The sequence below is a fragment of the Ischnura elegans genome, chromosome 7 (genome assembly GCF_921293095.1).
Source record: "Ischnura elegans chromosome 7, ioIscEleg1.1, whole genome shotgun sequence".
Lineage (NCBI taxonomy): Eukaryota > Metazoa > Arthropoda > Insecta > Odonata > Coenagrionidae > Ischnura > Ischnura elegans.
Genome location: NC_060252.1, coordinates 103,354,214 through 103,475,336, shown reverse-complemented (window position 1 = coordinate 103,475,336; position 121,123 = coordinate 103,354,214). Strand labels below are relative to the sequence as shown.

The 121,123-nt window shown below is 38.6% G+C and overlaps 2 protein-coding genes and 1 non-coding gene across 5 annotated transcripts; 1 reads left to right on the top strand and 2 right to left on the bottom strand.

Moving 5' to 3' along the window:
* Nucleotides 1–2,371: 2,371 nt before the first annotated feature.
* On the bottom strand, nt 2,372–42,481 carry LOC124161935 (calpain-D-like). Of its 3 annotated transcripts, none has more exons than XM_046538200.1 (12): nt 42,064–42,478; nt 37,789–40,633; nt 35,982–36,165; nt 32,565–32,767; nt 29,700–29,814; nt 28,109–28,295; nt 23,731–23,928; nt 19,160–19,324; nt 15,525–15,721; nt 11,607–11,752; nt 8,996–9,174; nt 2,372–3,948 (listed from the first exon to the last, which is right to left on the bottom strand). In XM_046538200.1, the coding sequence occupies exons 1-12, from the start codon at nt 42,378–42,380 to the stop codon at nt 3,768–3,770; spliced, it is 4,917 nt and encodes a 1,638-aa protein (XP_046394156.1). In that variant the 5' UTR covers nt 42,381–42,478; the 3' UTR covers nt 2,372–3,767. The 3 variants fall into 3 exon arrangements, with proteins under 3 accessions (XP_046394156.1, XP_046394157.1, XP_046394158.1); XM_046538201.1 differs by lacking the exon at nt 42,064–42,478 and adding an exon at nt 40,878–41,046; XM_046538202.1 differs by lacking the exons at nt 2,372–3,948; nt 11,607–11,752 and having other exon boundaries at nt 9,027–9,174; nt 42,064–42,481.
* On the bottom strand, nt 5,085–5,157 carry Trnas-gga. The gene has a single exon. It is a non-coding gene; the product is annotated as a tRNA-Ser (tRNA).
* Nucleotides 42,482–42,593: 112 nt separating the features above from the next.
* On the top strand, nt 42,594–111,820 carry LOC124162170 (GRB2-associated-binding protein 1). Its single transcript, XM_046538595.1, has 6 exons — nt 42,594–42,801; nt 98,834–98,962; nt 100,119–100,293; nt 102,353–103,810; nt 104,761–104,966; nt 108,669–111,820. The coding sequence occupies exons 1-6, from the start codon at nt 42,724–42,726 to the stop codon at nt 108,936–108,938; spliced, it is 2,316 nt and encodes a 771-aa protein (XP_046394551.1). The 5' UTR covers nt 42,594–42,723; the 3' UTR covers nt 108,939–111,820.
* The last annotated feature ends 9,303 nt before the right edge of the window (nt 111,821–121,123 follow it).

Genomic DNA, 121,123 nt, shown 5'->3' with positions numbered 1-121,123 from the left:
GACCCTCCCTGAATGAAATTCCTGGCTACGCCACTGACCCCAGGTACTCGGTGCATGGGTCGAAATTAAACTGTTCGAAGGTGAAGCACGTGGTGATTATTCAATCTATTATTTATTCTATCGTGACACTATTCAATCTGAGAAGTACACATATTTTAACTCTGCCGTATGTACGGTGGCAAAAATTCACGTCAATTGATATGGAAAAAATTCTCATGGACATGCATTCCCTGAATGCAGTAGAAATCAAGGAACCTGGATTGTGCAGCAGTCTGCCATGTGGCCCAGAGAGCTAAAAGTTAGTGGTTTGATTCCCTGTCCAAGGGGTTGTTCTTGAACTGCTCAAGATTTTTCAGAGCAACAAAAACTCCACCTAAGATGATGTATCTACATCAGGGTTCCCACTCTAACTACATTATAAAATTCACAGTTTTTTCCAGGTTTTCAGGGTCTTAATGTCATCAAATTCACGGTTTGTAGACAAGGCATTTCAGGCAGAAATATTGATCACGTAACAATCATCGGCCGCAAGTAAACTAAAAATGTAACAAACGCAACAGATGCCTTGAATGCAAATGCAGCGATTGAAAGTGATGACTATCTCTTATGACGTCACCTACAGTTAGCAAAATTCATGTCCGGCTAAAAGGGTGTGAGTGGGAAAATGGAGAGAGCAGGGTGGCAGGGAAGTGAAGAAGTGCCTGATTTTTTTGCCAGGGTTAACGTCTTCCAATCGCAGGCATAAGGTCAATTTGCTGTCATGGCAAACGGACCAATACATAATTGCGTTTCGAATACACGTGTGCAGATAAATGAGTGGACAGTATCTGCACGTGACTCGGCCTTGAAACATGATCGGATTATCGATTTTTCTTTTAATCTGTCTATCGTAGTTCTACAATCAATTTTGAGAGAATTCTAAGGTTTTATGAAGAAATTCACGGCTATTTCCAGGTTTTTTCACAGAAGACAAAACTCATGGCTTCTTCACGGTTGAATGGGAGCCCTATACATGCTGTTTGAAGTGCATAAAATCTCAAATTTGGCATTTTATTCTTCTTTTTTCCTGTTTGAACTCACCTTGAGTGGTTCAAACAATACCCAGGGGAATTTTTTCTCTTATGCCAACTAAAATTTTCAGACCAATGACAAAATCGTAGCAATCAAACATTTCACCTCTAATACTGAAGTCAAAACAGTACTGATGAATTGTTTAATGATTACTGGAGACAATTTTCAAAGTGGTTCAATCAATCAACAGGTGGAACATAGTAATTTGTACATATATGACTTTTCTTTAGTCTTTGATAGCCTCTTCCTTATTATCACATAAGAGTTAAGTTTCCCTTTATTTACAAGACCTGGGGATAATATTTTCAGCCATTATTCTGGAAAAAAATGTGTTGTAGGATCCTGATTACTTTATGACTGACACTTTGAGGAATACATCCTTCCAGAATCTCAATGATTATTACAGTAGGTAGTGGAAGTCTTAATGTTTTGCTTCATGAGAAAATTACCTGACATAATTCCACCTTTTTCTCTTGTATAACCTTGTCCACCAGTAATAAAGACATGCAAAAAATTCGAAAGTGGATATTACATGCTAAAATAAATAAAAATTTATGAAATATGCTCTTCATATTATTATAAGGCAGGTACGCTACAAATAAGGTTTAAATAGACCCTTTGAAATGAAAATTTTCACAAATACCATAATTCTGAAATGGTCCAGCTATATGAGGATATTGTAATTAAATACTCAAAAATATTTGGTCGTCATTTATGAAATGAACATCCACCCACATGTGCTCACATTCAGGTAAAATTGAGATTGAGTTATTGAATCAACAACTTTAGCATTTCATTCTGCTAACACCTGAAAATGCACAACCTTCAGCCAAAACCACAATTCAAGTTTTCTTGATGGCTTTAAAACTGCTCTGACTGAGCCAACCACAACACACAGCTTCCACTCATGAAAAGGTTAGTTGAAAAATCAAATGACACACATTTGAGGTGAAAAGCAGATCAGCAAGAATTGATGATCAAGTTCGAGATAACCTAATTTACAAATGCCAGTAACATGAGATGACACAAAAACACACCATAAATAGGTACATTCCATCCAAAGGGTATTATTACCATTAAATGGAAACAGGTTTGACTTGATTGAACTGGGCATAGAGCTTGGATATTTATATTTGAATAATGACCAACAGAGCTCTGTCACACTAAAATTCAGCATCATTTACCTTTTAAGTTTTTCAAGAGCTATTCAATATGGTTGCAATCAAACTCAGCTTAGACAACCTATCAGCGAAGGATGCAGAGGGAAAAGGGGTATAGAGACAAAAGTACTTCATTTTGGTTAAATGCAGTATGAGTGACAGTATATTTCAATGATGAGTAAAATATTCAAAATAAATAAATAATAGATAAAAAAGTCATCATGGATTAAAATGGTTGCTCAACTAGCCCCTCTGACGACATCACAAACTCTCACAGGAATATATTCCAAAAGTTTACCAAGAAACAGATAGAGGTTGAGCAAATTCTTAAATGTATAATCATAACATCCTAATTTCACAAATAAGAATCGCCAGTTTCTGACACATCTTGAAAAATTTGAAAATTTCTATCTTAAAAACAATTCCCTAGAATTTACATTTAAAAACAACCCAAAATAATTGAAAACTTCACAAACATTTATTATATCTCTATAATCAACAAAACAGTTTTTGTGGCTCATTACAATCAATAACACTTGTTCCTTGATATGGCAAATAAAGCTTAAATATACAATTGAGAGCACTGATTCATTCAATACTTATTTCATGAATGAAATGGGGAACAGTAACATCACAAACCATTCATGAATATCAACATATTACCATTAATTGATTCTTTAAATCACTGATTATCACACATGAAAGCCCAGTGTTTCATGATACGAGATACAATACAATTACTTAGCTCATAACACGATTTCATCATCCTAATCAATCTTATTGGGTGCACCACAACTATGACTTGGTAGAGCTACATGAATTAAATGCTAATGGCCTTCCCCTCGACTTGACTTCATCACATCAATGTTGAATAAATGCAAAGATCTGAGAAAGGGGTGAGCTTGAAGGTGTTTCTGGTTTTGACTAGATTCTATGTGAAAAGCAGTATTAGTCATATTTGCCCCACCCAGGTTTTTAATACGTATTTGTGTTTTCGTAATTGGAGCAGAACTAACAAACCTTTCCTGTGCAGATCATCAGCTTCTCAAAGCCAAAATACTGAATTAGGTCATTGTGAATGACGCCTCATCCTACATGATTAAATATTTACGTTCAGTAAGGAAAAATGTACAAAACAAGAATTACAACTTTTTGAGCACCACTAATCTTGCATTGTTCAGATGTCTATAAATTTGCACATTTACATTACGCAATGCAACCATTGTAAGCACAATGTCATTCTCCATAACAAACATAATCGTATAAATTAATTACCACACTTTCAATATACCGAGAACACACTTTTCCTCAAATCACTTTTTTTTTGCACGTCATGCCATTACATTTGTGTGATTACATTTGTGCAAAGAAATTCTCATTTCATCACAGCCTCAGCTCAACTAAATGTGCGTGCACTTTTTGAAGCGTTAAACTGTCATCGGCATGAAGAGGGCCCGGAGGAGGATGACGCGATAGAGCTTTGGAGCTAGAGCTTACTCTGCTGCTGCTCGCACTCGTGACGAGCGCCATCCATTGCTACGTGATGAGCCTGGGCGAGTGCAGGCCCTCCACCTGCATGTCAATGGGCGGGCAGTGGCTCGTAGACGGCGGGCCCCAGTCGTGGAGACCCCCAGAGTTGGCCAGCCGATGCGTCAGGCGGTGGGCGATCGAGAAACCCCCGCTGCCCTCCAGCTGCGTCAGCACGATTATAACTTGCCTGGAGGAGCAGACAGAGCACACCATCAACAGAGACAGGCTTCCATGCACAAGTACAAATAAAATAGAGAAATATGAAAGTTGGAGGCATTGCCATTTTCAAACTAAGAGTCAGTTCCACTATACAGGGTGTCCCATTTATCTTGACCACCCGAAATAACTTTTTGTTCAGATGCAAATTCAAAAATTTGTCAAGCAAATGTCCATTAGCAGTCAGGAGGACATTAATCAGCATGACTGCCATCCTTGTAGCTTTGTTATTTACAAAGATATGAACAGCGGTGTCTCTTTTTTAAATGGCACCCTATATTTTTTATTCGGCAATTCATTTCCTCTCCTAAAGACTTATTCAAAAATGTAGCACAGTGGACCATTAACATGAACACAGTGTTATGAAAAATGACTGACTCAATAGTGCTTAGTGCAGGTATGTGGGTATTGGAACTACTCCAATTGCTAATGTTGACAGTGAACAAATGAAAACAGAGTAAAATGCACACCAGTCATAAGCACCAAACACTTACTGTGGACGAGTTTCTTATGTTTTCATAACGTTGTGTTTGTGTTAATGGTCCACTGTGCTACATTTTTGAATAAGTCTTTAGGAGAGGAAATGAATTACAGAATAAAAAATATAGGGTGCCATTTAAAAAAGACATACCGCTATTCATATCTTTGTAAATAACAAAGCTACAAGGAAGGCAGTCATGCTGATAATGTCCCCCTGACAGCTAACGGACATTTGCTTGACACATTTTTGAATTTGCATCTGGACAAAAAGTTATTTTGGGTGGTCAAGATAAATGGGACACCCTGTATTGTAGGCTTAAATTCAGTTCCTGGCTTTGGTTCACGGTCCCAGTTCTAAATCATGTACGTATTCCATTTTCATTGAATAACTTTTGATTGTTATTGACAATTTTTATGAGACAACTCTGAAAACTTCCTAAAATTAAACAAAGTTATTTCATGAGTGATTAAGTCCATCATATCACTCTATTTGAAGGTAGTGTGAATTATGCTAAAGAAAAGTTTTAAAATTGATTTTTCTGCAAATTACGTTAATACCGATTCCAATTGGCTACCATTATAATTCCTATCTTATGTGTGCAAATGATCCACAGAGATAAAATCATTCGCCTTGACTGGGATTCGAACCCAGGTCCCCCGATTTCCAGTCGAGTGCTTTAGCCAGTTAAGCTACCGAGGCGTCATTCTTCCCTTTGGATATTTTCGGACACTACCAGACAAGATGTTGCTGGACTGCTGAGCATATGATGACACAAGCAGTCCAAATCGTGCGCACAGCGCCACAGCCGGAAAGCAGGCCCAGACATAGAACACAAAGAGGTGTTCGCTCTAGACTAGTTTTGGTGGTGTCCGAAAATATCCACAGGGAAGAATGACGCCTCGGTAGCTTAACTGGCTAAAGCACTCGACCAGATCCGGGTTGCGGGATCCGGGTTCGAATCCCGGTCAAGGCGAATGATTTTTTCTCTGTGGATCTTTCGCACGATTGTGCATTGCGGGTGACTCCTGTAAAAGTTATCACCGCGGCTAGTCCCGGTATACTTTAAACTATCCTATCTTATGCTCCTGAACCCATGGAACTGTGTACCAAAGAATTTCAACAACCCATTGATCCAAAATGAACTATGCAATAAATGCATCTAAACCAGGGGTCTCCAATTTACTAGGCCACGAGGGCCAAATTCCAAGTTCCAAATTGCCCCGCTGGCCGGACCTTCATTCACATTTTGCCTCAGGTCAAAATTTGATGTTTTAGAGAACCATGTTTTTCACGCAAAATTTTCTAAAATCTCATGAAATATACGAGTTTTGAGAAATTTCAATAACACTTAGGATACATTTAAATTAATATTTGGAACTCTTATGACTTCTATAGCAAACCTGCAAACTCATATGAATTGGATAAAAAGTATGGCTGAGACAAATTATTTCCCTCTGAAGGTACAGGTGCCTATGGAGACAGCATTCATTGAGTAACTGCGGATTCACCCAAACTTAAAATGGTTGTGAAAAAAATGGTATAGATAGCCAAGAAACATTTTACTCTGTTTCATTCCAACAAGAAAGGATGAAAATTGCCAAGTTTCATCTAAATCCAAGTCAGTAGGTGTCATGCCTGGATGAACTGACATGGGATGACCCTCCTATTATTTAAGCAGCAATAGTATATACCGTATATCTCCGAATATAGTCCCCCTCTGAATATAGTCCCCCCCCCCAATTTTGAGACCTCAGTTTTGGGAAAAATTTTTAAATGTAAAGGAAGGCAATTTTTCTGTGGTTAACAAGTTAAGATTCTAGATTCGATAAAAACTATTATTTTCTGTGAAGATTAAGAACAAATCTGTTCACATATTTTCCATCACAACAAAATAACTATACCTAAAACATGTTGTGATCCATTGCATGTATCAGTAATTTATAGTTCCTTAACCAGATGTAATGAAGAAATGAGAAAATTTTTTAACTATCCAAGGCTATTGTATTTTTTAAACCTTCACAAATTATTAATATTTTTGATTTCCAAATGACTACAGACAATGTCAATATATAAGCTTTAACTTAAAGCCCATAAACAGTATTGCATTTGGCCCTGAAACTTCCTTAGATCCAGTGTAACACACCCATCAAGTCATCACAAATCCAAGTGACCTGAAGAATTTAGGAAATCTAAATAAAATTGTGTTAAATAAATTATAAATATTATAAAAATATTGCTATCAAATGCCTGCTAAGCAAAACAATTAAACTACAGTACTTACAAATATCAAAGTAATAAAATTAAGAAATAAACTTTTTCCAACAAACATTAAAACTGAAAAAAAATTATATCAATTTTCGATGCCTCGTCGCGAATCATTGCATAAGTTACACAAAGAGCTTCTGCTCTGCATTTGCGCACAAATTCGACGATATTTACCTCTAATTCTTTGAATTTGCCGCATCGAGACCCCCGAAATGACTTCTGCGATGTATTAGCGCTTTGCAAGCGCTGTGAATACTATGATTTACAGCGTATTCTGCAACGGCTATTTTTAAATTGGCATCGAAACTCCGTCTTTGATGGCCTCTAATCTGCCGCAGGATTGATCCTCATCTTTCTACTTGATCCATCACCTCACTGTTGAACGTAAAATTATTTTTAATAAAGAAAATATCGCGGAAATAATTGCGAAACGTTATGCGATGTAATTTATCGATCCTACTTATCCTGGCAAATTGAAGATATTCCTCCATAAATTGATTGCACTTTCGATGCTGAGTAGCTGGATTTCGATCAAATGCAGTAATGCTGGCGCTTCTGGTTTAAAGCCATTGATTATTGCGCCTTTTCAGAAACAAATGCATAACTATTGCGCATTCTTGTTCTGTGAAGGCGGTAAAGGCAGTGGTTGTAAACACAAACCGCACAGGCACATGGACATATAGTAGCTATGGCCGCAATGAAATGCGAAATCGTCACGAAAGGTTTACTTTATCTGTTTATTTTTCGCAATGATTTAAATCGTGTTACTATTAAATGAGCGACGGGTACATATACTATTGATTCAATTCTAGTGTTCGATTAGTGTGATAGTGTGTGTTTAGTTTTGATTTTAATTATTTATTGTTTTGCGTCATAAAGTGATCAGTGTCGATTGAATTATTCTAACATTACTTTTCCAAGAAAAATTAGCGGCTACCCGATGGATTCCGTGAAAACGCATATTCGATATGCTATTTGAATCGGAAGAATCGTATCTGTACAACATTTGTGGTAAAAATTGTCTTAATTTCCAGTAAAACGTGGCAGTACTTATTAATATCTCCGATTATAATCCTCATAAATATACTCAAATAGAAAGACTACGAGAACATTAGCCATTATGCCGTTATTTATAACTTTATGGTCACCTTTAGTATGCTAAACTGGATTACACTCGATTATAGTCCCCCCCCTTACTTTTCCGCAGCCATTTTTGGAAAAAAAGGGGGGACTATATTCGGAGATATACGGTACTAATAAAAATTGTGTGGTAAAGACAGGGCAGAAAGATTGAAGCCGTGAATTCCTACACAGCATAAATCCACTGCACAAATTTTTGAGACAGATCTCGTTCTACTCATTTTCAAAACAGTAAAACCATTGTTTACTTTTTCCTAGATACATTACAATATCAGGGTTCCCACTCTAACTAAATTATAAAATTCACGGTTTTTTTCCAGGTTTTCACGGTCTAAATATCGTCAAATTCACGGTCTGTTGATAAGCCATTGTAGGCAGAAATATTGTTCACATAACAATCACCGGCCGCACGTTAACTAAAAAAGTAACAAACGCAACAGATGCCTTGAATGCAAATGCAGCAATGAAAGTGCTATCTCTTATGACCTCACCTATAGTTAGCAAAATTCAGGTCCGGCTAAAAGGTGTGAGTTGGAAAATGGAGAGAGCAGGGTGGAAACATGATCGAAGCATCGATTTTTCTTTTAATCTGCCTATCGTAGTTCTACAATCAAGTTTGAGAGATTTCTAAGATTTTATGACAAAATTCATGGCTTTTTCCAGGTTTTTTTCATGGTATAAGAAATTCACGGCTTCTTCGCTGTTTTAACGTTTTCACGGTTAGGTGGGAACCCTGAATATGTAAGATCAGGGCCGCCCACAGGGGGTGGGGGGGCAGACTGCCCCAGGCTACAGAGTTAAGGGGCCGATAATTTAGATTATTAAAGGTTCAAATGCCATTTCTCTTTGGGGGAGGGAGGTCTCACACCCAAACTCCGGGCCACATGAAGTAACATTCATTCTTGTAAAATAATTCAAAACAACAGCTTGAGTAGTCCCAAAAGTACGCATGAAAACTGTTCATCCAAAATTCTTGCTAAGTTCACGGCTGGGCATTTTGGAATTTATGGCTTAAATATCAAACTCCACTTAGTGATAAAAAGGTGATCAGAAGATAATTCAACCGTCACCAAAGGGATATTCTTAGGCAGAGTAATTCACCAAATCCATTGGGAATTCGCCTTCAACCTACCTATGAAGAGGTGGAACTGAATCAACAGTTCGAAGCTCACCCCTCGTAGAAACTACATTATAGCTTTCCTGACAATCACACTTCACATGAATCCATTTATTCTCATGGCGATTTTCAACCATTACCACCAGACCAGCCCATCCTTTGGTTAAGTAATATGCAGTCATTCCTTCTCGACCCTGCAGAGTAAAAAAGAGAATGCATAATCATTAGACCACTTACTACAATAATAAAGATCAAGCACACCAGACAACTAAAACAAAATACGCAAAATAATGCTTAACTGAAATTAAACCATTAATAATATGTTCCCTGGAGCTGAATTTCCCTTTCGGGGCTTAGATCGTGATAGTATCTGATGGTAGATCAAGGAAACACTTCATTCTGTAGGGATGTGACCCATCGGTGGGTTACACTGTGACATTTTTATGCTGGCGGTAGGAAGAGCTCACTGTTTTTTTTTTTTAACTACTTCAGTAGACTGTTGTGGAGGCGACTGTAGGAGGAGAGAGGAGGTAGCTAGCCCCTAAAGTAGGTAGGTCGATGGGAGATAACAGGTAGTCATTCAGTGCCGGGATTTTTGGAGTCAGACTACGTTGTCTGGGTTCGTGGCATTCAAGGTCGGCTCAGAGCCTCTTCCGTTCGTTTTACTTCTAACATTTCTTTTCCTTTCATCACCATGTCCTTTTTCCTATTCTCCCCTGATTCTTGGTGATGAAAAGGTGTATTAGCCAGCTGTCCGCAGCCACCTACTCTGAGAGAATAACTAAAATAAAATAATGCCTATCCTCAACCTAGTGCCCATCCCCTTCCGCGTGCTGGCAGAATTTACCCACACTGGTGCGCAGCATATTGCCAACAACCACTGAGCACTCCTGGGTAAGATGTTATGATCAATAACTTTATTTATGATATGATTACTTGTTAAAAGTTTTCAATCCTAAAGTAAGTTTTAACTTTGAATTAAATTTGAATTAACTATGAATAATTATATACCCTTACCTGTCCTGTAATGGTCAACGAAGTCAAGTATGCCTCTGGAGTTCAAGTATATCACCTGGTGCGAATTCCTGATCGAATGCTTCGAATCCCGGTCGAGGCAAATGATTTCCCTCTACTTATAGAATTGTCGTAATTCTAAACATCCACCCATAGTATATCATCTTCTTGTTGATGCAATATTTTTTCTCAGCCTGTTTTTGTTTATATATTTGCTTTTATCGCTCCCATACAACAGGTATGCTCATTTTCCAGCCACTGCCTAGAGGTGGTACCACACTAGGGGAATTCCATGAAGAGGAGTGGGTATAATGGAATTCAAGGAACATGCGGCAGTCACCTTCAGGGCCCACTCAGCTAGGGACCATGCTAGAGGCCTCTTCATTTTGAGGCCCTCCGAATACATTGACTCTACGTTGTGGCACATGCTGGGACTCAGAGCTGCTAATTTCAGGGCTTTCGCAATCTAAGGGTTAGGCCGAGGCCAATGTCGGAATGAGCCACCTGGAGGCACCTCCCAGTGCACACACACTAATCCCATTACTTTAAACTTAAATTGCAAACCTCCATTATGAAGTGATTTCAAGGGGTTGGTTTACATAACTTATGGAATGTACAATTTTCACAAAAAATTGCACACTAACAGGTTTTCTCTAATCATATGAGGTGGGCAAAGTTGTGGATGGCCAGGCATTTTGCATTGTGCCACCTAGTATGGTAACATACCTTCATAACGTCTCTCATTTTGACATGCGTTCCACATTGCTTATAGATGCAGAGAGGTAGGGTTCATGACTGCCAAAGCTTCACATCATGTCAATAGAAATGCCTTTGAATAGAGAGTTTTCTTTGTCAGATAACCTCTCTTATTCCATTTGTCAACGCAGTTCATAAGAGTATGACCCACCGGTGGGTCATAATCTCACCATATCTCAACTTTCCATCGCACCACATACATTACATTGTATAGAATAGACACACTAAGTTTTATGTCTCTTTAAATTCTCATTTTGAAAACTGGTAACAGCAGCAAAATGAGGAAAAATAGTAACAATTAAGAATGGATTCCAGAAAATAAAATGTGAAGACCATGAATACTGGAAGGGTCCCTATCCGTATATTGGCAGGTGCTGATCCTGGATTCAAAATCCTGCCAATGGAAGGGCGAGCCACAAAATGGACTGAGCTACCCTCGTTACTGTCAGAGCAAGTTACCTGAATTTATGAGTAATTTATCAAGTTTTTCCTTTTCTTCAAGGATAGCACTAACATTCAGCACATGAAAACTGATGTAATTGACTAATAATGTCATCAAATTGTTAATAAAAATGAATGCAGCACATTCAGTGAAGAAACTAGACAAATAAACAGTGAATATTCATTGGTTTGCCATGGAAGGAAACAGACTGCAAGCATACCAAGGAAATTTAAATTTTTTAAAAACATTTTAAAATATTATATTGCATGCACATAATACAAATAACCAATCATTAAAGAATTTAGCACAATGTGAAGTCAACAAGAATATACAGCAAACAGATAAGTGCAATGACACAGTATGTATCAGTTTTAAATTTAACTTAGGACTGTTAAGAAAAATTTAATTACTAACCTCGTGTCTTTGACCCTTAGCTAGCGTTAGGCTTATAATGGCATCAGCTAAAACATAGGCTGGAGGTGATATTTGCTCTACTAAGAGGCGCTTGGAACTATGGATGGCAAGAACATACTCTGGATAATTGGCAGGATTGTCCATGCCTGTAGACAGATACACAACAGGCTTAGAATTGGCTGAAACACCATTAACCAACAACATGTTATAAAGCAGGGGATACCCAAGAATTACTGTAATTGCCAAAAGCAAAGGCTTCCACATGATGAATAAAAGAGAGTTTTCACATACAAAGAAACTGGCTGAACACACAAATTAAGATACAAATAAAAATGATTAGACAATATGGGTAGATAAAGGTGTGACAAAGTTACAGTGTACTAAGGATAAATAGCCTAAACGTAGATAAGTTACTTAGTCCATTAATAGCTACTAACAATTTCAGTCACGTCCAATTTATGTCCTTTACCAAAAGATGTGAAAGTTAATGTTAACTTTGATACAAAGGTAAATGGTTGCCAAAATAAATATGTTCCTTGTCCAACAAAGGCCTTTTAATGCAACTGACAACTGAAATTTATCTCCGATGCGATATAAAAGAATGGCGATTTTCATCAAAAACATTACTGAAGATATTTAACATTCTAAATGGGGAGGTATCGTTTTGATCAGTATAAATTTGTGATTTACAGAATTCAACCATATAATACCTACAATATCAAATGAAGAAGACATCACCCACTTATTTTCCTTCAAATCATTTTAAAGAAAAAGTATGCAGCCGGCTGCACTCTCGAAATCAATCATTGGAACTATGATAGTTCACAGAGGTAGTTAGTTGGTTGACTAGCCTGCTAAAATGTTTAAAGTTGAAGATTCTTACTCACACATGATATAAATACAGTGCCCTTTCACGTACCTCTTAGGGTAATACCAATCAATAAAGATGAATAAGATCAATAAAAATAAAAAACTTCTCAATCACATATGGGGCCCAAAAAAACTACAAAAAATTAGCTATTCCTCATTTACCATTTGTCTGTCTTTAATATTTAAAATCATCATTCCGATGCTTTATGAGATTTTATTGAGGCACCATGAATGCCCATATGATTTGCACGCCTAATAATATGGTGCTGCAAGGTCATAATACAAATAGTGCTCCTTATTAAACTTTTCCATTGGCAGTATACCTAATGATTCAATGCAGTTTATTACTCTGTAGTAAACATTAAGATCAATTAATTCGAATGAAATGCACTCCATAATATCCTCTGAAATTCCCATTGTGTCTAATTTTACTAATTCAACAAAGTGAAAAATCATACATTTTGGACTGGCCGCTATTATTATATGTTATCCTATCAGACATACTTATGTAACATACCTATTGCCAAAGAATTTGGTTTTGTATTTTTTTATAAATGTGCACTGTTTGTTACATTATATGTATATATGTGATGATTTTTAAAACAATTAACAACTGCAACTAAAGATAAATCCTCATTTGAAAAACATACAGGAGTTTTCACGAATTTTTTATGGTCTTATTTTACACATATGAACCTTGATAATGAGTTGTACAATTTCACTTGAATGTATAACTAAAGGAAAGGGAAACCTCAGTGAAATAAAAATTACAGATTTTCTGTAAGACTGGATAAATTTACATATTTCATTAAAAATAGGTGCAATAAGTGCAGCAAGAATAATCAGCGGTGTGAAATACAAACAGCAACTACTACCATACTTAAGAAGTGATTAATTAAGCAACAATGTGAAAGAATTTCAAGCAATAAGTTTCTAACATATATGTATGTGTTAGGCATCATTGGATAAGCAGGTCTTAGCATACAATCATTCACCACCTCCCCCACACCCTCGAATTCATCCAATTCTACTTCTCAGCATACCATGAACCATAAGCAGGGTTGCTACAAGTTTCCAAAATTCATTTTCCAGGCCTTAACCCTCACAAAATCATAATTTCACTACAATGCAAACATGAGATGCAATAAAAGAATTTGGTAAATGGAAGGGAAGGTAAGTTATAGCAAAAAAAACCTTCCTCATTCACCTACTCTCTAAAATAAAATATGTGATTGTTGTAATCCACTTTTTGAGGTGGTGACATCATTAGATGTTTTGGTTCATTAATTTGTTCAATGAGAATTGTCCAGAGAAGGAATGAATCGCAATAGGAGTGTAAACAAGAACACTTCATGAGTGGCTGTTGCGCATATCATAGGTGTAGCTGAGATATGGGGGCCTGCTAGGGAGAGTCATCATCAACTTATCCACAAAAGGGTTTAAGAGATTGATTTTTTTTCCACAATTACAAGAGAAGTAGGACATCTATTGAAAAAACAGTAAAATGTTTGCTCCTTTATTTGTCAAACTATCCAACCTTTTCGCACCCTTCTTTTAATCATTACATATTATTCAAAATCTCCACTCTTCCGGTGCTACCGCGTCTGGTTATTTCTTCATCTTCGACCTGAAGACGCGAGCAGCAGTGCAAGCGAAACTGTTGCCATCAACAAACAACCAGATGCGGTAGCACCAGAAGAATGGAGATTTTGGAACATCGACACCACGGAAACCTACGCAGTCACATTACATATTATTTTTGAACTTTAAGAATAAATAAATACCAAATTATTTAGAAATATTTTAAAATTCTTTTGCAATCCAGTTTGTGCCTGTTATGAGAACCTAAATTTTCTTTTTTGGAGTAAAATGATTTTGTATAAAATTAATGTATTTCTAAAGGCAAGTGTAGCACATTGTTCTGTAACATAAGAGCAAACCCTCGGACAGCTGACAGCATTGGGGCTCTTTTGATTTAAGCATCATTGCATCAATTTTCGCTGTCTCTATGGACAAGATTATCTGACTTTATCCAGCTTTCCTTGAAGTGTAACAACCCTGATAATGGTTCATCTTGACAGAGTATGTCACCTCTGTCTCCTTATACCATCTAACATTGCATCATTAACTTCTCTTTTTCAAGCTGGACAAACATTGTAGCTCTTTTCACATGATTACATGATGATTCATATATTAAATTTCAAACCACAAAGATCCATGTTGCTATAATGGCAGTTTCTCCACCAAGGCAGTTGGATTTTCCAAGCCCATGATAAGACCTGAAGAAGTCAACAGCAACTTCATCAGACCTACAGCCAATACAACATAGACCTGTGTGGTAGACAATGTGGGAGTTGAAGATTTTAAACTTCACCATGTGCTGGAAGCCATCACTGTGAAATCATTGTCCCATTGCAGTCAGTTAAAGAGAGCACCCCTTGAATCCTTAAATCAATCTACATGGACTATGTGCAAAAATAATAATATATTGCTCGATTTCCATTAATTGTGATCAAATACATACAAGTGAACTTTTGGATTACAGATAGGTGTGACCATATGGATTAACACTATTGCCAGAACAGCAAAAGGCGTGGGAAAATAAAGATTAATGATCGAAATCATACTAACACCCAGGTGACAATATGTGAATAAATATTCTCTCTAAGGAACAAATACAGGAATCATGATAGGAAATTATTATATTTTCAAGCTTGTTTTCAGATAGAAAAAATTGAAGAGAATTCAAAATTAATCCTTCCAATAAATAATTAAGAACTCTTATCAGCTATAGAACCACACCTTTTTCCAAAACCCATTCTGATAAAAAAGATCAGTATTTGTTTTTGAGTATTCGAGAGAGAAGAGAGACAAATATTTTGAGAATCAAAATTTTCAAAGACTGAAAACGACACAATGATGCTTATCATAAATGTGGTCAACCTGTGCAATTACTATTTCCCCATGTAAAGTGCATATATTTACTTTAAAAATTGAGAAAAGGATGGAAAATAAATAATTCCTATTTAATAACTATTTCATATATACCTGTGTGCCAATGGTTGAATGCCAGACAGACCAGAACATAGAGGTCCCTTTCCAACATCTTGTGACAGCCAACAAAACCTCGAACTTGACGTTTACTGTGTTCCACCAACCGACCAACTTCTGGAGATGCTTGACTTCGGGCACGAAAGACCACCACACACAAATCAAGCTGCGATCGTTGAGACTTTTCAGAGTTTCTGCAAAAGGAACAACACAAATTTCTAATAAACAAAAGATTCATAATAAATGCGATGGTGGTTGGCGTAAATATGACAACAGTTGGCAATTTTTTATTTAATTCAAAGCCAAAATTTATTGGCAAGGACCAAAGCGGTGTATATAAATTGTATTGCAATATGCCTGATTGTAATTCTGTATACATTGGTCAGACCGGACGTGCCATAAAAACCAGGGCAAATGAACATATCAAGTGTTGGATAAGAGGCGATTCAACCTCTAATTTTGCTAAACATTTGTTAGACTGCAACCATAGCAGTGATTTTGATGTCAAGGTTCTCCACAATCTTTGTAAAGGTAAAAAGTTGGACTTTCTTGAGCAGTTAGAAATTTTAAGAGTGTGTTGCAACAAAAATGTACATGTGGTAAACAACCTTTTGTACCCCTCCCACTCCTCTCCTTTATTATCAGTTCTCCTGGACTCAGCACGTAAACCCACTGACCTTGAGGAACCCATTTCCTCGTAAGCTCTTCCCCCTCCCACCATCACCACCTCCTCCCTGTCTTAACCCCCCCCCCCTCATCACTAAAGTATATATAAGCTCGCAAATTTGTGTATATTCACCTTGATAATGACATAGTGTACTGTCGAAACCTGGGTCGGTAATTAAAACTCCTGTGGAACATACAAAAGTGTATCTTCATTATGTTTCCTGTCACCAAGTTCCACCAAGTATCGCCTTCCAGCCTTAAGTAAAAAAAAAATGCCACAAAATTTTTTTTCCCTTATCTCCTATGCTCAAAATAGGGGTGTCTATCTTACACACTTTTACACAGTAAGAGTACTGAGATAAGAAATTATCAAGCAGGAGAAACTTAGCTAATTATTATTACAGAGGCATTCTTTTTATTCAAGCCATCTTGCCACCATAGAAATCCCAACATTCAGAAGAAATACAGATATCATACACTCTAGCCAATAGGATCTATGACTCTTAAAAGGTGCCTCCAGTGCTGAGGGGCTGCCTCCTTCTCTATACATCACCTTGCAAGCCTCAATAGGCATGTGGTGGGGAGGCTATTATAGTAAAGAATGTAGTAAATGGAAACTACAATTCTCTGAATATATTGATCACTCAGTGTAACGATTCCCATTCTGAGACACTATTTGCCTCTGTATTGGACATCCACAGTCCAGCTCTTGGAAAAAAATCGCCCTAGTCGAAAGGAATGGTCTCTGTAAGTACCTACATACACAAAAATGCTAGCAACCCCAGTGACATTCTTTCAGTCACAGGTCCCTCCAGCCAGTCCAAGAATTTCTATGGAAGTATTTCCTTTATATCCATGCATTATGTCCATCTGCTACTTGATTGATCTTAGCAATGAAAAAATTGTGCCTTACTAATCATGCATTATACATACCAAACTTTTCCAATGAATTTTGTAAAAACAATATGCACAAGTAAGAGAAAATTGTGGTATTCAGGTAATACAGATGAGGTAAAAATCTGTATATTGGGTCTTGGGGGAAATCTAAGATTGGGACAACAGTTGAGGGGGAAAACGGGGGAGTAGTATCCCCCAGCTGAAGCATACTTTGGGGTTTTACCTCTTGCATTAAGCCTCCACCAAATGGGAATGGCTATACCTCCCATAAATCCACCACTGCTCCTGATTACTCAGGAAAACTTCCTGCAGGGCTATTCTCCATAAGTATGGCCAGCCGTAAGTTTCTTATGGTCTGACCCGAAATTACGGCCTGAACCGATTCCACTCTCGAGGGGCCATATCATATGGCCCCTCCAGAAAAGTCTTAACGCCCTTTCTGCAGGCGAGTATGAGAATTATAATTGGTACTATAAGTTTGGTTCACTTTTTTATACACTAGTCATTTTTTTGAGAAGGAAGTTTGTTCCAACGTGAATAAAAAATTAATTATATGTTCCTTAACCGAAATGGACTCTTATTAAAGGATAAATTTGGATTTTCTTTAAACACTAATCTAGCGGCAGATGCTGAAGATCTTTAAAACAAGTGAAGAACGCAAATCACGGGCGAGAAGAAGCAGAAGAAATTTGTACCGTGCAGTATTATAATATTCGTGAATTGTGCATGTAATGGATAGAGTTAGAACATGACATCCTATTGTAGTTCTAACCCCCTTCCTCTCCTTCCAATGGTGTAACTATTGTCTCATGGCTGCAATCATTTGCCCCCAAAAGCCTTATAAATCCAGCCAATGCACGAAATCTAAAGATGAAATTGAAACTTTAAGTTTCATTAATTTTATTATCAGAGGCTTATGTTTCGGTAGCTGTATAAAGTTAAAACATCAATATGAGACTATCATTCTTTCCTTGATTTGTGGACGACATTTGTCCTTTACGCATCGACTTACTGAAGATTGCCTTACTGCCAAAAAAAATTTCTTGCCCTATGTTTCTTAGATATCCTCCCTCATGAACCGTTATGCTACGAGAATCTTAAAATATAAAACATTTAATAGCGGATATTTCAAACTACCTACAGCTTTTCGAAACAAGTAAGGAATCTGCTAGCAAATGTAGCACAGAAAGCAAATAAAAGCCGGCTCCGGGAAGAGGAACGGGCCCGTTCCTCCGTTCACTTTAGCAGAGCATCCGTTAAGTATTCCTAACTTTTTAACTACAAGCGAACTTTTAGCTCATCCGCTATATCTACTTAAAAATTAAGTAACAATTTTTGATGCACGGAAATAGTTAATGAAAATATCATCATCGTATGTGAACGGATTACCTACACGTATCCTGTATCCTCCTTATGAAATCGACGTCTTTTTTAAATATATCTAGCCAATGCCCGTTGAATCCGTATGTGCTCACCCACAATATTCATATATTTCTTGAAACAATCGCTATGTATTCGATGACACTTCGTAAGTTTCTTTTATAACACCTTAGGCGAGCAATGTTATTTCGTATGGCCCGTGTTATGACCGCCTCCTAGGCAGGCCATAATATTACGGCCTTTAGGCCATAGCTACCGCCCGACTTATGGCCTTTTGCTCAGAGTAGAATCGCTCGAAGCCATACGTATGTCTTGAGGCCGTAGTTATGGTCGATTTCGACTTATGGCCCGGCCATACGATTAGTGGAATAACCCTGCTGAATCACATGGAGACATTTAGCCACAGTGAGAATTTTTTGATGGGGCTGTCCTAGAGCTTCTCTCAGGATTTGAACCATGAGCTTTTTGGTTAGAAACTGAACACTCTACCCACAAGGCAACAGCCTAAAAGTTACTCCTATGATCACATTAGTCCTTCCAAGTAGTTAAGTCATGAAATACATCACTGACAGATATTACATTTATCAATTAACCATAAAAGCATCTTAATCCTAAAAATAGATAATTCCTCATGGTCACTTAAAAATTTCATTAGGTTCTCAATACAGAGTGGCTTCTTAAATATTTACCTTTGGCCTTCTTGGAACAATGTGAATTCAGCTTCAGTCGGCTCAAGCACAGTAAGGAGAACACATGATAGGTGGTCTAGGGATGCCAACGGAGGTAGGGTACCACGCAGACGAACTTCATTCCACCCATTGCGGACTTTGCATATGTCGATGCAATCAAAATACCTTGGGAAGAAATTATTGAATATGAGCATTAAAAATATGCATACATAACACTTCAATGGGGTCCTCTCATAAAATCAAAAAGGTATTTTTTGTCCATGGCTAGATATATAATTTAAAGTTATTAAAGTATGCAAAAGTATGACTTAATAATTCTCAATATTCTTGTAGCTACAGAGCTTCAAAGGTCCCAAAAATTACTTAATTCTCGTGCTATGAGAACACCCAGTGATGTCAGAATGCGAGTAAGCAGATTCGCTCCAAGGCAATAACAAAACAGTAACGACAATAACAAACATCTACGACGATACTGATTCATAACTTGGAGTGTGTGTCAAAAACAGTTGTGAATAGTTAAAAGTTTTTAAGGTGCGAGTATTGTGCAATGGCTGACTTCGTAAAGACGCATTCTGGGAACATTCTGAAGGTAGATTAATTCATGGTCGCTTATTTCTTCTCCAGTAATGAAGATTTCTCAGCACAGAGTGGAAAAGCTGCAAAATTGAAATGTAACATAAATTAAATCAACAATCTCATTCTCTAGTAATCTAAAGCTTGGTTTGTATCTCATTTAATTACTGTCATTCGCTCATTGTTTTTAATTGGTACTTGGTGCAATATTGGAATAGGTGAAGTTCATGTTTTGAAAAAATACAACGAATCATATTTTACGCCAATTTACTTAGCATTCCTAAGGTCTGGAAGAGAGACATACGGTGACTCAGCAGTTGATTAGGTTCAACTGTAAATAAATTTGAGTTTGTACTGTTGGGGCTAAGGTGACACAAGAACATAAAGTGAGAACAATAATCTTATACTGTGGAAATCGCCATGGATGAGGAGAATGAAAAAGTAATAAGCTGTATTTGTCAAGACTGTGCTGCACCTTCCAGTGTGCATACATCCTTTAAACCTGTCAATTATTCAGGATAAATATTTAACATGACTGATGATGAAATTAAAATATAATAATATGAAAAAATAAATTTTACTGAGAGAGATACATTAGTTTTTCTAAAACTGGGACAAATAGTCTACCGGCACCATGTAAACTTATTGTTCACTGGACTCTGACGTCATGCTAACCCAAAATGGCGATGGGTCGTTTGGAGCACAAGATTACTCTACAATTTTCGAAGTGGAATTTTACGAATAATATGGAGGTTGGAGAAGAGCTGCTTTCACTTTAATTTTCAGCACGAAGGATATATTTTTATCACATAATCATCCATTTTCAGTGGAATTCCCCATTAAGATAGACATTCAAAGAGATACACAGGAATACTGCATGCTCAAAGAAAAACATACTTGATGATAATTATAAAAAAAAAAACATTAAAACAAACAGTGTGTCATATGAATTTTGATCAGGGAGATGTTTGCCCAAACTTGAACTACACTGGAACTTGGAAGCCATGAATTGAAATTCAAGGGACCCAAAAATTAGCAATTTTATTGGTGTAGGATTTGTTATTTAATAATTTTTCATATAATAATAATATTTAATTTATTAGTTTTATATATATACAGTAGAACCCCGTATTTGCGTTATCGGAATTTACGTTTTCCCGCAAATTGCAAGTTTTTTTCTGGGTCCCGTCATATTTCCTATCTCTCCAATGTAAATAGAACCCTGTATTTACGCCGTGTTTTTTTTCGTTTTCCCGCCATGTGCATCACGATGTGCCGGCTAAAAAAAATTATTTGCCTACTAAAACAATAAATCGTGCATATCAGCCCTTAAAAACTATCTTTTGGCTTCCTTTCGCGCATTTGTATTTAAAAATCCAAGAGAAAGAGACGCAATGAGAACTATTTTCGGGAAGAATTTGAAAGTGGCGGGACAGAACGCCACTAACGTCGGAAAGTTGAACTACGTCATCTCGTTTTCTGTCAGCGGCGGAAAGATTCACAATATGAAAGTAGGTGTTTTGAGCAATCGAGCTATGTAATAATTATAATGCAAGAACTCCTGAAGCAATGTTGACAATAATTATGTAGCCTATAATTTGATACGAGAGTTTGAAAGGAAACCAGACGTGCTGAAACGTGATAAATGCCGGAACTATAAAACTTGACCGACAACTGCGATCATTTGCGCTGACTTCATTCAACAGTTGCGTTGCGTAGATGGGTTAATTAAATACTTAAAAAAAAACTTATTCAAACTTGAATTATCCCATTCACATAGCAGCGTATCGCAAACAACTGTAACTTTAAAAAATTATGAAGTCGCACGACAGTTTGTACTACGCACTTGATCGCCGAGGAGTAGTTCAGACACTCGTGTGTTGGCAAGTTATCCTCAATTAGTACGGGAAATAGAATTTATCCTGCTTGAAAATGAAATTCGAGGTGGAAAACGGACATTTTTAATTGACGAGAATATGAAAATTTTAGAGCTAGTTGATTCCCACACCGGAACCCGCATCGATTCAAGCAAATTCGTGGTGAAAAATCGCGATGCCATTGTAAAATATGCAAACCAGTGCGGACATTTATCAAAAAAGAGAATATCTGTGAAGAATTCCAGGTAAGAAGAAATAGAACGAATTCTAAAAGAGTAGTTTTTAGGTGCAAGATCATCAAATGCTCCTGCAAATGGTGTCATCTAAAGGCCTGTTTACATAGTAAATTAACCCGTACAAGTTAATGTCTAAATTATGAACACGAAAATGCACCGTGTATTCACCCAACTTGTGCGTATGCATGAACAGAAAATAGAACCTGTTTAAATTTGGTTCATGCATTCATAGTCGTACTTATAGGGGCGGGGCATGTGCCCCCCCAGACACTTAAAAAATATGCAAGATTTTTAATACGGTCCAGTTATCATTGCGTTCATTTTGTATAACGTGGTATCATTGTGCCCCCCTCCAGAACAAAATCCTGGATATGGCCTTGCTTGTGCCCCCCAGAAAGAAATCCTGGATCCATCCCTGATGGTCATCATTACGTTCGCTTTATTTTGTGTATTACTCAAGGAGGCTCAATCATTTAATTCAATAAGAATAACTTTGATATAAAAATAAAGAGAATTTAGTAAAGTCATTGTTATATCTTGTTTTAATCTCAATTAAGACAAGATCTTTTGCCTGTCAGACCCTCTATGCCCCTCCCAGAAAGAAAAATCCTGGATCTGCCCCTGCCTACATTCGTACATTTCCTGTCCCGTTCCGGTCCACAAAAATCATTCATGCAAGCAGACATTAATGTATCGTGTAAACAGGCCCAAAGGCCCTTGAGAAAAAGTATTTCCCCAGAAGATTGGGAATCGAAGATTCCACGGCATCTATAATGGTTGGTTGGATAGATTAAAAAATAGGTAGTCTTGTATACAAGATGGTGAGTGGTGAAAGCAAATATGTTAACATAGAGACAGCAACTCAGTGGAAAGAATCTGAATATATTAGACTTCTGGAAGGTTACAGCCCAAAAGATGCTTTTAATGCAGACAAAACAGGATTATTTTTTAATATTTGTTGCCAGCTGTGCTTCAGAGGGAAGCAATGTTATGGAATAATGCTTAGTGAACAATAAAAAAATTAACATTTCCAAAGCCAGTATGTGAATAAAAGTGAAAATTCTCTATTTCCCACTATTTGCATTTTCCCGCAATTTACACTTTTTTTCTTGGGTCCCTAGAAAAGTGTAAATAAGGGGTTTTACTGTATATATATTATATAATTTAATAGTTAATAATATTTTTTCACCAAATTTTCAATGCTTTTCTAAGATAATGTTTCAAAGGAGATGACCGAATTCATCAGCATTGACTAAAATCTTCCATTTAACTTGTAAATTATGATGAAAAATTGTAAAGATATCGGTTCTTCATGATGAATACATTCTATTAACGTTGGAAGAAGGTTTACACTCTATGCGTCTTTCTGTATTTTTTTTGCAACATGAGAAAACAAATAGTGGTCCATATTCTTGCAGCAAGAGTCCACTGTAGTCGTTACATTTGTAATTGGCACTTCTAAGCAATACAAATACCATGATTCTGTGAAAATGAAAACCACACATCACCAAACTAGCTGGCACAAGTGATAAAATAAGTACAGAAAATACTCGGATTCCATGGACTTCATTGCCTTTCGAGAGGCATAATATCTTGTGCCAAGGCGTACTTATCACAGGCATTAGATAATGTACCTCTCACACATTAGATTCCAAGTATATTCTTTGCATATATGTACTATCACTTGAGCTAGCAGCTGGGTGGGTATAAGGAGCTCCCTCTCATGAAAATATCATTTCTTCAGTCCTTCTAATTCATTAATGGGATGTTTCTTTACAGAAAAATATTATAATAAACACAAAATACAAGGAACCAAAAACACTATGCCAATGGATTAATTGCTCTAAGGCCAAACACCTGAAGGGCTGCATATAACACTACTCACTTCATAACGTCTTCAAAAGAGATCCAAAAGACACCGTCTGAAGCACCATGGGGCATAAGCATTTCTCTCAGCTGTGGCGTCCAGATGGGTGAGTCGTCCGACCAGTCCCCCTTCCAAGAGTAGTGGCCCCATGGGTTGCGAAGACGAAGCAATCGGATTCCCAACAGATCTCTGACATCAAGAACTGAATAGGCATGCCTGGAGGACAAGAAGATTATAAGAGAATTCCATTTACTAAAGGAACTCAGTAAACGGAAGGAAATGAGAGGTTATAACAAAAAAATTCCCCCATTTAACCTTTCTCTCATAAGTTTGAAATAAAAAAATGCCTAGTTAACTGCTCACTTTTAATGAGTTGGTGATGTCATGAGAGTCATGGTTCATTAGCTTTTTCAGGGACAACTGTTCATTAATGGGAGGAATAGGGTGGTTTCCTATTATTTTTTTATTGCCTGAATCGAAAGATTATTACCCCTGGAGTGCGCATTTTACTCTCTTAGATTTTCGAATGACGATATCTATTTTTCTGGACTGAATGAAAAGTGAAAATTTTCAAGTGCGCGAAAACGCGACGGCCAAATATGAATGCTGGGAAAAACCCCATGTGACATCGTTCTGGTTCCCGCTGCCGCAAGTGAGGTGACCTTGGGGCGAGGCTTTGAGCGTTGATACGACGCAGGATGCTAGAAGGTAGCAGAGTACCCTGCTAGCTGGTAGCGCTTGGCTTAAATAAGGATTATTAATACCTTATCAAACGAAGAAAACTTTCCGACCATAGGCAGTTTTAGTAGGTGATTTTTAAGACATGTTTCCCTGAGCTCTGTGCCTCATGCATGCATCGGTAATCTCAGACAATGTAAAACTCCTATCTACTCGTATAGAAACTAGGTCCCTGTGACATCACGTGGAGTGGCATCGCATGGGTTCCAATCTGGCCTTTTTCAAATGAGGTTAAAATTGACCGTTATCATTCGTCTAAACTATGATTTCTAAAACCAAATAATTTGTATAATATGAATACACTAATAGTGGGTAACGAATCGCAATCAATGCCTTTCGTTTTCTTTGATGAAGGAAACTACCCTATGGCACACTAGAGTGTACACAATAACAAACCTACACAATGCTGATGCAAGTTGTTTGGAGGGAAGGTGAAGTGCTTCAAACTAAGTCAAGTATGGACCTCAAATGGAGTTAAATCCTAAGCAAATATGGCGATTTTAACTTATCCCACTCGTGTGATGGTGCTCCTTCAAAATACACTCGCCCATGCCCGAAACTGATATCTACAAAGGGGCCATCAAGTTTTGAACAGAATGTAGTCTTGAATCACAGCTAAGAATAAAACAATAACCTACTAAATAGAGGATCTACTAAAAATGGCGAAGGAATGCCCTTTCTAATTCAGTGCACAGGGACTTGCACTTTTAACAGCTGTCGCTTGCACACTGAAGCTCAGTAACTTGATGTGTGACAATCCGTACGGGTCGCACTTAGGACACTGGTGCACAGTGGACCGTGTGATTTTACGTTGTTTCTTCTTGAAAAAATTAACATATTTCCCCTCTCTCCACAACGTGACATTGGATTAGATTCAGCACAACTCCAACCCATTACCTCCATTATGACCTCATGAAATTAACGGTTACCTACAATCAAAACAAGTGATGGACAGATCAAGGATTTTTTTTTGATGCGGATCAGATACTTGATTTCAGAGGTCGGATATTCGGATATTTTCAAATCCAAATGCATTTTTAATTGCCAGCAATAAAAGGAAGTAATTATTCAAGTTTCGAAACCCTTCTACTCTTCTTGAAGAATTCTTCTGGATACATGCGATCTAAGAAATGCCATTTACATTTTCATACGTATTTCAATATTTTTACTGATTAAAAATCATTTTTATAAACTTTCATGTTATTAGACCGTATTCAAATTTTCCTCACACACATTTCCCCGAATTTTGTCACTATCTCATCACATGCTGACTTGCGTTTCACCCACAAGTGTTTCAGTTGTGGCGAGGTGGATTTTGCACTTCCTCGTGATAGTTTCATGCCACAGCACGCACAGATGGCATACATTGAGCTCTCCTTATCTCAATAAAAATGTTTCCACACAATGAAATACATTTTCATCAATACATCATTAAATTAAAATGCAACTGCACAATCTGCGATGTAATTGACAATGTTTCGAACAACATTGACTTCAGATGCGATGAGGTGCGGGAACAGAATTAGAACCACTGGTTAGCGATCTCGAGAGGAAGGGGTGGGCAGCAGAAGTACGTAAAGGGGAGGTGGAGGGGAAGGAGAGCGATCCGCCTTTAAAGCAATGAGACTACAAATGAGGGAGTCAATGACAAAAATGTCAGTTCTTGCTATTTTGTGACATCATTGCCTTCAAAGCGAAGCCGGACGAGCTACATGATGTATGCAGTTAGCATTTCCAGTCCCTCTCTCCCTGTTTTGAGGGGGCTAACTCTACGCTTGTTTCTTAGAAAATTGTAGAGCTTGGACAATGTTGAATATTAGTATAATCTATGAAAAACTAAATGGCAGTCAATTGGAGCTGAAAAAACTGAAATATTGTCAGAAATGCATCGCGTTTGTTCTCATTCTTTTTTAAATCTCGTGAATGACATCTAATTGCCAAAGCTATTGAGTCATCTTCGGGCCCAGAAAGTCACTCACCCAGCATTTGTCCTCCAGAAATGGAGAGTTGAAGCAGGTAGGCCGAAAAAGGTCAGTTGGTGAGATGGGGTAGGGATCCCTCGATGAAACACACTTCACGATGATTTTTCACGTACAACTTGATATTTTACTTTGAAGACAATGATTTATGGTCTGTGTGATCTTGGAAACGAAAAAAACCATTGGCTGATGGAGGGCTGAGGGTGGTTTCTTGAAATCTGCGACATAGTTACTATTGATGTGGTTCGCCGCCCTCGGTGGCGGCGGTGTAACGTCCTCGCCTGCCAAACAAGAGGTTGCGGGTTCGAGTCCCACCTGGGTAGGTTTCCTCTATCCATGGGCATGGTTGTTTGTGTACGTTTACTTGTAAATTTGTTGAATACCCCGATATAAAATGGCCATTATGAGCTGTATTTGGTGGTTTGAGAATAAAATAAAATAAATAAAAAATAAAATTATTATCCTGCGATGCTGAGATTCCCCACATGATTGTTCAATCTCTTGGGAAGAGCCACACTATATGCCTATCATATTATGCCTTAAAATTTTCCACGGCTGAAAGTCTGTAGCATTACCCCTACGAGAGATTTTTAACAAAATAGTTCACGAGTAGGACAAGTGTCGTAATGCAGTGGTGCTTGCAAAGATCTGAACTCTTGAGAGGATCAGAACTCTCACCACTCTCTTTTATGGGACATTGCATTCACTGAAGCATTAATTTAAAATTTAGAATCCAGATCAGATGTCTTTCACAAATTTGGATCATAAGTATCTGGTGAAGGGCAACATCTGCCGATATTTGGATCAGAGGTATCCGACAGGACCATCCCTAATCAAAACCATTACATTTCAATTTGACTAGTACTTACCAGAAATTGAGAAAGGTGAGAACTAATAATTTTAATAGAACTTCCACCATTGACAATGATCACTACACAAATTTATTTACTCAAAGGCACAACAAATTTCTCTCAGTAGTCAAAATTTTTCACTAAATTAAGAAAATTTTTATCAGTTTTATGGGAAATGGATTGCTAAAAGTTTTCCTCAACTTAAGCCAGAATCACACGATCATTTTATCCGTCATTTCCTAGTGATCACTATCGCGATCACTAGAGTGATCACTTGCAAATTTTGTTGCAATTGCAATTGTTTTTCGCGATCGATGAGGATTCCCATCGCTATTTTTCATCACTCGTCAGGTCGCTTTTTCCGTCGCTAAAACCGTCCCTAAAACCCCATATCATCCAATCGGAACGCATGCCCGTATGGAGCGATTGCAGCGCAACGTTTGACAATCGTGGGAACGACCGACAAACACGCTGTATGTTTTCGTGATGCAGGTCCTATGACAACGCGTTGTGATATCAGAAGTGATGCGAAAGGCGACGGCGAGAGTGACCGTGTGATTCAGAAAAATGATCACTCTAGTGATCACTTTTCCCGTCATGAAAAGCGATCACTCTAGTGTTCACTTTTTGCGACGAAAGAAAATGATCGTGTGATTCAGGATTCATTGAATACGTACATCTAGCAAGAATGGGAAGCATCCTGTGTAATTAGCCAAAAATATTATCATTGTTGGTGGAATTTTTTTCCAGCGTCAAAGTACAGACGTGGCATGAGAATAAATGAGATGAAGTAGGTATGTTTATGTAACACCAAACAGCTTCCATTACCTGGGACGCAGTCCTTTCCGCTGATATTCATCTTCATCAACTTTCATGTTACCTCCTCCACAAGATGCTCCCATCAAGAAACCAGCAACTCGAGAACTTAAGAGCTGGGCCCAAATGAGATCACGATCCAACTCTTCTTCAGATGGCAAGGAGGAGGGCTGAAGAGGAACACTTTCACAGGGAGCACCTAAAAATGAAGAATAATGTACATTCAACGATGCATAGATCAGAAATTAAACAATAATCATCCAAGATGCCTTGTATACCCATGCCTCGTATAGTGCAAGGGATGCGTTCCTTGGGGTCTTTGCAGCATACGAATCTGCATTATACGAGTGTATTAACATTGGGAAGATAGGGATGCATTTCTGGTAGCAAAGGTTTTGGGTATCTTATTTCCTCTACACCATATAACTTCCCATAAATATCCTTAGAATACCTTATTTATATAACCGTATTGCTTAAAAAAAAAAAAAAATTTCCACTAGCTCCACGCTTAATTAATGATCTAAATTAACTAATGTTATTCTGTTAAGGAGACGAGATAAATTACTTCAGTAGGCCGGCTATCTGACCCAATGACGAGTACTACTGTTGGCCATTGCACAGTAATTGATTTCGATTAATATATAAACAAAAAAGAAGATTTGAGGCAAGCAATACTATTAATATGCATAAAATGATAGCAATTTCGTGTGTACTTAGCGCAAGTTCACGCTTTATCATGAGAGCATTTAATTTTTTGATTAGGCTACACTGCATTGCGATGTTTCCCTGAGGAACGAATTTGCACTACATCGAAATTGCACCAACCGAAATTGCACTATACAAGGCATGGGTGTATACTCAATCAGTGACATTTTACCAAAAGATCATTTCTAAAACATGCTAGCTTTATAGCATATCCTGAAATATCCCTATAAATTAATAAATCTTTGAGTCTGGAAAGATGTTGTCCCTCAGGATACAATCATCAAAAAAAGCCTGAATCGCAGTGTTTCAGTAACTGGCTGACAAATGACTAGTAACCGTATACATGAATTGCCATGTGAAAAAATTCCCCTAGACCAGGAGTCGAACTGCGGATCTTTGGCTTTCCTGACCACTATGCACACCACTACACTATCCAAGTGCCTAGTTTCCCATGGCAATTACACTGAGTCTCATGGTACTAGATATTAGGCCATCACAGTCCATCAAGGATGGCAATGAGAGAGAGAAAGGACTTCAATGAAGCCACAACCTGTTGGGAGCCTCAAAACTGTGCTAATGCAGTGCATGGTGGCATATGTAATATTTTGAAGTCTACTGCGTGAATGGCGGTGATAAATACATGGATTACCAAGAGAAAAAAATTGCCCTGGACCGGATATGAAACCACAGACCCTTGTTACCCACAGTGTATTAACATCCATTTTTGTATTTTTTTTGTGTGAATGATTCACTTAACACATAGTTCTTACATTTATATTTTACTGACTACACTGGCTATACTATTCACCTAGAAGGATCTAATAATTTTTTCCTTTCCCTGACCAATATCCAGGATAACTCAAGTGGTAAGAAGCTGAGAAATCAATCACACTGATACCTGTTAGCGTTGCAAGTCCTTCAATTGCTCGTCCAGAAACAAGTGCTTCGTAGCAACCATGGATTTTGGCCACTGCTTTCTCAATTAGGGGAACCCACAACTGCTTTCGCTTGGCCTGGAAATTAAACATATATTAATGAATTTTAATTCCATCATAACTGAATGTTACCTCGAAATCAAAATCCTTTTCCCAATGAATGATACTTTAAATCATCAAGATAATAGATGCAAATATGATTCTGTAGAAATTTGTATGAAAATGGCCCGATGGGAGTGAATTAGGTACAGCAGATATGTTCACCTACAAGTGTGCAACACAGCCTTGAAAAATAATCGAGAGAATAGAATGAAAAATGAAAGGCAAGTGTGGAGAAATAGCTCTGTATTTCCTTCCTCAATTCTGAATATGTATTCCATTTTTTTATGCCCCGTTCACATTACCATCTTTCTTAACCAGCGTAAGATGACGTCAGAACCAACGCGCGTTCACACTCAACCATGGTTAGACCCTGGCGACATCTGATGAGTGGTAGAGTAATTTCAAGTGAAAAATGAATTGACAAGAGCGAATAACTTGTTGGAAGGAAATATAGAATGTGCAGGGAAAAGTTCTTGTGTTAATTGCAATGATATTGATGATGAATTTAAACATATGTGCATATTATGAGCTGCTTATGAATTAAAAATTGCATTCCAGCGTCGACAATCATTGTTCCTTGCTACGTAGAAGGTAATTCAAATGTGTTCGTCCAACTAATCATTTCATCCATAGTGTGGCTTGCATTCTTCTACTGCTCTATTTAATACGAATGAAAGCGAATATTGCTGATAATTAGGTTGATATCAACAACATATACTACTACTTGCCCTTGATTCGGATGTGTCGACAAATCATTGATGTAGGTGAAGAAAATCGAGGACCTAATCTTGAGACTTGAGCCTCAATTTGAGACACTTGTGATTTGGGATGGAGATACACTTTTCGCTGCATTACTTTCTTAGCTATTATTGTTTTCTGACTTTGACAAAGGACATGATCCACTCTGATGCTATACCGTAAATTAAAACTCTTTTACCTCTTCTTCAAATGTGGACAAATAACTTGCAGAGATGTGACGATTGTTGAAATTTAACTTATGAAATAAGAGAGAGAACGTAGTAATTTTTGCGATATGTGGTATCACCCGACGTTTCTAAATTTATTTTCTATCGATACATCTGACTAGCCGTTAGCCTGATACTTTATATTGATATGGGAAGAACTTTTGTTCAAGGATGAACATAAGTGATCTTTTTCAAACTGGGACAAAGAACTCTTACCAAAACATTAAAATCATTGTGACCTTCGGATTTTTATTATGGTAGTTTCGCACATTTTACTTAATTCTAGCAAAATATTTATATAGATTATTCAATCTGTCCGTAACAATACAATACGAGCTAATAGCTAATTCACTACGAACTATAAAGTATATCGCATAACTTAAATCAGGTTTAAAATCTCATACTATACAACACATTACAGAATGAATCAATAGCACTTTCCTTTGAATTAATTCTGACGAATATAATTCAACAATAACGGCCGTCTCCTCTTCGAAACTTTATTTTCTGTTTTCTTTCCTCCTATCCCACTTCGTTGCTGCTTCGCCTTCTTCTTTTTCTAACCAGCTTTTAACCAACTTGCGTTCACACACGCATGAACTACCGCCAACCATGGTCGGAAAACGGTGGTCAGAATCCCAACCACGGTTAACGGGAACTTGCGTTCACACCTCGTTTTGTAACCATGGTCGGGGCTAACCGGCGTAAAAAGGACGTAGTGTGAACGGGGCATTAGTCCCATGTACTGAGGTTAAAAAAACTTCTAAGAATATTGAATGAGACTTTTAATTTTATCATTCAACGAAATAAAACAATGTTCACTGAATATTATCCAACACCTAAACTCAAAAACATATGAATATCAAAAACAATGCTAAGTATAAATATGGAAAATTTTTCTACAAATACTATAAATTCCTCTACGATACTAAATGAGTTCCAGCTTCCAGAGTTTTGCAGCTTTTATTATATTTGCATAGTTGTGGGAAGGAAGACAAGCTGATGGAGCAGAGGCATTTGTGTTTTGGATGAAGTCCTAGAGCAATGTTCCATGACGCTTTGTGGTCAACAGTTCCATAAGTTTATTTAGCTCTTGTCCAAGAGATGATCACGAAATGCTATGGTATAAGTTTAAATGAAGCAGTTGTCTCAAGTTCTTCAGGGGCCTTTACAAGAGTCATGAACCATTTTCAAGCATTATGATTCGCATAATGCACCCTGCAAAATACTAATCATATGCAACCAACAAATGCTGACCTTTCCCGAAGCAATTGACCTAAGCATTGAATTAAAATGAGAAATACCACCAAATATTTAAAAAATATTTGAAAGATTAACTATGGGAAATGATGGAATTTCTAACAATTTAATGTGCCGCATTAATTTCCTACAGTTGGGTTTGTACAGGGTACGCCAAGAGTGACTGGAGGTTTTTAATTATTTGAAATGCCATAAAAACATCACTATTTCTTTCCACATTGGGTTCATAACCAAGTAAGTTCATTACCTATTGAAAATAACAAATTTTATATTTTTTCATAGAGGAATTTGATTTCCCCCTCCATAAAGATGAATAATCAGAACAATGATGTTAAAGGAAAAGCTTTTGATGAGCTGCATCATCATCACATCTGGCATTGCTGCAGCCGATTAAAACTAATCACCATAAAATTTATTTGAAGGAAACTTGTCAATGCTCTTGCTATCTAGAGTAACCAATTTTATAATACTGGCATGTCGACTGTGCACACTCAATCGTACCTGAGAGTAGACAAGATGGCCACGTTTATCACAGGGCAGGAGGTCATCTACCAACACAGTAGTCCACTTCCCATCTTTACACAAGCGTACTTGGTATGCACCTTGGTGACAAAACTCCTTCATCACCATCACTTTCTTGACAAGATCTTCTCTCTCCGCAAGGACGGCAAGAGCACTAAGCAGCCAGCAATTCCCAAGTACTCCTTTGAGAGCAAAGCAAGATACATTCACCAAATAAGTACGAAAGCCTTAGCCACAAAAGGTTTTTGGAGGGTTTCTTGGCAAGGGCAATAAATTTTCTTGGATGGGGGAGTTAAATGTGAAAGGGTGTATCTAAGAGTGTTATCTCCTAAACACTATATGAATCACTATTTATAAATGCAAATCAAAACATTATCATCAATAAAATTGCACGCAAAATTATTTTTGAGCCCAACAAAACTATGAGTCTTACAAAGGAAGAGCTCCAAACTTAAAATTATTTAACATCAATTAAGGCCTATAAATAAAAATCATACAACTGTTTAAGTATGCATGAAAAATGAGACAGCAGCAAGTATATGAAGTATATGAGCATCACGAAATAATCAGATAAAGAGAGAGAAGTTCATGAGTTTGAACCCCTCAACCCTAAATACCAATAAGAATCAACTTTTAGTGATGATTACATCCAACCGTGGGATAATCAACATATCAATAATGGACGTTCATCAAGGAAATTACTTTCACACTGACATTAACCCTTTCGCGGCCGCAGGCGACATATGTTGCCATGCGCGCCTTCCGCTTATAGACCGCAGGCGATCTGTGTTGCCCAGCGACAAGCGTCTTTTTGATTGTTAGTTACTCGGTCATCCGTGGAGCTAGTAACCTGCGGCAAACACTACTTTGTTGAGAAAAATATGATCTACATGTAAGTGGCTTAACACGTGGCTGTTGCGACTTTCCCGGGCACTGGGAGAGGTGGGGAAAGAGTGAGGAGCATACTTAGAAGTCAGTTGCCCACCGAGCTTTTTGGAAGGAGGAACGTACGCGCTTGCCTATACTGTGCCTCTTTGTGCTTCTAGTGACTTTATTACCTAAGTGTGTTGATTTGCGTGGTTATTCTTGTTATTTTCAACGATGGCGCTCTCTCCGAGGGAGATTGAAAGACTTGTAAACGACGGTAGTTTCATTCTGGAAGGGGATTCCGAAAGTGAATTGGAATTAGATGATGACGAATCTACTACCGGCTTCAAGGGAAGGATTATATTCAAGATGTATAACCCTCAGAAGCCAACAAAGTGGGGGATCCGCGTCTATACTGTCGCAGATTCTGCAACGGGATACATCGTTGGGTTCGTGCCGTACTTTGGCAAACCGACAACTGATAGCCTGGTTCGACCAGAATTGCCTTTCACCTCCCGGATTGTTCTACATTTGATGCAAAAACTTCAGTCTGATTGCGGGGCGAAGGGGCGCCACGTCTTCACTGATCGCTTTTACACAAGTCCGAACCTCGCTAGCGAATTGCTGCTAATATCAACGCACACTACTGTGATGGCTAACCGAAAAAATCTTCCTCCTGAGGTAAGCTTACTTTTGCAAATTATTGTCAATTTTTATTGAACATATATAATGAAAAGAATCCTATTCTATCAGGTGAAAGGAAAGCAAACCAAGAAACTTAAGAAGGGTGAAATCCTGGCTTTCAAGAAAAACAACACCGTTGTCATTGCCTGGAAAGACAAACGGGTGGTTCTACTTCTCAGAACGTATCACGGCGCCGCTACAGCGCAATCGATGCGCTATAAAGCAGATGGCACGACCGAAGAAGTCACTAAGCCGGTTGCTGTGCTAAACTACACGGCAAAAATGGGGGGAGTCGATCGCACTGATCATTACTGCGCTTCGTATAATTTTTCGCGCAAGTCAAAGAAATGGTGGCATAAGGTATTCTTCTGGATCCTGGAAGTCAGTATTGTAAACGCATACCTACTCTTCAATCTCGTCCAGGAGAAAAAAATGGCGACCCCGGTAAACGATATTTTTTCAAATTATTGAAGTAGTTATTTCATGTGTAAGCTATAAAGCAAATTTTACTAATAAATAAATATTTATTTCTGTGCAGATATCGCACCTCAAATTTCGAGAACAGCTGATGAAGCAGCTGATCGGTGATTGGCGGACTCCGGTCACTAAGAAACGCCCCAGGTCCTCAGAAGGGGACATTAACAGAATGGATGGGCTTTTCCATAAGCTAGGAAAAGGAAAACCCCGGGATTGCGCTGTTTGCAGCGATAGAAATAAGCCACGAGGCAGGAAGCAGTCGGGCATCTTCTGCGCGACGTGCCCGTCAAATCCAGCGCTCTGTCCTGGAGATTGTTATAATGTATATCACACACTATCAAAATACCGTAAAAATATATAAAATCAAGGTTTCGAAAAACATAGGTTCCGTGTAGTCTTTTATTTAATATAAAAGGCCATTTGTACGTTTTTAGTCCCTTAGATCAATGGACACACATGCAAAAGTAGGTGTGCCAAATTGTTTCCAAATGTGCCATTGTCATTAAAAGTCCCATTATGCCTTGTTTTGGTTTTATTGCTCTAAAATCTAAACCTCTCGCTACAGAACAAAATCGAGCATACCATTTGAAAGGTAATACATAGCCAAATAAAACTGTAGATACGATAGTTTATTTCCGTAAACTTTGTAGAGACAAAAATGCGCATGAATCACAAAAAAACAAACAAAAAAGCTAAAAAATATTTTTCTTTGACCCGAAAAAAAAAATATTTAAACTAATAACATACAACGATTATTATATCAGGGCAAAAGTCCTGAGTCAAAGAATTATTGTGATACATAAATCATTATTCTAAGTTTTAATTTGGCCGAGCTAGCTACGAAAAAGTGAGCGCAAGTACCTCACCACTGAGCTAACCCACATCAGCTATGCGCCACTACTGCAGAGAAAAGCGCGTCAGGCGCGGACGCGAAAGGGTTAAAAACAATTCAATTAAAAAATGACTGGCAAAATATTTAACAACTAAAAAAATGTAACATGAAAATTAGCTATGAGTTGTTTTATGAGTGATAAATGGATTTTAAACATAAATTAAATTATTAATGAGAGCACGAATGAGATTTGAAACCAATAAGAATTCTGATGCACTTCCTCAACTAATTTTTTTACTATCAACAGCTCCTAAGGAGCAGCCTGAATAAGGGCAGTCAAAATTTATAACAATTTCTATCACTTTGAAAATTGAACAATCAGTAATACACATTATCTCAAGCAAACTCCACCATAAAATGAAAATGAAAAAAAAGAACAGAGAGTTCAATGGTAAACTAGAAGTCTTTTTCACAGATTAAATCTAAGTTCATATAATGTGATTTATTTGCAATAGTGACATACAGATGTACCTCACCTTGGGAAATATCAGAGGGGAGAGGTGTACGGAAAATGGCCCACTTGAGCTTGGTGTCTCCTTCCATTACTATCTGGTGTGGGCGCAGCCACTGCACCACATGATTGTCCTTGGTCTCAGCTGGATTGTAATACAATGACTTGGGAGCGGGAGGAAAGGAATCATCCACAAATGGTTCCTTATTCTGAAATGGACGGTATTAGTCACAATTTATTACAATCAAATCGAAACATTGCCATCAACAAAATTGCACGCAAAATTATTTTAGAGTCCTAAAAAAATATGAGTCTTACAAAGGAAGAGTTCAAAACTTAAAATTATTTGACATCAATTTAGGCCAAGAAAATAAAAACAACACAAATTTTAAAGTATGCATGAATATGAAAAATAATACAGCAGCAAATATATTTCACTTAGCCAACACAGAATATAATTCTCATATGAAGTATAGGAGCATCATTAAAAATTCCTTTTGAGCACTGAGTAAAAAATTGAGTACATTTGGACATAATTGTACAAAAAAATAAGAGCAGCAACATCACAGAATGACATAAGCACAAGAGAGGATGGAAATTTAAACTTACATCTCTATAGATGAGCTTTGAAATCCGTCTTTTTATAGGCATCTTAGACACTCGACTATAAACTTCTCACAACAGGGTAGTTTAGTTATTATTCAATACACTCAAGAAGTTCTCTTGTCAAATTCACAGGCTCCACAATATAATAGAGGAGATCCTCATGGGAAAAGAGGAGAACATCCAGGGGTAGAAGCTCAGCAGCAAGTGACAAAGCAGTCTAACTGTGCTCAGGTATATTAAGCTTATGCAGGCATGGATGCCCTCTATGTAAGAACAAGGAAAAAGGAACGAAAAAAGGAAAACAAAACATGAATGAATGATGTTCCCAGTTTCCCAATCCATGCTCCAGATTCACGTTTGAGTGACACCATCCCTCCCCTCCACCCTCTTGTGTAACCTACACCTCCAAATTCCACTTGACTGAATAGCCTTGTAACTGGATGAGTTGGGGAGAGAGTGAAAAAATATAAAACTTGGCATCACCCAGCCAAACACTCAGAATACCTTTGACAGTGGCCTTGGAAGGGTTGAAATGAATCCGTCATCCATTAAAATGGGATGAGTAAAGCATTACTTAGTGGCCTAGTTTATCCTCAATTTATTTTAATGAAAACGACCTGATCAACCCCATCCCTCAGCAACGTAAATTAAGTACCATCAGCAAATTATAAACAATCAGAAAAAAGTAAGGAAATAAAAGCAAAATGGGTGAAAAGCAATCAAACCTTTACAGGTTGAAAAATACAGTCTGCTCAATGCTTGCCATAACCATGCAGCAAAAAGAATTAAATGCACATGGAACTTAGGTAATACCAATGCAAATGATGAGGGCAAAATGGTTATTAAAAGCAGAATTCCATAAATTCATTACATGAAATTACTTCCATTACGGTTCTTGCTGCTAGAGGAATATCAGAAAGTTTAACTACAAGAATTAAATTCCAATCACCATGAAAAAAATCTATTCAGCAAAACACTGATTTAAATTATGGGAGAAGATCATAGAAAATTTAACATGTGACTCATGAATAACACAATCACATTTAGAGACTGCCAAGTGTGTTAAAGAGGAAAATAATTTAATTGGACAGCTTGCAATGCGTTAAGCAATACAATGAAAAAATGAAACTAGGCCATGATGACCAGAACCCTAATAGCTACTTAAACGATTTTCATTGTTCAGGACAAGGGAAACTCATTTCAAACATACTAATAGGAATACCAACCTCACGACAATATTGCACAATTCTTTCCCATTTCTCCAATGCCTCCCTCTCTTCGATGTTTCGCAGATCTTCCATCAGCTCACTCTCCTGCTTGATGACGCCAGGCTGTGGAGGAACGGCAGCTCCCCCCATCGCCTGCATTGAAGGCACCACACTGGGCATAGCATGCCCGGCAACGCCACCTTCGGCACCCGATATGGCCCCAGGAGTCAGAACTATCCCGGGAGCTCTGGCCCCTCTGGAACTCTGACACATGTCACAGGAGACTGACGAGGTCCTGTTTTCAAACGTACAGACCACACAGTGCCATGAAGATGCAGGGGAGATGGATGCAGTTGAAATCGAGGGTTCACGCCCCACCCTGGTGGACAGTCCCTGCATGCCATCTGGCGTCGACGGGCCGCTAGAGCGATGACCACTGCTGCTCCCTCCACTGCTGGCACTAGACCGACCACTACCATGATGGTGACCCTGGCTTGCCCTGCGACTTACCCCCACCCTCTGCTTTGGTACGGCCCCACCATTGGGATGCTGGCCCATTGGTGATGAGGTGGCACTTGGACCACAATTTGCCTTGGTCTTGGACCGTGGAGCTGCTGGCGATGGACTCCTCCGCCCACGACCTCCTGGCTGCTCTGCAGATGGCAGATCGATCCTGGTCTTGCATGCAAGGCAGCTGTGGGCAGACAGAGGGTTCTTCAGGGTGCACTGTCCGCATGACCAGAATTCACCCTTCCTTAGGGTGAAATCTTCGATGGCAGTGACGCTCTTCAAACGGGATCCTCCGCACGCAAGGCAGGCCACAGTATTTTCAGAGTTGACCAGAGTGCACTTGCGACAAGTCCAATCCCTCTCTGAAGCAGAAATGACGATTGTGGGACTAGGCTCAGCGGGTAGGAATTGAAAATCTTCATCCAGATCCCTCTCCTGGGTGGCCAAGGTGGGAGTGCTGATGGAAACAGGACACGGACCGGGGGCCAATCCAGCCGCTTCCCTTTTGGTTGGAGTGTACCGTACACTGTCTTTGGTAACTGTGATGAGACTAGGCTCAGTGAGGGAAGGGGGCGAGCGCATGGAATAGCAAATATCACAGTTGTCAGACCAAAGAGGGTTGTACGCAAATGAGCACTTGGTGCAGGTCCACATGCGATCAAATGCGGATGAGGTGAAACCAGGCCCCTGACGAGGCTGCGGTGAGGTTTTTGGTTGGCTCTCTGGGTTGCTAGGATTGGAGTCACGAGGAAGGTCAACACGCATGTCTCCGAGACCACCTGGTTTGCAGGATGTTTTGGATACTAGCCTAGGTGAAGAGGGGTCTGAAATGCCAATGTACGAATACCTTATGCCCGATGAATGGACTGGTTGAGGCTGCAACTCCAAGTCAAGACTCTGATGTTCACCTTCCACTAAACTCCTACGGTTGGACACAAATTTTTGCTGGGCTGATTCTTCTAAATTGGTGGCATTCATTTCAGACAGAGATCTTCGATAAATAGGTCGGCCAGCAGTGCAAGTGGGGGAGGAAGGGGAGAGGCCTCCGTTGTTATCATTGCAGTTGGGGGCTAGGGTTCGCCGCGGTGTGGAATCACGCACGGTCTGAGATGACTTCTTAGTCTGTGACACACTCCAGTCTGGAACAGTGATGACAATGCCATTACGACTGATGGTGCCAGGCAGCTGAGGGGGCATGACAGTTGGAATAATGGGCTTCCGAGGGGTTTCGCACACCTCACACCTGTCTTCGTTGCCTACGTTGTCTAGAGTGCACCTAAGACAAGTCCAAACCATTCCAGAACCCACACTGGCCCCGCCACTGTAAAGATCATTGCTAGTGTTCGAGGGCTGCACAGTTCTGGAATCGTACTTCTGTTCAACATCACTTTCACCACATTTCGGTTCATTGTCTGTGACAAGACTGTTTGGCCTTCGAAATATACCTCCACTAAGGGCCTTGGGCAAGAATGAATTTGGTGACTCGAGCCATAGTTTCTGCACAACTGAGCCATTGGATAGGGAGCGGCTGACTTTCGACTTCACTCGATCGTAAACAGATGGGCTATGCCTCTTAGGTGAACGATTTTGAGCTTCTGCCAAACACTCCTTACAATCCACTATGGTCCTCCGACTCTGAAGACCCTTGACACTGTCATCCATGGATTGTTGCGGGATGCTTGGACCGTTCGCAACATGACCGGCTGTTTGACCAGACCGCTGCCCCAACCAAGCTGCCCTACAGGCTTCACAGTGAGAAACTTCATTCGCATTACCATTTTGGCAGTCTCTACACGTCACAACCGAATTACACCAGCGTCTGCCACCGCAGGCAGCGGTGGCTGTGGCAGCCATTGGATCCAGCCTTTCGTCCTCTGGCTTCGTATTTGAGTCGATCACAGTTAAATCACGTAAGGGGAAGGCGTGAGCACCGTCAGCTTCACATGGACTATCGATGCTCGTGGCTGGGTAGCCACAGGCAACACAGTGCAAGGTGACACTCGTGTTCAAAACGTGACAATGAGAACAAGGCCACCGATGTAGGAGGAGGCAGTCCGAGCTGGCTGATCTGATGAGCTGTCCCCCGGGCTCCCTAGAGAATGAGGAATGCCTGGGGCAGGGGTGACTCCACGTCGACGAGGACCCCTCGATGGAAAGCTGACTTTTGGCAGTGATTGGGCTGGAAAGTTGAGGTGTCTGAGGGCTGAGATCGACCAAACTGCTCCGGAATTCTTTCGGATGGAATGGTCCTAAATCAGGGTCACCCCAGGTTCTTGAGTCGGGTGAACGACTAATACTGTTTTCACCCAGGCACCTGGGCTCCTCATTGTGATGCTCGACGTCTTTCTCATTCCTGTAAACAAATAGGATGGTGAAAATAACAGGTGCTTTGTGTAGCACGAATTATCAACTATGACAATGTGGTACTTCTGAGTGAGATAATGCAAAGGCTAGTGCCACTAATCAGGTGAATAAACTTAAAACCGAAGAGATATTTGTTTTAAAAAGGTGTCACATGGACTTATGAGGATGGGTTCTCAAGTTTATGGGATAAAACGGTGATGACACTGACGGACGCCAAGCACGGATAAACTTACTCCTTATCATCGCTGGAAGAAATAGCACCCGTATGCGAAAGAACTTTACAGCAACAGAAGAAGGTTCGCCACAATGGCATCATAACGAGGGTCAATGTCACCAGTATTCTCCTATTGACAAGGAATCACAAGAAAAAATGAAGACGGCAGTCATTTTGTGAAGCACATAAGCCTACCGTACCCGCGCTGAGTTTTGTCTCTGTGCCAATTTGGCCACGCTAGCCGGGCTGGTATTTTAGCCCCTACATCTCCCAGCGTAAAAATACTGTTTACCTTCCCGCGAAGTCGCAGGAACATCGCTCCCCACCTGTTTCTAATTTTGATTCCAACGCTGAAAATGTGGAGAGTAATTCACTCACAACCAACCAAATTAAAACGACCCGGCGCTCTTTTTTGAACAGGAAACCTAGGCATTAAATCTTATGCTAGACAATATACATGAAAAATGCCATCACCAAGTAAGGAATTCATAGCATTGAGTCAGCAATATCATTCTTGAGTCGATACTCTTGAATCCAGCGGCCCATTTTGTCATAAAAACAACACCTTACAGAAAACCCATTACACTTTTTTTGGGATTGAAATTGGCAAATACTAATATTTAAGAGGCAATCAAAATTTCTATTTCCTGATAACTAATAGGATGATAATGAGAGGTTTCCTATGCTTAAGAGACTACACACATGCTCGTTAATGGGAAAGAATTATCCATGAGGGAAACTTACCAAATAATGGAACATTTCAGGCAAGCTCTAAATAAACCAAACGTTTCATAAGATTAAATTATTGAGTAAAACCTCTCATCATTTAAAATCACTTATAATTACTGCATTGGGAACCACTTCTAAGCGAGGGTTGATTTACAGTAGCTTGGTGTTGGGATAAAGTAACTTAAGATAAATTATGGATAATTAATGATACCCCAAATCTATTTTCTTTGTTAATAAAATTATGCGTCTCGAAAATTACAATTCTTACAAAGATATATTATAATTATCATGCAAAATATTCATTAAAGTATTTTGTGATCATGCGAAAGAATGTGCCCAACATTTTAAAATGACTGGGGTTCATTGGAACCCGTAGAACGTGCAGACAAAAAATGGTTGCAAATACTAACTATATTCTTGTAATCAGTAAAATGCTTTGATTATATAATAATGTTATCCTGCTATTATCTACTCACCGTGATAGATTATGCACGTTCTGACATGTGTCACTAGGCGATCCATTTTTACTTATTGCAGTAACTAAGATATTACTACTTTCACATTGGTCAGACTTTGATTTTAAATTGTGATCAGTTCTAAATACGTCAGTAATTGATGATGTAGCAACATTACCATAGCGTAATTTGTGCCTAATAATACCCTTAGAAGCGTTTAAATCACGATTTCGGTAACCACGAACCGACCCACATCTTTTACACCGAGGGTGCTCCGTGGGGTTAATTAAAGTGCACCTATCGCAGTGCCATTGCAGGACTGAAGCGATAGAGCCCATTCTCTCAAAATCATGGCTAAACTGCGATTAAAATACTTGCGGCACCCAAACAATCTTGACCAGCTGATCCACCATATTGATGCACTTCTACCTTTAACATGAGATAAAAGAAACGCTGGGATAGGCTGTTACGATTTGTGTAGTCCAATCGCGTGCGTTTTGAGAGAAGTGGATGTGCCTCGTTAGCCAATCTCTTCAGTGTCGAGGTTTAGTCATCTAGCATTAAGTTGAAGCTGGTTGTAGGAAAACTGTGATGTAGTGTGATTGCGTTGGTGCTTATGGAGATGGCTGTGGTGCCTTTTATTTGAACAATTAATTAATTTTAGTGTGTAAATCGGTCAAAATGTCCAACAACAGCCTCGAAATCGTTCACGAAGGGTGGCTCATTAAATCCCCGCCTACGAAACCCATCTGGAGAGCGGTGAGTGATATGTTCAAACGCACTTTGTTACCTGTTATTGTTTATGCACTGAGTTTTTTTTAACAATTCAATTTTATTGTATTTTAAAGCATATTTTGTTTTGCGCTGGAGGATTAAATACCTCTTACAGCTGTTCAAGTAATCGATGAAGGTTTAAGTGTACACCTATTGGTGCGTATGACTTATAAATGTTGACATTAGTCGGATGTGCAGCTCCTCTTAGTGATTCATAATTTAAGGCGATCTTATTTCAATTTTCCTATGATTATGATGAATCAATGTAGGGTGTTGACAGGTCATTGGTGCGTGTGTGGCAATTGAGTACATACTCTCGGTAACAGGAGTTCTTCAAGGTGGTTATTGCACTAAGTGGCTCTATAATAATGAGCTTAATAATTGCTTCTCTCGTGAATGTTTTTTTAGTTCATATTGCTAGTTGTGCATTAAATATCTTGGCGTTTTAAGGTCAACTTATTACGATGGTTCAATGTATTTGTATATTAATACGTTTTTCTATGAAAGTTGTTTGTCTCTCTCTTGTGTTGTCATATCTTGTGCTTAACTTATGGCTTCTCTAGCTTTATATTTGGTGCTTCAAGAATATAAATGCATGTAGTTTAACGTAAATTATGAATATTAGATCGAATTATTTTTCCGTCGTACTTGGGCAACCACTGAAGGTCAACGTTAATGGCAGTCATAATATTCCTTGGTCCGTATTATAAGGAGTACAGAATGTGTGGATGTCGCTATATTTTGTTATTTTAGTTAGCCAGTATTTTGCAACTAATTCTTGTGTGAAATTGTTGAATGCTGTGATAAATAAGTCGAATTTAAATCAATGGTTTTAGATTTCGATGGAATTTGGCGATTGTTCTATGGTTTTTAAGTAAGAATTTTTGGTGACAGTAACGTTGGTTAGTTATCGTACATGGGGTGCGATCAAACAGCGGAATGAAGTAATATTTTTGTCGTTCATAACTGTTTCTTTGACCAGTTAACTTGTGAATGTGGTTATTTAACTCGACCGATTGATTGTTAAGGTGTCACAATTTTAGTGATCTTCAATCGGCCGACGGATATGAACCACGCCCCATGTTCACGGCTTAGGGTGTCATATTTTATATAATTGCCCATTATTTGTTTTTACAGCGTGGTAAATCCTCACATTCCACGATTCAAGTTAAGTAATGGCAGTTGGTCGTTGTGGGGTAACTTTCCTCTCTGCCGAGAAGATGGGAAATCGCAGAATCTTCTAGCGAACCGTTAACTGGTTACTTTTCCTTTGTAATCCCTACTTGTGAGGTGATTTGATAACTGGAATTCGCCAGTGGAATGTGCTAACAGCTGACCGAGTTACGTTCATTCTACGTCTCTTTGGGTCACCATAGTGATAGACGTAGTTCGCTCGTGATCCATGATTATCTCTTCGAGCATAAGATTTTCTTATTTCTCTTAGCATTTTCGTTTAAACCTGTCGTAAGCCTATCATGTGTTCATAGAGTTGGTTTTCCTTGTTCCGTACAAATTATTCTGTGTAGAAGTTTTGATCTTAATTTTTTTTCATGATATATCACGAATTGTTTGACAGTTCCGACTAACGGATGGCAAAGATTTAACAATGAAGATTACTTCATGCTAAAGTTTAAAGTGCTAAATCTTGTATCCTCTCTCAACCTTAATTGCGTTGCGCCCATTGAGTATGATTTTTCCGTCAGTCATGGAGATGTCATCTCTTGTGTGAGGGCTCCTTTGCGACGTTCTCGTCACACATTTTTTTTTCTGCCTCTGGCTTTTCGAAGGCCCCCTATCTGTGTCCGATGTTGCCGTTCATTGCGGGGTCCATTCACAGCGGCACGTAGGATAGCACATCATCACGTTACGGTATCACGGCACTGCCACTGCCTGCTGCCCCGTATAGTTTTATGGGCGTAGTATCCAATGAAGTAAATAAATTTTATATCCTGTCATGAGAGGCCGGTGACGATAATTTTTAACATTTTTCGATCAGCTCTGTGGTCTCCGGTTCGTGCCATCCGGCTAACTTGCATGCCAATTTTATTATATGTTGTTCATTTTTAATCGTGGTTATAATAAAATCAGTGGCATCACTGTTCAAAATGTGTTCAAATTCTGTTTATATGCCGTCAATGTCTCTCTTGTATTACGGCCGTTCAAAAGTTTTCGAATATTCTTTTAAGACGTCATATGGATTCCGTTAATTCTGGTGAGGTAAATTGCGTTAATGGAGTCATCATTCCCCTTCTTTTCCGACGTTGAATTTTTCTTGCCTGGAAAAGACGATATGCTTTGGGGAGAAATGTGTCCAGCTAAAAAAAATTGTCGTCTGGTCATACCTCACTGCCTCTTCTTCCTTGTGTTGTTCGGTCTTCGACGCTGACTAAAATTAGAGCACCCCCTGCTTGGTTTTCCAGCTCTCTCTTCCTATTCGTAGGTTGGAATATAATTGAGTCCCTTAATTTCCGTTTGACTTCCAAAGTGTTCTAGAAATGTCATGGATAATGTAATGGCCAAAATGTTTGTCCGTATCAATGCCACATTAATACTTCATTAAGGCTTTAAGCAGATATTGATGCATATTTATTTGGAGCGCAGATGAAATTGATATTCAGCAGACTTAGGAAGAGGGGTTTCCCCTCCTGCCGCTGGGAGATGAGGCAAATTTTTTTTAGTGTTTTAGCTTTCTCACATGTTAGTACTACCTGCACATATACTAGCGTAATGGCACTTTAATTTGTTAAGCATCCTTATTTTAACTAACTTAACATTGATTTTGCCCCCTCTCAGACTCCTCAAGGATATATTTCATGTATACTACTATGCTTCTCATTTTTCTGGTACCCTACGTTTTGCCTTGGATATGATTAGTTTATTGTCTCTGGAGTGATCAATGGTGAAATTCGCCTAACTTTACCCAAAGTAGATGGGAACCTAATCTGGTTTCTATTATCAGTCTAGTTCATTTTCTGCAATGTGGCCCTTAATAAGGGGAAATAAATTTTAATATAATCTTAAAAAATTGCCATGCAACTATAAGCACAACATAATATTCATTTACTAGGCCAAATTCTGTTTTTTTTTCAATTTACTACACATTTTCTACCTTGTGGCCCATACTGCAATGGAAATAAATTTAATTTTAAAATTAAATACAACAGAAGCATAACATTCCCTGTCTCTTAATGTTAAGATCAGGGTTTTTCATGCCATTCTATGCTCCTAAAGTTTGGTCGATTGTATTTATTGAGGATAAATTACACCTTTAACATGTTATCATTTTGCATGTCATCTATCTTTCTTATTTTTGTCCTGCTTACTTAGTAATTAGCCTAGTGTTTTCCACACAAAGTCAATCGAACAAATCCCATGCTTCTCCATTAGTTCCATCCATCTCATCTGGCCTGTCTTGAAATTGCTATAGCTGAAACTTTTAATACTGGATAATAGTTGCAACCTTCCTCCATGACATACCTATATTTCCTTTCGAGCTAAACCTAAAACAACTCACATAAGTGTACTCAAAATGAGAAAAATTGTGTATTTGCTATTGTAGAATTTCAATGACCCATCTAAATAATGTTACCAATGTGACTGAACAACAATTTAAGGGTTAATCAGTTGAAATCAATGATATATGTGGAATGGACATATCCTGGCCTTTCTATTTTCCTGTTTATGTTGCAGTTAGGGTACTTGAATCCTAAATAATAGTACTTTGTCCAATAAGATTGTCCAGATAAGAATTAAACTCACCTGCAGCGTAGTTGATATTTACATGTTTTCTCAAACAGTCAATGGCAATTGACTGAAAAATTGTCATTTGGCATATAAAAAGAAAATAACTGCTGATGTACTTCGTACTCTATGACATGGTATGGTATAATTGCTGGTAAATGATTGTTTATTACAACCCCTACCCTGAAAGAAATGATTTTATTTTTTTAAGTCTGGATGATATTTCTGGCCATTCAACAATACATGCCCAAAATTTCATTGAAATTGATCTGATGATTTTGAGAGAAATGGGTACGCACATACCTATTATATTGACTTTTTTACATGTGAAGACATGGCCTTAAGAGTTATATGAGAGTCTATGTGTGATTATGATAGTGATTTGAAGAAAATCACCTAAGTATGCTTCAAATCTATTTTATTTGCCTAGTAGGTGTCATTTTTGTCTACACTTAGGGTATGTAAGAACATGATCTTACCCTTATTTTGTATAGATATTTCATTAAACCAGAACCATCAAGCCAATACCTCATTCTCAGACAAAATGCTTAAATTAGCTTTAAAAATGATTGTGAGAATTAGTTTCGGGAAATTAGTTGCAATAAGATGCCATTTATCATTCACTACATGTCATTTTCTATAGCTAGGACTGCTTATAAAATGTTTCATAATTACTATGCAAAATGTTCTCGTCAATTTGGAATTACTATTCATGAAGATGACCCAGGGGAGTGTGATAGCCTTGTGGATAGTGCCATTTGATGCTGGGGTCCCTGGTTCAAATCCCAGGTGAAACCGTTGGACACCCCGAATTGAAATCCTCGATGAGTAAGGTGCCCCGGGGAAAGGAACTGGCCCCCCTACCCTGAATGTGGGAAGTTCACATGCCTGTAGCCTAGTCTGGGGTGAGCTCTACCACACATAGGCAAAGCAAGCTTCAGGTTGAATCACCAGGCGAAGATGACCAATTGGCCATCTTTGGTATCTTTGTCATCGTTATGCGTTTTCCATCTCAGTATGTCCTTGACATTTTTTTATTTCCTGTCTATAGTTAGTTTGTCTTCATAGTGCCCTATCCATCCCTTGCCTGAGCCCCTCTGTCATATTTTCATGTCTCCATCCCATTTTGCTTTTCCTGTCATTATTAGTTCTAAATGGCTTAGTTTTCATTCTTTGTTGGTAGTATTTTTCTTTTCTTTTCTGCTCCTTCCCTCTACTGCACCTCCCAGTGTAGTATTAGTGATTCTATTATGTTCAGGAAGTCATGTACCCAGTTACTCGACTTTTGTAAAATCATGTCCAGCTGTTTTCTGCTCTCTGGACAACCTCTTCATTCCTCTTTTCTCACTGACTTAACTCATTTCCACTGTCTCATCTCATATGTCACTGGGTCCTCATTTTCACAGGCTCTGTTCTCAGTCTCAAATTTTTTATGTCTTCATTTCCACTCCAGATATAAATGTGCTTCATTCTTAAAGGTCTGTTTTTACGATACATTTACACGCATAAGTTGATGTCTGATTGCATGAATGTTTTTGGTGGACCGGAACGGAACATGCATGAACCAAATTAGAAAGGGTTCTATTTTCTGTACATGCAGTCGCACAAGTTGGGTGGGTACACGGTGAATTTTGGCGTTTATTCACATGCTTATACATTTAGATATTAACTACATAGTACATATTAATGCATCCTGTAACCAGGTCTTAACTCATCATTGGAAATTCCATTGACTCAGTATTGATTTTGTCGACTACAGTTTCTCCTCTATTCTGAATGCAGTAATTACTATTCTTATTCTTTGTACATCTAGTGGATCCCCTCTACATTTCCCAGTGTTTCCTCCTACATTTTGTAGATGTGTATACCTTTTCACTCGTTCTATGTCTAATCTAAATATGCACCTGCAAAGCCTTTCAGACGCTCGGCAGATGTATTATGTTTATTTAAGCCAGTATCAATGAAATAGGTAGTTTTTGAAAAGGGAATTGTTATTAATGTAAACTTTACCACTCATGTCAATTTCTCCGGAACTTTATTATTGCATTATAAAGTGCCACTCATTATATTTTATTACTGTAACTGGTAATCTGCAATTTTAGGCAAAAATTGAGAAATTTGGTGAGATTTTTCAGATCCGCCCTTTTTTTTCAAGTGGTGTTTAAAAAGATGTGAGTAGTAAGTATTGAATGTATTCTCCCCCTACTGTATTAATTCTTTAAAATTGTTGACTGATTAATTCATATCCTAATATTTGGGTAAGAAGAGGTAGTTAGTTTTTTTAAACTTGGGGGGTGCCAATGCTGGGTTACAGTGGAGAAAAGTTGAGATTGATGTCAAAAGCAAGCAGTGGTGGATCTATAGCCCCCCCCCCCCTTGGGTATCCAATTTACACTATATACAATTGTAATTTTCTTCAGACCCCTACAGCTAGTGGTAGATTACTCCCACTTAGGCCCCCCCTTGCCCCTATCCTGGATCCACCACTGAAAGCAAGTATTTTATTTTATGGGCATTACGAATGAGGACATTTTCATTGGAGCAGGAATACTTCTCGCAAGTTTAAAACCAGTCTAGGCTGACTGTTTGTGGTGACTCTCGCCTATTAATATACATTTATGGACATGGGATGTCATCTAATGTTAATATTTGATTTATCTCAAGCTTGTGTTGTCATTCGTCCTCATTTTTATGGGCGTGTTCTCTTTTTTAGCTCTCAATTGACTCTCCACAAACATTTTTGGCTTGGTAAACCAAAGCGTAAGTCAATAATTTCAATCTACTGTATGTTCTTTCAGTTAAAAGTGAAACAAAGAGATTTCTTGGTGGTGGAAGAAATTGTAGTATCTACATATTTGGTAATGACGTTGTATATCCGGTAACTGAGTGTATAAAAGAACCCATTTTTCCCAATAGTCTTCATTTTCAGGAAGATGATGTGGAAGCTAACCTAAGCACAGTATTTTCCCTTTCTAAGTATGTCGGGATGGCTATGAAATTGTGTATAATTCGCATAGTCTATCCACGAATGTCCAAGTTTCCGTGCCGTTAAGAGGCACGTTTAATGTCAGATTCATCATCAGCTTTTCCGTCACACTTTTTTCTGAAGAATTTCACCCAACATCTCCATTGCATTCCCCAACGTGTCGTGTAGGGCCATAATGTCGTCTGTCAACCAATGTCGTATGGGGCATAATAATTCCACGCAAGGCCCAAATCGAACGTTTAACGCTGGCAAATAGATTTCTGTTGTTATATAGACCCGTTTTTAAATTGATCTACGTAGGGTTCGACCCTCAAAGCCGCGCTATAATCAAGAGGGACGCATGATTATAGGGTGAGGGAAAGGAATAGCTTTAAGCCTCCCCTTTCGGAGAACTTGAGAGGAGCCGAAGTGAGGAAAAGGGTTCGCCGTGAGAGAATATCGGCCGACAAAGAAGCCGCCGCGTATTGCCTCAGGGGAAACGCGAGGGATGCGACTCGTTTTCTCCCCAGTCTCCGCGTTTGGAACGGAATAATATCCAAGGGTCCGAAGTATGTACGTTGAAAAACATAAGGGTAGTAGAGAATGTTGTGAAGGAACTTGTTCCTGCGAGAAAATTCTGTAGAAAGTGCGGACTGGGGTATTTCACTCAGACCTGAAATTGCGATTCATTGATTTTAATCCTTGAAGATTTTGTCGGATACAGTTTCTCCTCTATTCTGAATGCAGTAATTACTATTCTTATTCTTTCTATATCTCGTGGATTCCTCTACATCCCAGTGTTTCCTGCTGTATGTTTTTTTTTACCATGATTTAAGAGAAAAGCGAGTTCTCACGTCGAAAAAGCATTCGTGGAGAAAAAGCGGTTTTCTGCAGGGTACTGGTCAATCCTTGGGTAAATGATTCCGAAACCTGTGAAGATACCCTAACCGTAGTGATTTCAGCGATTCAGAGGGGAAGGGAAACCACCACATTATTATCCCGAGGTGTCGGAACTACTTCACTCACTTTTAGATCATTACGTAATGGAATGCTCTCGATTGAAATATTCTGGAGGTAAACTTTTCTCCCATCTGGATCTCCGGGCGGTTACTGCTAGAGAGGGTAAAACGGTCAATTCAGATATAATTTTAAGGATAGGAACATGGAATCTTAGATCGCCTCGTACCTGGGGCAGGCTGGAGAAGTTGAAGGTAGCAATCTTTTAAGATTAAAATCAATGATTTGATCAATGAAATCAATCAATCAATGCATGAGTGTAAAGATTTCAATCTGTTAAGGTTTCCTAGCATTTTTCACGTTTATCTTCCTTGCAGGAGATTTTTGAATTTTGTGTTGGCTACTACTAGCCTGCGTATCACTGCTGAATTCACGTAGTCAATCTCCTCTATCATTTCGATTTTCTTCTCCATATTTTTCGGTTGTTATTCCGTTTTGATCTTCACCGACGACGGCATTCTAGTCATCTAAGGCAATCATTGTGATAATTCTGTCGATTGATGGGAAGGGATAGTTATAACGAAGAAGAGTCTTCCCATTCAGCCATATTTTCATAACATTAAAAGGAAATGATGCAAAATTTGCCGCCCACTTTCCAGTAGTTAGCGGCGTCATTAAAGTTTTGATTCATTAAATCGTTCTGAGAGACCCGATCCTCGACGGAAAGAATCGCTCATTAGTGTGTTTATGGCAACAAACCGTGTGAGTCGGTTGGGCAGGTCCCGAGAAGTAGGGGTGAAGCCTCTCGGTAGAGTCAGTGACGTCATGAAGTTATTATCGAAAGGGCTAAGCCCTTCTATGTTTCGCCGCTAATACCTCGAGAAACAGGAGACGGATCGGAAATGGAAAAATACTGGTATCTTTATAATTTATAGGATTGTACGATAAAAAAAGATTCATGTCTCTTTAAAATCTGTACCAATTGTTTCCGCAGAATAACTCTCGCTGACTGTTTTCGTACAATCCTTTCTGTAGAGAATGCAATCTGGAGTGCCGTTATGAAGAATTTTTTTAGAGAACTTGGGGTCATATTCTGCAGAAATTATTCCTGGCATTTTAAAGGACAAACATATATTTCAAGATTCCATGCCTCTAGTTCCGATCCACGTTGTCAATTCCCTCATCTAAAGTCTAAAAAGGCAACGAATGTAGGCTTTTTCTATTATATTCTTTTATTTTAGAAGCCTTAGTGCCAATAGTGCCTCCCATGTGCAATTGATTTTTTTCTGAATCGAACTGGTCCTTATCCAAGGTACTGTTATACTCATTGTTCTATTCTACTAGATACTTTTCAGTATCATTGACGCATTTAATGTCAGGCTTGTTCGCAACTCATTTTCTTTTGGGAATTAGGATTGCAATATTCATCTTTAAGTCAAATGGTTCAGCATATTTTCGGCTGACTTTGTCATAAGCTTTTCTGGAACATCGTCAATTCTAGATGATTTATTCATCTACAGGTCTTTCACTGCTGCACAGTGGGCTGAAATTGAAATATGCGGGACATACCTAAAAAATAAATAGTTTTTTTAGTATGGAAGTTCTAACTTAGCAGTATTTTTTCAATACATTAGCACATGTTTTGACTCAAACCGTTTATCATAAGTTACTTTTTTAAACGAAATGCATGGCCGTACAGTTGAACAAATTTCGCAGAAATTGCCCACGTTGATATTTTTTCGAAATTCAGCGTGTTGGAACTAATTGCACGCCTTTACGAGTACAACTTCTCTCCTATTTTGTTCTCCGCAGCTTCTTTGAAAATCACTTGATACTGAGCCGCCTTTAATTTTTCAACCTGTCATTTTTTCTAAAGTTAGGTGTTATTCCATCATAATTAAGTTGTGGTCTTTGTTGATAGCTGCCCCGGTGTAGCTTTTGCAGTCCTTTACTTGGTTCCTGAATCTTTATTTCCCTAGAATGTAGTCGATTTGTAATCTCGCAAGGTCTTCCAGGCATTTTCCGCGTGTATTTTCCCCGCATGGGATTTTTGAATAATGCGTTGTCAACCACTAGTCTGCCTTCGAAGTAGAATTCAAGTAGGATTTCTCCTCTTTCATTTCGGTTTCCTAATCCACATTTTTCCGGTTGTTATTCCGTGTAGACCTTCGCCGACCACGACATTCCTGTCACGTATAATAATAAGATTTTCTTCATCGCTTACCTGTTTGATTGCCTCCATTTTATCTTGACGTAGACGTGTTTTACTACTTCATTATTATAATCTAATGTGAGCATTTCTACCTGTGCATCAACAATATTTACTGGTTTGGTATCTATCATCACCATTACTATCCTTGAATTTCATTGCAGGTAGCTTTTCACGCTTCCCGGGGCTTTTTCTATGCATTATCCCTACTCCAGCATTACCATTTAGCGATGCTTTGTGTATTATTCTATAGCTTCCACTCTAGAAGTCTTCTTTCTAGGCCGCTTCATTTCTCTGGTTCCTAATGCGTCGAGGTTCAGTCTTAACATCCCCACCATCAAGTCCTCGAGCTTACTGCAGGTACGAAGCGATCTAACGTTCCATGATCCTGTCCTTAACATTCTATCACATTTTGCTAATGTACTCTCTCTGTAAGTTACCGCTCGGATGGGGCCAAGTTTACCTCCAGAATATTTTACTCTAGAGCATTCCATTATATCGTGATAAAAAAGGGTGGAGTTGTTGCTATTCCTCGGGATAATAATGTGGTGGTTTCCCCTTCACTTCCGAATCGCAGTAATTACTACAGGTAGGACATCATCACATGTTTCTGAATCATTTACCCAAGGATAGACCAGTGCCCCCTCAGAAGGTCGTCGCTTTTTGTCCACGATTGCATTTTCGACGCGTGAACTCGGTTTTCTCGCAGCTAACCTCTGTATTTAGGGGTCGACCCACCATCCGCAACCCGGTGGACGAACTACATAGTTGGCTTAAAGCTAAGCCGCGAGGATTAATGTCTATACTTTATTGTATCCATTTCTTGTTCACTTTATACAATCCATCGAATTGGGTGCGAAAAACATGAATGGAATATTTTCTATAAAATATTTTATGGAATGGAAAAATAAACTACAGCTATGCGTGCTAATTTGGCAAGCACATCCTATTTAGTACCAAGGGCCCTTAGCGGTCAATGGTGTTCCTCCTTTTGTACCATTTCTACGATGGGCATGCGTGAATAGCTAGGATGAGAGGTTTAATTACTCCGTCGATGTTTTGAATGTTAACTTCAGTTTTTACTTTTATATTATACTTCACGTTTTTCTGTCAGTCCCCAGCCGATCTAATTTCCAGCGAATTGAAAAGGATTTTGAAGATATAATGAATTATAACAGCTTATGATCCTTGCATTAGGAAAAAGAAAGATTAATGAAGATACCTGAAAACTCTCATTAAATTGCAGATAGGTGAGAATTATTAGAACATCTCCAGGGTATTTTAACTCACCATACTTCTTGAAGATAATTTTCTGAAAACCCCTTCAAAGTAAAAAGTAAATTCATTCATAAATTTATTTTGGTTTCCAAAAGCATCTGTATTTAAGACAACGGCTTCAGGTTTTGAAAGACTTCCGGATAATTCTATATTTCTGAAAAAAAATAGCCTGAAGCCAATTAGCAGCTACCTACCTACAGCAGTTGAAGTTTGTTCTCGAGGCTCTTAGAAGTACCGTTTTCAAAACATGGATATTTTTGTTTTCACACCTTTTCTGTACTCAGGTTTTTCCTATTAGTGCTGACGCACATTGGAATTATTTTTTTTATTTTATCGGGGGAAAGGGAACCAGCTTCCTTGGACAATCACCATATTCAAAATTGAAGCATAATTTTTTAAGGCTCCTGCTTATTTCTTAATCTTCTGTAAGGGATAAATGGATGGATGAGTGTCCTTTTCCTCGAGTGCTTTAACTTTAAGCACTTTATTAAGAATTATTTTTTAAGATTACAGTATTTATTTTTCTTATGTGTGCCAAAAGCGTAGAGTTTTAAAATTGAAATCAACTTTTCAATTCCATTTTAAATTAATGCAGAGTATGCGGGGTCATTGTTGTGGATATTTATTTAAAAATACATGTTATGCACCTTTGCGAAGTATTTAAATATTGGTCACCTTTAATTTTATGAGAAAATTTTTCACGATGTTACAGTCATTAAAATAAAAAAATTGGCCAAAAAAAGGTGACCAATATTCTGGCGAACTAAAGGAAAAATGTTAATTTTCACTTTGTATAATTTGGGTAGTAAGTGATTGCGTATTTGCGATATTGTATAAGGAATGTTGATTCTTTCTTCATTCTTGAATGGTTGCGTATTTTTATACTACTTTGTAAGAAGAAAGTTTTAAGTTAAATGGGTAGCGTAAAATTAAAACCACAATTGTTTGAAAATCACAAAATTGTGTCCACTTTAAATTTTTTACTGGAATGAATTGTACAGTTATTGCCAATTACCTTTAAAGAATGATGTTTTAGCATAAGTAAGAGTGGCAATGTTTGTACCATGAACCCGTCTTTAAAATTAATCAAAATCGGCTAAATATTACCGTAAAAGTCAACGTTTGTTTTATGCGATCCGTGTGGGCAATGAATGTTTTTTTTTGTATGCATATGATGTTTTAAAGCATATCTGGTTAGCCGAGCTGTTTACAATGTTTGTAGGAATTGTGTGTCAGATGCAGGAGCTGTACCTAATTGAGAATCAAAGCTCATTAACTGATATTCGCACATTTACTTTAGTTTGTAAAAGAAATATTTGTTTATAATAATTGCCAATAGAATGTATTCATGTCATGTCTTCATTTAGCGTTTTGTTTAGTGGTTAAGCTAGATTAAATAATTATTATTAATAGACACTGTTAGATAATAATCACTATTTTTAACTTCATTGCATGGTAATGGTTTTTTTAAATTTAAATTTTATATTTGTTTTCCTTCTCATTAAATGGTTTGGATTATGCGTTTAACTGTGTAGCTCTGGATAACTCGGAGAAAATTGTCAACATGCGTGGTCGAATCCTCTGCAATAAGACGATTTTTTAAGATATAATCGTTCAATAATCAATTTTGTTCGTATTTTTCCTCAAAGCGAGTTCAAATGTCCATAACTATTACTGACGTCCGCGATGTATGACGACTGTGTGGACTATTAAAATTACTAGTATGTGACCGAAACTGTGCTCGAAATCGCAATTTTTTTAGGGAAAGATGAGATCACATTATCGTATAATTATTATGTTTCATGGGTCAAAAGGTTAAGTGTGAGGCTATTGCATTCCCTCATCTTCAGATTTCGCAGTTATGTACTGGAAGTAATTTACGCATGAATAGTCACTGGAGCTAAAATCGTCGTTGTTTACTTGTGAAAGAGAGACTATCATCCCATAATAAGCTTAGTTTTCCTCTGTGCTAGGGGTTGAGACCGTCAGTCGCTACATTGCGGGGGTTCAAAGATGCCAAAAAAAAGACACAAAGGCAGGGGCCTCGGCTCTACGTTGAGAAAGAACTTCGTGTGGGAATAGTGCTCAGTAGGCAGTATCTTCAATGTTGCGTGTATTTATAACATCTTTTGCTGACATATTCTCCTGGCTCTTCACTCACATCTTGGCCGCTTGATCTGAATATTCAACTATAGAGTCAATGTGATTTATTCTGATAATAAGTTACACAATCCCTTACTTCCTTCTCAACTTCTCAATCATCCTCCATAATGATGTCTTTAACGCTTATGGTCCATATCCACATGGAAAACTTTAGTGTGTTATATACAAGAATTGCCATGGGAAAAATTACCCTGGTCCGGGAATCGAACCACGGGCCTTGGGCTTTCCGGGCCACTGCGCAGACCACTACGCTATCCAGGTTCTTTAATTCCCATGGCAATTACACCGAGGCTCATGGTAGTAGGTGTTAGGCCCTTGCTGATTTAGTGTGTTATGTTATAAATAAAATAATCATCGTAATCGTCCTATGAATAATAAGTATGTATTATATGAAGCAATTATTGTTTATTATATAGAATGTACCGGAACCGATTATGGTTTTATCGATGTTATCATTGCTATGGAGAGTTAAATTCTCAAGTGATTAATGTACACTCTGTTCGCTTGTGATGTTCGTCATTGCCGGAGGCGCGACTTCTTTCGCTCCAGTTTCTCACGGGAGGGCATAAAAAATAGGCGATGCTGCGATCGGAGACGAGTGTGTCTGAATAATAGGAGTAATGCGAGTGCTGTTGCCTCAGTCCTCATGAATGCCGTTCTCGGTGATATATCCGGAGACGTTGGGTCCGTGCATCTAGCCTAAGACACCCATCTCACACGGTACCACTGGCCTCCTGAGTGAAATTTATTTTATTGCTTTGATAATAATAATTTACAAATCATTTACAAATCATTTACAAATCAATAATAATAATAATTTATTACGGGCAAGTGCCAGGCTACGAATTAGTTACAAAAATTTGGTGTCATATAAACTAATTGTAAATTTTTCACAATTTACTCTACATACTGTTCATAAATAATAATGTATCACAAAAGAACCTATAAAAATAATTGAAAATTACAATATCTTTGTCATATTATATATTTCATCGATATATTTTGGCCCTTCGAGACACCTTTTCCTGAAACCAGCAGGAGTATCATGATACACATCCATGCTTGCACTAAGGGAGTTGAATAATTTTAGTAACCGAACAAGATTCCCTTGGTTTCTGCGGTAGTATTTCACACAGAATATCTTGGTGTTCCTGGTGCATGTAACAGTAACATTAAAAGGTATTATTGCGAGTTAATGAGAACATTTGATAACATTATTATTGCATATGTTGAACAAATATAACACTGCAGCTAGTTGTCTTCTAACTGATAAGAGGATGTATCTCCAAAATTATTAGGGATTCTCTGTATGGGGTGGATAAAAATCTAAAGCCCTCATAAAAATTAGGAGCTCTTAAAATTTTTTTGTACACTTACGTAATGTGGCATTGTATGTACTATGGAATTTGTAATAAATAAACCAGATGACGTGGGTGCACTCCAAAATCGGACGAACAAGGGAAGTGTATAGACATCGTAACATGTAAATATTTTTAACATCCTTTGTGATACAATGTGAAGTACAATGCAGAAGCCGAGTCTTCTTAGTGCCTTTGATGCAATGCAAGATACATTTTGATCAAAAGTCAACGACTTATCAAAATAATATGCCTTCATTAATAATAATTAATATCACAAATGGTAATTTAGGAAACGGGATCACGTTTTGCCCTCGAATTTTCGACGGGGCCGAGATTCTAACTTCTGTACCCTCGCGGTTGATGATTAGCCCACAATAGGATGGTTTCCTATTATTTTTTTATTGCCTGAATCGAAAGATTATTACTTCTGAAGTACGTATTTCACGCTTTTAGATTTTTAAATGAAGATATCTATTTTTCGCGATTAAATGAAAAGTGAAAATTCTCAAGCGCGCGAAAACGCGACGGAAGTGAGGTGACCTTGGAGCGAGGATGTGAGCGCCGCTGAGATACAAGCTGCTAGCAGGTAGCGCTTGGCTTAAATGAGGATTATTAATACCTTATCAAACCAAGGAGACTTTCCGACCATAGGCAGTTTTAATAGGTGATTATTAAGAGACGTTTCCCTGAGCTCTGTGCCTTATGCATGCATTGGTAATATCAGACGATGTAAAACTCCTATATACTCGTATAGAAAATAGGTCCCTGTGACGTCACGTGGAGTGGCATCGCATGGACGCCAATCTGGCCTTTTTCAAATGAGGATAAAATTGACCATTGCCATTCGTCTAAACAGGGATTTCTAAAACCAAACGATTTGTTTATTATGAGTACACTAATGGTGGGTAACGAATCGCAATCAATGCCTTTCGTTTTCTTTGATGAAGGAAACTACCCTATTGCCCCTCCCCCTTTCACAGAATGTCTGTGGCATCATGCCTTTGAATGTCTGTGGCCTAGTCCGTGGTGAGCTCTACCCTCACCTAGCCATACCAACTCTTGGGTTGAAGCGCTGGGTGAGTGATTACTAAAATAGCAAAGATGTGATTGGTATAAGTTTGAGAAATCCTCATGATTTAACTTATTTGCCAAACATTTTGACGAAAAGAAAAGTGTGCCGCCCTTGCACCGAGACGAAAATTCTCCTAGAAGAAATGAGAGGTCTTCTATGGTAATGAGATGTTGGGCAAGGCTATTGTGGTTAGTCTCCTATAATCGGCTGGCCTAAGGGATCCATGGAAAAATCGATGCTGCGTGTCAAGTTTTGCGTGCCTCACGGTCGTCTCGCCCTTGGGCTTATGGCGCGATTCTCATCTGTTTCTATTCATTCAACAGCAGCTGTTTTTCGCTTCACTATTTTTTCTCCATTGCCATTTGGACTTTTTTTTTAAAATTTGCTTCAGACTCTTTTACAGCTTTGTTTAGCTTGCTAAGGCGGTCCAAAATATATTTTGGATCCCCTTAAAAATTGTGCTCAACAGCTTAATAGACTCAAAATGGCGCCCTGTGAAGTTGAAAACTCAAAAAGAGCGTCTGTTAGGCGGCATATATGTTAAATGGCATAACCCGACTTAAGATATTCTTTACTTATGAAAAGCTGTAATTTCTCTGGAGATACACTTGTAGTATGGTGCGCAGTTACGTCCATCAAGAGACCAAAGGTATGATAATTCCTCAAAAATCGATACCGCAATAGGGTGGTTTCCTATTATTTTTTTATTGCCTAAATCGAAAGATTATTACTCCTGGAGTACGTATTTCACGCTTTTAGATTTTTAAATGACAATATCTATTTTTCGCGATTAAATGAAAAGCGAAAAATTTCAAGCGCGCGAAAACGCGACGCATAAGTATGAATGCCGGGAAATCTCTCCGTACGTCGTATTTCTGGTTCCCCCTCCCGCCCGGTGAGGTGACCTTGAGGCGAGGCTTAGCGCTGATACGTCGCAGGATGCTAGCGGATAGCTGAGTACCTTGCTGAATGGTAGCGCGTGGCTTAAAAAAGGTTTATTAATACCTTATCAAACGAAGAAAACTTTCCGAACTTAGTCAGTTTTAATAGGTGATTATTAAGACATGTTTCCCTGAGCTCTGTGCCTCATGCATGCATTGGTAACCTCAGACGATGTATAACTCCTATCCTCTCGTGTAGAAACTAGGTCCCTGTGACGTCACGTGGAGTGGCATCGCATGGGCGCCAATCTGGCCCTTTTCAAATGAGGATAAAAATGGACCATTGCCATTCGTTTAAACCGGCATTTCTAAAACGAAATAATTTGTATATTTTGAATACACTAATGGTGGGTAACGAATCGCAATTACTGCCTTTTGTTTTCTTTGATGAAGGAAACTACCCTATTGATGTACGGTTGTGGTTTGTTTGTGGGAGTGTAAGTAATTGGTTTAATGCTTAATATGTAAAGTCTCGCCGAGTTAAGTTGTTGCGAACGAGGCTTATTGACGCGGTGGCCACGTCAATTGAGAATTCAGCTACTAATTGATACCTCCGGAGATCGAATAGCTTCCTTGTTCTCGCTTGCATTTCTTCATTCAGCAGCAAATTCACGCCAGTGCCATTCAAAACTTTTTTTTGGATATGTGCTTTTTTACTTCCTTTTTTTCTCTCCATGCTTAAAGGGCCCGAAATTTTTTTCGGCCGCCTTACGATGCCTTATAGATTGAAAGTTTCGCTAGCTGGTGGCTTGCCCTTTGGTGAGCCCTGCATTCGTCTTTCCCAACCAAGTTTTGGGTTTAATCACTGTATGAATGTGTGAGCGTGGTAACAAAGTTGTTAGAGAATTGGGTTATTCAAAGGGTATCGGACCCGGGCCGCAGTTCTTGTCTTTGTTTATTCAGCCAAGAGCAACTGTTTTTCGTTGTACGCTTCTTTCCATACTAAAAATCATATATATAAACATAAATAGTTCGGTTAAAAAATTTTCTTCTGTCTTCTGCCTATGTTTTCGTGTTCACCACCTTAAACTCATAAGCTTATTTTGTCCACCGTAATAGTATATGAAATTATCAATTCAAAGTTCTCTCTTTTATAATTGATTAATAATTTATTCGGTCTCGAGTAAACCGATGCCTAAAATAATGTCACGGGCATATGAGTCGATTTTTGTTTACAGGCGAATTTATATTTTACTTGCGAACATCTTAAGTAACTTCGCATTATGGATACAAATTCACTGTATATTGAGAATCGTCGATATACATGTTTATCATTTATGAAATTAATTAAATGCGGTAAGTATTTTTTGTGATAAACCCCCAAGCGCTTAGTACATACGTCATGTTATCACGATTTCGCACTCATGATGATAATAGCCGTGCACCCTAGGAAAACTTGTGATTGAATTCTCTCAATAAGCCCGAGTGGATGTACCTCGGAAGAACTCCAAGTGCAGTACTATGTAACACTAGGGTGGTCCTTATTTTAAAAGTTTTCGAATTTCTTTTGGGACGCCCCCCAGTTTTATTCCGTTTGGTGAGAAAATAAATCAAGGAAATTGTTTCTGCAATCGGATACAGGGAAAACGTGCCGCATCGCACTCAAAGTTTTGAAATTTTGGTATTTTTTGGTGTTTTTCGGACATAACTGAAGATGATGTCACTCTCAGATTGTTCTATCACTTTTTTGTCTTCTACAACGACGCATTAGACATTTTCAGAGTATAACCTCAAATTTCTTTCATTTCTGCCCTTTGGTTCCCGAGATATCGTATCGAGAGTGAGCGCGCTCCACCCCAGTCAGGCAATTTGGGTGGCACGCGGGTTGCTTACTCTCAATATTTATCATTCTCACTCATCGTAAAAGCATAAAATTCATTAGATAAACTTTAAACCTAGTCAATATAACCTTGAATGCTATATTTATCTCTGTTTATTGGCAAAACGGGCTTAGTAGCAGTGGTTTCTTCTCCATATCTAAATCTTATATCTAAGTGTTTCTATTCAGTGAATCATTTCTAAGAGCTAACCCCCTGAATGGTATGTGATGGTGCTTCTTCTTGCATGTATTTCTTTGTCATTGTACAAGATCTGGGTTTCAACCTATGATATTTTATTTATTTTCAAAACGACTCACCACACTTTGTGGGATAATGGTAGCATATTTAAGGAAAGCGAACTAAGGAGCAAGGAAGCACGAGCAGTCGCCAAATTCTGCAATGCAAATGCAAACCACCTCAATCGAATGCATTGTAGATATAACTTTTCAATCATTTGATTACTTTATTTATTTATGGCCATATGCATTCTAGTCAGGTAATTCGATATAAAACGTTTAAAAGGAAGCATTTATTCCCGCAAAAACCAAAGTAATCAAGGATGGAAAAGTCAGAGGCCTTTTCACAATCAAAGTCTATTTTGTGGCCGCAGAGCGTTTCCCGTGGACGTTTTTACCGGCGGGAATTCCTGGGTGAATTCAGCGTCGGCTCTTTTCATACGTGCCTACTCATGGAATTACACGTAAGGAGGGAAGAGGAATCTGAACGGGTCTTCATTTGGGACGCGCGTTCTAGATGTTAATAACAGAAAAAAATTGCTGCTAATAATAGTGTGCGTGTCGCCATCGGGTCCCGACGTGTTTCTCAATTGTCTCGTGCTTTTTGCTCGTTTCCATCCTTAGATCTCTTTGTGTGCGGTTGCGAACTCTTCTAGGTCCAAGGACCACCGAGTTGTCGTAAATCCCGTGGTTGTTCTGAGGCAGGAAGTCGCGATGCATTCTTGTAAGACGTTCCGAGTAATTTGTCCTAATTCCTCTCATAGCTTATGCGAGAGGATATTTGAGCATGGAACTACGCACTTCTATTAAATACATCGTATTATGTGAAGTTTGGTCTACGCATTGCGTATACCAAGCGGTTAGGGTATCCTCATAACCAGGAATAAAGGGAATGATGCAGAGAATGAAGAGGAATAGTTCATGGCTGATGAATAAAATAAAATGTGTTAAGCCAAAAGCAGTACCGTAAAAGGAAATTCGATCAAGGAATGGGAACAAGCTGGGGTCGTAAGGAAAATTGGAATTTTGTGTTCGATGTAAAGTTACCACAACTGGTGAACTAGATACCTTAGATGATAAAATGAATTTGGTCATTATGGACTTATTTGTGCTACTAACATTTCGCATAGAAAAGTACATAGGTTTTGTCCCGGTCGTGGGCCTAAGTTTCCCTCCTGTATCACGTAATATTATTGCATTCATGGTAATGTTAACTTGACAATTAAAAGGTGGATTTAAAGCGAAAAAGTTAAAAAATTTAATCAGAAAATTTTTTGGCTTCAAGTTTTTCTCCTAAGGTCTTCATTTTTCCGTGATAGGCCGGGGGAGCAAAACCCCTCTCCTTAGTGCATGGACTCCCATGTTAAGTGTTTTTCCTTTTTTTCTAGCGATTTCGTTCATTATACTAATCTGCTCAATGACCTTATCCATTCCTTGCATTCTTGTACTTTCTTCTCTAATAAATTAGCTCACGGACTTCCACCGTGTTCCACGATATTTTCTCCTCGGAAATACCCGCCAAATCGCTTTTCTAGTGTTGATTTCTCTATTTTCAATTCCTTTATCCTTGTAGTCATTGACATTAATTTGGGAGCGTTTACCAACTCTCGTTAAGACTTAATTCCATACCTTTTTGTGCTCTCTATGTATGTTAATATGTCCTGCAGAACCTTTTCATATCAAGAGGCATATTGTTATTACCGAATTTTATTTACTTTGTTAGCTTTATAATAATTGTTGAAGTCCTTTATTTGATTCGGGTATCTTGGGCTCACAAAAATATATTATAATCATGTATCGGGTACATTTCTGTCCACTCATCTTTTCCGTAAACCTCGCGAATGAGTCCTGCGGTAGTTCTTTGCGAAGCGATGGAGAAATTAGTTGTTAGAGCAACCGTCCTGTTAGTTGAAAAACAAGACGTCATTTCCGCAAAGGGAGTAAGGGCTTTCTCGGGCGATTTCTGAGGATTTCTGCGGGAATCCGGTCGTTATCTCGGCGTTCCCTCTCTCTGTAGTGGGTGTCTGTTTTCCTCATTCACGGTCACGTGAATCGGGATCAAGTGAAGGCGTGGGAGGGATTTTGGTACCACCTCATTCTGAAGGATTGAATTTTTTAAAAATCAGATGGGACCAGATCAATCATTCACGTAATCTCTATTATATACAGCCCTTGAGGTAACTGACTCACTGATGGATACAAATTCCCGACCACTTCCAGACATGCTGGAGAGCTGAAATTTGGCACGCGTGCGGGGAACCCGAAATGATACGGAGGAAAAATCCGAAAACCGGAAGTTTCCGCCATGTGTCGTCGCTAAAACGACAAAATGGCCGAAATCGCGCTATTTTCGGGGACGTTCTTCCGGTTTTTAATTTACTGCGCGCAAATCGTGCATGATACACGAGTTTTTGTTGTATATTTAGAAAGACAATAAATGCTGCCACGTACTTATGTATTTTTTAAAGTTATATTTCAAGTTTAACGCCGCAAAAATGGCGTCCAAAAAATGATTTTTCGGAAACATCTTCATACTTTCCGCTGCCATCGACCTAATTTTGAGTGTTGCACAACGAAAATGATTATTATATATGCTTACATGATTAGTCATTTAACCTAGGCAACAATTTGTTTTTGTCACCATTGGTTGACGAGAAAAAAATTAAATAATGCCGGGAATCGCCAAATAGTATAATTTCCGAAAGATTAACACAAGATTTCGTCCAGTTTAACACGACCGATTTCAATTAGACTTAGTATATACGTTAAAGTATTCATTTTGGTTTATAAAATTAAACATTTTTACAATTTTGCTATCGATAAATAGCAAAAAATTAAAAATGGCGGGCACTTCCCATTTTTTCCCGGGAGTCCGTTTACTAGTTATCGTTATACAGGCGATACATTTCCGTCACACGGACCGTTGTTGTATATTATGAAAGCCAATAAATGTCGCCACTTACTTATGTAATTTTTAAAGATAATTTCTATGTTAAAAGCTTTCAAAATGGCGTCCAAAAATTGATTTCTCGGAAAATATTTCATATTTTCCACTGCCGTCGGCCTAATTTTGTGAGTTGGACAACGAAAATGATTATTATATATGTCATAACATTGTCTACGAAATGGAGGTAACAATTTTCTTTCAACGTGCTTGGTTACTCAGAAAAAAATTAAAGTATTCCGAAAATCACCGAAAATTACGATTTCCAAAAGATTAACACAAGGTTTTGTCAATTTTAATCCGACCGATTTCTTTCAAACTTTGTAGTTACATACAGCTACGCACTTTCTTTTGGAAAACATAAATATTTAATAAATGATTTAATCGATATAACCGCGAAAAAATAAAAATGGCGGGCACTACTAATTTTTTTCCGGGGAGAATTACTTTTTATTGTATTACTATCGAAATGTCATGGATGTCATAGGACTATGGATGTCATAGGGCCTACTTCTTTTAGATATGACAGTTAATGAAAGTGACCATATAGTATCGTCATCTTTAAACCCCCCGAAGCCCAAAAAAATTAAAATTTGCATATAAGTAGCCTTTTCGGGTACTTTTCGTCACAATTCCGCCGCTTTTCCAATCCCTACCACTCATCGCTACGGAATTGATGTGGACGATTGATAACCGCTGGCAGTAAAATCTATAAACCCCTGGTAAACCCACATACACCCCAAATAATAAAATTTTGCATTAAGTCTACTTTTTGGGTAATTATCGTGCCTATTCCACCGCCCCCAACGACGCATCCCCACGGAATTTATGTCAATGGATGGTGACCGCCAGGAGTACACACATTTAAACCCCCGGTATCCCCCTTAAATCCCCCCCAAATGTAAAATGTGTCATTTATTCTCCTATTTGGGAACTTCTTGCAAACATTACGCCGCACTACCCGCCCCCTCTGAGCTCTACATCCGGAATATTTGGTGAGGGCGAGCCACCGTAAACCATACGGAAAAAAATACCAGAAAACCCCCGATCACCTCCTGGAACATGGCCGAAAAAAAAATTTTAAAGTTGCATTTCCGAATAGTTTTCGTCACACTTTAACCGGTGCCCCTAACACTCATTAAAACCCCCGATAACCCCGTGAATCCTCCCAAAAAAATTCTAATAAATCGCCACTCCAGGTAAAAGTATTGTCAGACCACTGTTCCGGACCCCTAGGACTTATCGGCACGGAATTTATGAGAACGATTTGTGACCACTGGTTACTCTATGGTGACCACTATTACTCCGCATTGCACTACCCTTTATAATCATCGCTACGTGATCACTGTGGACGATTGGTGACAGTATGCATAACACATTAAAACCCCCGAATCCCCCTGGGCACCCCTCTCGGTGGAGAAGAGCATTGATGAGGAAGGGCTAAGTGGAGCAGCCGCTGGGGGGCTCCTCGGCGAAGCCGTTCCGAGGAGTAACTGGCGTAGGCGAGGGGGAGCTTCGGTAACCCTCGGGCGGCGAAGCAAGCGGCGCAGCCGCTGTAGACTCCCCCATCTCAACTCACACTCAACCCCTGGGCGGCGAAGCCGCCCTTCAGCGAGGAACGGCGAAGCCGTTTCGAGGAATGAGTGGGGTGCCCCCCTACCCCCTGGCCGGCGAAGCCGGCCCCTAGCTGAGGTGAGATTATACGAACTTTAAAAGTGTTCGAGCGACCACAAATGTAGACGGCGAAGCCGGAACCGGGGTTTTTAAGGGGCGGAGCCCCTTAACGAGCGCGCGGAGCGTGCGAGTCCTCGGTTTATAATCGTAGAAACTTTTATAAAAGGTAGAAGATATTCACATGTGCATTGTGAAATAGCTAACGCTAACATTCATGGTAATTACTCGCAAAAAATTGTCGAAATCATCAATGTAATATCTTTTTGGTACAAGGATCATATAGGATTACGGGATTGTGCGCTTATCTGTTTGGATATACATACCTATATTTGGATGGAGTTGAGCAGCGTCGGAATTCTTCCCTGGTTCACTTTCTGCCATTGATATATTTTTGGAAAATGTTTTTTGACTTTGCCATTGCTGCTACAAGCATACCGACAGAAAGATTCCAAAATTGGTAACAAGTCTTTCAGTAGGAATAGGCCTTGTATTAGGCTTCTTGGCACCCAGAGAAAGTAGATAACTTCACTCGCTATGAAAACAGTTAGCTGAATAAATATGCATTTAGTATTCTGGGAGCTTATGAAGTATTTTTTCCAAGATGTGACGCACCGAAGAATGTATAGTTCGTTTAATAGAGGCATTTTAATTAAAATATTATCTTCCGGGGAACACATAAGCAGAAAACTTGGGGAAATGAGAAACTTATTTTAAAGTGATGTAATGTTGTCGTAAACTTCTCCAAAGGTAGTTAGGCATGGATCAGTGGGTCATTCTAGTCTTAGCAGCGGTGGATCAATATTCGACATGGGGAAATAAATGCGTTATTTTGAATCGTGGTGCTACCGGTCGAAGTTGGAAATGAAATGGAACCTTCGAATTATTTTTACGGAATTAATGAGCTTTAAATTGTAGTGCCTAGTATTCTACGATGGACGTATTCGTCTTTAAAGCCTATCAGGAATTTAGTTGTGAACAGTATTATGTGCGGTGATGCATACTGGGTACTTGCTGGTAAACTCAACCCCAACACATTGGATGTGCCTCGCAGGGTATTATGTGGAAGTAAGTACTGTAACTTCATTTGGGGACCCAAGGGGTACAAGTGCAATATTTTATAATTACTTCAAACTTTTAAAAAATTCACTAAAACCTCTTGGCTTCAAGGGCCCTCATATGGACTCCACTGCCAGAATTTGGAATCCTCAATTAGATGAACATTGCCACAGAATTGGAGAGTGTGCAGAGAAGACAAATAAGAAATGTTTGTACATTGATGTTTCGTCGTATTTCCAAGTACTAATTTCATTTTGCTTTCATCTCTATTATTATGCCGGCTAATCCCTTTCTTGGCGTTGAAAACTGGGTCTAAGCATCCGTGGAATAGTTCCCAGTAAGTCGGATACATCTGCAAACAAACGCCTGACAAAAAAGGGCTCGTGGACAACCCTTGGTGTTAGTGTTTCTCTGAATCCTTAAAGGGGTCAAGGACAATAATGCGAGTCGACTTCAATCCCTAGAAGCTATTGGGACAGTCATATTTTCGGTCTACCGGCCCCCAATGTTTTCGTGGGTTTAATGGGGTCTGGGTTTGTGGGAATGTGAGGTCGCGAGGTAGAGAAATATGAGGTCAGGGGGGAGTTAATGGATTGGATGATATGTCTGGAGAGTAAACATCGCGGCTTGCCATAAACAAACTTTTTTTTTGTCCTCGGGAGAGGTTTGTGGAGACGCTGCGAAATCGCGTTTAGAAGTGCGGGGACTGGGTTCAAATCGGTTCCGTTGCTTCATTTTCAACACCCGCGGCATGCGCAACGAGGCGAATGTTGCAGTCGGAGCGGCACTGAGGCGCGGGTACTGACAATGAGTCACGGTGAGCCTTGATCCGCGTATCTCGGCGACGCACTTGGTTGTGGTGGACCGCTTTCATCTGTTTCTCATTCGATGCTTCGGTGGCGCCGTTGCGGTTGTATCGTTCTGGAAGGATACCGTCTTCGAGAAACAGAATCTTCTTGAAGCCATTACGGATCCAAGGCTCCTTAGGGTGCCTTCACAGCTCTGCGTTGCGTCGACGCCACGAGAGCTCCCGCCCCGCCAGCAAATTTTGCCCTTCACAGCTCTGCGTTGCGAAAACAAATGAAAGGCAAAAAGCGTCGGCCCTAAAAATCGGCCTGGGAGCAGATCACCTTATGATTTCGAGCCAAATGCACAATATATATGTTGTTTTGTGCATTTTTACGCAATTTCATTTCTTAAAATATTGTTCTTAACTATAAATAGCATTTGAAGTTAATATGGCGACCATAAAGTATATTCATGCATGTAGTGATGGCCCTTGCCTATGCATTATTATGACCTTTAAATTTTATTTCCTAACTCGGAATATTCGAAAAATAACAAATTACATACACTCAGTGAATATGAGTATCGCGGAATGTTATCAGGAATATTTATTAATGATAACTGTTGTTCAAACAGATTGTCCTAGTGTTGTTATCTAAATAGCTCCAACTGAGCAGATCATGAGGGCACAATTATTAGTTATCAATTGGAATTTAAACGACCGTAGTCACCAAAAAGGAGCTCTCACGCTGTATTTAGCTTGTGATACCATTGACGGGTATGTGTTATGTTAAACTACGCTCCTCGGTGATTGTAATCTAATTTAGGGTTAAAATTTATCCTATGTTTAGCAAAGGTACGAAATATCTATGCTCAACACTTAGGTAAATAGCATTTGTTACTCCCATTAGAGCTAATCTTGCATATTTGTATACCTAAGCTTCCCATAAACAAACACCAATTCGAAATCGTCGGCGTACTGCCACCTTGACGCAGAGAAAATCCGACAGGTTCAGTTTTTCTGCGACGCAGCGTGCTGGAGACGTGACGTAATCAGTTCTCAAAGACGGGCTCTGATTTGCTCGCTAGCCGCGGCGTCAACGCAACGCCGAACTGTGAAGGCACCCTTACGCATTTTGTGAACCGCGAAAATTATACCGTCTTCAAGACGAAAACGTTCGGTGGTCTCACCCAGGAGTCATCCTAATTATTCCCCCGTTCTTCTCTCTTCGCTTTAATTTAGAGAGGAAGGTGGCCTAATTTCCGTACGTACGCAATGGAAAGAGAAAAGATTTTTCTAAAAAATTTACCGTGAAACTGTTTTCTGTAAAGCTTTGCCATTATTTGCGATTCTTACGGTTATTTAAAAATCGAACTCAAAAAGATCACAAATTTAATGAACCCGTCCAAAAGGGGTTGAAAAATTCTAGGAGGCGTTTCGAACTTCACATGGTCGAATTTGGAAGCTGTAAAACCAGCAGGTATGGCAACAGGTGTTCCGTTACGAGAGTTAAGTAAACGGTAAATGGGAATGTGAAAGAGAGGGATAACATTCGTACGCCGAAAGCGTTAAGTAGCTTAATGTCTTCTGAGTATTTCTTTTTAATATAAGTGGATTTTTTTCGATATACTGTGTTGTCATCAGTTTATTCATGGACGTGGAATGCTTTTTTCTTGGCAGAAATATGGTGATCCAGTTGTGTGCTGAGTGGTAAAATATTGAAGAGAATAAGATGATGGTTTTTAGGGTTATTATTTTCCACAGGAGTGAATATATATTCCTTGTTCTTGCTCCTGGATTGAATTATGTCAGTATAAAAGACTTTTCTCCAAATTCCATGGTCAACGTGGATATTTGTCAATCTTTCATTGTTGAATTTTAATGAGTTTAGTACAAGTAATTAATGCTCAAAAGAGATATGCGCCTGAAGGATTAGTTTTGATTAAATTAACATATTTATTTCCTGCATAGTGGCTGATCTCCTGGAAACTGCTCTTTATTGGGTTTTTCAGCCGTTGGATAATTTTTATGGACTTTTAAGGGTAGAATTTTTGATAGTGTTCCATTTCCTGATTCAGGATCTGATGACGCGTGATTGAATGCTAGTAAAAGCAGTTTTTTCTGAAAAAATGAATCGGCGTGATAGATGCCCGAATGAAAAAAGTACACTTAAAATGTGTAACTTATTGTGATGACAACCCTAGATATGATATCTTTATTGATAAGAAAATATCTCGTAATCGTAACTAATTTTTCGCTCGCATAAATTTATTATACCAGCCGAACATGGATCATGCCGCTCGGACTTCATGTATGTATAATATATAATGCTGATAGAGCAATGACCTGCGAAAATTCAGTAGTGGACTCGCTGAATCAAAGCTTGTTCGCCCAGATGTTACGAGCACTCTTAGTTCGGCGTTTTTGATCAATTTTGGTATTGAGGCTTTGAAGCAAGAAAATTTCTCATCAAGATTTTCTCTGGCAGTGTATAGGGTGACCTTCATTGTTTACTGATCAATTTATAGTGTGTCATTTCTTGCAAAATCTGCCAGTTGATGGTCACTTTGCATCCATAGGTGGTAGAAATTTAGAAAACTTTTCAGTCCTCTAGTTCCTCATCTTAGTTCTCCTCCTCATCGTCACCTCCAGTTCCTTAGTTCATCCGATATTGAAATATTTTTGCAGTAAGTAATTAAATCTGCTAAAAAATCAAGAGTTACTATTAATATTCAAGTGATTGAGTTAATTAGGCTTGTGCCTGAAGTATTTCATCTGTGGTTTCTTAAGGATTGAAGCTGTGAGCATGCTTCGTACGTATGAAATTTGGATTTTCCTACTCCGTGGCGGCAAGTTATTTTTGATACGCTTATATATAATCGAAACATTTATTTTTGTCGCATGCGAGTATAATTTGAATAATCTAGGCAAGAGGTCGTGTTATATTCAAGGTAACCATCCAGATTATCGATTGGGCTCTCGCGTGCGTGTGTTCTCCGCGATTGAATGACAAATGAATGTCCTCGGCCGCGCCTTAGCCATCAGAATACGTAACCACCGTGGTCAGGGTGTCGAAGGCTCTGCCCTCACTCTAGAAAGCCGTTGATTCAGTTAGGCGGAATTATGCGCCCTCGTTTTCAACCATCGTTGCAATCTGTCGCTCCAATCCATGGAGCTTTAATGAGTTGAACGATTTTTGGCTTCATTGCGTGTGGGACACTTTTGGCATTCGTGAGTGTAGGCGAAAATTGGGTTCGCCTCCAAAACTATACAATTTCAGTTTAACTTTAAATAAAGCGTTGTTGGGAATGTAAATTTTATGCCATGATTTCCAAAACGACTCACAAGTCTAATCGTTGCGGACTGCCCTTTCCACTATGTAAGCTTGGAATTGCGTAATGGGACTGGTAGTGTCAGTTCCTCAAAAACCGTTTGTCTCGGAAGAAAGAGTATTATCAGTTGGCTGTGAAATACAATTTTCGTCGCCAATATCGAAATTTTTATCTATGCCTTCAGTCATTTCGGTGCCTCCAGCTGTTCGCTGCAGTAGGTTATGGAGTTAGCTTTTTGCTTTCCTAGACGGGCCTTGCAAATGGATGTTGGGTAAGGGTCGGCTGTTTACTCCATGCTCTGCAACGAACTCTGAATTAAGTTTCGTTCAGAGTGACTAAACTTGGCGTAATGATGGAGATGATACCTGGAGAAGAGCGTCTACTGGTTTACTACTACTTTCGTTTACAGTAAGTGGCATAACCTGAAGTAGCATTGCCATTGTTTGAGAAAGGCTTCACGCTGATGAAATCATTGCAGCAAGGTAGATATTTATATCTGCAGACAGTCAAATAAGCTGTCGAAATTCTTCTATAATCTTTATCACGATTGATTCGTAGTCAGAACTGTGATTGGCAGAATAACCTCATTATTGATCTTGGTCATGTAAGGTGACATCAAGTTGTGGTGAACTTAGCTTTACATTTTTACGTGAGGCAATTCGTGGGTCAAAGTGGCTGACACGTGCTTACTTTCGCCTCCTCTCCTTTCCCTTACTCCTCCTACACATCTTACCCTTTTACTATTCTGCGTATCTGTAGATGTGAGATATCACTAGGTCTGTACTTGCGGTGGCTGAGAAGTTATCGAAAACCGAGGCTAACTCTGAAACTTAAATTTTTATTATATTCCCATACAACCGAAAACAGCACGTGTTGGCGTTTTACATCCGGGATTTTCAATATGTTAACAATTACACGAGCACGAAAGACGATGTCTAGGATAGGGGTAATCTACTCAGGCGGTACTCGAACCCGCGACCTCTTGAATAGCAGGCAAGGGCTTAATCCCGCCGCCGCCGAGGCCGACCTACCTCGGTTTCTGGGAATTGGGAAAAGTTAGCAAATTTTTTAAAGTGTATTTTATTTTCCTGATACTTCTCCTGGTTTTTTTTTTACTATAAAGTTTTAATGAAATAAAGTCTTGAATCGAAATAAAGAACCAGAAAACAAACTCTGTCGTCGTAGTCATCCAATCAGAATCATCAAATCCATCATATGATCTCGGATTTAGCTGTTTCAATCTTGTAATTGTTAGATTCTCCTGGCGTATCAAGTGCAGAAAGGATTCTCGGGTTTTCTACCGGGGCACAGTGGTCTGAAATCGGAAAAAAAGTCCAAAATACCCTTTTTTTAGATAGAGACTTAAAACTTAGCATAAATACTCATAAATTAATTATGATTATGGATTTGTATGCCATTTTACATACGTTTGATCCGTTGCTGAGATACAGCAGCTCAAACATGACCAATTTTTCAAAAACGCGCGCGATCTCGTTTTTCTCCGAAAATCTTTGAACTTAAGCAGGTGGTGTTGCAGTTGTATGATTTTAATGGATGGTGAATTAATAAAAAAAAACACAATATTCCTTTGACCAGATGCTTTGGCTTTATGTGCCGTGCTTCAAATGACGATTTTTAAGAATTAATTCTGAAAAAATTGATGAATCAACCGATGTTACCGAACCTCAAGAGTCCCGCGTCGCCTAGCTCAGACTTGACGCGCGTTCGAAAAATCGCACTCATTTCCTTAGTCGCAAACTTTTTTCCAAGATTTCTTCGCAGTATTCTTAAGAAATTTCTACGTCACACTGTGATGTAAATTTCCCGATTACCATATTTCGTAAACGAAAGATAATGTCTACTTTATTTAAAATTTAACGCGAAAAATGGGTTCGCCATTTTGTGTTGTAAAACCATGCAGATGTGAACAAAAATCTTCTAAAATCATGAACAATATAGCCAAAGCATCTGGTCAAAGTAATATTGTGTTTTTTATTCCATAAAAATCAAAGAACTGCAACACCACATGCTTAAGTTCAAAGATTTTCGGAGAAAAACGAGATCGCGCGCGTTTTTGAAAAATTGGTCGTGTTTGAGTTGCTGTATCTCAGCAACGGATCAAATGCATGTAAAATGGCTTACAAATCCATTATCAGCCATCATTTATGAGAATTTATGCTAAGTTTTAAGTCTCTATCTAAAAAAAGCTATTTTGGACTTTTGTCTTCCTCACGTTAATTCCGAGGGTCGATTGTATTGAGCGAGTTTAAAAGCTGCGATTTCTCTATTCACGGGGATATGGTTGGTGTGGTCGTCGTAGTTTTGGCTTCCCACCCTGTGGGCCTGGGTTCATGTCTCGCCCGATCCCTGATTTTAGCGCCGTGTGGAGGGCACATCTAGTGTAGTGCTCTGAGCGAAGGATTGTACTAAAATTGATAGTTTGAGGCGTGACTTGGTGAAATTGCTTCACGTTGAATCAAAAAGCCTTGTAAAATGCACATAAATAATTTGAATAAAGACCAGTTTCGTCCCTGTGCGAAATCGTCAGGTGTATGACCCTTCCTGCAATACTCCACAGCGACGAAACTAGCCATAAGTAACAGTGTCGGGCGATACTTGGTGGAAATGTTTGATCTCCATGGGAAAAAAGAACGAATGATAAAATTCCGACACCGACAGTACACCAACCCGGTTTCGAAACCGGGTCGGTGTACATTTGAATAAAATATTGTGGAAGTTTACCATTCGTTCTTTATTCTCATGGAGACGAAACTATTATAATCACACGTGTTATTTGTGTACGTGGGTACGTGTTAAAGGCACACGTTTTTTGCAAATATGCGTCAAGTAACCGGATGCGTTTAGTGAATGGATACAAATATGTTTTTCATATTTAGAAAGATCCTTTATGCTTTCCCAGCGAATACACTGAATGGAATCGATCGTGGAATGATGGGGAGGAACGTTGGAGAAAATGGACTCTCACACCCGGCTGAAAACCCGAGAAAACCTTATAAGTTCTCAATGGACTGCCTTTCACGTTCTACGCAATATAATCGCAGGTAAAATTTTCCCGTAAGGGTCATTTCATCACTGAGACCTTGTAATAAAAAGTATCTGTAATCACTGGAATGGAACTTCATGGACGCGCGAGCGACATAGCGTAATTGCAGGTGCTAAGGCCATTCACGCACCTCCTTCCCGCCTGGGCGATGTTTTTCTGAGCGCTAGACCGCGGATGACCTATTCATCGGCTAATGTTGCCCTCTCAACACGATGAGTCTTACACTGGGTACTTATTGCATAGGAAAACTTCGTTATTTCCTTTGAGTGCACAATTCCTTCAATTCGGTACAGAGCCATGAATGCAAAATTCAATTTTCAACTTCAAGCATCTGGCTGAAGACAAGTCCCGTTAAGATGATGCATGCGTTAAGTTTTACCGGTAGTACTTTCCTTGGTATGTCGACTTTTGCATAGAGTGGGCCCTTGCTGATTATCTTATATAAATATATTAAATATGAAACTACAAATAAATTCATAGAGTAGGAAAGGAAGGGATAGGAATACATAGCAGAAAAAGGACGAGGACAACGGTACTGTGGCAGATGGAAAAAGCCAGAAATCAGAGGGTAAAAATGCGGCCGGACTGGGACACGAACCCAGTACCTCCCGGTTGCGGCCGGGTGCTCTACCATTTGCGCTACCAGGACGCTTATATTTACTGATGATATAGATAGATGATAACGGCGGGGGGTTTATGAACGGAAAATTCCCTTTGCTTTGGCCCACAGGGGTAACCGATTTTATTTATTTGTATTTTATCCTCAAACCACCGAATACAGCTCCTATTGGTCATTTTACATCGGGGCATTTAACAAATTTTAACAAGTAAACGTACACGAACAACCATGCCCGGGACAAGGGAAACCTACCCAGGCGAGACTCGAACCCGCGATCTCTTATTTGGCAGGCGAGGACGTTACCCCGCCGCCACCGAGACCGGCAAATAAATAATAAATATGAAAATGTTAAATTTACCTCTGTTGATTGTCTTACTGGAGATACAGATTTATTTGTAGTTTTCCACTGCTTATGGCTTGAAATTTTGAAGGTGGAAGTATAAGTTTTAAACCAGTAATTCTAACTAACATGACATGAAATCAAGGCAAAATACGGCTGGTTGAAAGGGAGTGATGTTTTGTATTAACTTTACCTTCTGGGAATTTATTTCGAGAATCAAGAATCTTAACCGGGAGATTTTGTAATTTAGAGAAACTCATATCCAAGGATGCCTCCTATCCAGATGACCTCCAGGGGCAGTGTGTGAACTCCTTAGCATTCCCGTGGCGAGGGAAATTTCCGGTGGCCCAATTCGTCATCGACGCGGCTTTCGTGACGGACGATCCGTGATTTCAATTTATTTTCATGTCGCGGGGCCTTGGCTCGAGGGACCACGCGACCCCACCCATTATCGCGAGGGAAGGCTAGGGTAGGGGAGTCTGTCAGTGGCGTGTCCGTAGCCACTCCTCTCACGGTAATCGGCCTGATGGGTGGCGCGTGACTTCGTCATTGTGTTTGCCTGACCTCGCGAATAAAAAAAGTGTGAGGGATGAGTGTAAGCTGCGATTCTATTCACCATGCTTGGATTTGAGGATTTGAACAAAAAATAACGACTAAAACTAGTCGCTGAGAAATTTTTGACTGCATTATTCAGTATCAATTCTGTAGATACGTTAACGTCTGACTTCCAATCGTGAAAATAGGGTAGTTTCCTTCATCAAAGAAAACGAAAGGCATTGATTGCGATTCGTTTCCCACCATTAGTGTGTTCATAATATACAAATTATTTGGTTTTAGAAATCCCAGTTTAGACGAATGGCAATGGTCAATTTTAACCGCATTTGAAAAAGACCAGATTGGCGCCCATGCGATGCCACTCCACGTGACGTCACATGGACCTAGTTTCTATACGGGTAGATAGGAGTTTTACATCGTCTGAGATTACCAATGCATGTATGAGGCACAGACTTCAGGGAGACATCTCTCAATAACCACCTATTAAAACTGCCTAAGGTCGGAAAGTTTTCTTCTTTCGATAAGGTATTAATAATCCTTATTTCAGCCAAGCGCTACCTGCTAGTAGAGTACTCTGCTACTTGCTATCATCCTGCGTCGTATCAGCGCTCAAAGCGTCACCACACTCGCGGCAGCGGGAACCAGAACGACGTCACTCGGGGTTTTCCCAGCATTCATACTTAGCAGTCGCGTTTTCGCGCGCTTGAAAATTTTCACTTTTCATTAAATCGCGAAAAATAGATATCGTCATTTAAAAATTTAAAAGCGTGAAATACGTACTCCAGGAGATATAATCTTTCGATTTAGGCAATAAAAAAATGATAGGAAACCACCCTATTGTGCAGTGACTGATCAAATCTATCTACAGTTAACTCGACAAATTGAGGGCAAACTTAAAAGCGGCGAAATTTGACAGAGTCATCCGCAAATGCACATAGACTTGAAAAAATTCCTCTGTGGAAAAAAATCATTTTGTCTTGTTCCGTTGAATATGGCGTTAAATGTTACGTGTCACTTGCTGCTTGGAAAAAGCGAAGACTCAAGATTTATTCGCAAATCGGAAGCCCGATGCTGAAAACAAGTTTCTCCTATAGTGCGAAAAATCCATGGAGGAAAAATCTCTCGCATTGACCGGGATTCGAACCCGGATCCCTCTATTTCCAGCCGAGTGCTTTAGCCATTTAAGCTACCGAGGCGTCATTCTCCCCTGTGGAAATTTGTGGACTATACCGGACAAAGTGGTATGGACTGCTGAGCATATTATGCGACTATAGCAGTCCAAGTCGTGCGCACGGCGCCACAGCCGGAGAGCAAAGCCCGAACTTAGAACGCGAGAGGTGTTCGCTGTAGACTTATTTAAGTATACTTTATACTTTAATTTAAGTATACTAGACTTTCCTCTGTGGATTTTTCGCACAATTTGTACATTGCGGGTGACTCCGTAAAAGTTATCACCGTGGCTAGTCCCGGTATACTTAAATTAGTTTCTCCGTCAGCAAGTCGATTTATTTTGTGGGAAATCACAGAACAATGCGTTTTGCGCGCATTTCGGATATCAGGATTCTAATTCCGGTCGAGGGAAATTGTTTTTCCAGTGTGGAAATTCAGTTAAATTTATTTGCTTATTTTTGGCGAATGTGTACTTGGCCGAATTTGAGCTCTTTCGTTGTCTTACTCACCGAGATCAGAAGTGGTGATACTCTGTGGCGTGGCAAGATAAAGTTTTCTTAATTTTCACCGTGTATTCATCCGTCACCCAGTAATGCCGTGGCAAATGGGGGTAAAAAAACATGAAGATGTAATTTGTCTTTTTTTTAATGACGCCTTCCAATAAGTGTTCGGAAAAGTAACATTGGGAATAAAGTTTCCGTTTTTTCCCCCTTACTATTTATCAGTTAATTTTTTTATAAAAATAAGTGGTAAGCGCATTTTCTGGAACCTTCTTGAGGTTAACTTCGACATAGATCAGTTGATTCTTTGGTAACTTTCCCAATGATTTTACACACCCACGGGTTTAGCGGATTGTATTTTTGTGGAAATGCTGGAACCCTTTGACGATATAACCGTTTGCAGATGGAGTGCCTTGGGTCTCCAGCAAGAGTCTTATTTTGTCTCTATTTATGTGCTCACAGACCATCGTTTTTGTGTACATATTGCTTGGTTGAAGCTCCTTGGATACTGGCCGATCAGTGGTGAATGTTGCCAAAACACATTCAGATGTCGCATCTCACTTTATACTGCGATCTGGCTCCACACTCAACGTAGACCTCATAGAAAATGGCGCCGATGCTTCGTAAATTATGAAACGCGCGCGGCGAATGTGTTTGCATGGAGGATTCTGGGAGAATTACTTAAATATACCGGAAACACGGGCTACTTGAGTCCTGTGGGCTAACTTGAGTCCAAAACTGAAAAATGAAGTTTGGTTCTGTGCCTGCTCTCAACATCAGTATAGGGACGTAATTCAGTGCTTTGCTGCTAGGCATAGGCAGTAGGTAGACAATAAATCGAGTCTAGGAGGTTAGGGAAGTCACCACCTAGAGCAGTACTGGTTATAACTTATGCACGTGTTTGAATTGTATTTCCGTCTTTGCAAAATTACGTCTGTATAGACATCAGGAATAGCCTAAAACTGGAGATAAGTGATGTGTGTAAGTAAGTAAGATAAGTGTAAGGCCGTTTTCCAATCCACGTAGTATGCACTCATTCCCTTGTTCCCTTTCTCAGATGCCCTTACCCTGCTCCCTTACTAATGCTCTACTGGCGCCATAAAGTGTGAACGCAAATAATGCGAACTATTGACAGTAACGAAATGTGACGCGCGAGGTAGTGTTAGGACATCTTGTGGCTGATTTAAGAATCAATTTCACCTTTATACTTATATTTTTGCAGGTGAAGAGCAAGAATTCACAATGCCGATATAATATTACGTAAAAGAGCTCACATAATAAACACAAAATTACTTAAAACTCCAGTTCAAGATTACTGATTTTTCCATTGCCGCCATTTTCACGTCCACTTCCCACGAGGGCACGTAAACGAGGGAACATCCGCGTTCCCATGTTCACTTATCCTTCGTTTCCTTGCGCCCTCGCCAATTGGATCCACCCTTGATGTCGTAAGTTGACGATCGAAAAGTGCACGAAGGGTGAATAATTGCGAATTGGAAAACGGCCTAAGAGCCCATGGGCTCAAGTAACCCCCTGCTACTTTTCTTGCTCTTCAGTGTCTAGGAGTTCAGGCTCAAGTTCCCCACAGCAATTTTGTCGATGTTTAAATGTTTGAGGACTAGGCCACCTGTTACCTGCTTCTTATTTTTAACACAAGAAAGCCCGGCTTGGTCAATTTGACCCAAAAATAAAATATTTATGTTGATTATTTTGAATGGAAGAAAAATTTTAGACTCATATTTCATGACTCTAAATTATTTAGTTTGGTTTACCACTGCGTAAAAGTTAGGTCCGATAATATTATTTTTTCTCATCACTTATACCTGCCATGTTTCGATGGCTCATTTTGACCCAGACTATCAAATCCATTTAAAGCCTTTCTACTTTTCCTTTGTATTCAATGTAACGGTGTGATTTATACTGTATTTTGTCTAAATGTTATTGTAATTTATTTTAACCTGATACCTTTGAAATTCATTGTACCTCCCAAACCCATCATGGGAAAAGTGATGAGTATTCACAAATTTGTGGAAGCTAGTATCCCATATCACCATATAAATTGTTGAACAACTACAATTTTAATATTTTTCGTCTAATTAAATTTTCTACTACCCTCCCAAAGGCTTTATAAACAATGTTAATGAATAAAGTGGGGAGGAATTAATTATTTTGAGTAAAATATGCAAGCATGGTCATATTGGGTCAAATTGACCAACTCGGGCATAATAGGGTGTAAGCATGGGCATGCTAGTGTTAAGAAACAAGAATTGAAGAAGGTGGGAATTGGGCACAATCTTACTTCACACCTCAGTATCAATTTTTTTCATTTCTGTGATGTATATTTCGTTTGTCTTCGCCATAAGTCATCCCTCACTCAATGGATGTGGTGTATTTTTGGCCACTCAAAATTAAGTGGAAGGGCGTTCTTGACCGATGGAAAGCATAAGATACTGTTGAAAAAATCGGTGATTCCAAAGAATCAGTTCCAAACGCTGTTGCGTACGGTTTTAGAAGAAATTGGTGCAAACATAGAAAGCAACCTATAGACTGTCTTAAGGAAAGCTGGAGTAGTGCCTGTGGACGAAAATCAGATTACAAGCCATTTGCCAAATCAATAAAAATCCAAAGCAAATGCAGACGTGTCTATGATTGAGATTTCTTCAATGACCGCAATAGAAGAGAGGTGATTTTTTTACACCTCACACTACTTAGAAGAAAAGAACTCCAAGTGTCACCTGGATAAAGTGTAAGAGTGCCTTACTTCTTCTCTGCCAGTGCTTCTGTGGAAAACAGCACCCATCAGGAAAAAGGTCCTAAAGTGAAGGCACCATAAAAAACCAAGACCATCATTCGACAAAGAAACAAAAGCATTGGAAGAGTCTGCATCAGAAGAAGATGACGCATTCAGTTTAAGATCAGGAGACGACAGCGAAATCAGCATCTAAAATTGGATGGATGAGGCAGATACTTTGTGGAGATCCATTATGAGATATGAAGTGAAACACTTTGCACTTTCCACGTAAAATGTTTTCATTAAACTACTGTCGACATGTTTCGCTGCAGTGCCGAGAAATAGGAAATTTAGTTCTGGTAAATCTGGAACGAGAAAGAATATCCAAGAATCATTCTTGCTATAGGTTCAGAAGGTGTGTGAGAGTTGGCTGCATGGAGCCCACGATCTAAGCTTGGAAGTTGCCCAAAAACAAGGTGTCTTATCGTACAAATTTGAAGATGTGGTCATGAAAATTGAACCCCCAGAATCAATAAAAAGAAATTTATTTTCTTTTACTGGATTCTAAACATTTCTAAACGGAAATCTACGTTTGTCTGTACAATGTATTTATGGTGTTGCTTAAACCTATGTTTCAAGTGCATTTTTGAACTTAATATGTTTTAAATCATGTTTTTAATAATACTTTATCTTTAAACTTACGTTTTGAAGCTTTCGGGATGATTATAAATTATTTATTTCAGTAATCGTTGCTCTATTTGAAGCCAAATGAAGAACTGCTTTCAAATGGTTGTTCTTATGGGAATTTTGGTATGGGGTCAAGTAACCCAATCTTAAGGTTAACTTGAGCCCAATAAAATTAAAAAATAAAAGTATTAACTATGTCACAAACAATGCATTTTGTATGTTAAATTATTCATTATTAACTATACTTTAAACTTATAAAATGAGTATGCTAAAGAAAACATTATGTTGTGCCCATTTTTGAAAATAATGTTAAATGTTGCCAAATTTGGGCCCCTGTTTACGGTATGTGGAAAAATTGCGTCATGAAGCCACACACACTTTAAAATCTGTTCGATGAGGTTTTCAGGGTAGAATTTATTAACTATCCACAATCGTAATTGGAATGGTCCCAGCTGTCATGCATAAATTTTTAAAATAATTTATGATGCGGTGATTTTATTGTAAATCCTTCGTTTTAAACGTGTTACCCATGCCTTTTGGCGTGGAAAATACGATATTACATTTTGCTACTAAGTATTCGTTCAATATCTAACTTTCGTAATCAATATTTCGAAGTAGGTGTGGGATGTGTGATTTCCTCCGATCATTCGGTATGAAAATTGCAACACGATTAACAGAGGGGTTCTTTCCGGACTTAGCCTCCGAGATATACTGGGCAAAATATCCGAATTGCAATTGCCATCTGTTTGAAATAATTTTTAGATATCCTCATTATTGGGATTTCATAAAAAATTATTTTATTACATTTCTTGGGGTGCTAATACTTTGTTGGTACCGTAAATTTCTATGTAATGATTATCATTGCTATGAAGTTATCACTATTGATGGCTCATGAAGCGTTTTATGAGATTTTATCTAAAACATCAGCTCGTCGTACTACGAAACACGTCGATGGGAATGATTATTTGCCATTTGTGTTGTTATTTTCTGATAAGAATAGTAATGTATTAATTTTTTAATTGAAATAGAATTGGCCCATAAAATAAGCCGTGATTTTACGTATGCTTGTTTACATTGCTCGAGCTCTGTCGTTTGAATCTTTAATTAAGCGAAGAAAATTTATTTTTTTTGGGTGATAAATGATAAAATTCCCTCTCAAACAATACTGATGATTTCCCTGTCGCATAAATATTTTCAGCGAAGATAAATTGGCACATAAAATGAAGCGTTCGACAGGGTTTAAAAGTTAAACATTATATTGAAATCTACGATAGGAATGGCATTGAAAGCGCTTCGTGTAAGCCCTCTAAATAATAGTGGGGGAGATATTGTTCCGTCCTGTGCATCTCGGAGGCTACGCTCCGGTTTTATGTACAGTGGCGGAAAAAATTAACGCAAAGTTCATTGGCGTATGAAAGCGGCCAGTTCAGGAACTACTCGTCTTCCAAAAATTTTCCCTCGTAATGCTCTCATAAAACCGGGAGTTTTAAAAACTATATGGCCCTTATACCGAGGAAATAATCACATTCGCCGCATTATGACAACGCGCAAAAGATTGAGAATTCTTCCCCATATTCTCGGAAGTGTGCTTCGCCCACGACTCACCTAGAATGGAACTTATTCTCGTCGGTACAACTGTGGACACAACCGAAATATTGGGCGTTGAGACTGCATCAGAGCACAATCGTTCCGGTGGTGTAGTGGGTAAAGCATCATGCAACGAATCGTAAGTTCCACGGATCAAGTCTCAGTGACGGATGATGAGATGCTGCACACACACTGCGGACATTTTTCTGTTCTTAAATCTTCGAAAAACCTATCACAAGGTCCAGAGGATGTTGCACGGCTATTGAAATCTTACTCGCTTATTTATTTGTCGAAATTCAATTCCTATATTGCATAACCAATTGGGCATCAGACGCCAATGAGCTTGGCGTTAATTTTTTCCGCCACTGTACATGCGAGGAAGAGGTTTTGCAGAGTGCGCCGTGGCGCCTGGAGTCAATTTACCCTCACACCACGGGAGTACGATGTGTTGCATACATTTGGGGCGCCCCTGGCGTTCTTTGACCGCCCATACCCTGAAACCACCCTGGAATGCATACACCCATGCCCATAGAATAGGGTGGTTTCCTATTATTTTTTTATTGCCTAAATCGAAAGGTTATTACTCCTGGAGTACGTATTTCACGCTTATAGTTTTAAAATGACGATGTGTATTTTTCGCGATTAAATGAAAAGTGAAAAATTTCAAGCGCGCGAAAACGCGACGGCTAATTATGAATGCTGGGAAAAGCCCAGGTGACGTCATTCTTGTTTCCGCTGTCGCCGTGTGAGGTGACCATGGGGCGAGGATATGTGTGCCGCTGCGAGGCGACTGCTAGCAGGTAGCAGAGTACCCTGACAGCAGGTAGCGCTTGGCTTAAATAAGCATTATTAATACCTTATCCAGCGAAGGAAACTTTCCGATCATGGGCAGTTTTAATTGGTGATTATTAGGACATGTATTCCTGAGCTCTGTGCCTCATGCATGCATTGGCAATCTCAAACGATGTAAAACTCCTATCTACTCGTATAGAAACTACGTCCCTGTGACGTCACGTGGAGTGGCATCGCATGGGCGCCAATCTGGCCTTTTTCAAAGGCGGTTAAAATTGACTATTGCCATTCGTCTGAACTGGGATTTCCATATCCAAATAATTTTTATATAATGAATACACTAATGGTGGGTAAAGAATCGCAATCAATGCCTTGCAATGAGTGGAAAAGGTTCAAAGAACAAAGAGAATTTCATTCTTTCTCGAAATGTCGCCTTATTTGGTTGATAATGTTTGTAAACTAACCCTTATGTGGTAGAATGCTTTAATAATTTTTTTCTGAATATAGGTCCTCTTTCTTGGAATAAATTTGACGAGAGACCAGTTGTTGGCGCTTGGTTTAATTGAAATGTTACTTTAATAGCTTAAACATAATAAATTCCCCTTGCATTCGTGGAGGAAGGTTGTCAAATTTCCTTTCCCACGAATCAACTTCTGATCTTAATCCGACTTCGGCTCCATGATGCTTTGATAGCCATTTCTTTACTCACCCACTTGTCGTTTAGGATTTCGGTGTATCCCTGCCCGTGACTCCCTTCTGTTTTAGGGCTTCACTCATTGCTATTCGAGTACCCGAACGAATACTTGACTAAGTACTCAACATATTAGGCTATTTGTGAAGGATAGCCATGAATACCCTGGCGGTTGCCACAGTAAACTAGTTCTCGGGTTCCGTAGTGAATATCATTGTTATGAATACTTAAAATGAATTCGTCCGTAAGTACTATTGTACCTCAATGTCTGCACGTGTATGGAACCAGGTGACTATTGCATACGTCTGGATATTCGTTATAACTATTTGAGTGCTCATATAATCATCATAGTAATTATGCCTTTATTCAAGTGCTCAAGTTATCATCAAGTATATAAGAAATCCTTGGGGTAGGTACTTGAGTGACATTGACTGATTACTTTTCTCTCACCGATAGTCTGTGGAGACGTCTCTGATCACATCCCGACTCTTTCCGTCATCGAGATTGTGGAGGGTTGGGGTTTAGGACACAGGGGGTCTCCCTCCCCCACTCCTTTCATATTCTCTTCACCTCCCTCCCCTCCCCTTCCATTTGCCGAAAGTCTCGATTAAAGGCCTTCAATCGCATGAAGCTCTATTTGTTACCACCACCACCATCCCACCCCCTAACTCTTTCCTTCTCTTTTCGTCCTTTGGAAATCGATTTATCGATTTGATATGAACGGTTGAACGGCCTTGTCTGTGTGTGTGTGTCTGTCTCTCTCGCCCTCTTTTGTGGCATGGTCTCCTGTGCCCCTCTCCGCCGCCGCCTCAACACACGCCTCGGTTGACAAAACACGCGCGAGGCGCCATCTCTCGAGTCTGGTGGCGGACGTTGCTCGTCTCTTGTTTACCGCGCGCGGAACGAGCGCACTCGCATGCTGTAGTGTCGCGTGCTTCGAACACTTGTCGCTGCTGTCCAAGTCGACTGATATTTACTCGCTGTTATGCTCAGGATCATTTTTAAGGATACATACGTAGAGGTTTATCGGGAAATGGGTGAAAATAATAAAAAATGGAGAATAATAACTATATGACACGTCTTGATGGCGTATCGTACGATACGAGAAGTAGTCCTGTTACAAACAAAATAAACTGTTTGTAGCTATGACTCTTCGGCTTGCCACCAAAATTATAAATTCTCCCTGGGGAATCTCGGAAATCTTGCCAAAAATGATATGAAAACACTTGTTATAATTTTGAATAGGTTAATACTAACCTAGTTAATATATTTTTAATATTTTGAGCGTCGAAAAATATTGAATTCAATGGAAAATTTCTTTTTACATGTTTATGAAAGCATTTACAATTCAATTTTAATAATATTATTGGAGTATCTAAAAGTTTCATGAATTTAATCGATACTAATGGGATTCAAAATTTCTTACTTTTATCTAATCAAAATTGATAACTACGTACTGTTTGTAAGTTCTTGTTGTTTTCTCTAATGTCCAGCATTCCAAGTTTCTTGCGCGTGCTACATTGTTGAAATGGTTCTGAAAGATAAGTTTTAGTAAGGTGCCTCTTTCAATCATAGGATTGTTACTATAATCATCCTACTATGTAATTACTTACTTTGAATTACTATCGACCTATTTTCATTTTGTAATATTCGGACATTTGTGTCTAGTTTTTATACATACTGTCCCAGTTTGCTTTATTTGGATTGAATTCTTAGGTATAAAAAATTCATTTTGAGCCAAGTCAAAAGTCTGGCGGTGCTGTTCCCGGTTTCCTATGGTCTCCCTTATGATGTTTAGGTAAAGTTTGCGGTTACCATGGCTATCAAAAAATCGTCCCGGATCATCTGCTATCGTGCTTTCAAACTCTTGCGAAATGCTACGTTTTCGTCGCAATGACTTTTGTGGACTTCACAGAAGGGCACTCGCAGCTGAAAGCTATCCTAGAAGAGCATTAAATTCTCTGGCGTGCTTCACCAGGCCTCGTCAATAACGTCGCTGCTAGCATCTTTGGTGACAGATTAATTCTTCTCTTCGTGCAATCACGTTTTCCTATTTCTGGTGGAGTGTACGGTAAGGAACTCCGCAGTCAGACCTAATTCACAGCGATCGTCTTATGTTTGCCCTCCAGCGTGTGGAAAATTCCCCCGATGCGCTCGCTGTTGGCTTGGATTCCGGGAAAAAAGTGGTTGCACGCGCTGGAGGAGGAAATTATAGGGAAGCAATTAAGGAAGAGCTCAATAGATATGGTGGATGGGGTTGAGTAGATAATCGATGTCACTTATTTTTTGTTAAAGTGTCTTTTTCTTCTACGGTTTTTTCTGGCAGTGAAGTAGCGCGGTGCCCATATAAAATCGTGAAGTTTAGGAAACTTATTTTATTCACGCGGGTTTTCATCATTTTTCTTTACAAAGGCTTGCAAGAAATCTGCACAAATTATTTACGTTCGTCGTATTGTAAACATTAAAAGAATGTTGACACTTTCAACTTCAGCAATAAATATTAACTCCAGTTATTGTGCTTTTCTACAAAATTTAGTGCTTACGAATTCTTGACCAATTGAATTGAATTAATAATTTCAGCATTTTTTTGACGAAAATAGTGTTGGTATTTTGACAAACATACTAGGTTTTCATAATGCGTTCATAAAATTTAGTCATTGAAAATGTATCTTTTTTTCGGTGTTAAATATCGACCGAATTGTAATGAGTCTATGATTTACAAAACTAAAATAAAGGAATATAATTTTTCTCGCATGGACATGTGGTAATTTGTTAACTTATTTTAATATTTTCAACTTAAATTATTTTATTCCATTTTAAGATTACAATTTTTTATTTGCAATTTGATTTCAGCAATCAATCAGTCAATGTTGACATCGAGGCTTTACTTTCCCCAGTGAAGAAATACGTTAAACTATTCTGCAATTTTTCATTAAAAATTTTAGTCTTGTCTTTTACAGTGTATAAGTTTGAAGTAAATTCGTGTCTTAAGCTCACATAGAGTTACTTGTTCTTATTTGGAATGGCGAAGTAAGTACGCAATTCAATTTTAAACCATTACTTTTTTCTGTGAAAACCTACTGCAAATACGAATAAATTCTTGTGGAGGGGTTTGCTTAAAAAATTGAATTATTATGTAGTAGAAGCTACTTATTGAAACTCGTTTATGTTCTTTTAATTGCCATTTTCGGGATTGAAAGACTGCTTAAACTGCAGCAACATCATTGATATACAACTGGTTGTACATTCTTTATAAATTCATGCCGTTCTTATGTGGGCTGTGTAGTTGTAGAAATAAGTTTTTTCTGCTAACTGGTTGACCAGTCATTTTCATTTCTGGGTATTAACCGAAGAACGGCAGTATAGATATTCATCATTTTCGAGCACACCCGTGTCATGTTTGTTGAAATAATGCTATATTTGCACAAGCCCTGCGATCTGCGTTCGCCCTTACGATTAAAAGAACCGTAGTATACAAATAATGGTTTGATGGATATCGAACAAGAGAGAGTTTCCTCATTCAGTTTATGACGGATTTTCTTAGAAAATCTCTCTAAGATCTAAGATCGCCCACACATTGGTTGCGATCTTTTGTATTATTAAAGATTGTGAATAGCTTAGTAAAGCTAACCCAGTTAAGGGTAACGGTTACATTTCAAGTATGTTTACGTGTCACCGTTACATAAATAAAATGTAACTTTAACTTATCATTCAATTAGAATTACCATTCAATCTAGAGTAAATTGGATACCCATGGGGAAGAGGCTATATCCATCGTAGTCCTCCCCCCCCCCCCCCGTAGATCCGCCACTGCCGATTAGGAATGACACTTGAGCGAATGAATAGGTTTTTTTTATGAACTTATGTCACTTATGAACGTATTTCACGTTCACCTTCGTTTCCGAACGAATCTTCGACTTCGAATTCATCATTGGAGAAGAAATACGTAAAAAAAACCTCGGGCACGAAATGCCACGTGGATCGAATCATTTTCTCTGTTATTGTTATTATCGACCGTCCGGCGATTATTTCCCCCTTCCCATTCGCCCGCCCCTCTCTCCGCCCCCCCACCTACTTTTCCCCTCCATGACTGTGGGACGAACGCCCCCTCCTCCTGTGATCCTCCACCCCACCACTCCACTGTCTCCTCCGCGCCCTCCTATTTTTAACCCGGTAACGCCTGAATTAAAAAGTTTTTTGGATTTTTGTGCTGATCATGTACTGATATGTCAATGAAATTCGGAGTCATTAGGTGCAAAATTTATTCTTTTACCACTAATAGTTACGCCTAGCGGTACTATGTGGTACCGCCAAAATTTTTTGCATCATAACATCCCAAATATTAGGCTCGCATTAAATAACCATGCTTTATACGAGATATACATGTTATAAAAATCATAGTTATATAATAAAACCATTGTATTTACAGTACATAAGGCGTAAGTAAAGAAAATCGAAATGATTGCTCTAAAAATTCCGTTTTTTTTTGGGCTACTTGATAATTCACAAATTTCAAACGGCTCTAAATGCGTTAATTCATCATCATCATCATCATCAGTGATTACTGTCCTTAGACAGGTTTCCACTGGACTTCTCTCCATCTTTCTCTATCCTGAGCATCCTCCTTTAGGTCTTTGTATTTTCTTCCTCTTCTTATATCATCCAACATTCCCATCCTCCTTCTTCCTCTTCCTCTCTTTCCTTCTATCTTCCCTTCTATTATTCTCCGTTCCAAACAATTCCTTCTTAATATATGCCCTAACCAACTTGCCTTCCTCTTATGAATCATATGTATTAATTTTCTTTCCTCGCCTATTCTTCTTAGAACTTCCTCATTCTTCACTCTGTCAGTCCACTTCACTTTCAACATTCGTCTCCATACCCACATTTCAAAACTTTCTAAATATCTCTCCTCCTTCTTTTTAACAGTCCATGATTCACATCCGTACAACACTACACTCCACACAAAACATTTCATAAACCTCTTCCTCATCTCTATTGGAATTCTTTTTGCTGTTACCAATGCTTTTACCTTTCCATACGCTCCTTTACCTATTGATATCCTTCTTCTTATTTCCTCAGTACAACTTCCATTCCATCTTACCAGACTTCCCAAATATTGGAAAGTCTGTACTTGCTGTATGATATTTCCTTCTAAGGATATACAAACACAACCTTCTTTTCTGCTGATTCTCATCACCTTGGTTTTATTTATGTTTAAGTTCATTCCAAATTCTCTCCCCACATCCATTATATCATCCATCACTTGTTGTAAATCTTCTTCACTTTCTGCCAGCACTGCCTGATCATCTGCATATTTAATTGTTTTAAAGAATCGAAGGAAGAATTAAAGAAAATATGGGAGAAGATCAATTTGGATTTAGAAAGGGTAAAGGGACTCGTGATGCAATAGGATGCTTGAGGATGATAGGAGAAAGAATGATGGAAGTGAATAGAGATTTGTACATTTGCTTTATTGATAAGCGTAAGTAAAGAAAATCGAAATGATTGCTCTAAAAATTCCGTTTTTTTTGGGCTACTTGATAATTCACAAATTTCAAACGGCTCTAAATGCGTTAATTACGGCTTTAAAATAGCAAATTTATCGGATAAAGGTAATTTAAAAATATTATTATCGATTTAAAACTCTCAAAAACACTAATAAATTACGATAAACGACGAAAAAGTTACGTTTAGCGCTGCACTACCAGTTGGTACCATTTGGTACCGCTAGGCGTTAACGGGTTAAAGAATTGCTTTCTTCAAACTCCTTCCATCCACCCGTCGTCTCGACCATTTGGAACTCCCTTGTCCCCGTTCTCTTCATCTTTCTCTCTCTCTCGCATCGATGCGTGTATCCCTTTTTTTCAATGTATCGACTCTTTTGGGTTACCTTTCGGGTAAGACGATGACAGATTTTTGGGTCTCTCGGCCAGCTACTGTGAGTAAATGTGTTTAAAAAAGAGCGATTTTGGCCACTGTACAAGTGGACGAAGATTGAAATAAGTAAAAACCAAGATCCAAAGGCCTCCCAAGTCTTCCTAACCTAAATTCCCACGTGTTGGAAGGGTCGCTGTTTGATTGATTCCGGCGGTAAAGATAAAATAAAGTTTGCATCCTATTTAACTTGATTGACAATTTTATTTAGACTGAATTTAGCGCGAATAAGTATCTATATTTTTAGTGTCAATATTAGTATTTTTCATACCCATGTTTCATTAATATTTTGATGGTGGGGGTTCAGTGTGGCTTTGTGGTCTTCCTTTTGTATAATTTCTTTCAATTACTGACCTAATTACGAGAGGTTAGATGGAAATGATCTGTAAAAAGTCGAAACCTATGTCGTGGCTAATTATTTTTGAACCTTTTATAGCGTAAAATAGATGTTATTTATTCAACCTCGTCACTTGAAATGAAATTCCACTTCAAATTGTTGAAATGTGTAGAGTTATAACGTTGATGTATAAAAAATTATTTTATAAAAACAGTGTGAGGAGAGTGGGGGCTAAACTTTACAAATATTCGAGACGATGGGCGTATAGCTATCTATATTTTTAATGTTTATAAGGTACATTTTCAAATACATACAGTGAGAGCCTCATCATCTATGAACATCATCTATTAATTGCTCATCCATGTTGCACGAAAGGACTTAAGTGAAGAATGGTGTCGTCCGCTCACACCCGAAATCTCAATTTAATAAGATAATTCTGTAGATGAATGGGAAAGATAAGTTACCACGAAAAAATTGTCGTCCCCATTCAGCCATTTTCTTATAACTTTTAAATGAAAAATATATATTAGTATTAGTTATTAATTATATAAGTATTAGTTTCTGCCCACTTTTCATGAGTTAGTGACGTCATTAAAGTTTTAATTTATTAAGTTTTTATGGAAGACTAGCCTTAACGGAAAGAATCGCTTATTCGAGTTTTCATGACAGATTTTTGGCAGATTCGCGAGGCATAGGAGCTACGAAGAAACGGTGAGCCGCTTAGTAAGATTCAGTGGCGCCATTAACTTTGCATCGAAAATCCGTTGATATTTCGCCGCTAATATCTCGAGTAGGCGAAAGATCGAAACACGGAAAAAATACGGCTATCTTTATTGTTCAACTCTATCGCAATCAACAATAATAAAATATGGTGAACAAGCCTATTCGAGATGCATTGATCTATCGGGAGTGGAAGCAACGAATAACTTTTATCTAAAATTTTTCTCTCCTTTGATGATGCTGATTTGACTTACTGCTATCAATGCCGGTGACGCCAGTAAAAATTTAAAGAAACATTTCTGCGCATACATTTGACCAATGACGTCCACTTACTTTTTGGGAGTGATATAATGTTAATATACCTATTATATCTAACTTTAAAAAATATGTACAGTTTCTATCGAGATGCAGTGTAATTGTTCTCACTCTTCGTAAGACTAAAGTCCCGGCATCGCTTGAATTCCTGTTAAATGAAGCCAGTGAAGTTGTTTTCACTATAAGCATAGAATCCCACGAATTAATCAAATGACGTAAGTTTCAAAAGTTCGGTACATTTTCAAAGAAACATTCCGGCCTTCTAGAAATATCTAGCTTCATCAACGCTTGTACTACGCCGCGATCTGCGTAATGAGTATGGATTTGCGTGTGAGGGTACCAGACTTATATATTGGTGTCGTTTGTGACAAAATTATTGTATTTCTTTATTGAAGACAGAATCCTCCCTCTCCGCCCGACCGTGTGTCCCTCTTAAGCTTCGTGAAATGCATCTCGGATAATGTTGCAAACTTTGAAATGACGTAATGCTACTAAATTCGTCAAGCTTTAGTGTAGTCGTAGTAGCCTGAATTAAATGCATTGCATTATCCCACAAAAGAATCTTACCACAAAAATGTCCAAGCAGAGTAATAAATCCGTATGACATATTTGTTGGGTCTAAGAGGAACACGGCGAGTGTCCTAAGATTTGTGATTTACACCTTAAATAAATTAAAATTAAGGAGTCGGTTGAATTAAATGTTTCACCAAACTGTGTCCCTTTTAGATTTACGCTGCAAGTCAGTGGCGCAGCGAGGGGGGGTTTGGGGGTTAAGAGCTCAGAGAAATTTATAAGTTTAATCCATTTTACTTATTTGGATCAGTATTACTAATAGAATAGTGTAAGGATTAATAAAATATCCCTCAGGAAGCCGTAAAACTCACCATTTTGAACCGTTTATTCCTGGCTGCGCCCCTGATCAGGAGTAGCGTCTGCGTCCTTTTGTCTTCCTATATGAATCTTCAGGGATAGGAGAGGTCTCACTCTGTCTGGTCCGGTCCACCATAATTTATAAGAAACATATCAACAAAATCTGTCTTTGAGGTTGAGGGAGATGTGCAGCGGCCCCTCCCAGTGGCGCAGCGAGGGGGGGGGGGGTTTGGGGGTTAAACCCCCCCCGTCCTCCAGAGCTCAAGAGAAATTTTTAAGTTAAATCTATTTTACTTAATTGGATTGATATTACTAATAGAATAGTGTAAGGATTAATAAAATATCCCTCGGAAAGATGTAAAACTCACCATTTTGAACCGTTTATCTTAAAATTCCGCTATTTACTAATCTCGCACCTACCGTTTATCCTGGTGGGTATTCCATACCTCCACACACACCGGTATTAGTTGCACCGAAACCCCTCCCCCCCCTCAGCCTTAATTCCTAGCTGCGCCCCTGCTGCAATTAAATATTTTACCTAACCACCATTCTATACAGCGAGCAGGGGCATATCACATTGGTCACGACCCCCCCAAATTTTATCAAAAATTTTCAATTTTTATTTGTTTAATTGTTTTTGTATCTATGCAAAGGAGTAAAGAAAATGTAAATGCAATTGCATGGCTACAAGTCCCAAATGTGAGAGAAGTTTGAGCTGTATTTAACGGAGAGCGTAGCATTCCCTACTTAACCCTTAACCTGTGACGTGCGGTCCGAGAGACCTCTGCGTTTCTAAAATTACGAATATTTTCAAAATTGCTATTTCAAAATGTCTATAGTCTTCGTGAGCGTCTTAGTTTTGTATATTAAAGACAGAGCACTCTTAAAATTTAACGTTCTCATAATTTATTTCCTAAAATTTGCACTGAATTTGATAAGCGGCCTGTGAGAGCTCTCGTCACTAAATTGGAAAAACCAATAAACGTAATGCTGGTGGATATAATTCAAAACGTTGTTAAAAAAATTCCTAGTGATTTTTCAAGAATAATAATATTTAACTATTTTTAAGGAAGCATTTTTGGTTGCATAACGTGGATAATTAAGTACTTAACTAATAAAAGTACGATAATAGTTACAACTCAAGTGTTTTTATATCAATTTTTTATCCTGTTTAAAATAACAATTTTTACTGAAAAAGTTGGTTCGTATTTGGAATGCATTATATTAAATATAAGTTTTATAATAGTTGAGAAGTCAAAGAAACAGTAAACTAAGCATTAAAAATGACTTTGCAACGTTTTATGAATTTTTGTTTTATTGCGGTATCCTAGACCGCACTGGTAGTGTAACAAATATTTCACGTCACTAGTTAAGGGTGAAACGCCCTTCTCTCCCGGGGGTATTCCGCACTCCCCGTACTCAAGCCATGACCTTCATTCTCAAAGTTGATGCTGAATCCGCCTATTATTTAGTGGCCCATTAGGTTCCCCAAATTGCATCATGAGCAGCAAAATCATATCCTGTTTTATTCATTGATTTAATTCTCTTTTTACCTCACTGTTGAGAGTAACTCCTATGGCATGTATGTACTATCATTTGCAAAAGTCTTGCAACAAATCGAGCAACACTTTCGCTCCATTGTCGATTTCTGGCCACCATTAAGTTTGAATGATCACTATCTAGGTATGAATCTTCATGGTAGCTCGGGAACGACTCACGAACGGGTCATCGTGACACGGGAGTGAGACGTAGGAAATCATTACGATGTTCAGTTGAGTAAACGAGCGTAGATGTTGTTAAGTCGTCGCGGCGTTTGAGATTATTTTTGTACCCGTAGTTGACTGGAGTAGATAATTGAAAATATTTACCCGTTAAAAGAGTGGGTACCTATGACGCCTGGCTTCCAATGGTAAACCCCGTAAGGACGGCTGGGGGCACGATTTCGCCATTAGGAACACGGAAATCAACTCGCTCGTAACCCTTTTTTTAGGGATTCAACGTCGTTCAGGAGACTTTATATTAAGTTGTTGAAATATTTGTTCGATATAGAAGAATTAATAAACGTACGTCTAAACTGTCCACCTAATTGGCGAGTTTGCCAACTTAGTTTGCGCACGGCGCGATTGTGAAGAAAACTGCAGTTTGGAGGTAAATAATGAATTCGTATAATTTACTGTGTGTAGAATTTCAAAGGAGAGTTTAATAAGAATGAGCACGTTCGCGTTAATGCTACAGAAAATACAATAACACATGAAATGAACTAGCAAAGCGAGAAAACAATTCTTGTACGTCTTATGCTGGAAACATACGTTTATCGGGAAAATGAGCAATGTTCAGTTTTGCTGTGCAAAATTCTTGAATATTTTAAGTATAAGATCATTGATAATGCAAACTAGTACCATGTTACGTGTCGTATAAGGGGAAGTCATAAATTTAATGAGCTGTTCCAGTATTTTCTCTTCGATTTTGTTGACTTTTAAATCCCTTGAAAGCATTATCAGATAATATGAAAAGCATTATCAGATAATATGTCATTGAACTGATAAATTTTCTTGTAATTCAATAAATTTCCTTGGAAGCTGCTATCTTTTTTTTAATTCCCATTTTTAGGCAAAAAAACTCAACGTCGCTTTAGCTGTATATATTTATTTAATTGCTTCATCAGAGTACAGCCTCGAGTTTTCGCTTTTTCTAGTTTGCTTGCGTACCTTTTTTTCTTTTAAATTTTATTAGAACGCACTGTAAGGCTAAATAAGACTGGCACATAGTGTGAACCTTTCTCAAACGATGAAACTTCCACCGGTGGAGGTTCATCGCTGTAGCTACGTCCTACATTTCCCGAAATCCGCTGTCCCTGTTCAATAAACCTTAGGCCTACCCTTCTGACGTTTTCCTCCTCTCAGAAACCATCCTACAGGCCTCAGACCCCATTGCTCGCGCAGGTTTCATTTTACGAAAACTATAATTCCATACAACGAGAACAAGGTATTTTTGTTTCATTATCATAGAAAAAAGAGGTCTGTGACCTACATGTGTGAGCGAAGGTTTCATGCTGATAGTTAAACCCACTTCGCTACCGGCGGAAAAACAGTTAGGAGGGCAATCACCTCTCCCCTCATAAGCCGATGTTTAGCACTAGTTCATGCACGTTTCCCCCTCATTGAAAATTTTTACTTGGCTTGTGCTAACTTGAATGCAAACTACCAATTTTCAACTTCACCGGTGTGAAAATCTATGAGAGAAATTGGGACATGAGCAAAGTTTTCGAAATTCGTAAATGTTAAAATAGGGTAAAATTTGTCGCTTCGGGTCAAATGTAAGGCATAATTTGATTTCATGCTGATAGTTAAACCCACTTCGCTACAGGCGGAAAAACAGTTAGTAGGGCAATCACCTCTCCCCTCATAAGCCGATGTTTAATCTCTTACTATGGGTTGTAAAATGGCAGTTCATTTTCGGGACAGGAATCATACCCTGAATAAAAACTTGTCTCGGTTGTTTAAGCTTTCAAATATATGTTTAGAAAGACTTCAGTAGTCGATGTAAACGTTTATCAATAGATTTTTTTAAGGCTTAACACGCCATATTTCTTATTTTTTGAATTGTATTGTAGTCAAAGATGAATCTAATTGTAAGTAAAACTTTTTTGTCGTAATTTTAGGTTTTATTGTTGTCTATGACATCTTAGAATGGTTTGAAGATTGGAACTGTTGCTGTCAGTGTATGACGACGTATTATTTTTTGATAGGTAGTGACTTTTTTCGTCAGATTTTGGAGTAGTCATGTTTTTCTCTGCGTAGCCCGAAGTGACAAATGATTACGTTCCTGCGTAGTTTATGAATCAGCGCTTCCGTTTCAGCCAAAAAGGGTTCAGATAGCACCTTTTTCCCGCTGTCATGCTTCCTAAAATTGGGAATTTTGAGGTTTTTCCAGGCAAATTCATGGGCAAACTCAAATAAACAAGTTGCTCCTCCTTACTAGAGTTCAATCTGCAATGCACTAGTAACCATTGCTATTTCGCGATCTGTATCGTAAAATTGCTGTTAATCATTTCCCGTGGTTCTTCTTAGCTCTGTTGAAAGAGGAGAGGACATTTCGCGCAAACGGCATGTCAGAGTGATATTTCTCTTCGGGGATATCACTCTCGATCGTTATTGAGTAATATCCGTACCTATGAGGTATGTTTTTGCTTCGATCTCGTTCGTCCTTGAGGTAGCTTAGCTTTGACGCATTCACATTCTGTTTGCTGAACTTAATTTAACGGTAGAAGTACCATTTTCTCAGTTTATGAAGCTCTCCAACGGTTGGGGAACTTAAGACATAAAAAATAAACCCTTACGAAGGTATTTAAAGTGGGATTTTTTTAAAAAGGCTTCCTGAAACTAACATTTTGGGTCAAATTTCCCTGAGCACGTTTAAGCTCTTAATTTTCCCATGATTTCATCATTGCCGTCCGCATTAAAATCCGTTGTGGAGGTGTTTTCGGTTGTAAATGCAGATTAGAAAATACTTTTTCTTTGGCAGGGTCGACGATTATCCTAGATTTTTCTGAGTCTCTTCATTTTGAGACTACGCACGTTACTAAAAGCTCTAAATTGATAAAATACCTTGAAGCAAAATCCAAATCATTCTTCGGGTTGAAAAAGGAGTGTATGAAGCCAATTCCACTTAAAATAATCCATTTAATTGCGCGTTTAGATGTTTATGATTACTTATTATGTGCCTGGTAATATTGCAACGTGTAGTGATACAAAGTTTTTGAGAAGTTGAATTTGCTACCGCACGGTTTCATTTATGATCGATCGGCTCCATCGCATTTCTTCGGAAACGTCTATGTTCATAAAAAGTTCACAATTTTTACGATGTTTCGTGTACCAGTCCAACGAATGTGAAGAATGATGAGCGTTTGAATTTTCGCTGCAAAGTTTTCTGAGTCTTCAGTTAGTATTAGAAAATTCCTGGTAAACCTTTTCCAATATTTCGATTGCGAATGATCATGTCACGTTTTGCGTGTGTTATTTGAAAGTGTCCCTTATCCGCTTGAATTCTCAAGGTTATGCTTCATTCGACGTTATTGTTCTCGCATCCGTAAGCTTACGAGCCGATGCACACAAATGTCTAGGATTAATCTTCTCGTGTACGACCTTTTTGTCTATATTGCGCCGTCCTTACTTTTCCGATGATCGCTTCCAGAAACTGACCTTGGCTATCAGATATGGACGGTCACTCGGCTATCAGATATCACTGGAGTGGGACGTAGAATACAACGAATGGTAATCATATTTAAATGCAATAAGTTGACTTGCTACGGGGTCGCCAATTGTGATACCAAAACATTCTGGACCACCAATTACCTGGTAACGATCGTGCCGATCATTTTTCCGGCAGTGTAGTACAAGGTAGTACCATTACTAGCGGAAAACAGCGATTCAACCGGAGCTTAACGTAACGATGCCGTTCCAAAATCGACAGTAAATAATGTCGTCAGTTTTCTTTTAGTTGGAATAAGATAAACTGGTTATGTTTAAAATTTCACGAATTTTCGAAACAATAGAGTTCAAATGCTGTTGTGATCGCTCCATCATTTGAATCGATGCTTTTCACCAAAAGGTTCTACCTTAATCGAATTATTTTTTATGCGGAATGTTTTAGTGAAATCTTCTGAAATCTTGAAATTTATTTACGTTGTTATGGCTCGTCTTATGATGAAAGTTGGTTTTTAACGATAAATTTATATAATTTCCTCTTTAAAGTATAGGATAAAAACTCTTTTACATGAAATAATGGGAAACTGAAAAAACTGAAATTTAGCAAATCTGTTGTACAGGGAAATTCACAATTGACTGAAATTAATCCTGAAAATGTTTAATTTTTTTGCTTTTCAAATTTGAACATTACTGAGTCTATTTGCAAGTCTCATAATTCCATCAAAACAAAAAAAAAAACGGTGGTAAACAGTGTAGTTATGAATATTTAATTAAGTTGAAATGGGAAAGTTTTAAAATGTTAAAATTTTTATATATATTTAAAAGATAAATTGATAACTGCATATATCAATTATTATCAACTCACTACCATTCAGCAAAAATAATTTGATTAGTTATGAATTAGATGTATTGAAGAAAATAAAAACAGAGACGAGCGTACATTTTTTCAGTTATTTGTTTCTGGGTAATGTGTCTACGATGAAATTTATTCTATTTCTACATGATTTTCTGCTTCTGAATGCTGATATGTTTTCGTGGTGGACAAAGTTAATTTTATGATTTTATTTTACTCTTTCTGGGCGATTTATATTTTTCATTGGCATTTGCTCTCTTTTGGGTTAAAAATCAAATTAATACTTTGGAATTTGAATGATATTTTTCGAAAAAAACTGCAGCTAAGTTCCAAAGCAAGTAATAGGGTGTTAGCTCCATGTAATGGTAATTGTTTCATAGAGGTTGATGTGCTTATGACTCCTTCTCTGTCAACTTGCTCATTGTAATATAAATCTTGAGGCATGTGGTAATTCTTTGGTACCGATATTCTGTCTTAAACTCATTGGTGATTTTTTTCTCTTGCAGAGATGGAGGAGGCGGTGGTTTGTTCTTCGCCACTCAGGAGAACTTCCTGGCCAGTACTTCTTGGAATATTACACAGATAGGAACTGCAGGAAGCTTAAGGGCAAGATTGATTTGGATCAGTGTGAACAGGTAATTGAATACATTCACTGCTGCTTATTATTCATGCGAGTGCGTTGAATATTTTTTGGCATGTTAAGTTGTGGTGGTGTAGCTAAGGATTTGTAATGATTAAAATTTGGAAGAAATGATAGGTCTATAGTAAATTTAATAGCATTCTTGAAAATGCAAATGGTGATTGAGTTTCTGCAAATATCCTAGTGAAGAAGCGTAGCTTGAGTTGAATTGGTTGATGGAGCTTTGATAGATCGTCCATTTTAACCCTTTGAGTGTCAACCGGTTTTCCAGGTACTATGCTAAAAGTGCTGAGGCATTTTGCTGATTTTGCAGTAGGTTAGGATAAAAAATTAGGTCTCAAAAAAAACTAAAGGTATATATATTCAAAAACTTAAAGAAATTTTTATTATATGTGGTTTCACCTTTTTAATGTATTATTTGACGAATTTTTGGTAATATGAGTTAATTTTTTATAATTAAAAGAAAATAGTTAACGTTAAAATAAAATGAATACTGACTATTGAATTATTAGTGAACTATCAGCATTTAAGAGAGACATACCAGGAGGAGCGCTATCGCGCTCCTGGCACTTTTCGCAGGAGATATTAGGCACTCTAAAGGCCTGTTTACACGATACATTAACACGTACGAGTTAATGTACGTTTGCGTGAATGATTTTTGTGGACCGTAACGGAACATGTACGAATGCATGAACCAAATTAGAACAGGTTCTATTTTCTGTGCATGTATTTGCACAAGTTGGGTTGTTACAGGGTGCATTTTGGCGTTCATTCTCGCATTCATACATTAAGACATAACCCATACGTGTTAATGTACCGTGTAAACAGGCCTTAAGGATTGATATCTCATATGTTCAAAATGGAGACTACCTCTTGGTTAGCTGGCTTGTCTTCATTTGAAGTGTTTCTCCATTTATCATGCTAAAATTCATTTGAAAATAAAATTTTTATGATTTTACTGTTTGTATTGTGATTCATGATTGCATGAAAACTGGGTGCATATTTCTCCTTGGTTTCCACTTTTCAAAGCATTAAATGTAATGAGTCAATGAAAGCTTTAAAAAAGTACATAGACTTGGTTTCATAATTATCATTTCGTTGTGAATTTTGTTAAGACTTTTAACAATCTTGTGTGTTATTTTTCTCAATAGGTTGATGCTGGGCTCAAATTTGAGAATCGAAAGCAGAAGTATCAGCACCTTTTCGATGTGCGCACTCCGAAAAGAACGTTTTACTTGGCAGCCGAGTCTGAGAAGGATATGAATAAATGGGTCGATTGCGTGTGCCATGTTTGTGGATTGAAAGCTTACAATCACGAAGATGAATGTGAGTTTTTTAACGTGACCTAAATACACAGTAGATTTTTTCTATTTTACGTAGTGATGTGTTCTTTTTTATGCAATAACTTTCTAAGGATAGCTGGAGTGAATGTCTTTAACCCTATTACTGCCAGCCCATTTCAGGTGGGATGTACGACGACTGCCAAGGCTATTTTCCAGAATTAGCTACATTTAGGATTTAAAAAGTTTTCAGCTATTTAATTTTATTTAATGCGTCTAGATTTTTTCCCCAATTATTAAGATATATTTACATCTTATAACCATATATATTGATTATGGGGGTTTACATAAATTACAGCCATTGAAAAGGCCACAGTCACGAAAAAAAAGTGAAATAATTCGGACCAATAAATGGGCCCCTGGCAGTTTTCACTCGACCAGCAAGGGCCAATATATCAACCCGGTTGCAGTATAAGGGTTAATAAATCACTAACCATCAGTGGGCTGGTGTTTCGACCCTCATTAGGTTTGTGGAATTTCCATTGGTCAGTTTATCAGCCCACCTTTTTAATATAATGATATAAAATTGGTATATTTTCCTTTATGAAATTAGTGATCAACCCAAATAATTTTTGCGTGATTTAAAGTGTCAACCATGTCTTTAGCATTGAGAAAATATTTTTATGCAATAAATGAAATTCAGTACGTATCAGTAATAATTAATAATCTGTCACCTTACAAATTTCCTGAAAATAGACATATGGCAGTCTTTGCAATTCCCACTCAAAATGGTGTGGCAGTAGAAGCATTGAAGTGAAATAGGCAATGCTGGGAAATTAAAGCATATGTGTAAAAACAGAAAGTAGTAAACAAAGTATTAAAAAAGCAATGCCAATAGCGAAATGCTAACAATTGGGTAGTCACACATTTTTGATTAATTCATACTAATAGATTTTGGTGAGAAGTGTTCTTTAGTTTCCAACCATGTAGCACCTGTTATCATAGCTTCAATGTTTATCAATGGCATTAGCATCAGGGCTAGTGGATCAGTGGTGTGTATTTTGTTTTAAGATTTCGATCTCATTGTGGTATGTTGGATGTGGCTGATGTTGGATGCATCCTATTTGGCTTGTGGATGTAAATTGGTTTATTAGATACCAGACAACCATTTTAATTTTTTCATGTGGTATATTTATGAGATATGAAGTGAAACACTTTGCACTTTCCACATAAAAATTTATTAAACTACAGTCAACATGTTTCGCTGCACTGCAGCATTATCAAGACTCTCTTGCAGTGAAAAAAAAGCAGCAGCGGTAAACATGAAATAAAATCGAAGATGAAAATAAAATGTCGTAACGCGAACCAAACCATCTCTGTTGTTAGCCATTAATAAGATTGGAATGGTAAATGCTGTCAGCTACGGCTATGTGGCCACTCAAACCTCAGGAGGTTTTTGGCCTCACCAACAACATGTCGCCATCTATCTCTATCCGCCATCCATTCTGCATCTGCTCTCATCTTCCCTAAGTCCCTTTTCACTTGGTCCTGCCATCTTAGTCGGGGTCGCCCAAGCGGACGTTTTCCTCGGGGTTGATTTTCAGATACCATTCTTAGCATGGACTCATCTTTTCTCCTCTTTACATGACCGGCCCATCTTAATCTCCTGCTTTTTATTTGCGCTATTATATCCGGATCTGTATATAATTCTCTGAGCTCTTTGTTGGTTCTGATCCTCCATACTTCATCTTCATTAATAGGACCATATATTGTTCTGAGGATCTTATTTTCAAAAACTATCAATTTCCTCTCCTGGTTTTTTGTTAAAGTCCAGGTTTCGGATCCGTAGAGTATTACTGGTTGTATTATTGTCTTGTACAGTTTTGATTTAGTTTTTCTTGACAGAAGTTTACATTTTAGCAATGATTTTAGATTAAAAAAAAAAAAATGCTGTCAGATGAAATTGTATATAATTTTGTAGTTTCTAGTAATTACAGATGTGTCATTGTATCGCCATGAGAAGTGGTGGATAGGCAATTATGTTATGCTTAAGGTATCGACTACTTTTGTTCTATTCATTGTCACATATTTTTTTTCCACTGCAGATTATGATTACATGCCTCATGCTGAGGAAGTACAAGGTGGAGGACAACTGGTGGACAACCACCATTCTGTGGTCGCTCCTGGAACCACAGAGCCCCCTACCCCTCCGCGGCCGCAGGGATCCACCTATCTCTCTGGGCCTTATATCCCTATCAGCGAGTGCATCTCAGGTCGCCCGTTGAACGGCGGTAGCTTGGCCCACCTGAAGTTGAACGGGGGAGACGCATTGTCCCTGCGTGGTGGCTCCACCACGCGACACTCAAACCACACCCTGCACTGGAGGAATAATAGTTCCGGTGGTGCCCCGAAGGAACGGGTGACTGTGGTTGCCCCCCACACCCTGCCCAGGCCGTGCTCCTCGTCCTCTCGGGGATCTCAGGTGGCGCCATCCCTAGACTTGCCCGGGGAGTTTTACGACATGCCGAGGCGCTTGCATCCCCCCAGCCAGGACGCTGGCGATCGCTGTGGCTCGGCTCCTCTGCACAGCCCCTCAGCTACGACTGGCCCCGATGGTGGAAGCATGAGCTTTGCCGAGGAGGATGAATGGTCTGGGGGTGGTGGGGTGTTGGCGAATGGCTTTTCTGTGCACTCCATGACCACCATTCATGGCGTGCCTAGTGTCAACTGGAACACCTACCCGCAAGATACAGACTCTATAGGTGGAGGGGATTTTAGGGAAAGAACAATGACCGATGGGAGTGTGGACGACATGACGTTGAAGTTTTCGAGGTGTTATGCCAAGATGAAGATCACGGATGATGGCTCGGAGAGACCCAAGGCTCCACCTCGTCCACCAAAGCCTCTTCACCTGATGGAAGCTGCCACCAAGCATAGTTACCTGAACCTAGACAGCATCTCCCCTAAAAACGGCCCTGAGGCAGGCGAGTCCATTCATTCCTCGGACAGTGAACCCTCTCCCGGCATTTCGAACAGACCGAATGGTCCATATTCCAACTCTACTGGTAACCTTAATACTGTTGCCGTAAGCGATGAGACTTACGATTTCCCGCGGTCTCACCAGCATGGCGAATCGAGCCGAGAGCCTAGACATTGCTACAGTAATGCTGCTCCTGGAAAGTTCAATGATGTCTTCCGTTATGACTTTCATCATGAGGATGGCAAGGATTTGGTGGAAGGCGTAGCTGTGTCGGAAGAACCAACCTCTCCCAGGTCGGAGTCAAGTTCACTCGCATCATCGTCAGTCATATATTCCAACCTGCCCAGTCCGTTGTGTGGGCCAAATGGTCAAGTGCCCTTTGAAGCCACGGAAAGTAGTGGTGGCCCTGCATGCTCCCCTCCCGCTGTGAACAGAGAACTTAAGCCTGGGCGCAAACCTTCAACTTCCGACTCGACCTCTCATGATCTTTCCCCCGGGATCTTCCCTGTTCCTCCTGTTCCCCCTACTGTTGACCGAGCTTTGAAACCTCAGAAGAAGATGCTTGAAGCACCGCAAGAGCCAGGTGAGTCACCCTTTGACCCTATGGGTTTTGCAGTGGGTCAGGATGCCAGAGCAAATTGAGTTTACATGATACCTACACCTTGTAGATGTACTGTTCCCACTTCCTTCAGTCAATGTGGGATCAAATTAGGCCTGTGCATTGACTGTAGAAAATGATTGCTGTTGTGTCCAGAGCCCATGGTACCAATCTGGCTTCCATGCCGATGCTCTCTTCAGTTTTATAATGTGATTACCAATGGCTATTATTTCTTTTTTGCTGATGGACAGTTTATTTTTCGTTTATTATCTCCTCATTAGTCAGTCTTAGGTTCTACAACTTCTCTGTGAGAATATCAGAGTTTTCTTGCTTGTAAAAACTATGTCCTCTGATCACCTTTTCCGTAGCATCCTCTACCTTATTGTTTTCCCAGCTGTTCACGTAGGTGAAAGGTCTCATTTTGTCCTTTTTCCTGTGTTGTTTAGAGTGCCTCTATGGTCAGTTTGAACATACCTTTATGAGCAAGGTATTTGTTTTTACTTTCTCCATGAAAACTTGGGTTATTATCACATGTCCTTCTCCCTCATGAAATATGTTAAAATTTCTCATATTACAAGTAATTTTGAATTACTTTCTGGTGCATTTAAAATTTTAGGTAATATTTAATGCACAAGTATGCATTCTCTCTGTAAACACTTCTTTGAAATCTCCATTTATAGATTCTGGAGAATTGTTTTTTTTATCCATGATAAGGTGAACCTCCTTTATTTTAATTGAAGGATGAAAATTGAAGATTGTTATAAAGTGATCAAGTTTTGGATTAGGTTTTTAGGCAGTGGGTTTGTAGCTGCAGAATAAATGAAAGAAGAAAAAATGTGTTGATTATTTTCAAATTGGTATGTGCCTTATTTTTGTGTGCTTATTTCAATTTTGGGTGTTCCAGTGGTCATTTATCGTATTGGATTTTTTTCCAGTTGGCTATGTTAAGTTGTCATCCCCACCAGCATGTCGCACGTCTGACACACACAGTCTGCGGAAGCACAGGGCGGCTCCAAGTCCCACCCCAAGTACTCCTTTGATGACACCTTCCAACCTGCGAACCATCCGATGCCAATCCACCAACTCCATACCAGATGATGACAACTCATACTTTGGCAGAGGTTTTGCTGAAGATGAAGCGGTAAGTGTATTGGAGCGACCTCTGACAATCATTGCAGAGATGATTCTGAATTTAGTGTTCCCAGGGTGATAAAAATTTTTTACCTTACCCATCAGACTGCTCTAGAAAGTATTTTGGAGTTGAAAAATCAATCACTAAAAGGTATTACATAAATTGGTACAAAAGTTGTCAAGCATTAATGTTCCCCTCCAAAATGAGTGTAGTGTAATCATCAAGAAAGTTTTTCAATGAATAGATTATGAATTTTGCAGTGTATTTGCAGATTCTCAAGGTGCCAATATATCGCCTTTCGGTTTTCACCTTAAAATGCTGATACCTCAGCCCCGTGTTTAATCACATGTTAAAATATTTTAAAAATATATTGAGTTACTTTCACTTTTATGCTGAAGATTGTATAAATGGTTATCAATCCTGATGTAATGGTTTTTTATACTGCAGTATTTGGTTTTCTATGTGAACAAGAGAATTTGATTAAATAGAACACTTAATATATGAACGCCTGACGCATTCTTGAATTGGGCTTGAGCTTTCTAGGAGTGAAAGCTGAAATTGCCATGCAAGTGAAAGAGCTAAAGATAGGTATGGTCGGATAGGATACCTCAGATCCAAATATCCGTGGATATTGCCCTTCATCGGATACATCGGATCCAAACTCGCGGAAGACATCGGATTTGGATCCGAAATTTTAAATAATAGCTTCAGTGAATGCAAAGCCCCATAAGGGTGGAAAGAGTTCCGATTCTCTCTTTGAATGCGCCGTCGCATGCGATTCTTGTCCTACTCATGAACCGTTTTGTTTTAAAGCTCTCACAGAGGCATCCAAAGATTTTTCCTATTTTCATTTCCAAACCCAAGCATAACAGTTTAGGCCATGAGCATATAGAGTTGTTTAAAAAAAAAAAAAACAACTTGAAAGCCTATAAAAATTATTTTTAATTTAAAAAAATACTAGCTGACCCGGCGAACTTCGTACTGCCTAAAATTCAATGAACTTTCTGTTTAGTTACACCATTTATAAATCAAGAACGGCTGCATAACTTTTAATCATATTTAATTTATTATAATAAAATAAGGATACAAATTCAATTAAACTGTGTGAATGAGGATCAAAATTGCTGGTCAGAAAGAAATTTTCTTCATCGAATCTACATAGGGTGAATCGGAGCTCGTTTACGCGGATTTTTTTCAATGAATTTTCTTACGTTTTAGCTTAAGAAATGTTGGGCATTGTGGTATTATAAGCAGTTAATGAAATTAAATTATACGCATTCAGTGGTTGGCTATATGTGTTATCAACAGTAAAAAAATGTTTTTAGGTCCAAGTCTATTGCGTAAACTTGGCCCGTTCACGGGGCAAGTTAACACAACGCCAGACCGACGCTTGACTGATGCTCAAAATCGTGTAAGAATAGCCCCTAATAAGAAGCATTCGTATCAAATTACTTTAGGCGCGCCAGTCATAGTATCTCTGTTTGGAAAAAATACACTGCGTAAACGTGCTGCATGCGTAAACGCACCAAGGTGTGCCCTACACATTCGGGTTTAATGTCTTGCGTCAAGCACCTTCTGATAAACTACAGTTTTTGTTCTGTTATTAGGCGCAAGATAAAGCCGATGAAGCTAAATAAATATAGTGAAGCGAAGCAGTGATGGAGCGAGGGGGGTTTTAGGGGGATAAAACCCCCCAAAGAGCTTAGAGAATTTTTTTATAAAAACTTTTGTTACTAATATTAGGGGGACGGATGAATAACAAACAAAACATATTTAACTATTCACACAGCCGCAAAACCCACTATTTTGAACCATTTATCTTAAAAATGTCTGGGGAGAGCCCCCACACCTCTCGCTTACCTCAGTGTGTTTTCTATACCCTATAGACCCGTAGTATTAGCTGCGACTTAAACCACGCTATCCTTAATTCCTAGCTGCGCTCTTGAAGCGAAGGAAGAAATACAGCGGATGGTTTACCGACTCGTAAACATACCACGTTTAATTGACCATGAGAAAATCATGGATTTTCATTGGCACATGAGCACAAAAATCACAAAAACTGAAAGACTGACCATGCGATTTGTTAATCGTTATCACGAATGCAACACGAATTGGAAATTGAATACGTTTAAGCTCAAAAGGGCATATAAGTTGGGATCATGGAATCTTCGGAATGAGAACTTCCTCGTCTTTGAATTTTCCTTTGAGTAAAGTCGCGTGAATCACATTCATTATCAATTTTTTTAAATAACCAAACGCGTTCCGTTGGATAGTTATGGTTGGTTTAGGTTTCGAAAGATCATGAATGCAGAGCCTACATTTCTCTGTAAATCGTGCCTTGGTAAGCCAGGTACGTCCAAGGACTTAAAATATTCAGATAGATATTTGGTGATTTCGTCTTCGTTTGTTACATAGTTAAAAGATTCAAATTCATGCAGAGTACCAACTATCTTATCCTGATATACCTCGTTTGAGTCATCCACATCTTCGTTCTAGGCCGTCAAAATTGTTTGCTCAATCAACCATTTATTATTTTTGTGGTGATCAATCATATTCTGGAACACTTTGTTGATGAGCTCACCTTCCGATTAAACTAATTTGCAAAGGTTCTCGACAGGAACTCGGACATTACTGTTTGTCAACAATTGCTTGGAGATTTGTTTACAAACACGGTAGTGAAGAGTCAACTCGAGCTGGGATTACAATTAGCTCGAATTTAATTTTTTAAATACAATTTCAATATTTTGAATATATTTAGTATTTTTAGTAATCAAAATGTTATATTGCTACGAAGTTTAGTCAATAAATTGGTAAAAACAAAAAAAATAATTTAATTTGTAGTTTTGACCGACTTATCAATTGTTGTTGCGTTACTAACTCCTAAAAACATATCACTAAGAAAGAGATAAAATTTTTTTGTGAAATTATCCTTTTTTTAATGTCCTATATGTTATCCGGGGCTGAGACGAATCCAAAGAGCCTAATGTCACTAAAATCGGTGCAGCCGTTCTCGAGTTATAAGTGTTCTAACTAACACGATTTTCGACTTTCTTTTATATATATAGATTAAAATGTGTATGAAAATATAAAAAAAAACTTTCCTTTGATTGTATGTGCCTACCCAGTATAAACTTGAATAATTACTTCGTTTAATAGCAGGAATTTGAAAATGCTGGGGAGGGTGAAATGGACAAAGAGGAAAAGGAACGACAAAGTGCTGGATATGGTTGGCGATGAGAGGCAGCTTTTAGATGAGATACGGAGGAGACAGAAAGTATGGATGGAGTTAGTGCTTAGCGGTGAGGGGATGTTGAAAATGGTGTTAGAGGGTAGAATGTTAGGGAAATGTAGCGGTGAGGGGATGTTGAAAAAGGTGTTAGAGGGTAGAATGTTAGGGAAATGAGGGAGGGGAAGGAAAAGAATAGGATTTTTAGCTAGACTGAAAGGGAGTAGGCCTTACAGTGAATTAAAGAAGGCAGTGCTGGAAGGAAAGGGAGGCTCCCAGATTACTTCTTGAATACTCCATGGAAACCTACCTTAATCGGTAGACTACTATAATAAATAAATTTGTGTCTGAAAATATCCGATCCGAAAGATCCGGCTCCGAAAATCACGGATCCGATTCGAATCCTGATCCGAAAAAAATCCTGGATCCGTCCATCCCTAGTTAAAGGTAAACAGTTCTGAGTGAGGTATCTATCATTCTTACAGGTTTACTACACAAGGAATCAAAAGAATCAATTCCACCCGGCAATGGTCTCGCAGAAGAGGTTCGAAACGATCCAATATTTGGATTTGGACCATCCAGAGAGCTCTGGGCTGCAGCAGACGGTGCCCAAGTCTCCGGACCGCTCCCAGGCAAGTAGCATTGTGTACAAAACAGTTGACTTTGTCAAGACGGAAGCTTTCAAGAGGACCAAGCAGCAAGTGGAGGAGAATCGGAAAGACTACCCAGCGTCTGCCGCTGGTCACGACTTGTGACCCTCGCACACGCACCCCAACTACGTGTGGGAATTGGTCGAGTTGCCAGCTAAGTCATCGAACTCTTGAAAGGAGAGAGAATTGTGAACGCATTGTGGTCTCGCAGAGAGTACTCCTCACACCTATGTGCCTGTTTTGTCATTTTGTGGTGCCATGGAATTCCAGAGTCAACCCCCTCTATTTTACTGCCACGAAGAGTAATTTAAGAATATTTATGCCTCTGTGGAAACTACTGCCTATTTTATTGTACACCTGTATGTATACAAATTTACATATTTTAAATGTATAGATCATTTTATTCTTAGGAATACAGTTTGCATGGTTGAGTGTTACTTTTTTACTTCTAGTTTTTTGCTTGGATGATTGATTCTTGTTTCTTGAATTTTCTTTTTACATGCCTCAGGAAAATATTCTTTCTTAGGGAGACATGGCATAACTTTTACCATGGTGGACATAGAAATCTATGTACAAAGTGTTATACAATTCAATTTTTCAAGCGTTGGTTTTGAGGTTTGTCTTGTAAATGTTTATGTTCATTCATGAATGAATGTGATAAATATATTTTTTATCTTCCTAGTGATATGCGGGGTGAAATTCTTGCTACAAAATCATTTATGAAATGTAGTGAATTTTTTATCTCTTTGAAGGCCAGCGATGACATTTTTATACACATTGTTGAAAACATAACCATATCATTAATTATAGTGTTTTCTTTATGTCGTTCATGTTTCTGTACATAGAGGGTGCTGTAATTAGCTTAGCCAAATACCAAAGGATGTTCATGGCGTACAGGATATTTATTCTGTAGTTTTTTCGAAGCTATGATACCAACTGGGAAGAATTATAACTTTGAGTTATCTACTTATGGAAGTGAATGAAATCCTCATTGCTATGCATAAGAATAAACAAAGCATTTTTTGCATGGTTTGAGTGTAGAGACTATTAATAGTTAGGTAGCTCCGAGTAAAAAAAAAATTAAATTCATAGATTGCGACTGATGCTATCTGGTAGCTCAGACAAACTAGTTTGTATTTTATCATTTATGCATCAGAAAATTCTTTCAAATAATTCTGTGGTTCGAGGGCACATGTTGAACTATTATATATTCATCCCATGACAATTGCATGCTTGTGTTAGTGGTAATGCTTTGTTTTTAGTGGAACTTTCTTTGAGCAATATTCCAGTTAGGTGAAACTACCTTGTTCCGTGACCACCCTCTCTGTTCTGTATCTCTTCTCTCCATATGCAATTCTCATGTTATCCACAAATGAGAGTTTTACTGCCGTGATATTTCACCGTTTTTAAGATCTGCTACTTTCACTATCAAGTAATTTTGAAGAAAAATGCAATTAAAGACCATGGCTAATGGAACAGAATATTTTAGAGTCCCTCCAGTCTGGGATATTGTAAGGTTGCAACAAGTTTTCCAGCTAAGATGCGAGCAATATTGCTGGAGAAACTGTTTTATCTTTGTGACACCTGGATATTGAAGAACTTTCCTCTTTCAATATGGATGAAAACTGCTGGTACTCAAACTGAATTTGTAAGTTAGTAGATTTGTTTGCTGTGAGATAGATGCTATGTCCAAGTAGCTGAAATTCTGTTAAAATGAAGCTCCAGTCCTACCTGTGGCCAGCCTTTTTGATCCCTGAATGGAATTATCACGTAATGTCCTCAGTGTACCTGGTGGAGAGTAGTTTGGGGGATGTAGGTGCTGAATCTAGCTGTTGATGACCAGTTGATGACAATTAATGCCTAGGTGTAGGTCATTGGATAAATTTGAAAGTAGATTCTTACTCTGTCAGCCACAGTTTGGCCAAGAGGCTTGAGACTATGTGCAATCGACCCCTCTTATCCATTGGGGCTCATCCTTTCAGCCTTTGATGGCTGACCATTCTCTTCTTTTACCTTCTACAATGTGGCATGTGTGCCCTGACCGTGACCCTTATATACTGGTTGCTAATCTCCAGCTCGGGAGTGTTGCCTTGACGGACGCTTTTACCCCTCAAACGCCTCCCTTCAAACATAACTCTTGGCACGGTCGCGCTGCCACTAGGGGAAATATGGAACTAACTGCGCTGTCGGCGGCGGTTCGAAAGCATATCAGGCCGACAGCGCAGTTAGTTCCATGTTTCCCCTAGTGGCAGCGTGACTGTGCCAAGAGTTGTGTTTGAGGGGAGGCGTTTGAGGGGTAAAAGCATCCGTCAAGGCAACACTCCCGAGGCAGAATATGTCGGGAGATTAGCAACCAGTATATAAGGACCATGGCCCTGGCAATGAGTCAACTGTAGGTGTACTTCAAAGGTGCACTTCAACCCTTTTATACATACAGCAGACTCCCGATTAATCGGCTTCGGTTTATCCGGGTTGTGAATTATCCATGTGCGAGTTCACGGTCCTTCGAAAATTTCTGCGACCTTTGTAAAAAAATTAAATCGGACGCAAAAGTACCAAGGTATTTGCATTTTTGAAATACAATGCTACACTGGGCCGATTATTTCCATTAGAATCCCCTCATTGAAGTGGAATTATTTTATCTACTTGCTGACTAGGAACGCTTCAAGTTTACTTGGACGTCTGCTCTAGCATTGTGGACGACGATCAGCGGTGGGAAAATAAAAACTCTTGATTAGTTTTAGATGATTCTTCAATGGTTAATCATTTTTAAATTCAGAGAAATGTTACTTACGATCTTTAATTGTGTATTTCTTATCGCAAATGAGCTATTATTGCTGTGGTCTTGCATGCGGTTGAATACGGCCCATGGGGAACCGGAGATATCATCGCACTCGAGCATGTTTACGCCGTTACCGGTCAAGGTCAAACTGGGGAGGAATGGAATAGTGGAAGTGAAAGCAGCGGGGAAAGTGGAAGTAGAGATAGCATGAGTCATAGCCAGGCACTCGCCGGCGTAGACAATTAGCCTTAAGTCCTGGTTTCCTAAAACCTCTACTGCACGATGGCGTAATTGTGTGCCCGTAGCCTTCACGGGAGTTCCGTGCTCCTCTTTTCCGAACATCGCGGTGCGGGATCGAGTGATTACGGATCCCCGTACCGCAGTAGTTGCATCCCGGGCAACTTGTGCGAGACGTGGCATGGTGCTAGTCAATTTAGGGCCCGAAGTTGCGCAGTGGTTTCGAAGCATTCGTGCAAACCACTTCTCTGAATCCGTGACCTCGCCACGGGTGAGTGATTTTCGGAAAACAGCTATCACTTGTAGTTGTAGGGATACAAGTACAATTCACGTTATTACTGTGAAAAAGATCACGGTCGGGTGTGGAGAGCTCGAAACGATTTTGGAAAGCATCTAAAATAATAGACAATGTGCATAAGTACTATTAGATTGTTTGATTTGCGTAAGTTATGAAAATTACAAGAAATTAAAGTAAAGTTTGGATAAGCCGTGTTTTTCGATTATTCGTGCCTTCTCTCGCGAAGTTAGCCCGGATAATCGGGTGTAATGTACTGCATGTTTATTCATACAAAATCTGAATCTAATCAATAATAATGGAAAATGACTCAAACTACAAATATATTTAGATTTTAAGTAATCTTCGATGTCACGTATGCCAAAAAACAATCTTCAATAAATATTTTCATCATGAAAAGTTAATATTTCAACATAATGCAGACCTGAAAGATTTGACTTTCTCCCCATGAATGGCTGACGTGAACAGTTCTTAGGTTTCCATCCAGGAATGTCAGCAAGGATGGAGATGGAGGATCTAACTCGGATAGAAACCTTAGTATTGTGTACGTCATAATGCAATCTTGTTTGGTGTCATTTTTCATTGCCAGTGAAGTAGATTCTGTTATGGCCAAAAGAAGTAAAAGTATAGTTTGATTAAGAAAGTGTGATCTTTATGTGCAGATACAACTCATAGGTAACTGTTGCCAGAAAGCAGCAAATTGTTCTGGGTGGTAAGATATAAGAAGGGTCTGCAGTAACAGGTTATGAGGGTTGGCCACAAGAGGATAGAAGTGTCAACCACCATTAGTGTCAGGCCTATTGATCGAACTGTGTCTGACTGAGTGAGAATCTATTTGTTTAATATAAATTCGCCTGTAGACCGGGATGGTATTGGTATGAATTATTATTAATTTGTTGTGCTCAGCCATATTAAGAACCTACACTTCCGTAGCTCCATGTGCTCCATCAGTGAAGTGCTGAGGAAATTCAATAATCATTCCACCATTTAAATTAAGGTGTGAGGTTAAGAATTCTATTCAAGTCTGAAGATGAATTCATGGTAAATTTTATATTTTTGGTGCACATTTTTGGACAAATAGTGCGATTACTAACCAAATAATTTTTTGATTTTTTCCAAACTGGATATTTTTATGACACAAAATTGTTCCTTTTGTCATTGGCTACAATTTATGAGAAGAAATCATACATAATCCATTTCCTTGATTTCATTTCTTGGAATCAAGTGGGTAATAATGGAATGGAACGTTCATCACCATGACCAGGCATTCTAACTACTATACAGCAATTGTTATCGTTGATCAAGTCTATATCAGTTTCATCTGTGATGTTTCTGTGTTGACTTTTTAGAAGTTACATTTTATCAGATCTGAAAAACAGGTGTGGTACTATACCAGGTAATTTTTGTCATATCTATAGTCTTTTTAAATGCAATATCTTCACTGAACATTTGTTAATGACATCTGGGCCATATTAACAATATATTCATATTTAATTTTTCAAGTCCTGTCGTAGTTTTCATCCTCAGTATCTGATCCGTAGCATCCCTGAAGACAAGAAATGTGAAGGAATGGCATTATAAATGCATTAGTAAATACAGCTGAGGGATGAATTTTTTTTTCATTTCCAATGCCATATATTTAGATTCTAATCCTAATTATTGATCCAGGACAATGACATGTGCAAATGAAACCATACAACTGCGCACTTGATGTCATTCTAAATTGCTTATAATTTTTTCATATGCGTGAAAGTTAAAGATCCTGGGCTAAGTAGCTTTTTATCAGATAAATTGTGTATGAATACATAAACTGTTGATTTTCATCGAGTAATTTGCTCGCTAGGGCTTAGACAGAGCAGGAAACTTAAGTCTGTTCATGATAAACCGTGTTCTGTGCCACCAAGATAAAATATTTTATCATATTCCTCAAATTGATATTTGGGTAAAGGAATTCTCCCTATAGAGGAAATAAATATTTACGAGACTTCGTTTCATTAAAGTTTAATTATCAGGATGAAGTGGTGTGATTAGTGTAAGGGGCATCCCTTATACGTACAAAACTTGATGATTAATTTACCGTATAGCTCATTATTTATTTACCAATCATCCACAAGTCTCAGCCTTGTAGAATCCGTAATATGTTTGATCTTAGTAAAATTTAAGCAGGTAGCTGTTACAGAGTATAAGCCACATTCATTTCATTAATGGATTGAGTTCCGCACTCTTCCAATTTTAGTTTGATTGTGCCCTCATCCATGGTTTTATTCTGAAAGAATAAGTTGGATTGGGAACTTCCATAAAAATGCATCAGTTGCCATGCCTTTGGAATAGCATTGCATTGAAACGTCACCTCAGTAAAACAGCAATAAAATTTGGAAACTCGTGATTATTTGCTTTAATGCCTAAGTGATAAAATTATGAAAATCATAGCATATTATCGAATATTTAATGCTAATCTCACAACATGAATATTTCATTTTAGCTGCTGAAAACATGTTACCTGGTATCTTGCTTGAGAACCATTTAAAATGTAACCATTTATTTTTCCTCTGCCTTTCACTGCATTTTGGATTCTTTTGCTTGTCCTTCTTATGACTTAAGTCTCTCAATATTTTGTGTGTTTCATCTACAACGAAGAATGAACATGGGTTTCAAAGATGTTAATTTTTCTATATGCTTTATCATAGTAAAACAGCCAGTTTCTTTTGTAAAACCAGGGTTTTCTGCTGCAGTCGTGGTGGAAAGGCTTTACGAAAAATCTATTTTACAGATAAATATTTTGCTTATCATGTTTCCCAATATGATTCAAGTATTTACTTCCATGTTAGTGGAACGAAACCTTAATACCAATAAGTAGTCAATTATCAATGACACGATTAATGTGATGTCAACTTTTTTAGTCCCGTGAAGCTTTTTATCAACAAAAAATTTGAAATCCCTTTATATAGAGGTTTCAGAATTTTTTATCAGGATTCGTACGCATCAGTGAATGATGTGAAACTGTGTGATCACAATCAGTGATTGGAATGTTATTTAGGCCCACTCTCTTATGCGATGGATATATATGAATGTTATACATATATAAGTTTTCCTTGAGAACTTAATTTTGCATTGCCTTCCTGCTTCATCAATGCTTCATATTGAATGCTTAGGATTTGGTCCTTGCTACTTGCAATTCTATCTGCAAAGATCTTAGTGCTTACCAGGAGCCTTAACTTGCAGACTATCACTGACCGTTTTCATTGACACCTTTCATTCACTGCAAAAACCTCCATTTGCCACAGCTATTGATTTTCAATGTATGCAAATGTATTTTCTTTTGTGTGGTTTTTTTAAAAATACCTTTTGAGTCTCCAGCGTGTTATGATGGAGTATTTTGATAAGTAAATCCCTGCTACTTCTCTTCGTCTGTTGATTTTATGTTAATACCATCTACAGCATAAACATTGGAATAGTTGGACAACCTCCGCAAAAAATGTACTGCTGTACGTTTGCTCTGATTAAGTTCGAACCCCATTCTTGGTTCCATTATCATGTGACAATAGCCAGTTGTTATGGTAAGACTTTGACTAGGTGAAGATTGCAGTGGCGCAGCGAGAGGGGGCTTTAGGGGGATAAAACCCCCCCAGAGATGAGAGAAACTTTCAAGTTTAATTCAATTTACTTAATTTGATTAATTTACCTTTAGAAGAGTGTAAGGATTAATAGAATACCCATTGGAAAGCCATAAAACTCACCATTTTGAACCATTTATCTTAAAAATTTTCTGGGGGAGGGCCCCTGCACCTACCGCTTATCCTGGCGGGTATACCACACACCCCAGATCGATTTGCACTTAAACCCCCCCTAGCCTTAATTCCTAGCTGCGCCACTGGAAGATTGTATGATAGGGTCAGAAAAATTCCAAAATATAAGGCAATACGCGTATTTTAGGAAAAAAAGTTAGAGCTCTATCTTGATGAATATTGTTTAAGATATTTGTTCTGCTTCAAATATTCTTCTTTAGAATGAGAAGGTAAAATTTGTGAAGAATAGATGACCATAGATGTCATTTCTTGAAATGGAAGGAAAACTTCTCCTTATTTGGTGATCGCTTAGTCATTTGAAATGTGTTGTTGTATCACCTTCATTTATCAATTCAATTCAGACTTCCAGTAGTTGAACAATTAGGCACTCATTTATTTTCTTATTTTTATGAAAATGGATTAATTTTTCATATATTCTTGAGGTTACCTACTCCCTTCTGTATGTAAATATTTCATCAGAGTTTCTGAACATCTTATTGGTGTTAAATCTTCCACTGTATTGTATTCTTATTGGGAAATGGGGAGTTTATCCCTAATAAGTTATCGTATGATACATGCCTTAGACTTTTGATATTTCTTCACTTCTGTAGGGGTTAATGCACCACTTATGTCTTCCTCTTGTTGAATTGACATTGATGACATAATCATACTTATTTGGTCCCCCTTTACTTGTTCAAGTATCATGATGTTAAGATTTTATGATGTGTGTTATTACTGTATACTCATGCATTTAAATTATTCTGAGGATACAAATATGTAAGTGATTTCTTGATTATGAAAGAGGGAATGTTTGCGGACATAAAGAAATGCACCAAAAAGTATGTGAATGAAAAACAGATTATGCAATTTACGCGTATTCATTATCAAATTTTATCTTCAAAAAGTAAGCTTCTGTTGTAATTAATCATAGTGTTGAACTTTACTGCCATTGATGCTGCTACCCTTCATGATTCTATTGCATTTCAAATTATTGTGCTCTTATATTTTTCTCAAGTTTTTCCTAATGCACATTAATTTTTAAATAATGATATTCATACTCAAGGCTCTTATCAGAATTTTTGTAATGATTGATGCAATCTGTAAGGGTATTTTATGTGTTATTTGCCATATCTGAAATATTGGGTTCAATTATTTGAAAATTTTTGAAGTTTTAAATATTTAATGATGAAAAATAATTGTAAAAAATACCACCCTTTATATTTTGAAAGTTTATAGTTCATATCATACTGTATTCTTTATAAAAACATGTAAACTACTGTGGTTTTCCAATTTTTGTATACTTGATATTGTAAATAGTTTTGTTTGACATCTCTATGCCATTACCCATGTATAAAGATGCCAATATTTGGCATATTTGAAAAATTATTTTACGGGAAGGCCTCTGTGAAGTTGGATTTGCATGAAAATTGAGATGTTTGAAATCATTTATTGTTATAGCTAAATCTGCAATAAAACTCATTAATTTTTACATGGTTGAATATTGATTGATGATTAGTACTTAATACGTATTCCTTGATTGCGTGGTTACACGTTGGGCACCCCAGTGCCCTTGAGATCACCAAGCTTTATTTGGGTTGGGCTTGGATGGGATTGCCATTCATACCTTGAGTGTGGTGCTCTTGTCTATCTCAAGTGGCAGGCAGGTTAACCCTTGACCAGTGACAAGCAATTCTCGTTACACTACCAGTGATGTGCGGTCTGGGAGACCACAATAAAACAAAAATTCATAAAACGTTGCAAAGTCATTTTCATTGCTTAGTTTAATGTTTCTTTGACTGCTTGTCTATTCTAAAACTTATATTTGATATTATGCATTCCCAATATGAACCAATTTTTCAATAAAAATTGTTATTTGAAACAGGATCAAAAAACTGATGTAAAAAACAATTGAGTTATTATTTTTTTTAAATGAAGTACTTGAATGAATTTTATGTGAATTTTATTTTAAATGAATATTTTTATTTTAAATGAATTTTTTAAATGAAGTACTTAATTATCCACGTTATGCAATTAAAAATGCTTTATTGCAAATAAATAATAATTATTATTATTCTTGATAAATCACTATGAATTGTTTTTAAATACTTTTTGAATCATTTCCACCAGCATTACGTTTATAGGTTTTTTCAATCTAGTGCCGTGATGTCTCACAGACCGCTACTAAAATTCACTATCAAATTATAAGAAATAAATAATAAGAACGTTGAATTTTAATTATGCCTCGTCCCTATCATACAAAATGATGACGCCCACAGGGAATATAGATATTTTGAAGTAGCAATTTTGAAAATATTCATAACTTTAGAACCGCAGCGGTCTCTCAGACCGCACGTCACCGATTAAGGGTTAAACATGGTTTCGGCTCAATAGACCTAGAAAGGTTCCGAGGCACCTGACGAACACCCCATCATGCTAACGACACAATAGGTGCTGCATAATTCTCTGAGGTTATAACCATAAAATATTTTTTCCAGGTGAGTTGAAAAAATATTGTGACTTCGTCAAAGCTAAAGATGGAATTTGTACGGTTATGGAGTAAGGGGCTCAGATCCCTCTGAAATTGTGGGAAAGATCCACAGAGAAAAAATCATCTGGGACTACTTTAAACTAGTCAAGAGCGAACACTTCTATGTGTTCTATGTCTGGGCCAGCTGTCTGGCTGTGGTGCTGTGTGCACAATTGGACTGCTTGTGGCATCATATGCTTTGCAGTCCAGCAACACCTTGTCCGGTAGTGTCCACAAATATCCACAGGGTAGAATGATGCCTCGGTAGCTTAACTGGCTAAAGCACTCGACCGGAGATCCGGGTTCGAATCCCGGTCAAGGCGGATGATTTTTTTCTGTGTGGATCTTTCACACGATTGTGCATTGCGGGTGACTCCCGTAAAAGTTATCACTGCGGCTAGTCCCGGCATACTTTAAACCCTCTGAAATTATTAGGAGACACTTTCTTTGGCAGGCTTTCTTAAAACATTTTCTTAAAAAACTCTCGAGGGCATTAAAATTATCACGGCACCAACAGAATTCCCCTGCACCTAGGCCCTTTTAATACTACTCCATCAATCCAACTCATACGAGATGCCGTGTCAAACTTCTTTCTCCGAGCTCTATTGTGGGGGGTTCATCCCCCAAACCCCCCCTTGCTGCACCACTGCTCCTGGGGGCTTATCAGCTTCAGACGACATGAGATGACCAGCATAGTAGGAGGGTAGGGGATGGCCAGCATTGGGGTTTGAGGGGTCTAAGTCAGTCTTAAAATATATTTAAATACATATACATAATTGTAAAGTTTTCAGTGCTTGGTGCTTCCAATGGGCCCATTCATATCCCTCTCCCTTTTGATAAGTTCTCCACTTTGCTGGTAAAGAAGCCACCTGATCTTCCCTGCCGCAGAAGATAAGCTGAGTGCATTAATAAACATCCTTTTAAGGTTTTAACTTCCTTATCATTCTCAAGGGACATATCATTCATATTATCATGAGAATGATTTTAAGGGGGAGTCTAGTGGGTGGAGTGCTTGGCTTCTGATTGAGGCGTTTGTTCCGCTGACGTTTGTGGCGCTGGTGTAGCGCGAGACAGTGGTGGGTTCAGTCACGCCTGAACATAGGTTCGGCAGATGCCATGACCCTCCCTAATTGGTGACTCATTGCGAATGTATTCTTTGTTTGTGGAATCCAGAGATCTGAATAGCAGCGAATTAAATTTATCGTGATGCAGTCCACTATCTTTCATTACCGAATATAGCACCAAAACAGCCCCTAAATAAATACTCGAAGAGCGAGGTGGCTTATCCCCAGTAGCAACAAAAGGATTATATCTAGATTTAATACAGATCATAGTATACGCTGTATAGATATTATATCTGTATAAAATACATGTAAATGTCCTCTACCAGGCAGATTATACCTAGAAATTATACGTATTACATCTGCTGCCATATATACGAATTTTATGTATATTAAATACGTATAACTCGTCGTAAATCTGTATATTATACATATCTTACACATATCTGATGATCCCTGCTTACGCCGTAAGGATATTATTTGTATATTTTAAAGATTCTAGTATACATCAAGGACCATGGATCATCAGACATGTATAAAATTTGTTTAATATACAGATTTGCAAATCTGTACACCGATGCATTTCAAAATCTTAAAAATATATAGATATAACCCTTTCGGTGCTATTAGGGATGGAACAGAACTGGCCGCGCCACCCTCATTGTGGGAAATTAACATGCCTATGGTTTAGTGCAAGGTGAGCCCTACCCTCACATATCCAAACCAACCGTTGGGTTGGTTTTAATACGCTTGTTTGCACGTTGTTGACCAAGTGGCCTTACTGAATTTAAAAAAGAAAATATGACACGCTTAGAGTTCCGGCTCAGATTTGCTAAGTAATTTCTTGCCACTGGATCATTCTCCCACCTTCTTAATCATAATTAGCAAGCTTAGCCATCCTTTTGCATGCCCACCATCTCCCCCTTTGTCAGACATAAGGTAGGTATATAAACGTACAAGTTACAGAATTAAAATTCATTGCAGTGGCACAGCAATAGGGTGGTTTTCTTCATCAAAGAAAACGAAAGGCATTGATTGCGATTCCTTACCCACCATTTGTGTATTCATAATATGCAAATTATTTTGTTTTAGAGGTCCCAGTTTAGACGAATGTTAATGGTCAATTTTAACCGCATTTGAAAAAGGACAGATTGGCGCCCATGCGATGCCACTCCACGTTACATCACAGGGACCTAGTTTCTATACGAGTAGATAGTAATTTTACATCGTCTGAGATTACCAATGCATGCATAAGGCACAGAGCTCAGGGAAACATCTCTTAATAATCACCTATTAAAACTGCCTATGGTCGGAAAGTTTCCTACGTTTGATAGGGTATTAATAATCCTTTTTTAAGCCAAGCCCTACCTGCTAGCAGGGTACTCTGCTACCTGCTAGCACCCAGCATCACAGCGGCGCACAGTATCCTCGCCCTAAGGTCACCTCACACGGAGACAGCGGGAACCAGAATGACGTCACACGGGGTTTTCCCAGCATTCATACTTAGCCGTCGCGTTTTCTCGCGCTTGAAAATTTTCACTTTTCATTTAATCGCGAGAAATACACGTCATCATTAAAAAATATAAAACCGTGAAATACGTAC

What these genes read in the sequence shown, in the direction of transcription:
- LOC124162170 (XM_046538595.1), top strand. Translation starts at nt 42,724, where the DNA reads ATGTCCAACAACAGCCTCGAAATCGTTCACGAAGGGTGGCTCATTAAA. An exon ending in CGAAACCCATCTGGAGAGCG is followed by an intron (nt 42,802 to 98,833) that starts GTGAGTGATATG and finishes TTTCTCTTGCAG; the next exon opens with AGATGGAGGAGGCGGTGGTT. An exon ending in TGAAGCACCGCAAGAGCCAG is followed by an intron (nt 103,811 to 104,760) that starts GTGAGTCACCCT and finishes ATTTTTTTCCAG; the next exon opens with TTGGCTATGTTAAGTTGTCA.
- LOC124161935 (XM_046538200.1), bottom strand. Translation starts at nt 42,380, where the DNA reads ATGGGCTCTATCGCTTCAGTCCTGCAATGGCACTGCGATAGGTGCACT. An exon ending in TTGTGCAATATTGTCGTGAG is followed by an intron (nt 36,166 to 37,788) that starts GTTGGTATTCCT and finishes CGTCCATTTCAG; the next exon opens with AATAAGGAACCATTTGTGGA. An exon ending in CCCCTCTGATATTTCCCAAG is followed by an intron (nt 32,768 to 35,981) that starts GTGAGGTACATC and finishes TTGCTCTCAAAG; the next exon opens with GAGTACTTGGGAATTGCTGG.